Source organism: Epargyreus clarus, unplaced genomic scaffold, assembly GCF_041222505.1.
Source record: "Epargyreus clarus isolate Ecla_fem2 unplaced genomic scaffold, WU_Ecla_fem_2.2 ptg000003l, whole genome shotgun sequence".
NCBI classification, from domain to species: domain Eukaryota; kingdom Metazoa; phylum Arthropoda; class Insecta; order Lepidoptera; family Hesperiidae; genus Epargyreus; species Epargyreus clarus.
This window is the reverse complement of record NW_027332211.1, coordinates 9,600,505-9,744,683: the sequence shown is the minus strand read 5'-3', so window position 1 is coordinate 9,744,683 and position 144,179 is coordinate 9,600,505. Positions and strand designations below refer to the sequence as shown.

At 35.7% G+C, this 144,179-nt stretch overlaps 1 protein-coding gene and 1 long non-coding RNA gene across 2 annotated transcripts; one reads left to right on the top strand and one right to left on the bottom strand.

Moving 5' to 3' along the window:
- Positions 1-33,473: 33,473 nt before the first annotated feature.
- LOC140753455 (lachesin) lies at positions 33,474-143,907 on the bottom strand. Its single transcript, XM_073088066.1, has 9 exons — positions 143,457-143,907; positions 55,375-55,478; positions 41,680-41,887; positions 40,069-40,227; positions 39,870-39,998; positions 39,285-39,578; positions 38,964-39,059; positions 35,829-35,939; positions 33,474-35,121 (listed from the first exon to the last, which is right to left on the bottom strand). The coding sequence occupies exons 1-9, from the start codon at positions 143,617-143,619 to the stop codon at positions 35,054-35,056; spliced, it is 1,332 nt and encodes a 443-aa protein (XP_072944167.1). The 5' UTR covers positions 143,620-143,907; the 3' UTR covers positions 33,474-35,053.
- On the top strand, positions 97,043-98,765 carry LOC140748930 (uncharacterized). Its single transcript, XR_012103005.1, has 3 exons — positions 97,043-97,176; positions 97,567-98,038; positions 98,316-98,765. It is a non-coding gene; the product is annotated as an uncharacterized LOC140748930 (long non-coding RNA).
- Positions 143,908-144,179: the final 272 nt, after the last annotated feature.

The window sequence follows — 144,179 nt, the reverse complement described above, 5'->3', positions numbered from 1 at the left end:
TTTATGTGCAAATATCCCATATTGAACTCGGCTAAAATTTTACCCTACTTCATCATAATTTAAAACAGTCACTCAAAAGGGAGGACAATCTTTTTCCTACTCTGACAGGTCGGTAAACGTACCGTCCATTGAGCTGAAAATTATATGCGAAATCACGACGGAAGTCACGATTTACCATAGAGGTGGAGGACGGAATAATTAATATTGCAGGCTTCGTAACTCGGGCAATTTTCATATTTATTGCAACGACGTATTTTTCTCGAAAAGTACTCTTAGTATGATTTTTTATGTTTTTACCATAGATTAGTAAAGATACTTCGCCGCCTTGAAATTGAATGAAGCCACGAACGGCTTTTTAGTAAGTTCTTTTTTTGAATTCTTGACAAATAAAAATATTTTTAGAGAAAATTTACGAATAAATAACTAATACTGCGTAATTTACATGATAAATAAATAATAATTTCAAATATTTTAGGGACATTTTAGCACGGTGACGTGGCAAAACTTTTTTACGCAACTATTTCAATTCTCTAAACTGGTTACATTTTCTTGTTAGGAGTGAGTAATCTTTACTAATCTATGGTTTTTACAAAAATGACTGTGTTTGTATTTGTTTACGTATTTCCCATACAAAAACAGCAACTACGTAAATATATACAAAAACAGTCATTTTTGTAAAAACGAAAAAACTCATACTAAGGGTACTGATTATCCTAATTTTGCGAAACGATATAGTAGTAGGGGATTAATTTGAATCGGGGCCATGTGCTATCCGAAGCCGTTTTAAAAACATGGCGCGTCCATAATGATTGCTTGATGAGAGGCGTCAGTGCTGCACCCTCGCGGGCTTGTCTGCGATTCTGGCCAATACATTAAACGAAACTTGATATTTTCGAGTTAGATTCCATTGTCAAAAAACCTCGTTCCCCACATCCTTCGAAACGAAAGCAAATAAAGCTGTTGAACTCTATATGCACTGCATATATTTAGAAATTTGAAACAATCAAATTATCATAGTCTTGTCTTTTGTCATTATCATAGTCGTACGAGTATGTTAAGAGACATGTTTTACCAGTGTCATTAGTAAAAAATACTCAATACCTACAACATACATGTTTTAATTTTCCTAAATAGTAAAAGGAAGGGTATTAAATTTAATATGAACGGCACTTTTTCGGAAAATATCCCAAGTTCAATGTAATTTATTTTGACAAAATACTTACCATAATAGTATCACGAACGAAACTGTCGGTAAATCTTTTGAATTATTGAATTTTCAATACTTAAACTTTATTCACATCCACGCTGTGACTTGTAAACTTATATCATGTGAAATTCGTGAAGCTAGTTTGTAGAAGTTGCACAAAAGCGGTTGCAGGTAGTGTCTCTTTATAGTTTAATAAACTGATTTTCGTAACGAAACATAATAGGAATATTTTTAAGGCATTCTAGAAGCGGCGGTAATATAATGGATGCATTGAATCTTTTCCGAGTATGACTAATGCACAGATAAAAGTACGAGAAAATTTATGTAACTGCTTTAAAAGCTCTGCCAAGGACTTAGTTTAAATGAATTACCTACATTTAATGCTTTTCTGAAAAATTAGTTTGATAATATAACATTTTTGAAACGTATTGGGAAAAAGGATAATGGAAATGAAATCTGTAACTCATTTAACTTTAATTAGATTTACATAACCCAGTTACTAACTTTATTTATCTTTAGAATATTCTCGCACTCGCTTATTATAATATGTACCTAAATAAATGTTGCTACTTTGATTTTTTTGTAAATGAAGTCCAAAGATAAAGTGAAGCTTGTTTGCCTGCGCACCGTGCGCTGATCGAATGGTTGATAACTTGCTTAACGGTTTCATTTACATTAAACTATCTACGCCCTTCCTTTCCCTTTTATAAAATAAAATAATTATACCATAAGACGTAGTGGTTTTATTTTCATATAAATAGCTAAATAAAATGCCTACATGCCTCGCAGTTGTTTAATGTTTTTTTTTTAACTTTAAAGGTTTTTTCATACTCATATCATATTTTATTTTCATGTTATATACGTTTATTATAAGAAAAGTTAAATACATAGTAAAATAAGTTTTTGTTAATTTATCAATCGTCTCTTAAAATTCCACCGCTGGGCAAAATCACTCGTTCATTGATGATTCTGTTGTAGTCCAATAACTACGAGAGAATCATCGAGCTAAGCTCGTTAACTTGGCTGTTCATGATGATGGTCGCAATAATCACATAGTAGTGATGTATAAGGTGAGCGAGTAGTACAATTTTAGCCACGATTACATATCGCAACGTACGAAATAATACATAAATATATACAGCTAATTGTGTTTATGTTGTAAAACACAAAACAAGATTAATTAATTCAAGTTACAATACGAAGCGCTCGATTATATCGCACTGAAATAACAATGTAAATTTCAGTGAGATAGAATCGGCGGAGTAAAATTAGAGAAACTCGTGAACACTTGGCAGTTGTGTCATCGGCGGTAAGAGCGAGTTGGTCGCCGCGAGTTGAGAATGTCCTAACGCTCCTAACAAGTGAACTGCCTGCCCGCCGCGAATAATAACGAGGCGCGAGACAGCCGCCACTGCGACACGACACTCACAACTTTGCACGTCTTTGAACGATACAAGTGTGCAATTCTGTAATACATCAAATTAGAATGTTTGCTGCTGTATTATTTATTATAGTAAAAATAATTTATATTTTTAATAAATAAATAAAAATAAATATATAAGAGAAAATTAATAGAACGTAGAAATGATGTGAGAGTTAAGATTTTACAACAAATAATGCCCTCAACATATACCAACAGTAAGAACACGCCTTATGATAAATGTTTTGCGAGTTAGGATCTTACAACAAATAATGACCAACCGTAAGAACACACCTAAGTACTTAAAAGTTATTTACACTTACAATAATTTACATTATTATTTCAGTGTGTGAGAATCAGCTGAGCAAAATTACAGAAACTCGTGAACACTTGTCAGTTGTGTCATCGGCGGTAAGAGCGAGTTGGTCGCCGCGAGTTGAGAATGTCCTAACGCTCCTAACAAGTGAACTGCCTGCCCGCCGCGAATAATAAGGAGGCGCGAGACAGCCGCCACTGCGACACGACACTCACAACCTTGCACGTCTTTCAATGATACAAGTGTGCAATTGTTTAATACATCAAATTAGAATAGTTGCTACTGTATTATTTACTATATGCTCTTTGTTGCTTATTTATATTTTTAAGAAATAAATAGAACGTAGAAATTATGTGAGAGGTACAATCTTACAACAAATAATGACCTCAGCATATACCAATAGTAAGAACACACCTAATTACTTAAATTATTTAGAATCATAGAGTTAGAATATTTTCGCTAAGCTTACAAACTAAAATTTATATTGTTATTTCTGTGCGATAGAATCAGCCGGAGAAAATTAGAGAAACTCGTGAACACTTGGCAGTTGTGTCATCGGCGGTAAGAGCGAGTTGGTCGTCGCGAGTTGAGAATGTCCTAACGCTCCTAACAAGTGAACTGCCTGCCCGCCGCGAATAATAACGAGGCGCGAGACAGCCGCCACTGCGACACGACACTCACAACTTTGCACGTCTTTCAGTGATACAAGTGTGCAATTCTGTAATGCATCAAATTAGAATAGTTGCTACTGTATTATTTACTATATGCTCTTTGTCACCTATTTGTATCTTTAAACAGATAAATAACTGAGATATGTTTTGAGAGTGACGATCTTACGATAAATGGTGAGCTTACAATATAACTACAATAAGAACACACCTAATTACGTAAATTATTTTGCACCTAAAACTTACTTTATTATTTTTGTGTAGGAGAATCAGCTGAGGAAAATTAGAGAAACTCGTGAACACTTGGCAGTTGTGTCATTGGCGGTAAGAGCGAGTTGGTCGCCGCGAGTTGAGAATGTCCTAACGCTCCTAACAAGTGAACTGCCTGCCCGCCGCGAATAATAACGAGGCGCGAGACGCAGCCGCCACTGCGACACGACACTCACAACTTTGCACGTCTTTCAGTGATACAAGTGTGCAATTATGTAATGCATCAAAATAGAGTTGCTACTTGCTACTCTATTATTTTCTACATGCTCTTTGTCATATTTATATTATTAAGAAATAAATAGAACGTAGAAATGATATGAGAGTCAGGATCTTGCAACAAATAGAGACCTCAGTATCAAGAAGCACGGAGTGCGTTACCAAATTCCAGTAATACACACCGTACTGTATATATACTACACGCAAGTTTCAGTGTGTATATACCTAGCTACCTGCAATAGTTCACCTAATTACTGAAGTTGTTTACGCCCATAAAACAATTTTGAACTTTGGTAGGCTATAATTAGTAAAGATTGAGTATCAATAATGACCGTTATCAGTTTTACATACATTTAAAATAAATATGTATATTCTGTACAATAACTTATTTTACCTACAAATAACATTAATACACGAGTTAATTGTTACCAATTCGCAATTGCACTTATAACCATGAAGTATGCTAGAAATGTTGCATCTGTTAACCTTGGGTTTAATGGTTAAGACTAAAATTTAGTACTTAGCCAAGGCATTGTCACCAGAGAGTTAGTACAAGTTTAGAACATCCTAACAAGTGAGCTGGCCGCCGTGAATAATGATGCAGGGAGAGCGACAACGCCTTACGAACTGTAATGACACTCAGAACTTCCCCGATGTCTTTAAGCGATACAAGGGTGCATCTGTAAATGCACTGAATTTAGGATAGTTGCTACTTGTTAGAATATTTTATGTCTATTCATAATCGATTAGTATTTGAGGTGTTAAATTTAAGTTTTTAGCTATTGTATGTACTATGACAGAAGTGCTACTTTCACCTTTACTTCCTTTTGTAGGAGATGTAACACCCTCGCATTCTGATAGGAGCCTAGTGTCTAGCAGTGACTTTTTTTATAATAGAGAAGTAGAATTCGAGAATGTAGTCCACCTGATGGTAAGTGGCTAATGCTGCCCATGGACACTTGTCTACAACCCCAGGTCGGCCACGAATGTATTCCTACCTCTGAGGACTAAGTTGGAACACTTCGTATTGGTATGTCTCCCATAAACCCGCACCCTTTAAAGCAGAACACACCAATGCTTATTACTGCTGTTATTAGGCTAGATATAAGTGTGGCGGTGGCGATCTTACCGCACCTTACTAAGCAGAACACAACAACACTTAATGCTGCCGTTATTAGGGCAGAAATAAGTGTGGCGGTGGTGACACCAGAGTCTGACCACAAAGAACTCTACCACCTTACAAATAATGGCGATGATGTCCGAAGATAATTATCAGAAATGAATGATAAGTGACAACGGTGACAGTGTATTACATTATTACTTTAGAGACTGTCAAATTACACAACATACATATTTTAATTATACCCAATTAGAATGATGATGATATCAATTAAAATGATGATGTTAATAAAATACATTATTTACGACCTCAAAGGAGCAGTTGTTACTTTGATAGAAGTTGTCGTTTAAATCTCTTTTGAAGCATTTATGTAGCATGAACAGAAAATATTATAAAATGAACATTCGCACAAAAAGTTTGCCGTCTGAGTCTCTTGTTTATGATATCGTAGATGCATCGCATAGATAGGTACGTCGCGAAGGGGTTCCAGTGACACAACATACTTATTTTAGTTTGCCTTGCAAAAATTTATACATACAACAGTACAAGTTGAGGGAAGTTTTTCAAAAGTTTTCTTCTTTACTTATTTGAGGACGGTCGGAGCAGCGTCGAACTCCGTAACTCGTGTTATTGAATTTAATGTACCCCTCCCCGTACCTAGTTCTATTCCGTGTCGATAAAATCATTTGGACTTTTTAGACTGTTTTCTACTTCCAAGTACTTTAGGTCTTAAAACGAGAGTTAGTATTTACTTTTTATTTGAAAGATACAGGTAATTGCATATGCATTCTACCTAAGTGGTGGTAGCTGGCTGGTGACATACAAACATATAGGTATATAGATTTATTAGTAAATTTAAAGTAAAGTTAATTAAAAATACTCGTCAGTATGTCAGCCAGTCAACTTGTTCGATCTATAAATGGTTTGTGAGGTTGTGTTTGGGCTTTAACCAAAATTTTCATAGACCAAATAGGTATGATTGATATTTCAGTTCTCAGCAAAAATAACATTTGATTACTAATGTGTCAAGTTCAGGAAAGTGGTTGCAATGTACCTAATCATTTCCCACGGGCTGTAATAGCGTAGCTTTAAATCTGATTTATTTATTCCAAATGAATCTGTTTGATGTATTTTCACCTGTGAGTCAACACATTTACTTAGCGTATAAAAATCACGAAAACTAAAGTCGATGTGTAAATTTTCTTTGGCTTCCCGCAAAAGGTTTTCCTGGGCCAACATTTACATTTGCCGTCGCAACGCCTTCTTTCGACAGTGTTTGCGCGAAACGCACTTTAATCACAGAGAACAGGTGGGAAGAGACGCTGAGCAATTTTCATATTGGAATTTCTGATCAAATCACGCTTACTCCCGAAATAAGCAAAGAAGTGGGAAAAATCTTGATTGGTACACAAAATATTCCCTTAAAGCCGCGAGCGCCGAGCTTTGTGAATGTATTATTATTTAAATAAAATGCTCTACGGACTTTACGAACGTTTTCAAAATATAAATGTGAATATCACGAAACTTACGTCTCTGTGGCATATCTTGACGCCCGAATTTCAATCTCGCTGGAGAGATTTTTATTATATTTTTCATCGCGTGTCAGTACACACTATGTGAGGTATCTGTAACGAAAGCTTTTAGTAACCTCCAAAGGGCAAAAGTGACTGTGAATACCTTCACGTATTCAATTTTCTCGACAATATTTCACACTACTGGCGTTCGACGAGCGTCGTGCGGTTCTCACAAGAATGTCTAAAAAATATTTTCGTACGGAAATGGAATTAAAGACCTTCGATTCGAAAATGCGTTCTGGCGACGACAGACCGAGATCCGGGTTGAAATCATTAAAATGTCTGTCGGCGGTGTTTGTTTCGTATCAATATCCGGATTAGGGCGAATCAAATTTGGTTTGTAGGATGAGGATTTATGCAGCGCTCTCAATTTCCTGCGACGACAGCGGAACATCCGGCATGCAACATCCCCTCCCCGCTCCCCGGGTCTACGGAGGCTCTCCGCCGCAGCCGCCGGCCCAGCGGAAAATGGGAGCGCGGCTATTTGCATAGTGACACTGGTAGCGAACAGAGCGGCAAATTGTTGTCGCATCGATTATTCCATCAATACATCGTAGCTAACTTCCACTAATTACTACCTGAAATATCCTGTTTCCATTACAGGTTAGTTAACATGATGATAAGTGGTGCAGGTTTTCAGGATAACCATCTACACTAGGATTAAAGTAAAAAGCAGTGGTAGCCTTGTGGTTAAGAATCTCGGCCTCTCGATCGAGGGGTCCGAGGTTCAAATCCCAGGCACGAACCTCTGATTTTTCAAAGGTATGTGCGTATTAGAAATTAATTATCACTTGCTAAACTGTGAAGGAAAACATCGTGAGGAAACCTGCATACTGAGAGATTTAATTTAATGGGTTGTTTGATGATGATGATAAGATTAAAGTAAAAAAGGGATTACTAAGTAAATCACAACTTAATGAAACGTAAATCTTAAGGTGCGTATAACTTGTTTAATATGCCCCCAAAGTTCTATTAGTGTTACTTCCTCCGAATACAAATAGATACAATCAGTATCAATCGACCAGCATTTATATACATTAGCCTCGACATCGAGAAGTGCCGACAAGATAATATTTCGTAGAGCTACCCAATACATAATTTGGTTCGTTACAGCCGTGTAATCTAGCTGATATATTGCGAGCGTTCTTAATACGGGGTAACTATGAGAGACAGCTTTGCAAGATGAACACGGTGTAAGTGTTAGTAATTGAAAACATGATCAGAATACTACTTAAGTCACGTATCTTTATATCGTGTGTGAGGTAGTTCTTGAAATACAATTAACGTGTGTTTATAAACGCAAGGTGCGTTTGTAAACAATTAATTGGTGAAAAGTTATTAATTAATCAATCAGTCCAATGTCTTATTTGCCAAAAAAAAAAATTTAATTAATCTAAAAGACAGAAATTATCAAATGTCCACCTTTGAAAGATAAATAACGAGTTTTGTCTACATTGATCACCATCATCAGTTAGGTACATGATCCGATATTGGGGCCTATTCAGAATACTTTTGATTTTTAGTTAAAAGTTATCAATTAAACGATAACCTTGTGGCCTTTATTCAAATTACTCATTATTTGTTTAAAGCTGTAAAGTAGAAATATCGTATGCTCCTTTCTTGCATTTTATTCACATTTTTGCCTTTTGAAAAATCTTGGAGTTGTTTCCGTAAGCTAAGCATGGATCAACAGTTCCTCAGTGAGAACACACGTGTTCTGTGTGCTTCGTTACGGCGCACTCGAGACGAGGGAAATACGCAGGGGTGGCACCGGACCGAGATTTTTATTCCCACTTCTAAAATAAGAGAACTTATAATTTTGGGATGTTGCCAACGAGAATTCTAAGATAAAAGTTGCTTTATGTCCTTTGGTATTTTAAATCTTAGATACCGTTTTATCTAATTTACGAGCCGAAAATTATTACATCGATTTTTTTCTTGATTCAAATAAAAATGATACGTTTATAAATAACTAGGGTAGTGCAATGCCGGACAACCCTGTAGTGTCATAGGTGGGTTCGGGCACGGAGTCGATTTCGGTTCGTTTAAGTTTGACATCCATAACGCGACTGTTTGTGTAGCCCCTCGCTGTACGGAGCACGATGACAGAATTTGCAATGAAAATTTCCGACTCCACATGCATTCTGTTGCGAACTGGCATAATTATGGTGTTACACGGGTTTATTAGCACCACTAAGTCATGCCCGTAACTTCTTATTAAATATGTTTTGTTTGATTGAATTATATTTTGCGGAATATGTAAAGGAAGATTAATAAAATGTATAAATCATAATGCATCTCTGTTCAATTGATACAATTAAATACTAAGATAGATAAGATAGATACTAGTGATTATAAATATGAGTTGATTGACAATTACATAAACAATTCTTTGGAGTTAACGAAACAAGATAATGTTATCTATATGGAATTGACATTATTTTGACGATTTGCAAACATATTACCTATTGAGTACTATCTATACGTATGTATTGAAGGTTTTAATTGATTATTACGAATTATGAATGTATAAGTTAGCTTATTAAAACTAATTGTGTTGCTAAATATTAAACAAGAGATGAATACGAGAGTAGAATGAAACTACTTCTTGTGTACTATGAAGGTTATATAAAATTTGACCGTCCGTTTTGATTTGTGGGGTGATAAACAGACATATTTTAAAATAAATAGCAATATGAAAAAATCCTAACAGAAACTCTTCAGACGCAACGACCTCCGATTTTTTATATCATACTGTTTCATCGTTGATCCTCCTCGATTCAACCTACAAGCTTTGTCAAAATGTTTGAGAGCAAACAGCGTTATAGCAAAATTGTTTGACAATACCGTAACCGAACGTTGAATTTTTGAAGCGAGAAAAACCTGTTTGTTGTCATAAATGTATCCTCCTAAAGATACTTAATATTTAAAACCGTAAAATTTGTTACCTGGCGGAGTGGTTTGAGGTGCGGTCCTAAACATACAGACGAATTTAATGAGATACGACTACAGTTATCGAAACGAGCGCTATAGTCAAAAGCCTTGATTTTATTCTAAGTACTATATTATTATTGTTTTGTGACTATCGTTAATCATAATTTTAGTCACCATAATCAAGATCTTGATTGGTGTATTGAGTTTTGAGTTATTACTACTGACATCATGGCGTATATTACATATTACTATTTTGTAATATTTGCAATATATTTGCATATTGCATATATATTGCAAATATTACGGCAAAAAAGAAATGTTTTTTCCTCCATTGCATTTTTTATGTGTTTAGTAGTACTAATAAGTAGTAGTTGGTAAGGATATTTTCAGCCTTTATGAACCATTTCGTAGATTCTAATAATTTGTACTTAATATCTTTCTTATCTGGCAGTTGTAAATCAAGACTGGAAAACTAAATATACCATTAGTTTTTACAAAAACCAGATTTATGAGGTTAAGTAGGTAGGTATATTTAACTAACATAACTTACTTATTAACCTAAGCTTAAAACCTAATAAACTTGACGTGTCAAACAATTATATTTTAAAATTTTAGATTAATTAGGTTTTCAGAGTTCTACCCGAAAAAATCTTAGTCAATAAAAACCTCGTAATAGGTGCTGTTACTTGAACAGATATGACTGGGAAATTAACTTTCACTTCCGAAAGATGATTGCCAATTTGTAATGAAAGAGGGGTAGAGCAAATAATTAAGGAGTGGGGGGCGGTTGGCCGCAGAAGGAGTACTAAAGGAGCAGCTGTTGCGACTGCTGTGAGCGCAAGTGGCGGCCTGAGAGGTAATTATATAGAGTTGTACCTTTAACAGGGTAATACCACTGTTAAAAGTTATATATTGAAAAAAATATGATATGCATTTATTATTTTAAATTGTAATTCACTTTATTTTTATTGATTTTATTATTTTTTATGTCTTATTGGTAAATACATCAACAGGGTTAATGAGTATTCTTTTATTCTCTTACATAATACGCGTAACATATATCATTATACACGCAGATCGTTCATAGGATTCAATTCGCAATCAGATTGTTCATAGGATTAGGGTCTCTCCAACTAAGTTATTTTCACAATTAATTACCACAGCTATCGCTAAAATCAAGTGATACATAATCTACATAATTACTGCCCGAAATACAATGATACAAAATGACATCGTGAAAAATACTTTTACATTTTTTTCTATCATCATAAACATTATAGTAAGGTACATACACGAGATATATTTAATGATTACAGTTTGGGCTTAGAAACAAAGCCTTAAACCTAAACAACTACTTAAATTTAGTTTGAAAAGTAACGCGAAATACATTAATTAGAGATGTTGGTAAAACAGCTCTATATGAATCCGGAGATGGCGGTTTTCATTAAAATCTTTCGTTTCCCTGCTATATGAACGTACTCTCTGAATACCAATGCACGTAGGATTGCACAAGTTTATATTAATTTACTTCTAAACTTCAGAACTGCTATTACTGATTTATTAATATTCAATATAGATATATATACTTTCGGTTTCTAATACAATAATATGAGATATTATGCTGGAATCTAAATTCGGAATTTATGTAAGTAGTTATTATAAGCATTAAAACAGCTAAGTACGACTATTAATTATCTCAAGATTTAAGCTAGTTTGGGACAATTTGAAGGTTAGAGGCACCACCGTCACATCTATTTCTGTTTTATAATAGTAGTGTCAAATTGCTACTTCTTTACTATAAAAAAGAAAGAAAAAGCGTTAGTGAATGATTAAGCAAACATAAAATTACCAAATGTGTAACATATCGTTTTCCTTGTATGGCACCTTTTACATTCCATTCAAATTCATAATTTTCATAGGAATATTACTAAATGAGTAAAATGGATATTTTTACGATGATAAATTAATTAAACATATGAATTCAATATAATACGTTAATATAACAATTAGCTAATTTTGCTAATATTTATAGTGCACCGTTTCTTACATTCCTCATTACATTACAGATCTCTCAGGCAAAAAGTATATTTACAATATACTTTACAAATATGTACTTAAGATCTAAATGTCATCGGTAACTTAAAGAATATTAGTGGGAACTGCAATTGGAAGTTTTAATTAGTAGCAACAGCGCCGAGGTTGTTCGTTTTCAGCGGGAGTCGCGAGGATAAGTCGCGCGGAGCGACGCGCACCTAATTAATGGCGACCGACTCCAGACCGTATTGAAAAGTCGCGGGAAGTATTGCAATGGAGTAAAGGTCTAGTACGGTTACGTATATATGTTACGAGCTAGTGATGGCTAGGTTTAAATGAGTTCAATATAGTAAACGTAATATAGTAAACGATTGTAAAAAAATTACTACAAAAACGAAACGCTTGTCAAAACAGATATTTATTTTCTCGACAAATTATATTCTAACCCTTTTTATTTACGTTGGAAATGCCCTGCATATTTTTCTCTCAGCCACGGGTGCAGCGAAGTGGATATACTGGACTCCTACAAACTAAAACCCCACGATGTTCCTCTGGACGCCTTTTGTAGGGAATACGGATTCGACGACGACGACGGTGATTATATTCTAATCGTATAATATTGGGATATTCTAAAAAATCAATTTTGGAAACCAAAAAGAAATGTTGGTTCTAAAAGCACCGAATGCATACCTAATTAAGTATTACAGTATCAACGTGATATGAACTTTACATTTTCCACATTTATCTACAATTAACATGACATTCTACGAGTTTTATAAAAGCTCTTGAAATGCAAACTTTGTATTACATCATTAAAAATATGAATGTCATTGAGTCATTGGAAACATGTTTTAATTAGCAGCAACAGATGCAGAGACTTATCGTTTTCCAGCATAGTTAGTGATTCAAACTGATTGCCCTTGCTTAAACTACTTCATTAAAGTTATTTTCTATGTATCGAAAAAATTATGTTGTGAAATGGAAAATTTTCGAATATCAACGGTACTACATAAGCACATTCTCTTTACTCTTTATTGACCACGTTAAAAACAATGTGGTGCAAAAGGCGGACTTAATGCTAAATAGCATTTTCTCCCAGTCAACCTTAGGGATGTGCAGAAAAATTAATGGCGGTACACCTATACTAAAAATAATAATAATAATTGTGTTAACAACGTGCATATTCACGTGCTCTTTTGTTTTTTCATTCATTAATTATACTCATAATGCCTAATTATATAACTGCTTGTGTTCACATCGGTTCAACTTTATTATGCAACTTTTATTCATTTATAATTATTATTCACTTTATACCTATCACATTATGGCTATGTAAATAGGTACATTTTTTAACATTATAGAAAATTGACAGTGTTTTTTTAATATTTTCCTGCTGTTTATCATTTAAAAAAAAACCTATTAATTGTTAATAATAAAATCAAATTACAGGATTTAATGACCCAATCGAATTATCCAGAGACTACGAGTATCACTATACCGAATCGAATTACCGCCACTCGTCAACAACAAATATATATCGATACTTACTGGTAATTACTAAATCAATTGGCAATTTTAATTAGGAGCATCATGGTGCAAGTTGTTGATTTGTCGGTGGATTTCGGAGACGACGCGCGCCCAATTAACGGCTGCCAACTTCGCTCCGTATTGAAAAGCCGCGGAAAGTATGTTATGCTTGGAACATGTTGGGGAAGGGTTGTCTCTCTTAAACATGTAAATGGCAATTGACAAATGATGAATTCTTGTTAATGTCTGGAAGTGATGTAACACAAAATATGAATGAAGTAATAGCGGATAATGAATTTTAAAAAAGAATTACATCATTAAAATTGTATAACATAAATGTAACATTTTTTATTAATGTTAAATATAATATTAAATATTTTCCCTATTTTCTTTTAATATTTTTGGCTCACGCTATTTCCTTAACACTTCGTTTGCAAATAAATATAATTTTTAACTCAAAGTATTCAAAGAGGGCATTAATATAAACATAACCAGATATTTAGGATATGTTTATATTATTCAGACAGAACTCTAGATGATGGATTTACATATAAAGTTCCTGTCGTTAATTATAAATAATGTAAAAGCAACAATAAACGAATGGGCTAATACTTTATTTCGCATTCCTGTGTCAGTTAGGGAACAATTTACCAAAAAGGAATAAATTCATTTAGAGAAATTACATCCGATCGTACAACCCTAGGTTTGCACATGACATTCATTTTTAATTCGATCCAGTCAAAGTTTGGCACAAAGCGCGTGCGCTTGCGACGTGCGGGGAATAGTCGCGTTCGTTTATTATTTAGTGCCAACCTTAATCAGCCCTGTATTTGTAAAGCTTTCACGTTCTACAGAATCATATTCTGCATATCCAAATTTCACACGACACGGGCGGTTCATACGAGAGTTATTTCAGACAAGTTTTTAAGCTATCCGCTTTAGCGATCTAATTGAAAAGAAGCATTGTTTAAGAATTTCATTAAATGTTAACAAAACTATGTTTGCTAATGATTTCGAAGCCATATAACATACATTAAGATACAATATGCTGAAGCTGTCAAGTGCGTCAAGGGAATCGGATTTGACGCCATTCTTTCAGCGACGTCGCGCCGTGAAGAATTTGAAAATACACGTCGAATTTCTTTGGCAGTATTTCCCCGGAGTGTAGGTTTCCAATCGGCGCCGGCGGGTCAGTTGGGAGTCAATGAAAAGCGGTAAAGTGGTGCCGTGGCGCTGATTAAAGCCTGGAGCAATCGCCCCGGAAAGTATTTATAGGTACACCTGTTCGTTAGCGGCGCGAGTCCCGGCCAACTCCTTGATTAGGCGCCGACGGCCGTTGCTTCTACAACAAATAAAAGTATTTTTCTCTTTACGGCCAACTGAAGAAACCTTTTAGGATGGACTAGCTAGTTCGATAAGTTTCGAGATGCTTGCTTTAATCAACGGTATATATTTGAGCAAGGGAAAATAAATTTAATTTGCTTTTATACAATAGTATTCGTTAAGTATCATATAAAATATTTAGATAGTTGTCTGATATGCAGTGTGTTCCGGGTTCGATTCCATTTCTGGATTTGGGTGTTTATGTAATCGTGTTTGTGTGTTACGATGGCACTCTCGACACAAAAAATCCTAGTGTAGCGCTTTGGGTGTAGAAAGAGCGCTAAAAATTCCTATGATATTTCTCACATCGCCCCATCTATGCATTATAAGCGGTGAGAGCATTTGAATATTTTACTGTCACTGACTACACTAAATGTTAACTTGCCACATACCTACTGTTTACATTTTCATTGATGGCACTAACTACGAACCAATTAACTAACTGTCTAGACGTAGAACTTGACTGTAGTTAGTTCGTAGAGTCCGTAGTAAATAGTTTCACGTGTCTCCTAAGAAACTATTGTGCTGATGAGTCCTAAAATAGGTGTTAACAAATACGTGAAGTGCCTTTTAAGTCAATTTATAGTTAAATTTATACTCATAATATAGACTTGTCGTACCTGTCAGTTAGGCTCAGTGAAAGGGGTACAATATCGATATTCAATATAAGGTTTACGAAAACGAAACTTCATGCGTTGCGTCGCCTGCCAAGTGGATTTATAGGTGCTTTATTTTTAGAATTTCTTATCGAATTTAGGTAGATGATTTTGCATGTGAATGGGTTGGTATTCGATGCACGCGTGGTGCGTGCGCGCCGCCCAGCGCCCGCCGCCCTCCGGCCTCCGCCGCCCTCCGCCGCCCTCCGCCATCGCCACGCCGGTCACGGAACCCCTTAATAACATCACGTTTGATGCGCCTCTATTATTATATTTTCATCTTCAGCAGGTCCCATGACTGGGAGTTGCGCCGCGTAGGTAATATACGAGGTTACGTAGTTCTTTGATTTTTTCGTCACGTTTAAACTTTGATTTCGGTTCTCGGCGGATAACATGAATATTAAACGCGATCGTAAGTATTTTTATAACTTTGAAAGAAATTAGAAGTTAGTTTATTGAATTATGAGTTTTTGAATGTTGGTTTTTGCTATGAAAATTTGCAAGAATAATAAATATCGAAAATTTATTATCCGAATTTAATATTACGTCAAATGTAAATCTAACATCACATGTAAATTACATATTAACTTAATTTGTGTGATACTATTACTTAATAAACAGTGAGTTCAAATTATAGGTGCCTTTGTTCCTCGCCATTATGATCGAGGTTTATATGTTGCTATATTTGTTTTTGTAGTGACCATCTTTATAATTTGCTATTTGTGAATTGCAGTTAACTTAACAGTATTAACTAAGGAGATGTTACTTAAATAATACTCGCAAATAGATGACAATGATCAAACAATTTTCCTTAAACATGTATGCATATTAACACTGATTTCACAACGTAATATCATTCGAATAACATTTTCGGGAATTTCGTATTTATACGTTGTGCCAAAACTTCTAGAAAATTGAAATTCAGACCATTCACAACACATTTAAGACGATAATAATCTGACGTAATACCTCATGACTAGATGAAAGAAACTTCACATCAAATACACCATGCGTTTATGTTTATTCCAGTTTGAACAGAGCTCAGCGCTTGCTCAGGCAGCTCACGTCGCAAAGAAGACGCTTACCTGAAACTTTTCCTACCCTTAGCACATTAACCAACCGCCGACCTCACTCCACAAACCCGGTATCAAGTCAACTTGGCTTTATTTGCTATATTAACAATATGATAGTGAATGTAACGTTAAAAGATTCTTAGGAATTGTTGTGATTTATTTTTGACTGATTTTGCCCGCGGCTCTACCCAGCGTGTATAATAAATGGCACGTAAATTTGTGATTTGAATTCATTATTGCATATTTAACAGATTGGAATGGGTATTACGTAATTTTGCCTTGAAATACTTTTATATTAAATTAATGAAAACGGTTAATTACAATTTATATAGCCTCTCTATTAACTTTACCACAAGGCAAGTTTTCTCTTTGAAATTAAATTGCGCTTAAATATAAAAGAAAAGAAAACATGAAAATTAATTTGTAAAATTAATACCCACACCAGAGGTCTAAATCGACGGAAAAGTTCACGTTTTCCAAAGGATTTCCAAAGGTTCAGCATTACGTTTATTGTAGCGGCAGGAAATGTTGTATTTGCATTCAAGAATGGAAAAAATGAAAAGGAGCTCTGGAACGCACGTGGAGACGAAAAGTAATTTTTCATAAGCATTGAGGTTGGTTTTCAATAAAACGTCACCGGAGTGCCGGCTAGGGGTTGCGAACGACTGTGAGATGTTTATACAAATATTTTTCATTGTTATGCAAGTATAAACAAGTTATGGTCAATTTTTTTTAATGTATTTTTTTACACTTTAGTTAAGGTACCAGTAAAAATTATGAACCTATTAGGTACAGGTTCTACATTAAAACATGGTTTCGTTTAAAATATTAAACCTATTGCGAAGTTAACAAGATGACTTAGATTCGTAATTAGTTCAGTTTGTGCAATTGCAAAATTTCGTATTTTTGATTATATATTATTTTTATAATGGTTTCGATAAGAATCTATAGATAATAGATTTAATTAAAAAAAAATATTATAAGGCGCGTCTTTTTATGTATTTCTCTTCTACGTCACTGCCCCGCCAATAGTTCGCATCAAACATTTTATTATTAATTCACCCTTTGCCGTTAAGCCCATAATTGAAATTGTACCTAATTTATAAACTAAGTAACACGTAACAACAAGTAACAAACATACATATATCTACGCGATACGCGCGTACGCGATTACGCACTTTTATTCCATATATCTGCTATGAAAAACACTAATGAGATATTTACGTCTAAAACTATAGTACTTTGCAAAATATATTTTTAGAATTCTTTGCTAGGCATAATATTTTCTGCGACAATTTTAAAAAATAATTGTAAGTTACGATGTGGAATATCTATGAGGTAAGTGCACCCTCAGAGCGAAGCGCGAAGGAGTAGGCAGCGAGTTCGTTACGTCCGCTCCGGTGGCTTTGCGAGTGACACCGTCGAGCCTCTCCACGACCAAATCTCGCCACAAAATGTATTAAATAAAAAATCAACTTTCTCAACGAGTTCAAGGGGACAAAATATCATTATAACGCTGACAGTAGTTCCCACCATCAAAAGGGTCATTACGCGAGGGTTTTTGCAATATTGAGCGTGTTCTCATATCTCGGTTTTGTAGTTCAATTTTAGCTCAAAGAATTCTATATAAATATTGTTTAATGTTGAATATTATAATGATATGTCTATGAAGATTGAAATTGTACTATTCATTTTATTTCAAAAACACTGTTATAGTATTTTAACAATGAATAAAGTTACTAAAGTGTGCAAAATGTCTTAAAATAAGCCGTAAAAGTTAATTAAGTCTGTATTTAATTCGACTGACAATTGGTCAACGTCTTGTTGAACTAGGTACATTTATATTCTTAAGTATTCACTGGATTAATTGTGTGGACTTAAGTATCTTTAATATATTTTAAGAAAAAAATATGTAGGCAAACTGCCTATTTCAAATTCTTGACAACACTATTAGTACTTGTAAATTGTTCTGATTCCAATATGTACAGGCATTTCGACGAGATTCAATTAAATGGTATCCCTAGAAACTACAGCGATTACAGCTAACTACGTACAGCACTTATGCAACCGAGGGAGCGAGCCGTTTCTCGTTAATCGCTTATCGGTAGTCGCCGGCAATCCCCGATACCATCGACATTGATATTTAGCCTTCCGTCACATCACGTCAGCTAATTCTCATTTCCAACAAAAACCCCCGGAAATTGGATATAAGGATCTGCGCGCTCGCATCCGGCTACGTGACGTTTGTCGAACACGTCACTACACTATGTGGTAATTTCCGCTCTGTTCTCGCGGAAAATTACTTTAGCCGCATTAAATTTCCGACTGTGCGAAAATAAATTTACAAAAATTGGAAATTTTCACGTTTCACAGAAGGTCTTAAGCAATCGAAATTCTGTTGGATAACGATTCTGATGTTGCTTAAGATGTATAAATAACTGAGTCGTTATTTTTCCATACCTGAACTGTAAGACGACTTGTCGCCAAAAAGTTAATGCAATTAATCTTAATAATTTCACGATATAAAAACTAAATAGCTAATTCAATTAAAATTCGTACACACGTAAGACAAATATAAATAAAGTAGGTAATCAGTTTATAAATAAGTGTTGAACTATATTTTCCCCTTTAATTGAATTTTGTTTGCAAACTGTAACTATAAACTCTACCATTGTGTCCAGATTCGGCCAACGTGTATAACATACATGTACCAGCGGCTTACTACCGGACGCCGGATACAAAACCGCACCTAAAGGGATGTATTGCATAAAAACGACAAAACGAGTAAAGAGTAATATATATATTTCAAAGGAAATACAAAAATTATATACAAAATTTTGAAACCTAATATGCATAATATCTAACAAAAATAATCTACAATAAACAATTCGTATTTCGTCTTATGTAAATATTGTACGTAAATTCGAGCATATATTGTTATTAAAGTGTTATTCAAGTCTATAAATGTAATTTCATAAAACATGTTTGATTTTAAGAACTATACACAAATTTATTCATTACAACTGTAAACTTGTCCAACGTTTATCGTTCAATATATCTCTATCGAACAAGTGGTTTACAGCTGCCTATATGTCGAACTACATGTCATGTCAGAAGTCAAAACATGACAACCGGAAATAGCACCTCTATCAATAGAAGTTTTCGGTAAAACATATTTGTTTTGCTGTTATTACAAATCGTTATGAGTGAAAATTGGTTTTTCCTTTTATTATTAATAGATGTACTAACTTAAATCATATGTTTTTTTTTAAAGGATAGAAATTGGATGTGATGTGATGTGTGATTAGTTCACAGCGTTTCCTGTTTAGTGAACGATTATAAATCATAAATCTATATATATATATAAATCAATTGCTGTTCGTTAGTTTCGCTAAAACTCGAGAACGGTTGGAACGATTTGGCTAATTTTAGTTAAGAATAATTTGTGGGAGTAAAGGGAAGGTTTAAAAGGTGCGTAAATATGAAATATATTTCATAAATAAATTCTGAGGCAGTACAACGTTTGCCGGGTTAGGTAGTAAGAAAATAAATAGGTCATAACCAGATGACAAGGATTTTTAAGGTGTTGCTCATCCACTGCTGGGCAGGGGTCTCTAAAGTGACCCGGACCGTGAGGACTATAAAGATTTAACACGCCTTAAAAACTCTCAAAAGAGACGTGTTGATTTCCGCACAGTGTTTTCTTACAGCACTTAATTGATTATAATTAATTTATAATAACAACATAACTTTGAAAAATTAGAAGAGTGTTCCTGGGATTCGAACAACAGACTACTGATTGAGAGGCAACAATTAGACGATCAAAACCATTTAACCAATGAGACGATTCAAATGATTAGGCTCACAGTCCTTAGGTACAATACAGGTCTGTGATTAGGCTACTACCTACTCCTTTTACGACTATACCTAGGCTAGGCTATACTTACATAATAATTATAATATTATTTATATAAAACATATTTAAATGACAACGCAATTATTGAAATATTGACCCTGAACTCAGTAGAAATATATATCAATTATGATATACATTTCACAATCCAATAGATATCCAGGATTGAATGGATAGTTATCCGAAGGGTGAAAGGAGGGTCGGAGCGAGCACGTCCTCATTATTCAAATGCATCGAAGCAAATTATGGTAATCTGTAAACCTGTTCTGTTTCACCAATATTAATTAATACGAGTCCGCGATTTGCCTTACTTTAATCATGTTTTATAAAATTACGGAAGGTAACAAAAAATAAAGGAGATAAGTATAATTTTTCGGCATTTTGTATAAAATAATTGATGTGACTGTGATTGAGTTATAAGCTTATAATCATGTGTTTAAAAACGATTGGAAAAAAGGTTTGATTGCTTGAAAAAGTTTGAAAAAATTGGAAATGTCTACTAATATTGTGTAGTATAATTATTACTAAATGCAAGGTATACTAATACATATATACTATACTTAAATAATTTCGACAGTATAGTGTTACTTATATGATTGTATTTTTTATACAATAAGAACGGAAACCGATGCGCGGATGCATTCGGTAAGCCTATTTCAAATAATTAACTTGTGACGCTTCAATTTAACATTACACATAACAATTTTCATTTCACGTCAATTCGCCAATACATTTGCTACATAATTTATTTTAGTACTCGTATACTTGGTATATCGTTTCACAAACTGTATTTTATGTAACGTCTAATACCTACTCAATTTATATGAACATTACAAATAAATGATATCTCACGAAATCTTATTATATTTATATGTTTGCGGCATAAACATCAAAGTATAAATAATTGTAAGATTTCGAGGACATGAATAAAATATCTCGTCTCGAAGTACATCTAACTAAAATGATTCCATATAAGTTCGTTGGAATTTATTATAACAATTTGAACGCGAGGGTTGGAGCGTGTAGATCGATGGCGTCGCAGCAGGAACGGGTTATTGTGATATTGTGGCGGCTCATATTGCCGCCAGATTTATAGCCGGACACCGGTACGCGTTCCACTTACACTTATGTATGATTAAGTGGACGAGCTATAGGTAGTGCGTTATGGATAGCGTTTGAACTTGATTATTAGTTCCGTACAATAACTCGTGTATTACTACAGACATTGAATGTGTTCTAAACAATGTGTATGGGTATTCATAATATCTTCCGTGAAACGACCGCGCAGACATGGATCGTTCTTGTCAAAATATTGTATAGAAAAAAATGATTTTGTCTGGTACGACACGTTCAATATCCCTAGGTGTAAATAGGTCCGAAGTGTACAAACGAAGCGCATCATAATTACTACAATAAACGAGAAATTGATCTATTCCATAAAATAAAAATGTTCATTAAAAATTACCATATTTTGTTATAATGTATTATACTACTTGATTTAGAATACAATTCTCCTTTTAACATGTTTGTGTCTAACTAATTTAATACTACCCTCTTGTGAAGAATGTCACGGTACAACACAAATCGTACACCTATATAATGACATGCTCATTGCTCATAGTTGAAGAAGGCAGTAATCTCTTAAACCAGTTACTATAATAATTACTTATAGTACATAAAATATACTAAAAAAATCGTTATCCAAATTAGAAAGCGTATTTCACACTTGAAAACTTTTACAAGATTTAATATAGCACGTATAAAAACAACGTATAAATATTTGCCTGGAAAGCCGTTTGTTCCGAGTACCAAATTCCGTACAAACTTATTATTGTATAGTACTCGTTTCAGTCGGAGCCAATGCATAGTTTTGGGAACGAAACAAAATATCTAACTACGTATTTATTACGCAAAACAGTACAGTACTCAGTTGGCAGCACCAACTATTGTATAATTCAAACTAAAACGCTATCCCAATTCTATGTAAACAAGTTTGCGGTTTGCAAAGCATATTCTCATAAACATAAAATTTGTAATACGCTAACTTTATCAATAACATCTCAAACTTCTGCCTTAAAGAGAAATTATTGTATAAAAAGGGAATTAATTAAAAAAACTTTCCCGTTTTTATACATGTTTTTCTACGTTACGTTGCTTTTGATTTTAATAAAACGTATTTTATTGAATGATACTGCAAGATACTGAGTCAAAATTGGTGTGTTATTTACAAGCAGTTCCTGGCTTGATCCTTGACTTAGCTAGAATCAAATATCTGAGTAAATAATAATTAATATAGTAATGACTTTGCTATTCCTTGATAAATTTAGAATTCCTTGAAGTATTTGCGCTGGTACTTGATATTTCTTGTATTTATTTACGATCTTTTATTAATAATAATAATCATTTATTTCAAACAATATAAACAAAGTTAAAAAAGTATAATTGAATACAGAGGTCCATATCATATATACTTCTCACAAAGATATACTAGGTATGGCAAGCTTATGTCGAAACTATTACCTTTAAATTGCTCGTATATAGTAATTATCGCATATAGAGTTATTAAGTCCTATTTTATAGTTCCTTTCGTTCATATTCTTATTTGTGTATCGTCTTATGAACTTAAAGTCCAAGTCGTAGTAATCTATGAACAAAATATAAACTAATGCAAAGCAATATCGATTTCAGAATAAAAGTTTAATTGCAAAAGTTGTTTGTAGTGCGCAGACGGAGAGGCGACCTGAATCTGACTTGTCTTCTAACTCTAACAACCTTCTGTACTAAATTCGTAGATGCTAAATCGCCTCATAATAGCATTTTCAATAAGTACACTTATTGTATAGGGCTTACCAGTACTACCTAGCAGTAAGCAACTGTAATTTAAGGTGTGTATGTCGACAACCCATTACTGGCCCACTGCTGGGTACAGACCTCCTTTCAGAGCGACAAGTTTTACGCTACCGGACAGGTAAAGTGCAGATTGGTAGACTTCGCACACTTTTCAGAACTATTTTTATGACATCTCAGGCGTGCAGGTTTCCTTTCAATGTATTTATTTACTATTTAAATAAGTGAATTGATTAATAATATGCACATAAGTTTGAAAACTCAGAATTGCGGATGTGAGATTCGGACTTTGAGACTTCCCGTTTGAGAGATCAAGGTTTTAACAGCTTTGATAAGGTCGAAATATTAGAACAAAGCGATAAATTCAGTCTTCAGGAGCAAAAAGTTGTCTGTAATAGAGTGCAGGTACGAATTTCATCCTCTTTAGATTAGTAATTGTTATTATTAGGTACTGTTTAGCTATGTTTTCGCTTATTCTATATCTCTGAACACCGACACAAGAAATACTTATACCTATTTAAATAATGTGATATTTACTTAAATAAATAGGTACAAATGTTTTATGCAAGCAAAAGTGGTGAAGGTGGTAGAACCCTTTGTGGTTCGACTCCGGCGGCAGCACCGCCACACCTATTTCTACCTAATAACAGCAGTGTTAGGCGCTGCTGTGTTCCGGTTTGAAGGGTGTGGTAAGGGAGACAGACATTTCAGACGTTCCAGCTTAGTCCTCAGGGGTAGCGGCGCATCTGTGGCCGACCTCACGTAGGAATATCTAATCCTATCAGGGGTTGATTACAGATGTCCATGGGCGGCAGTAGCCACTTACCATCAGATGGACTGCATGCTCGTCTGCTACTCATATATTATAAAAAAAAAGTTTAAGAGCTTGCATAAAAATAAAACATACTACTATGCGTTTAAGACGTAAACGTATAGTAGGTACTAAATTCTTAGGAATGTAATGGCAATGAGTCTCTTATATTTCTAGACATAAAAGTGTTAAATGTGTCAAAAGACGTAATGTGATAAAAGCGTAGCAATTTTGTACGTTGTAGACTTATTGTGGGTTACTGGGAAGATTATCTCGTTATGGGGCGCGCTCCAACTGGTCATCTCTGCGGTAGATAAATGAATATTTCGTCTTTTGTATTGAGATTATTGGAGTAGGTAGAACATTAAGTCATTCGTAGCTAGCTTTTTAATCGTCGCTTGGATTAAAATATTTTGAATTCATCATCCATTCAAAGATTTCTTTAATATTCAAAAAAATATAAGCATTATGCTTTTATTATTCTACAAGGTTTTTAAAGAAGTGGCAAATATAACTAGTTTCAATTAATGCATGTGGTCTAATTTACTATAATAATTAGATCGCTTTTTGGGACCTAATATTCGCCATGTCGAAAGTGGTTAAGTTGATTACTCAAACCTAAATGAAAATCCAAAATGATCATTTAATTATTTGGCTGTTAATGAATCGTCATAGATGCAGTATACACTCAGATGTAGGCAACTCTAAATAGCGTTATTACATAAAGTCTGTTATTGTAGACTTCGGAGGACCTCACTATGTCTTCCTTAGAAGACGTGACGACTAGGATATCTTGCATACATTTCCATTGACTTGGTCAACATGATTCCATTGAATCCACGTAGATTTATGCGCAATAACTAACGTTTCTAGCTAGAAATATCTAGATAGCCATCTAGATTGTAGATAGCGTCTTGATTGCTTTATATTGCATTCAGATATTATGCTTCTATGACAACTTAGCTTTTTAAAAGGTGCAAGTATTTCCTTGCCTCAGTCCTTTCCCTTTTCAGATAAGTTTAAATACAAGTCATTTATACAGTCTTCTCACTGAAACTACTTTAATGTTTAAAATCTAAAAGGTGTCTTTAGATAAAGGTGCTCGTTGATATTCTCTTTCCATTATGAGCTTAATTTGTCTGCGATCCATATCAAACGGGATATTCTTTTCAAATTTCGAAAACAGAAATTGGTATTCTACTTTTTTACTTAATATCATTTTATTATTTGAGTTATCGACGTATCTGATACTTAATAGATGTGCAGATTCATTTGATGTTATTCTAAATTGTATAACATATAATTATTTGTTAGTTGACGACCCTCGTGGCTGAGCTGTTACCATACCGGTCTGATGCGCGAAGGGTTCCGGGTTCGATCCCCAGCTAGACATCTGAGTGACGAATGTGGATGTCTGTTCTGGTCTGGACGCACAAATACATTCGTCTTTGTGCGTCCATTTGTGGAAATACTAGTCTGGGGATGTGAGTGTGGATAGGGTCTTTAAAGCACTTTCCATCTTATTCTTTGTCATGGATGGTACATCGATTCCCATGAACACTATAGTTGCATCTCAGTCATTAGTCTAACTGGTAATTGCATAAAGGGCAAACTGAGTATGTATCGGAGTCTGCATATATATTACACATAGTAAGCAATGGTTACAGAAAAACTTTTTAATATTACGTCGTCACGCTATCAAGTATCCAGCAAGACGGTGCTTCTCAAACATAATTGATCCGGGGCTTCGCAGAAACAGATCAGAATGAATAAATAAAGGGTGCTTGTTCCACAGTAATTGTGTTAGCGGTCACATTACGGTAATGTTTATTTGGAGGATGGAGCTTATCTAGTGTTCTCAAACGGCTCTAAAATTGTTGGTTGCAAGGTAGTTAACCCTTGTGGGAGGAGAGTAAGTGAGGGGCGCGGGCCGCGGTCGCCGTGAGCCCCGCAATAGATAAAACAGTGATAGAACATGCACCGCACCACCGCTATGAATAATTCATTAGTTTCAGTTGCCACTTTTGTTGGTATCGGTGGCTTTTCAGCGCTTCACACCGTTAAAAATGCGCGTTAGGGCCCCGTTATTATCACACGCCACTGCATCGGCATCTCGTTAACTTAAATCTTTAAGTTCAATACCGACGCGTTTATTGGCTATTCGCTTCACGTTAAACGGTAATAGACAAGTGTCGTACTTTTTTAAATTGCATAATAAATAATAAACGTCAAGTTGCGTTAAGCTACGTTTTTACTCAACATTTATCAATCATTTCTGATATGCGGCTAATAAAAAGGTATTTACGTTGAAGACTTTTACAAGACCGAACATTTACGTTACAAAAAAGCTTCTTTTTCTGAATATGGTTACAACTTTCTACTCACGGTTCAATTGTAAACCATACTATTACTAGTTGTGCCCCGCGGTTTCACTCGCGTTAAAGAGAAATCTAACAATAAACATATCCTAAAATATAAGTAGCCTAAGTTACTCCTTATTACATCAGCTACCTGCCAATAAAAGTCCCGTCAATCGGTCCAGCCATTTCAGAGATTAGCCAGAACAAACAGACAGACAGACAAATTTTAAAAAATGTTATTTGGTTGTATATACCGTATATTCATATGCATGTAGTAAAAAGCGGTTCTTTCAATATTAAAAACAGACACTCCTATTTTATTTATATGTACCTATAGATGTATCAATGTCGCGTTGCTGTTATGGTTTAAGGAGTGTAGTATGACGTAGATATTCTTGTTTAGTGTTATTTAACTTAGGCCCAGGGGCAGTTGTGTGAGAAATTTCACATTTAAACAGCCCCATTTAGAATTGAGACAGCTACCAGTGGAGGGCAATGACCTCTTAACATTAGAGAGATTGCATTTTTTTTTTTATAATATAAGAGTAGCAGACGAGCATGCAGTCCACCTGATGGTAAGTGGCTACTGCCGCCCATAGACATCTGTAATCAACCCCAGATAGGATTAGATATTCCTACCTGAGGTCGGCCACAGATGCGCCGCTACCCCTGAGGACTAAGCTGGAACGCCTTTGAAAAGTCTGTCTCCCTTACCACACCCTTCAAACCGGAACACAGCAGCGCCTGACACTGCTGTTATTAGGTAGAAATAGGTGTGGCGGTGGTGCCGCCGGAGTCGAACCAAAAGGTTGCATCTTTGCAACCGTTTGCTACTCACTTACGGCCTAAGTAGACATGCTACTTTTAGCACCGGAGGCTCGTTTTGGCGATTGCATCGATGCTGCATTGCGTTTGTCGGGTTGCTGCTTCGTGTAGCTGCGACTGGTGCTCAAATGTATGCCAAATGTAGCGGTTAATTGCTGCATCTAGATTCCGGAAAACTGCTAAATAGTCGGATCTGCTGGAACTCCTAATAAATGTGACATTCCCAATTTGCTATCCTGTTGCGAAGAAAGTTTTCTAATTGCATAATGTATGTGTGTTGTAGCCAAGTATGTATGACAAAACTATGGCTGAAATCCAGGTCGACCTGCGTTAAGATAGGTCGACGACACTCCAGTGGAACAACGGTATATGGGTCGGAGGCATTATTTGTGTTAACTTTTACTTAAATTAAATATGATTACGTACGTTGCGTAAATAAACTCAAATTAAATATTGTAGTGATAGCCTAGTGGTTAAGAAACTCGGCCCCTCGATTGAGGGGTCTGAGGTTCAAATCCCAGGCATGCACCTCTATTACATTTATGTGCGTATTAGAAATTAATTATCACTTGCTTAAACGGTGAGGTAAAACATTGTGAGGAAACCTGCGTACCTGAGAGATTTATAAAAAAAAAGAGGAGACCCGTGCCCAGCAGTGGGACAATAATGGGTTGATGATTATGATAAAATATTGTTACGCTGTGTAAATGCAATAATTAAAGATTTTTATTTTCCTGAGGGTCCTTTGCAACAAGATGCTAAGGTCTTAGTAGAGGTTTTAAGAAGGCACATGGGCGCCGCCCGCCCTACGGATTCGGTCATAATTTACGATCATCCCCCAAAATCCCGGGATTATTTTTATTCGATAACAATAAAGGTGCCGCAGAGGGTTACCTTTATTATCACTCAGTGAGGGACGAGTTTTTTACAACTTTACACGTGTATGATGGACGGGACAGGTTACTTTGTACGATATTTTATTGACATAACTTAACTGTTTACTAAATTATAAAAGGTATGTGTGAATTTAAGTAACTTTGAAATGTTACCTACAAAATTCAAAATCAAATTATGAATCGAAATATAGCGACGGATAATCGTTATATTCGTTGCTATATTTCGATTCACAATTTACCAATCATTAATATTGATTATTTATAATAAGAATGTTTTTATTAAGAAGAAACTTATAACTATACAAATAAATTATACTGAATTATCTACGTATAATTTAAAACAGCTTTTAAGCTGATAACTTTTGTATTACCAACCATTTTTTTTTTAATTTCTCACCGGTCTCTTTTACTAATCTTAGATGTATGTTTGAAGGTGGTAGAACCCTTTGTGGTTCGAATTCGGGGGCACCACCGCCACACCAATTTCTACCTAATAACAGCGGTGTCCATGGGCGGCAGTAGCCACTTACCATCAGGTGGACTGCATGCTCGTCTGCTATTCCTATATTATATAAAAAAATGTAGCTACGACTTAGATCTGTAATCGATTTCAAAGAAATTCTCACGCATATGTAAAGTACGTTAAAAGTACACAGGATATTTATAATTCTTGTATAGGGTACGCGGTCACTGTTGCTACGGGAGATTGGAAAAGATAATATTCATAAGCCACAGCATATTCAAGGCTATGTAGTCCTAAAATCAATTTTTATGCAAGTACAGTTATTAAGTTATTATGTATAGCATAGATAAGTATAGATATCTTGTAATTTGTAATCGAAGGAAGCCATTAAACGACTTAAACAGCCGACTATTTTGTCAGCCGTTTAATGGCTATCATGGTGTAATTTACGCGGAATAATGCCGACATGCGTAGTTAAGACATGAAATCGAAGAGAAAGTGCGAAGAAATATCGTTTCATTCCTAAATGATCTAAAAACTACTTACATTTTTTTAATATTTTTCAAACACGAAAATAATTGACAGTGACAATTATCAAAAGGTTACATTTTCTTGTTAGGAGCGAGTAATCTTTACTAATCTATCATGTACATATAACAAATATGTTCAAAATGTGCGTACTACTTTATGTAATTAAGTCCTTACTCTTCCACGGGTCTTCCACTCTTCCACTTCCTTGGGCATGGGTTTCTTCTTAGACTTAGCCGAGGCTGGAAGTTTGAAGTCCATTCGCACTAAGTCCACCGTGTGGACTAAGCGCGGATTGGTAGACTTCAAACATCTTTGAAAATATTTTTAAGAATTTTTGAGGAATTTCAGACGTCTCGTTTTCCGATCGTGCACGTTGTAGCAAGCGATAATAATTCTAATACACTCCACCTTACGTATCAGTTTCTAATTTAGTTTGTAAGTATGAAAACAAAGCGATATTATTGTTGGTGCGATCGCCTCGTTCCACACGGGCCTCCATAATTTCCAGAAGGCAAATTAATCCGAGCACGGGCGGCCGATCGGCGCCGGTCAGCGCGTCCTCGCATACTAATGCTATTGTTTATCGGAGGGGCTAATCTGTGCCTACCAGCCGCTACTGCCCACTCTCACAATTATAACGGATCACTTTCGGTTAATCCGCCTTCTCGATGAAGGCAACGTGCCTCCGTTACCCGGTTTCACAACAGTCAATTTGCATTATAACTTTACATATCCATTGTGAGTTGATGCTTCCTTTTCATTAAAGCAAGTATTCAGAAAGAGATCTTTAAGTCTGAAAGCGTTGCAGACTTATATTTTTATAAGATTGAAGCAACAAACGAGCGTGCAGTCTAGTTAGTCTCTGATACAAATTAGTGTTAGCAATATATTCAAATAATTTTATTACGTACAGTATTATTTTGTATTATTTTCATGATGTGTTATTTTTATAATAATAAGTGACCATTTATATAGTCACTGGCTGTATGGGTTATACGATTGTGTGCATTAGCATAAAAAAAAGAAAAAGAACGCGCTTGGCGCGAGACTTGTATTTTACGCGGGAATAATAAAAATTGTAAATTGGATTAAGAAAATAGTTTTGTTATTAGTAGTAACCATTTCTCATGGACATGTGTAACAGTCTCCATATAGACTGGGCTCCTACTTGAAGTCTACATAATATTTGTTGATCGTTACTATACCTGGCGGAGGACTGGTGATGTTTACGTCATATATAGGTGTATCAGCTGACTATTTTTTTAATACAAACATGCTTTATTTCAGATAAGTATTCTTCCAAATAAACTCAATTTCTAATATCTACAGAAGTATTGCAATAAATTCTTAATATCATTCCTTATTACTAAATGCTCTTATATGGATATATTTTATATTTCATGCAATAAAACAATCTGTTTTCTTTATATGTCGTCGGCAAAGGAACCACTAAAACTTTTGGGTGAAATAAAAAAGATCGATTTATAATAACGTTATATGTGCCGTACGCTGATAGATGATGGAAACCACAAACAAGGTTGTAAAATAACTTTTTTTATGTCAGAAAAACTTAAGTCAAGTCGGCCTCTCAAGATAACATATTTAGTGCTCGTTATAGATGCTATAACATTTTGTTTACACACTACAGGAACGTTATTTATAACAGGAACGAATACAATAACAGGATTGTAATAACTTTACTGTTTATTGGAATATTATAGATAGTGTAATTAAAAAAATCACGACCAAGAAGTTGTTACTATAGTCTTAAATGAAGGTGGTAGAACCGTTTGTGGCTCGACTCCGGCGGCACCACCGCCACACCTATTTCTGCCTAATAACAGCAGTGTTAGGCGCTGCTGTGTTCCGTTTTGAAGGGTGTGGTAAGGATATACTTTTCCGAGTCGTTCCAGCTTAGTCCTCAGGTGTAGCGGCGCATCTGTGGCCGACCTCAGGTAGGAATATATAATCCTATCTGGGGTTGATTACAGATGTCCATGGGCGGCAGTAGCCCTTTACCATCAGGTGGACTGCATGCTCGTCTGCTACTCCTATATTATAAAAAAAATATTTTGATGACTAACATTATCACGGAATTGAGACAATATAATATGTTATGGGTACTTACGACACGCAGATTGCATTTCCTCATTGCCGATATATCGGCCCAGTTGCATGGATCGTGATCACGGCGACACTTCAGTGGTGAGATCAGTTGACAAGCACTAGTGGTAGATTGGTCTATCTACCCTGCGTCCACTTGGTTTTAATTTTAGGTTCATGATCACGACGCACAACACTAACTGTATCTTTACGCACGAATTTCTGATTTACATAAGCTAAACATTGAACCACGTTTGCCATTGCCACAAATTTTTGTCTCTAAAAGCATTTATGAAATTTCAATAGCAAGGTGTAGGTGTTAGCTGACTTAGATTTATGAGACAACCACCTTATGAGTGGCAACTGTGATCGGGTTCAGGTAAAATTTCTGTTCTATATGGAGGTAGTTAAAGATTATCATTATCGTTTCGTATTTATCGTTTGTTATTTAAATCTTATCAATAACAGGTCTTATAAAAACAATCATTCAAAGATTTATCATTTTAAAATATGAATTAGTACACTTGCAATTATATTATCGGCTTATTGACGTAACCCAAATTAAAAAATAAAACAAGTCCCCGAGCTACGTCACTTACAGGAAATTCGGAGCACGATTAAATGTTCCGGTTTTGAAAGTTACGAACCCTAGGGCAACGCAGTGTTTACCGACGGTGTAATTTGAGGGCTCTCTACGTGCAATAAGCGTTAATTTTATTTGAATGTCCCAGGATATCCGATTGCAGTGAAAACACGGCACACCCACTGCGCCGCTAAGTAATGAGCTTAATATTACAAGCCTTACATTACTTTTTCTTTAATTATCCCTGTTAATATTTAAGGGTATTGCTGTGTATTTTGGTTAATGATGTAAAGGTTTTGTTTATTAAGTAATATTGGTATTATTGGTTTATTAAGTAAAATTGGTTTTCGTGATATGGTAACAACAAACCTTTTTGAAATTGGTCACATATGCGTCCCCTAGAAGTCTAACTTAGGACTAATGAGTAGAATGATGGTACTGATGCTGTCGAGCCCGTAACAGTTCTACTGCTTTAAATAACGTAAAATGCAAAAGTTGCTTTGAAAATCAGGTTAAAAACAACCTTTACGTAACATTCGAATATGTGTAACAATCGGAACATAACTAGTAGGTATTCCATGCTTGTTTTGCACGATTATTCAGTATTACCAATCCTATTATCAAAACGGCAATAAATTATTCGCACGAAATCTATTTTTAAAGTTTAATTTGGAAGATTTTTATAAAGTTGGACCGCGACTGAACTTATAGACCAATAAATCAAAAGCTAATTTGGTTCAAGATTTGGGAGGCAAGCGGTGCGTAGCGTAATGTGTTCTTTACATCAAAAACACATTTAAAAGAAGTTAGATTGGCTTACCGGAGTTGGCGTGCGGCCATACGTAGTTGGAGCCTTTTCGGCGCTCCAAAGCCACTCCTAATCTTCGGGATCCGCCGCAGATTGTTTGCAAGCATTTTGGTCCATCAACAATTTATGCGGAACTTTCTCTACATAAATTATTAAAGCTCCAAATGAAGCCTGTTTTCTTCATCGAGGATTTATAAAAAGATTGTATCTAATACTATGATTGAGGATTATTGATGTACGAGTACTTACGAAATAAGTTATTGCTTGGTTTACAGTATATACCGAAATCGAATAAATATTTTAATGGAGTTTATAGGATGAGGGTACCATATTTGTTTTTGGATAGGAACAAATTTTTTTTTTGGTTTAACTGTGCGTGATTAGTATTTGTTGCGTATTTTTAAGTAAATGACAAAGTACGAGTATGTTCTACATATAACAGTGGCCCGCAAACAAACATACTTAATGAAAACAAAGGTTTGATTCTATACTCGCAATATTCATAGTGCAAATTACAGAGGTAAAAGCTGTTGAATGATTTTCTCCAGAAATTGTTATTTAACGTGCGATATGCTTCAAGGTTAATTCAAAGAATCCTTAATGATCATGAGACCTCTTGTTTTACTATTTGTAATACTCTCTTTAAAATTGCGTTGCAAATCCTGTAATCATAATGTATAGAGATTAGAGTATTTTGTTATGTAACTACGGGAAAACTCTCGTTTCCTTGCACTTATCACTTTCTTTTTTACCTTATTATTTATGTATAAAGAATCTAAAGGGTTATTTACTTGTAGTCTAAGGTCCGATTTCCAAGGGTTCTATAATCATCTATTTCCAATTATTAATAGACAAATATTTGTTACATTTTTTTTCCACGTCTAGGTAGACCACGTATAGTTGTTAAAAAGTGGATAAAAAGAAATACATTTATTTAAAACAAGCTTTATTTTCATAACCTACTCATCCATATATAGTGTCATTACGAGAATACGTATGATGCCCATAATAATATAAGTTAGTCGCTAACATTGCTCGATTTAAATACTCTGTTATTAAAACACACTCCATCGCTTGGCTTAATGAATATATTTACAATATTATCTAGATGCAGCATTTACCTTATAAATAGCAATTTGGCAACATGATAACGATAACATTCACATACTCATAAATACTAAGGTATGTAGGTAACTATACTACCTACACAGTAATTGACAGAAGAAATTTCACTACTATACACAAAATGATAGAAATGAAAATGCTTGTTGTGTATGAGAAACAAATAAGCTGTAGTATTCAGATCAATTTCTGATAAGGTATAGAATGTTCTATAAACTTAGATATTTATGCCAGGTTGATAAAGTTGCTTTCTATTGCCAAGATTTTGTTTGAAGGCAAAAGTTTTCTTTAAAATTGGTACAAAAAGAAAAAAAATATTTAGCGGTTATATTTGCTGGAAAACTGATAAAATCTGGAGGGATTTTCAACTACCTATATACAATTCATTGATAAAAACGCCTAAATTTTCTACACGCCAATTCCTTTTTGCATCGATTCGTAAATATTTTACTACATTAAAAATTAAAACGTGAAAAATAGTTACCAAAATTTAGATTAAAATACAAAAAAACGTGAAAAAATAGTGAACAATAGGACAATATGATTGAAAAAATGTATAATGCCAACATAAAAACACACAATTCATTCAGTCTTAATCTATTTTATAAAATAATCATTATAATGACTGTGCACTTATATTACGTTAGTATATGTATGTGCAGTAACTTTAAATAATATCACGGCTTAGCAGATTTACTACTAACTACCAAATCCATATTCAAAACCGGGCCTTAAAGGTGTTATTATATTATCCAACATCAATATATCTTTATTAATATTCGTTTTCATCTAAATCTGCTCTACCGCGATTGTACACTTATTCCAAGGAACTGTTATACATTATATTCATTACAATAAATATAGTTTACATAATTAACAACGACATTTACATATACATAAATATTGTTATCTGTATGAAAACTCAATATAATTTATACTTTAGTATATAATATTATTTTAAACCATATGCCTAATTTTATAATATGATATATTATTATTCTACGTTACCTGTTTTCCAGAATATAAATTTTGATATAAAACCATAACCGTTAATTAGGACACGAATAAGTATGTATTAAGCTAGCGGTTAAATTCTTTTTATTTTTAATATTTTCCTGAAGAGCTAGCTACTAGTGCAGTCTTTTTCTAAATGAGGTGGCTCGAATAATACAGACAGCCAGGCGAATGCCAATTTATAACACTTCTTAAGAAATTACATAACTAAATTATTAAAATAAGTGCTTACAATATGTAATACGTCTTAGAAGCAATCTATTAATATTCTAAAATTATATAATCTACATGAGCTTTATTTCGGTCAGAGTTATAAACATAAGTGATATAGCTTACATAGGGGACTACATTTGCAAGAAGTGTTGTCAAAGTATATTTCTTAAGAATAAATAATTAAACATAATAAAACTAAAATCCACGGAGGGCTTCTACTCCAGTCGGCGTCACCTGAAAAAGAATTGAATATAAGACACGCTGTTTACATCGTTATCCAACGAAATATATTGAGCGCCGACTTCAGAAATATGTACTAAACCAACATTTATTTGAATTATTTTTTACTTTGTAGTGACATAGAAGTCGGTTGTATTTTTTGTTAATTTTTTTTTATATATAACAGCGGAATAAAATATGTTACGTCATTTTAAAAATATTTAACTTTGTGAAAATTTTCTTGGACGAGATGATGAGAACGAGATACAAGATATGTATAACCACAGTAGAGAGCTTGTTTGTGATATTTTCATGCCTTTAAATTATAATTGCTTAGCTACAATCTCTACACGCCCTATTACTGGGCACGAACCTCTCGCAAAGGAATAGCTGAGAAAAAAGATAACACAAATTTTTAATCTGTCTACGATGGAAGCATAAAAATATTAATAATGCTTACGGGTAGCCACAGAGTACGCTAAATACTTTTTAAGTTTACATTTACCTATTGTTTCAGCTATCAGAATATTTTCTCAAGCTCTTCATATATACCCAATTCGAGTGTCAACAGCTGATTTTTTTTCAAATCACTTTGTTAACAAAATAAGCTTTATTTCAATGTGAATATTTTTTGTCTCGTTCAAATAACGTAATGTGTAAACAAACCTGCTTTTACAGTTACGAAGTCTTTGACATAAGTTAATGAAAGTCAACCTATTTACCTTTAACTTGCGATGCACCTCCCACCCAGTTGAGATGTGTCTTCCCGCCACCCTCGTCTGTCTTCTGCTTCCCCTTATCGATCTCGTTCAGGTTCGATTGATACTTGGTACCTGGATTTCCAGACATTTTAGTTAAATTAAGTAAGTTGAGAAAACACGCTAGAGAAAGTTTACGGAACTTATGTGGACATTTCCGAGTCGTATACATTGCAATTGGTAACAGGTTTTATGAAAATTGAATGCCAGAAAAGTTTGTCGCTTCATGACCTCTTAAGATATATAAAACAATATCGACGGTAATGCTTTTAGTAAGTAATATTTTTCGACAGCCAAAAATAAGTAATACGTTTAGTTTCATAAAAGAAATAGGAGTTAGTCTGAAACAGCGGCGCTTCATATTTGGACAATCATTTCGAAAAAAATATTAAATGGGAGTTTCCACAAAGAAACACTTTGACAATAATTAGCGGTCTAGTTTTCACGTTGATTATATACCTGATAAAAAAAAGTATAAGTAAGCTATTAACAACGCACTATATATTTTTATGTTCATTGGTTTAAAGCACATTCAACCTAGTCAAAAGGAAGTTTGTGTGGAGAAACAATCCCAACGTAGAGGCTCTTTCAGATAAATGCGTTAATTGTTATTATAATACCTACTGCTTAACATGCGACTTCCGATCATCCTGTAACCAGGTCTAGACAGCGATCGATCAGATTAACAGAACTACGAAACTACGAACATCCCGATAATACAAATGGCGTGTCAAAATAATTTAGTGCACCTAAGTTCGACTCAGCGCAGCGCTATCACTGATTGGGAATGTCTCTTACCAAAATGCGGATTCGTAAACATCATACTAATACATTATAGAGAATTCATGCTAGTATTTTATGTATCTTTATCATATATCCTTTACTGTTAAAGCAAGTGAAAATTAATTAGTGATACCTATTCGCATTTTTTCCATGAAAAAGTTACTACACGTATTTGTTATTTACGCTCTAGTATAAGGAAAGTAATATACGTAAACGAAACAGATAATATGGATGAAAGTAAAAGTTGTAAGTAGATATACGCGAACTCATTAGGCAAAGAAAAGGATTCAATATGGGTAGGGACGGACGGCGCGGTCGGGCGGCAGTTATTGAAAAGTTGCGCAATATGGCCGGCCAGCCGTAAATTCGTAATGGACGCAAAAAATAAAACAGTAGCAATGGTCAATGTCCTCTGCGTCGCGCCATCCCGTACAAAAACCTCCAGCCACAAAACTTAATGCATGTTCGTTCAGACTATCAAAATTTTACGCTGGCTCAGAAAACGTTAAGTTATAAATACGGATCTGGAAACTTTACTCGTAACTGAAAGTTAGTTTTTAATGATAAAAGTAAAGTTCGGTATTTGACATTTTTCAATACCCCCGTACGACATTAATAATAAGAAGTAACTCATAAAAGTACATGAACAAAATCTATTTTAAACAATTTAACAGATAATATGTGAAAGATATTAATTATATTCTACTATTTGATTTTTTTCAGTTACTTATAAAAGTTTTTTTAAAGATTATGAAATGAGTTAAAGACTAGTTTTATTCCATAAACCATTCAATCACAACATGAATATGAATCAATTAATCAATCAGAGTTAGTCAGTCAATCAGCACTTTACAAATTAAATACCTCTCTATAATATTTCTAACATTAAGGTCGCACTCATTACTCAATTTTAATAATGAAACAACGTTCAAAGGATATAGCCATAGTTTGTAAGTGAGCGGGTGGCTGACACTTGGCAGTAATAGCTTGTAGCGCAAGATGTTGTTGTCCGAAGCTCCGAAGCCGAGCGACATGTCCGGAAAATGCCCAACTTCCAATAACGGCGTAATGACGCGCGCCAAACAACTTATGAGCCCACGATATTACAACAACCGGACGTACCGAATAAATCTATTGATATTATCTACATAATTGCCTCCTCTTTATTAACGTTTCATCTGTATTAATTCTTTATCTGTTTACATTGAAAGTCTATATTAAAATTGAATACGTCTTATACAAATGTTTACCATACGGCAATTATAGCTCTTTAAAACGGTCATATCACTTTTATAGAAGCGAACATAGCACCACTTCATAAAACATTTGTTTATAAACGATTTGCTAGTGCTTTACGAGCAACATAACATTTGAAGCCAGTTAACAACCTGCCGACTGGCGGCAAGCAGAGCGTCGTAATAGTTTATGATCTATAAACAAATATAACGACCACTAATAACTGAAACAGCAGCAAACAATGAAAATAAACCGAACGATCTCGAGGGATACAACTCATAAAGGTATTATTATCTCTTAATAAACGAAATCGCTGATATAAAAATCTTGTTTCAATACAATTTATCGGCAACTATGGATGGGTTATTAATGAACTCATTTGGCCGCACAATTTGTTGATACTTTCATTAGTGTCGGGAAAATATGTTTATTTGCAATGCATTATAATGAGTGAACGTTTACCTATGAGGATTATTTAAAACAATTATTTATCATACTGAGCCTTAATTTTATCCACTTAAATTGTTTGCATAATATTTCACAATGTATATCTGTTTCAAATTTTGGCCCGCGGTATTGCTTATTATTCCAAATTGAGTTTATAACACGTACTTTAAACATATATATTTTTAGGGTTCCGTACCCAAAGGGTAAAAACGGAACCCTATTACTAAGTCTTCGCTGTCTGTCCGGCCGTCCGTCTGTCCGTCTGTCACAGGGCTATATCTCCGGAACCGTAATAGATAGACACATGCAATTTTACAGAGGATGCCTAACGATAGCCGCTATAACAACAAATACTAAAAATAGAATAAAGTTGAATATTAAAGGGGGTCTCCATACAACAAACCGGATTTTTTGGGCATTTTTCGATCTAACTGTTAAACCGTACTAGGAAGACGGTTGAAATTTTTACAATCCGTTTACTTAGTAAATCATTTTTGTGTCATATAACTAAGTATTGTTGAAAATAACAAAATGAATAAAAATACGTAAAAAAGAATGAACATTTGGTGGTACGGAAGCCCCCATGTGCGAGTTCGACTGGTACTTTGTGAATTATTTATCTGTCATCCTTACCTTTATCTGCTACGGGAGTATCTCGACGTGGTGGTCGCGAAGGCGGCGGAACGGTGATCATTCGCGGGTCTGGAGTAGTTGTAGGTGGTGATGAGGCTGCGATATAAACAACATACATTAATTAAAAAACTGTTATTTTTTTTATTCGAATTGCCAGCCATTGCAAAAAGTTCAACAATAAATATTTTTAATATACTCCCAGATTGGATGCCACCCAATACAGTTGTCGTTTCATCTACAGCTGTTGTTTAAGGCATGACTAGGCGATTTTATGTCACGTAATTTTTATGTAAGTAGCTATGACATTCATAAGATACTTACTGTATAATCGTATGGTTCCATCAGATTCCCCTCTCGGATTCTTCGCCACGCACTTATACGTTCCATAGTCTTCGGTGATAATATGCCTGATAAGGAGTCGCATGTGTGTTTTGTAAGCTGGTATACCCACAGTGTTCTCCATGTGATATTTAGAACTTTCATGAATCATATGACCATCATCTCTAGTCCAATAGTTCAAGGAGGTGGGGTGGGCTTCGGTGAAACATTCCAAGGTCACGTTGTAGTAAAGCGGAGCACCCACTAGTTGATGGGGTATCCACAACATTGGTGGAACTGTAAAGAAATTAAGTTTGGTTTACGGATTCTATGAAAGTACCAATACGAAGGTAACTTATTTCACGGATTATATGAAATTCACCAATACAAAATTAACAATACGATATCAATAACTTTAAGATTTTTTCAAGCTTAATTGAGGGACAATAAATATTGCTAGAACATATTCATGGATATTATAATATTTGGGGGTTTAAATGCTACAGCATACTGAATATTGATAACTATGGCTATGAGTAGGGAACAGTTATTAATTTATGTTTCTATTTTAAATCAAATAGAACTTACAATCAACGCTAACTTTCACTCTTTTGGAAACTGTTGGCGGCACGCTATTACTAGCGATACATAAATAGGCGCCCATATCCAGCCGTGAAATGCGAGCCATTTCCAAAACTTCGCCCTCCCATTCTGAAACTGAAACCTCACATTAGATTAAATGTAATTGGATTGCTTGATATTAGGCTTTTTATAAAACAAATCCTACCCGAATGTCCTTTGCTGATGGAGATTTTTGAGTTGTCATCTCGTTTCCACTTGATGGTGGGCTTAGGAGAGCCATTAGCGCGACACGTCAGAGTGACGTTAGCGCCCTCCCGGACGATAACGTCGCTCGAGCTCAACGAGTCGTCGATTGACGGCGGCACTGTAAATATTAAATGTGAAAATACTTCTATTTCAAACATAAAATCTAAGTTTAATAAATTAAGTGGTTGGTTAAGCGATACTTAGGATATTGAAGGGTGTAAGGGTAGCAGAACTCGTCATATTTTGAAACGTCACCAACCAACACATCTAATTCTACTATTCAGTAACAACAACTGAAATGCCGTGTACTATTGAGGATTATATGATGACGATTATATGATGGACCGTTTTAATCTTCAAACGAAGCACCGTATCTTTGGTCAATTTATACTGTAGAACTATTTATATCCGGTTATATTATGTTCACGAGTAGAGGCACCTAATATCAGATGGAGCTATCTTTAATTTGATTTTATAACTTACATAAGAATCGATAAAAACTGCATTTAAAAATAACACTTAAATTATTATTTTTCAATTATTATTTATTTTATTATTATTTAAATTAAATACCTACAAATATATAATTAAAACCACTGAACTGAATTATAATTGAAACCACTGAAGTTTTATAACATAATATTTTATTCATATTACATTATAATAGTATTATAATAAATTGAGTACTTAGGACATGAAATTTTTAGAATTTGAATTCTTAGAGTATTAATGTGATTGTTTTAATTCCAGATCTAATTATTATTGTTCCTATCGTATTTTATACAGGGTGAATCTCCATAAAGTGCACATATTGAAACAGGTAAAACTAAACCGCATTTTGTCGACAAAAAAAATATAAAAAATAATAAAAAAATTTTTTTTGGGTTTTACGACCTTTTGAAGTTTTTTTTTTGGAATTGTGCACCTAAAGTAAATAAATCGCTATAACTTTTGAACTAAAAGAGTTATCATGTTCAAACAAAAATTACAATGAATGCCAATTATAGGCCGTACTGATCCATGAAAAAAAAAACAAAAAAGTTTATCTTCCCAGAAAAAAATGTTCAGATTAGTGTGAAAAAAAACCATTTTTTTAGGTTAAATTTCAGTAATCGTGAATTTCCTCAAAATAATCTAGGCTTTTTATTTTATTTTTATTATTTAATGTAATTCTACGTCGTATTAGCTTTCAAACACTAAAAAAGCATGCCTCTAACTTAAGTATAAAGTTTGCTAGGAACGTTTCAAAAAAGATACTCATGACGCGACGCACGTGCGCCCTAATAAAACTGGTATAGTCCGACCCATATTGTCGACAAGATGCGGTTTAATTTTACCTGTTTCAATATGTGCACTTTATGGAGATTCACCCTGTATATATTTTTCTTAATTGTCAATCATTTTAATTAATGTTTAGTCATGTTTTAGTATGTAGTTGCTTCCAGCATGTAGTTTACACCTGTAATTGAGGTGACACTTAGATTTAAGTTCAATGTGATATGTCTAGACAATGTATAATTGTTCACTTTGTTGGTGTAACCCAATAATAAATAAATCGTTTAATTCTTACCAACAACATGCAGATATCCGAATTGAGTTTTCGCCGTGACTGTATTGATTTGGCACATGTAGCGTCCCCGGTCTTCCTCGCGTACATCTGAGATATGCAGGTACCAGGTTCGATGCTTGTCGTGAGTAACGCTGACTCTCGGGTTGCGAGTGATCACGTGGTTATGTACAGTGAGGATAGCCGATTGTTCGAAATGCATCCACGCCACCTGAGTCAAGAAAAAAAATGTATAAAGCGATAAGATGTTGGAGCCTCTTCCTATCACGCAGTTTTATATCTGCGTCGGTTCTTGTCCGTGTGCTTGCCTCATGCAAATTATGTTAACCACAGACACGCAGGACGAAGACAAACGGCAGCGGGTAAATTCACGCATGCGAGTACATGCCCGCATGGCAAGAAATCCTTACATTCTAATAGTATAAAATACAAAGAAAATCACGACTGTTTCCCTATACTTGTGGAAACTAGTAGGTATATAAAATAGTTAAGAATATTATGCTTTGTAAAACTTTTATTTTATCCAAACATAATATAAGTGTAAGTTATATCTATAACACCTGTATTATTTAAGTTGTTAGATTAAGCCATGATACATCCACAGTATCTCCGTATATATAGGTATAGTTTCGTATAAATGTAGGTATTTAAGAAGAACTTATAATATAGAGACCTATTGAATTACAAAGATGATATTACCAGCTGGTGTGAAGAAATAGAATGTGTAGCTCGAATGATTTCCAATCGTTCTTAAAATTTGACGAGTGACGTAACGGAAATTAAAGGACGACGTCTCCTTTGAAATACAATATTTTTTCGTTCGAAATAAAGGTAGCTATATAATAAAAAGTATTTTTCAAGTTATTTATCATTTTGTCATAAAATGATTACCTACCTGTTTTGTGTATTGTTCATTAATATACCGGAAATTTATTTAGAAATGTTTTTTGAATTTCGTGACCTGGATAATTTATGATAGTGTAAAAGTGTAATTTTATAAGCTCTTCCAAGCAAGAGTGTATATAGTATAGGATAGGATAGTAAGATAGGAACATGAATAAATTATTTTTAAAAAAATAGTTTGATTTTGTTGAAAGTTTCATTAAAATCGATGTTATTTTGAAAAACTTCATTCAACAATTCAAATCATCAATCTTTTTTTTAATTTATTGTTTTTTGCAGCAGTATTAAACTTAAACATAAATAAATAATCTGCCAAACTACGCAGTTTGTAGGCGGAAAAAATTGCTCTCATTTTCATATTACATAATAGTACTTACTATTTATATATTTACTACTTACACGAATTATTCTAAGGAACCTTAAATATCTACTTACAATAATCAATGATATCGTATTAAAAACCGGTACAAGCTTATGAATAAAATACCTACTATTATAGTATTACTCATTATATGTTGTCCCCATTAGTTTTGGCAGACAAAGCTGAGCTTACATATAGTAATGCTGAGTTATGGTTTCTAAATAAAATTGTACAAATCTACGTCCTTGTAAGGTATAAAAGACAAAGATCAAAAGGTGACTCGTTTCATACTTTTATTCTGATCGATATGCGTACACTGACCAGATGTAGCAAGTGTAGTGAAATTGAAATTGTACGGGTGGACATTAGACAGTGTAATTGCTGCGAGCTGCCAGCGCGTCCGCTGACTTCCGCGGCATTAACTGTTACAACGTTCCATTCCGATTGTTATGCTTAAAACAATCCTATCCTTTTAATTCCAGCTGTATAGCATATTGTCAAAACCAAAAAGCGGCACCGGGTCCTACAAATATTCGTTGAGATTTTTGATAGTGATTTTTGAATAAGATTTTTTGCGTCGTAGAGTAAAATAATTATCATTACGATACCGAGATTATCAGTTACCCTTACTTATGGTGCTTATACCTACAAATGGTATGTGTCAAATATGTTCCATGGCAATATAAAATAATGTCCTTCTACGTAATGTGTTTGAATGTTTTTATATCTTCGTTGGAATATGATTTCGTATCATACGACACCTTCATTGCCTGTAGATAATTATAAAGGAAATCTAATACGAACTTACAATTTCTATCAACGAACACTAAAACTTTGAACTCATAAAACTCTGTTCTTGATAAATACTCTTACTTCCTACAGACTTTTGGACAGACAAAAATTGTCGAAAAACAAACAATCCAATATAAAAGAAATTTAAAATACGTACCTACCGATCCGAAAATACGAGAACTACGAGCAAAGGTATAAGTAAGTGGTTTTATTGCGGTAAAAATTTAGTGAACTTAAGTAATAAAATACTGGCGGTGAATTTGAAAAGTTACTCGTACACGGCTCATCTCTTAATCCAGCTTTAAGTTGGAGTCATGGATAGTTCTTTTTATCAAGATTGCGGAGGCAATATAGAGGGAAGTTTGTTAGCTGAAACTCGTGCCGGGTCACATCTTACCTATCTTAAGTGATACGGCTCTCAGCCGCTGTCTAATTTATAATGGACTTGAGGAAACTTCGCCCATTTTATTATGCAATGGGATGGTAACCCCTCTAATGACGACGACCTGACTTGTCGTAACCTGGGGTACCCACGGTGTATAAGTACGGCGTATCGCATGTAAAATATTAATTTTGAGGCTTGATATTAGTGAATTAGTGATCAAATGCTCATTGTTGTTATTATGAAAATACGGTGATTATTAAGGTGGGTTCCGAGCGCGAAAAATATCATGAAAAATAGTGAGTAAACTTCTTATATAAATTATTATTATGAAACTACAATTTTTAGCTTAAAAAGTAAGATAGCCATTGTAACTAATATCAAACTGAACCGACGCAATATAGCTAAAATATCATGCGAATGCACTAACGTTGTTTTTCTTGCTTGTTTTCGGCACATTAATATAACTTCAGCCGAACTTGTCGAACATCGCCGAACCGAATCCACCGCCGAAGTCAAAACGTCGATCATACTTTGTTAACAAGTAGGCAAGTGATTAAATTAAGTGCATTACATAAAAATTAGGAGTTCAAATTACTTATTCTAAGTTATTAAGGAAAGTGTCGAAGGAGGGTTTTTAAGTGAGGAAAGCGGTGACACGGCGGCGAATGTAAATCTGATCTGCGTAATTGTGGCCGACGTCTAATCTAATCACAGCGGTGTGTCCGTCTGCGCTGCGCTGATTGAATTACGAGCCTCAGACCGCCACCTGGATGCATAGCCTTATCGCTACGACAATATTTTGATTGTAAATTAACTATTTTGATTAACGTATGCATAAATAACAAGATATCGAAGACAAATCGAAGCTAAAAGGGCATAAGAAACGAATCAAGGATCATCTCATTCTGCCATTTAATATTGAACAAAGGCATATCTCAGAAAGTTTCATTTTATTGTTTGAGCAATTAAGATAAAATGAAGGAGGAATCAAAATTTTACAAGCGGTTAAGAGATAAGCTTTGAGTGTTGAACTTTGGGAGTTTAACATCGCCTGGTCGGTCGGGTCGGTCCGAAATATTTCGTAAGGTCCCAAGTTAATTCGGAATTCAAATGATAAAATGCGTAACTTAATGAGAGAAACTGTTACGCATAAAGTATTTCTGAAAAAGAATATGGAAGAAGACTTACTTTATGTATTATATTTTCTTAAGAATTCATAACAGAGTTGATAAATCTTCAAAATTACATAACATTTATATTTTGAGACGTTCTTAAAATAATTATTTTTTAATAACTTTCATAATACTTATTAATGTTATATGTAATTTGCCTGAGATGATATTAAAGTTTTATTTTGATGCCCACGCCTATCATAGTAGCATAATCACAATACTGTTATCATCATCCAGCTCCAGCAATTAGGTACATAAATATGCACTTCATTTGGGTAGGTGCAAAAAATAATTTGGACGGCAAATAACATAAAATTAAAAGCAGCCCTAAATGCGCAAAGTGGGTAATGAAGCTGGCAGATGCAAATATGATATTTGAAATGGCGGCATCGGCTAACTAATTTCATTCGTCTGTTGATCTTTTTTTGTTGACGAGAGGAAACCATCAAAGGTACCCAGTGCCGTGGGAGTGACACGGGGTTATGTGGAATTCTTACCGCACTAAAACCACCTGGTGCCTGTCCTCGACGCTACGATGAGGACTCCGGGATCTCTAAAGGAACGCAACCGGAGTACTCTAAGCGTGTTGCCCCGTCAGGCTCTACTCTGGTGAGCATAAAGCTCGCCACATCATCCGGTGTGTGCGACGATATGAACATAATATAATATAATTTGAACAGCAAATGACGTAAAATTAAAAGCAAGTGGGCCAGCCCTAAATGCGCAAAGTGGGTAATGAAGCTGGCAGATGCAAATATGATATTTGAAATGGCGGCACGGGCTAACTAATTTCATTCGTCTGCGGATCCTAAACGAGTTAGGGCACAACCGCTACTTCGCCGGCAGTTCGCTAGTTTTATGGCAGATTTACTGAATTCACAATGGGTATTAATTATTAATATTTATTTATCCTAACCCCAAACATGTAACTATACAACTTCATTTCTAGTTACACATTAACACTCCTACACATATGGGACTTTATGTTATTAATATACAGTTTGACATTTTGAAGTAACTAAGTTATATAATGCGTCGGGATGCAGCAGCCAGGATACAGAAAGACCGAATTACTTATGTATAATATTTAATTTAAACCGAATGTTACAAGGTTTAACTAAATCTAAACTAAATTATAACTACCTAACCTAAAATGGTGACTTGCTGGGGCAATGTTAGCACCCAGAGTGAGTTCCCACGTTCGGGACTGTACGGTGGAAACGGAGCGGTGGTGCGGCGTCAGCGTTCCCACGGCACGGCGGCGGTGCAGGATTCGATGTCTTTCTAGTAATTTTGTTTAAGGCGAATTTCTAATTATGGTGATTAAGGCCGATATATAACAACTACAACAATATTATGTGTTTTGACTAATATTGGCAATGGTTGTACTGATTTAAATTGGAATCTTATGAAATATTGATGTCTCTTTAGGACCTATAATTTTAACATGGGTAAATATGAATAGTTTCTTGCAGGATTATAATACACCATGCAAAATATTTTACAAACATTTTAAAACAATATATAAAATATTTTGAAAATTGTAACCGCCCTAAGACATAAAAAAGGAAACATATTTTTTCAATTCCGTCTTTTTTATCACTATTCTGTAATTCTGTGATAAGCATAAGATAATATTTTATGTAATAAATTCAGAACTTCATTTTGATAAATTCCCGTAGGAGACAGCTTCCCAATGCGGCAGTTCATCGAATCAATCAATTATTATAACACCGAAATGTCTGTCCTTATATGATTCAACGTTTGAAAGGCGCCTTCTGTACTACTCTACTATCTAAGGTTAAAATATAATTTAATGCAGGGTACGAAATTATATAACTACATCACTTTGGATACCGGCCAACATGAAGTAGGGACTACTTACCCTAAAACACGTGTTTCAAAGTTTTAGTGTTAAAGTTGGGGGCCTATTAACTCGTTATCTTTTAACCACCTTTAATTTGGGCTTCTTTCTTTTTATCTTAATTGTTGAGACATTAAAGGCAAAGTTGAAGTTCGGAGGCTCGGCGGGAGACGCTTCGTCCCTCAGGACATGCCTGGAAGGCGTCGTTTGATTTATAATGGACTCGTTGCAAACTTTAGCCATTCTACCGCGCACCGCACCGAACCTCCTTAACGACGGACCCCATCGCCGCAGGAGATGATCGTAGACGTGTTTAATAATATTACGACAGATTTAATTATGGAACGTTTAAGAAGCTTCATCTTATGCTATTATCGTTACTCCGCCCGCCCTAACTTGTTCGACGGACTTTTTTAAAAGTTTGATGTGGGATACTCAAGGACGGGAGAAGAATATACGAGTATTTTAGGAAAATATAACTGCAATTTTTTACGGTGGTTGTTTACATACAACGCAAACGCGCAGCTGTTTTCAAAATGCTATTTTAACTTTACGTTGCTAGATGATAATAAACCTTGAATATTTTTATGTATCCAACATTCTTATTTAGCTGGCGAGACGGTTAAAGTGTCATAACTCATTTATGTCGCCAATTTTGAATATATTACTTAACGGTAACTAAATGCTATATCAACAGTTTTAAAACAAATTAAACATGTGTAATATTAAACCCATAAGTCGAAAAGGGACGATTCGCTAAAAATTGATATGGCCAGCGTATTAAGTGTAGAAATGTATGTCGACAGATGTAATTTAGGGTCTTATGAAGGGTATATAATATCGTATCGTAAATATGTAATCGTAAATCTCGATAAAAATATTTTATTTAGATATATGAAAAATCGACCTTTCACGTTATTTAACTTTCTGAATAATTGATATGTAGCTGTTTTTGGGGCGCACTAAAACGTTAGGTTACGTTACGTTTTTACGTAGATATCTGATTTTTTTACAGATGTTTCATTAAATACTTTTAAAGAAAATAGCTAAAAAGTAGCACTAATAGATTAACGTTACACTACATATATACAGGGAATGAAATAAATATTTAACAGATAAACTAGCAATGCATTATGTATGTAGCACGATGGCTTAATAACTACTTCCACTAAGAGGTAAACACCCCTTCTAGCGCGGATTTGCGCCGGAGGTCCGCAACTTTTCGAATCTTCGGCCAATAAGCTACTTTGGGGTTTTGCGAGATATGGTCTACACAAAGTTCAAATATAAACGAATACTACTTTTATTTTAATGTGACTTCACATATATTTTTATCTTTTTAGATAACATTTACAGTTACTTTCAAAACATATTTTTATCGCAAAGTAACCCAAATTACTTTAAACATCAAATTGTTACTGTAATACATATATGACCTCTTATTTTGTAGTATTAGCAAAGGAAAAAAATATAAAGTTAATAGCTACAATTTTATATGACTGAACTAATATAAAATAGTATAATTATTTCAGAAGCAAATCATAATATAATTCATTGAACAGCAAACATTTGTTACTTAACAGTGCCGTTAGTAGATGAAAATTTACAAAATGGAACTATTCGCAAGAGTGATTCCAGTAATAATGCATTGATGTAAACAAAAATACAAGAGCATGCCGCGCAGCAGCTTAACTCTCTCCACTAAAAGCTCACTTAGAGATCTCTTCGATTGCGGATTTGTCCCGATGGTCCTTTAACTTTTCCAATCTTCACACAACGTAAGCTATATTAGAATCGACATTTTACTTAGCCTGCAATAGCAAATACGTCAATATAAAGCATTCATAACATTCATATTGAGATTGGTAATATTTCGTAGGCGATAAGAACTCTCTGTGCTTTGATCATTGAAGTTAAAATCAAAACTTTTATCTGCCTTATGCCATTGGTGTAAAGGTATTATTATTTTTTTTTTTTATAATATAAGAGTAGCAGACGAGCATGCAGTCCACCTGATGGTAAGTGGCTACTGCCGCCCATGGACATCTGTAATAAACCCCAGATAGGATTAGATATTCCTACCTGAGGTCGGCCACAGATGCGCCGCTACCCCTGAGGACTAAGGTGGAACGCCTCGGAAAAGTCTTTCTCCCTTACCACACCCTTCAAACTGGAACACAGCAGCGCCTAACACTGCTGTTATTAGGTAGAAATAGGTGTGGCGGTATTATGTTATTCTAGCTTGAAAGGTGTGGTAGGGCATCTATGACCTTCAGATAGAGGTCAAGATTTTCCCACTCAGAGTTAGTTGCAGATAAAAAACGACTATTATTACGACTATCGGGCAGAATTCACGGACATTAATAATTTGATGATTTTTTATTAGAAACGAGGGAGAATATAACATGGTGTTTGTAACTGATACAGGATATGAATGTGATGCTGTCGGTCACAGGGCTTTATATACCAAAGAGTATTTTTTATGGTTTTTTTAATATTCCAATTTTCCGTAGCTTCACTCTTCGTCTCTTAAATTCGATATAGATGAACTCGCTTGAATACGTACAATCTACATAATATTAGAATAAACAACATCGAGTGCGGTCTTCAATGAAAGATGCAATCATTGTAGAACATTTTTATAAGAACAATCTTAAGCAGTGAACCATTTCTTTAGTCCAAATATTAATCTTTTAAATCGCTTCAATCAATTCTATGAATAAGTAAGTGCAATAATATGGTGCAACACGTACAAGTAGGTCTTTGGTACACCAAAGAGAACTTTGGCCTATTGGTAAAAAATTATAACTAGGAACAGGATACGTACATCTGCTTTATTTTATGTTTAGAGTATGATATTAATAAACCCCATCATTCAATCCTTACTTAAAATTATAAATCCGAAAGTAACTCTATCCGTCTGTCTGTTTGTATGTCTCTTCTTCACGCCTAAACCACTGAACGGATTTTAATGAAATTTTGTACAAAGATAGGACATAGGATAGTTTTTATCCCGGAAATCCCACGGGAACTAGGGATGACGATCTAAGGTCGATTGATCGGAGAATCGGTCTTTTGGACCAAAAAGTCGATTATTTTAATCGATATTAGTAAGGATTGTATCGTAAACTATGCATTTGAACAAGTGATGATCTTTAGCAAAGTTGTTGTTCATGAGCCCACGAAGGTTTCAGAGTTGGTACGACCAATATTCGACAGATGGCGCCACTGTCATCCCAATGAAGGTACGAATTTTCAGTTTTATGTATGTTAGTATGTCATATTATTTTGTTTTAAACGAGGGCGAAGCCGCGGGCAAAAACTAGTACAATATAAGTAACAAAAATAGTACCTATACAAAAAGGCGCTAATGTTGCACGACAAGGATTAACTTCTCCACCAAAAGATTAATATGGAGTACTTTCAACTTTTCTATCTTCGACCAGTAAGCTGCTTTAGGTTGACGATTTACTTATACATATGCCATGAAGGCTTTGCGGCTTAGATTTTTGCTCAAAAATATTTCCTTCATACATATTTTCCAGTTGTGAGAGAATAATCTGTCATTGGTACAGACCTTCTTGAACCTTTTAAAACTAGAAAATTGAGTAAAGTTTATGAAATAAAAAAAAAATATTTTCAGTAATGAAGTATAACGAAAGTGTTGATAATTTTCTGTCACGATGAGTGGTTAGACAGGTTATTGTCATTAGCACAATACACAAAACACAGTTATTGTGCCACCGACCACTTAATGTAACATCGACTATGAAACGCTAATAAAAATAAATTAGTCCATCCAAAAATTTAACAACCAATCAATCCAAGAATTGACTTACCTTTGGTGTTGCATAGTTGTCAATATTTATATGACGATGCTCCATATCATATAAAAACTACATCACACGCACGAACTCGCATAAATTCAGCGAAAATCAGCCATTTGAATCGCTATCAACGTACCAACAATTGCTCTTGTATCTCCTCATCTTATATATTAAAGCATGAGAAATATGCCAGAATGTGAACAGCCGGCGCTCGGAAGCGAGTGTAGCATTGCTGCGACCCGTTGTGGCATGTTATTGCAAACCCACATACGTGCTGCCGACTATCTGACATTTCATGCCGATGAACGTGCGATGAACCGACTACGTGCATACTTCCTGATATACGCTTCTAATGAAAAATATTTGTTATGAGCGGTATAGGCATTATGAAATTGAAATTATTATACTTGTGGTCAGTACAGTGTAAGTGTGTGTACGTGGCGTTTAAACTTAGTCATCAGGGGTAGGAAATGATCAGTGGCCGTTATCAGGACTACTTTTATAATATTAGAGTAGCAGACAACCACGTAGTCATCTGATGATAAGTGCCTACTGCTGCCCATGGACATCTGTAATCAACCGCAGATAAGATCAGAGTTCCACCCGAGTTCGATCACAGCGGCTACTGAGAACTAAGCTGGAATGCCTCAAAAAAAACCTTACCGCAAAAATCAAGTTATTTTGCGGTAAAGACCTTTGTATACACATAAATCGAAATATACGCGAATGTAATCAGAGCGTATATTCTATAACAATTTCAATTATAACTACAATTGTTTCTTAGACGGGTCGGATTTCGTTACGAACCTGCTCAGTTGTTTCATAATTGAATACGAATATGTTATGTTGAATAGGCGTCTAGGACGTATGCTATTTACATCGTTAGAGAGGACCACGACCGAATAACAATTAGAGCAACAAGGGAATTATTATAAAACCAATAATTAAACCGTATAAAAATATAGCGTATCTCACTATAGTCATTTGAAGGAATCCAACGACATCTAAGATATATGTATTCAAATCTGTCAAGCTATTTGGGCTGTAGGGCGTGGCAAAGAATGAGACATAAATACATACATACATTAATACATACACTCGAAAAACAATACCCTTTGCAGCCGAGCAAAACTACCCAAGTACTTGTATAACGTCTTTTTTTTATAATAGTACCCAAATTACGTGATCCACAGTTATAAAATTACATCGTGATCAATTATTATTGTTAAGCTTGGAGTGTGACGTCTGCTTAATGAACTCAATTGCTCGAGTAACGGCTTAACTGTGTATTGACCTTACCAACTAAACTAATCCACAATCTATTAAATTTATGCGTTGATGTCAATGCTCAATATAATCACTAGATGCAATTGAAGCAACGGGTAAGAGATACATTCTCAAATTGTAATGTATTTAGAGTATTTTAACCGACTTAAAAAAGATTCGATTGATTTTTTTAGTCAAATATTAATAACTTTAGACATGATGTGAAATTAATTTAATATCAAAAACCGATTTATAAAACTTGCTACCACTTAGAGGCGCCCATGTTATATTTGAATATATATTATCATTGCTTTATAAGGGATCTTCTATGTACATGCTGAAATTGAATAGAAAGCGTATGATCACAAACATCAAAATTAGATACGTGCACTAAACAAATTTAATCAAACACAGGTAAAAGGGAGACGGGTCGTGTTTTGTCGTTCCAACGGAATATTTTGCGTGAGTCAATAAATCTAAAAAAGACGGACGAGGAGGCAAATCTTTTTAACCGATGCGGAAAACTAATGGCACAGGCGAGGCTTTCGGGAAAATCCGCTTCTTGTTGTCAATACAGGGAAACCGTGATGGCTCCCTCCGTTAAGCCTTTATTTCAAAAGTAAGAGAACACTATCTTGGCTTTTATTGCGCCCGCATCGGAGATAGCTACAGACATCCCGTGAGTAAATGCAATAAAATTGAGAGTAGAACTCGGTCAAACGGCAAATCGATAAAATTTCTATAGAGGTACGAGTATATGAATCTAATTTTTATCGTAGTTTCTACTGTTTTCTTTAAATACGTTGTTAAATAAAAGTTATGACACGTTATATTACATGAATAAATAAGATGGTTTCAAATGATGTATATTACCAACATTATCTTTTCTTGTACATCGAATTAGTATGGAACCGTTGATTTTAAGGGGTCGTCGTTATCAAGTGAAGTGCCTAATATGTATAAATGTCTACCTTAATCCATTTCTTATATAAGAAGTTGTTATGGTGATAGGATAGTCACGAGTTCTACCACCTTCAATTCTCAGAATATAAGTAACATTTCGCGGCAAATAGATGTAATAATAATAATAATACTCTTCATCAAACATCTAGAGTACTAACGCATAAGAATAATAATCTGGTAACCAAAAAGAAAAGTTTGTAAAATTAACTTTTGCAAACTTTGACAGACGCAGAACCTTGAATTGGCCAAAGAACGCAAATATAAATGTAAATCTGCTTTTTAATTTGGATGCAGAAGTTTAATCTCTCCCTGTCACTAACAACTGCAATATAAGCATTTACATATCGTACTCATGGTTCATATGATACATAATGATATTACTCGATTGAATATAATTCTTACATCATCACCATGTCTTACAGAGGGGTCCAGGTTTGGTTTTGTAGCAAACAGACATATTGAATGACATGATCTTGTTTGTGTTTTTGTTTAGGCTAGATAGAATGTGGATACATGCGTGTGTGTGCCCATGTGTGGCGGGAAAATAGAAATACTTTTGTTTTAAAGTAATAACTATGAAAACTCATTTTTCACAACAAAGATTTGATTTGATTAAAAAACCAAAATATCTGAAACAATCGAAAATACTATCTCACTAAGCATGACTTTTCAATTCATAGTACGGATGTTACGAACATTAGCTACAAAATCGTGTGTAGCCCTTACCCCTGGGAGCAGTCAGGGCACCTTGCGGTTTGACGCCGCCGCCCGTCTCAAAACTTCCCTTGTAGTGGTCAAACCAGTGAATTAGTTTATTTGAAACTAATTAATTGCTCTTTTCAACTTCTTTCGTTTATTACAGATTCCCATAAACTATTAAATTAATTCTTTAGTTAAATTACGTTTTATAAGCATGCCTGCTATATACATGTTACACAATCCAGTTAACATAACTGACCACTCAATTTTGTCAATCAAATAATCACTCAGCCTATAGTATGCTTTTGACATAGCGTTTGTTTAACGAAAATTTTAATTTTTTTTATTGTTTTTTATCATGAATTTAAATCATCCTCGTAGCCACTGGCATGCGGCGTGACATTGAATGGGGTAAAGAGATTAAAGTTCTCCCTTTTACTCCTACTTTAATAGTGACATTGGGCATTTTAATAAAATTACAATAATCCAAGTATTAAAACTTTACTTCTGTGAAAAGCCGTCGTGCTAATATGTGTCAATAAATTGAATCTTTTTTTTATAATATAAGAGTAGCAGACGAGCATGCAGTCCACCTGATGGTAAGTGGCTACTGCTGCCCATGGACATCTGTAATCAACCCCAGATAGGATTAGATATTCCTACCTGAGGTCGGCCACAGATGCGCCGCTACCCCTGAGGACTAAGCTGGAACGCCTCAGAAAAGTCTGTCTCCCTTACCACACCCTTCAAACCGTAACACAGCAGCGCCTAACACTGCTGTTATTAGGTAGAAATAGGTGTGGCGGTGGTGCCGCCGGAGTCGAACCACAAAGGGTTCTACCACCTTCACAAAACGTTCTACCACCTTCAAATCTATCTTATTTTGTTATCATTAGCTATGAATCATCTTACAACAACGTTTCAAACAGTACGAGTTTTTAAACTACTTGTCTGTAATATAAGGTGAAAACACGGCATAAGACTTATAAATCATGTTTTCCTCCATTTATATGGACACTTTATTACGACGGCGCGTTCTAAATCAAATGATAAAATGCTCTTATTTTATGTTTCCTTTGGCTGCTCTATGCGTACTGTCGTTCCGAGTCGCATTGTCGCGTCTACACGTAAGTGCTTTGCCTCCGGAGTATATTTGTGTATTTTCGTCAAAGGTTAAGTGCGGTAGCTCAAAACAGATCCTTTGTTCTTTTTATGAATAAATATGATGTCTGTGATACGCCTATGGTTAGTAATGCCTATTTTCTTAATGTACGTTGTATGTAAATACCTACATTTAGTTTGATTCCTTGAATACATTGTTATTGTCAAAAACTTATTTTAACTCATTTTAAAAGAACAACACGAAGACTTTTTCGCATGTATCTAATATGTGTATATTTATATTTATTGCTTACACATCTACCAGTATCTTACCTGTTTATGGAAATATTAATTGAAGTAATTACCTTATAGGAACCGAGGTTTTTTACTGAGCAGGCAAGGCGTACGCTACGCCCCGCTGGTACCGTAACGTTTTGTATGACATCGGTGAACTCAGGCTCCTCCACAACTGAAACAATGAAAATAAAATATTTTTTATCGGTCGGCCACAGATACTGCTTTACAGATTAACACTGCTGTTAAGAGGCAATAAATAGATCGTGCGGTGGTGCCGCCGGAGTCGAACCACAAAGGGTTCTATCACTTTCATTTCGATTTAGCACCTGTTTTCATTTTCGATGAAAATAGGTACTAATGAAAATGTTCCACTCAAATTTTATATAATCAAAAATAAAATGTTGATTGATTGTTTCAATTTCTCTCCAAGCGGGCCTTATCAAAAAGCCGGTGGGACTCTGCAGTTATGAGGATATTTTTGTCAAGAGATACGATTTGTAATTCTCAAATTATCAAAGCAGAACGCTTTTAAACAAATTGAGTGGACGATAAGGAATAATGTCGTCGTTTATCAAGTTCCGAGATAGATGGCTGCTGCTCTACTCTGCCCATTTTAAATGCGTTTGTCTCCGACTTGCCAAATTGGCTCTCTTTGTTTTCTTCGCGAGTTCTCACTTTTATTTAAATACTATGAGTAGTTGGCATTTGAAAATAACAAGTCATTATTATTGAAACAAAAAACCGACTGATTTAAATAACTAACCGAAAGATAAAGTAATGTCACCTATGTCATTTTCACAAGTTAGACGAATCTGTTAAGCCGTTTATGCTGTAGAGCGTCCCAAAGTATGAATAATTACATATATATAGTCCGCGTAAAACTACTAGTCTGCTCTGAATATAGAAATGAACCGCGTCGCCATAGTGAATTGTATGACTACACCTGCTCGCAACAACTTCAGAGCGGACTAGCAGTTTGGCGCAGACTATACATAAATACGCTCGAAAAACATTTCATTCCTCAATCAGGTTTAAAATCTTAGTAAAATGTAAGTAGTATTGGGAAGTGCAAAAGTTGAATATGAAGTAGTTGTCCAGGGATTGACTAGGTAAACATTTTGTCATTCAGCGAACAGAATCAAAGGGGAGACGGCTGTTGGGTACAAGCAAGGCAAGCCGCCTTGCTGTTTGGAGAATAAACTATTCGACGGCGTTGGTTTCTATGTACTTATTGTCTGCAAGTGCTATAAATATGTATTTGTATATTTAAATAAGAAATGTGAATAAATATTGAATATGAAAGTTAATTAGTTTATCGTGAATATCTACGTTAATATGACTTTGACGTAGGTATGCTTGGTGTGTATGGATGACGTCACATGTACAAATATATGTTATACTAGTGGTGCCCGCGGCTTCGCCCGCATTTTAAAGGTATATGATATGTAACATACATAAAACGGAAAATTTGTACCTGCATTGGTTATATATATATATATATACATATATATATATATATATATATATATATATATATATATATATATATATATATTTCTTATGTGCGTGTGTATGTCACTGAGCTCCTCCTAAACGACCGGACTGATTTTGATGAAATTTGTTGTGTGTGTTCAAGGGGACTTGAGAATGGTTTAGATTCACAATTTAGTCCGTGGGAAAAGGTTTTTTAATTAATTTTTAATTCGTAAGTAGTTATAGAATCGGAAACTATGCATTTGATCAAGTGATGATCTTTAGCAAAGTAGTTGTCCAAGAGCCCACGAGGGACAGATGGCACCACTGTCATTCCAATGCAGGTACAAATTTTCCGTTTTATGTATGTTACATATCATATACCTTTAAAATGCGGGCGAAGCCGCGGGCACCACTAGTATAACATATATTTGTACATGTGACGTCATCCATACACACTAAGCATACCTACGTCAAAGTCATATTAACGTAGATATTCATGATAAACTAATTAACTTTCTATATATATAAAGATAACTAAGGTATTTCATAACTAAAACCCAATGTTGTACTGAAAATTTCCACTTACAATAGATTTCCGGGCCAAGCTGTTTATGTAGTACATCCTTGATGAATAAAAAGTAGAAAAACGTGTTGTAAAGTGCACAAGTTCAGCATGAAGTAGTTGTCCAGGGGTTGACTAAGTAAACATTTGTCATTCAGCGAGCGGCGGGTCGGAGGGGGTGACACGGTGGCCCGGTGCAAGGCGAGGCATGCAGAATCCGTACTGTTTGGAGAATAAATTTGCTCTGTGGTGATAGTTTGCCGTTCGCACTTGTTTACGTATCACAGCCGTGTTGAAGCTGATGTCACTACTTTTATTTTATCCCACACTTGTGCGAGTAGTAGGTAATTCTGTTTGCTTTTTTGAAACAAAAAGAGAGGTTTTACGTACTATACTATTATAGACGCTAAGACCTTTGCTTTTTTAATTTATGCGCGTAATACAAATTATCACTTCTTATAAGGGTTAAAGAAACCACCTTGAGGAAACTTATACGCGTGAGTTCTTTAAAAAAATGTGTGGACTGAAAGATGTGTGATGCCTACCAATTCGCACTTGGACGCGGTGAATCAAGGGCGGTGGTCTAATCCTTCCTTTTCTGAGAGAAGACCTGTGTCTAACAATGGGACAGTATTGAGCTGATGATGGCACAAACAATAAATTATGCTGATTAACTCCGCCATAGTCTTTATTGCAGACTTTTGACTCGACTATATCGGATTTATATAAGCAATTCGTAGACATTTTCGTAGACTTTGTCGTAGACATTGCCAGAGACCAAACCGTAGATATGGGCGTAGATATTGTCTTAGAAATTGCAAAAGACAGTACCGTATTACTGTATATCTTCTGTCGTAATTTATATTTATACATATTGTATGTAGATTTAACATATTGGACACATTGTCTTATACATTACAATCGACATTAAAGTAGACTTTTCTGTTTACGTTAGAAGTAATCTCAAATTCTGAAGCAATTTTTATTATTATTTCTCAGATATATTCAAACGGCAAGTATATGTTTACGGACAAGATATTCCATAGCACATGCGTCTACTTTTATAGATGTCATATTTATACATATGGAGAGGGTATAGACACGACGAATCTGAAATCTGATTGAAGTACTTCCGTGCGGCATTATTTAGATTCATCTTCGCGTGAGCGCAGCGCCATGAGAACCCGAGTGAAGATGAAAGCGTGTGTCGTGCCCACCTGATCGTATTAGCTCCAAGCACGATGCTCCATTTTCTGCCCCGCTGCCCCGACTCAACTGATGTAAATCGCGCATTACCATCCATAACGCACCCTATTAGCCGTGTGCTTTGAGTATTGCTTTGGACGCAGACTCCGGTGAATGTTAGAAGGGATACCGGCACTTAATTTATTGAAGTATGTCCCTATTTATCATTAAATATAAGAAATGCTTTCTACATACGGAGGCTCACACAAGGATTTTTGCTGAGCCAAAAACCAATACAAAATACACCCCAATCCAGAACAGAAATCTTATTGTTTTCATTATTTAAATATCTGTGTAGCCTGAGATAGAATCCGCAACCCATTACATGCCAGAGCGGTATAGTGGTCGATCCGCCACAGAAGTCATCAATTTAAGCAGGTATAAGTGACATATCGTCAATACGCTTTTAAAATTAATTTTATTCAGACCATTTAAGCTGTGGTAGTAAGCATGGAAGTAAATTAAAACTGTAGAAAATAGTAATAGAAAGAACGACAAAAATACGACTCGACGTTGCTTTTGTTGTATTAGAACACATGTAAACACACTAACATGAGTATTACCACGCATATACCTCAACATTCAAACAATAATACGATGAGCGAACAGAACATGCATTTAAGTTAATGAGCTCGCCGAGACGTGAAGTTCTATTTGTTTCAATAATACTGTACATTAAAATTAAGCAGGGTAACGTTGGCAATAATCTCACACACCACGAGGCAGTGCGGCGTGTGCAGGGGTATTTAGGGGTTAATTAAGAAACCGCAGACAGAGAGGGAAGGGTAATCCCTTTGTCACCGGTGGCAAGATGCTATACTAGATACGAATACATTTATAATTGTAAATTAAATCTGTCATTCGTATTTTTTGGATTGAAGTAACATACGAGTACCTGATAAGTAGACACTGCCACTTAAGGATACGAGTATCTTTAATCTATTTCATATAACAGGGGTTCTACTTAAAGCCGATGGTAGATGCGTAGTCACTTCGTACGATTAAGGTGGTCGATTCATATGTAAATCAGCTGGCACCCACACCTCACCGAAACGTAAAAACTGCTTCACTCTAATTGTATATTCTAAAGCATATTTCTATGCTGTTTCTATCTTAATACCTTTCAAATGCTACCTTTCAATTATACTCTCTTACGGATTTAGATTCATTAATGTTATTTTCAATAGTATCTCAAAAATCGTATAAAGCGAGGCGGAATTCGTAGGGATATTTTGAGGGTTAATTTAGAAACCGCAGACAGGGATGGGGAAGGAATTCCTTTGTCACCAGTAGGTAAATGTTAGCTCTGCTCTGCATGTGTATGTTTAAATTCCGTGTATTATTTAGTATTAGTCCATCGATTGCAATTTTTTTTCTTGTGTTTTAAAAAAACTATATGTGTATTAGGTAACTTATATAGACATAATTATAATTCTCGCACTAGAGCATCGTAGTCAAAACTTTCTAGATTAAATCTAATTTTGAGTTATAATATCAACTATATATGTATTTATAGTATGACTGTCACGATTTTAAAACATAAACTCTCACGTTTTTAAGGCTTTACCACCACACTGCACGCAAATTGACAAAGATACTAAATACAATGTATATTGTACTTGTTTTGCTTATATTGTCTTGAAGTACACCGTTTATGGAATTAAGGGTTAATTTAGAAACCGCATGAAGGAAGGGAAGACCCTTTGTCACTGACGGTCAGTTTTTCTGCAACATTGTTGTGAATGAAATTGTCCGTCTTTTGTAAGTAATCTTACTTACCCTCTTTTCTTACTAACATATTTCGTTGCCTAAATGTACTTTAATATAGTACCAAAGCAGATCTCTTTAAAGTTTTTATTTTATGCAATGCTTACTGCAAATGTAACTTTAGAAAAAAAAAAATAAACATATCCTTAACTTTTAACACATTTAAAATATTGCTCTAGTACTAATACACGCATTTATTGATAAATTATGTAATATAGTAATATTCCACGTAGATTAACAAATTGTAATAATTAACAATGTCTAGGTCAGCGACAATAATACAATTGGCAAACGTAATAATTACGTCCGGGATTGGCCGGGCTAAATATTCCAAAACTAATAACGAACGGGTTGGCATCGGCTCGCCGGCGATGGCCCTAACTCGGGAATAATCTCATATTAAAGCTGGCCCTTATGCAAATCGGAGGCGGTCACTCGGAAGTCATCAGGAGCGGTACCCGCCGCAAATTGACAGCCGCGCCGCCAAATTGATTGTGGCTACGGTACCTCGTTACACGTACAATGACGTATCGCTGACAAATAGCCTTTTGAACATTCCTTTGTTTAATTTTTGCGTTTGTTTTGATTGCTTGAATAATTGTTGAATGAAATTGTTATTTAAAACAGCAAGAAAACGAGCTTGACGAGCTTTTGATACTTGATTTTATTTTAATTTTATCTTTCAGAAATGTATATTATGTTCAGGAAATTGAAAGGTTTACCTATAATATATTTTCAATTATGATACAAAATATTTAATTATAAACTCTTAAATTAAATTTAATGAAACTAAGAACTCCTCTAGCATGATTGAATGTGGGTTTAAATATTCGTCATTACATTGGATTTGCATACTTAACTTGAATTTTTTCTTGAGCTTGGTAGAGTATGATTCAGGCATGCGTATTTTATGGAAAAAGACCCGTGCTCAACAGTGAGATATAAAAAGACAGAAGCAGCAGCATATTTTCTCAACAATATGGTTATCTTAGGGATCATAAGGTCCCTAAGAAGTGAACTCAGTACATTATTAGTTAAAAACTTAGTATGTTACGGTGATGAATAAAATTAACAGGGATTGTATAAGGGGAATGTGAAACATTTTACCCTGTCCTGTCGATGCGACCGCTAAAGGCTAATGAAGGTCCGACGAAAATGTTACGATACGAAAAGTAGTTGTGAAAAGTATATTAAGTACCTATAGTACTATAAGGAAATATTGCTTATAGATCAATGTATGTTTAGAAACATAGTTAAATCTTTTTGAATGTTGATGTAAAATTGTAAAATTTCACGTTAACAATCGAAAATTATTTCGAATCAATCTTTTCCCCTTTTTCACTGTATTATAAACTCCTTTGCAAAAAAAACGGGCACCTTACACACACACTTTACCTTAGCTTTTCTATGGGTAAATATTATTATATTTTTAGTATGTCATTAGCTTGGATGACTAGAAATTTCTTATTATCAATGAGAATCTAGTTTTTTAACACTTTTATCCTGGTATCGGTGTTTTAGTCAATGTAAACAGAGAGCCGTGTTAAAATGGACATTTTTATGGGTATAATGAAATTAAGACTACGAGTATTTTTATGGTATTTTAATAAAAGAGACATTAAAAAATAAAAATTAATAACGAGTATGACCTCCTCTTGCAGCGATTACGGCATGTAATCGTCTTGGCATGCTTCCCACCAGGCTTTTGATGGTGTCCTGTGGAATGTGTTCCCACTCAGTCGAGATTACACGTTTAAGCTCTCTGATGTTTTGTGGAGGTGGTTGGACAGATCGTACTCGCCTTTTTAGGAGGTCCCAAACATGCTCAATGGGGTTAAGGTCGGGGCTCCGCGCTGGCCAATCCAAACGACGAATACCGACCTCTTGCATATAAGCATCTACGTCGCCAGAACGGTGGGCCCGAGCATTATCGTCCATGTAAATGGCATCTTCACCAATTACAGTCAGTGCGGGTTGTGCATTTTGAGAAAGGATTTCTGTTATGTACCTATGCGCATTTAGTGAGCCATTTTCTATGAATACTATCTCGGTACGATAGTTGGAAGTTACGCCCGCCCAAAACATAACGGACCCTCCACCATAAGGGGTGATTTCTTCAAAACACACATCGGCATAGCGTTCCCCTGGTCTTCGTAACACTCGCCGACGTCGGTCCTCACCATGCAGACAAATTCGAGCCTCATCGGAGAAGAGTACGCTACTCCAGTTACCTGGTGTCCAAGATAGGCAATTTCTAGCGAACCTCAACCGCGCAATCCGGTGCTCACGGAGTAACTTGGGGGCCCGCGCTGGTCGTCGACTACGTATATCAGCAGCTAAAAGTCTTCTCCTCACAGTCCATAGGCTAACTTGTGCTCCTCGTACCTCTTCAAGGTTTCTTTTGAGGTCTATGTAACTGCATTTGCGGTTCCTCAGCGCCTGAGTCACTAAAAAGCGATCGTCTCGCGGCTGTGTGCAACGTTTTCTCCCAGAACCTTGCCTTCTCTGAACGGAACCTGTCTCTTGGTATCGAGTCCAGGTTCTTTGTACGGTTGAACGACTCACGTTTAACCGCTGTGAGACGTAACATTGGCTACACCCCTCTTCCAGCAGCGCTATAATTTTACTAGCTCTCATTGCTTTTTCTGCCATTACGATAGACACAAAGATATCTGTTTTAAGTCACAATAAGGCAGAATTATGCGATAAACATAAATTGTTGTACTAAAAATAACGAAAAGTTACTTTTAGTTGCTTGATAACCTTTTAACCGCAAACCCGCGAAAAGTGTCACAAAATGAAAAAGGGATTAATAATTTAAAAAACAAAAGTTTTGAATTTGGAATGAACTTTTTTTCATACCCAGACTCTTTATTAAGTGCCAGTAACATAGTTTGGCTATTAAAACCTCTGAAGAACTAAATTATTACCAATAATGTTAAAAAATCAAACCCGCCCGTTTTTTTTGCAAAGGAGTGTATATTAAACCTATAAGTTTTTATTCAACAACAATCATTTATCTATAACAAGTAACTCCTTCACTTTATGAGCAAAACTTTACTCATTACACCCTGTAATAAAAATTTTATACCATGTGCATATTATGGCCTGAAAGTTTTCATCAAAGTGTCCGCGCAGCCCTCATTCCAACGTCATCTTATCTTTTACTGAATCCACCCTCCGCTCGGATATTCCACAAACAATAAGAAACCAAGACTAAGTATTATTCTATTGTTGAACATTATTAATCAAGATCATTATTCAATTTGACGCTGAAAATGGCTTGATTTTAAAAATGGTCCCTCGTTCATTAAGAGATTTTAATCATCGTGTTTTATTGTCTGCGTTAAGCATCAATTAGTGGAATGGGAAATTGTTTGTATACGATGTTTTATGTGTTTTCCTCGCTTCTTTACAGCGCATTGTGCATTTTGTTTTTGTTCTACTTACTTTATGAAATAATTTATTAAATACATTTTCTTATGGTTGTAAGGCTTTGAATAATCTATGAAGACAATAAAAGCACTATCGTACGTTTGTCTGTGTATAAACTACTTTTACTACAAAGTGTTTCTGATCTAAAAGTGTAACGTTTAAGCATAGATTAGTAAAGATTACTCACTCCTAACAAGAAAATGTACCCAGTTTTGAGAATTGAAATAGTTGCTTAAAAAAGTTTTGCCACGTCTCCGTGCTAAAATGTCCCTAAAATATTTGAAATAATTATTTATTTATTACGTAAATTACGCAGTATTAGTTATGTATTTGTAAAATTCTCTAAAAATGTTTTTATTTGTCAAGAATTCAAAAAAGAACTTACTAAAATAAGCCGTTTGTGGCTTCATTCAATTTCAAGGCGGCGAAGTATCTTTACTAATCTATGCGTTTAAGTATCATACGCTTAAATGTTGTGTTCTAATAATAAATTCTAGAATTTATAGTTCTAATAAGTCCTACCCATTACATGAACTAGACTAAAACGTTTTCACTATCAAAATTATAAACAAAAAAGTGCAATTCATAAAATGCAACAAATGTGTATTATTAAGTACTTATTCGCGCTTCGTACGTGTCTGTACAGTTGCGACAAATTATTATAAGTTTATTCGTCCCTTGTCGCAGATGTTGCTTGTAATATTCTCATATACGATCAAATTCTTTTAAGAGATCCGCAGATAAAGAACATGGTGGCGGGTGTTTGGACGGTTTCGGACTTTACTTATTTGTATGCCCTACCCTTCGCGGGGACGTGACTATTCGAGATACATAAACCCTGAGTGAATACAGAAAATAGAAATAAAGTAACATATCTTTCAGTGGACGGATTGTGGAAAAATAACCATTTGGTTTATTGTATCACGCGTTACGGTGCCTTGTTAAATAATACTAGTTTGGGAAGTGTTATCGTATAAAAATAAGTGTTTAGACAATGATGAATTCAAACTGCTATGGATTGAAGTTAGAAACTTTGCCTTTCATCTGGGATAACGAAGTCCAAAATCCAGGCCTCAGATATTCAAAGTTATGTGCGTTTTAAAAATAATAAGTACTTAATTGCTTAAACGATTATGGAAAACATTTTGAGGAAAAGCCTGTGAGATTAAAAAAAACTCAGGAATGTGTAAGGTCCACCAATGCGCTCCTGAGCAATGCAGTGGATTTATGGCCTTAACCACTCTGAATCTGACAGTAGACAGCAGTGGGACAGTATACACAAATTATCATATTATATTGAAGTCAATTTCTTCCTCAAAGGAATATTCATTTGATAAAACATTCTCGTTAGTCGTCGTTTCCGCGAAGCTCTTTGTAACATGACTTGTAGATTTTATTTCATTTTAATTTATAGCACAACTCAGGTCACAAGCAAATTATAAAGGAACATTTAATAGGATAGACCACATGGACAATATTTTAACGGGGTTTTTTCTATATTTTAATAAATTATTTGCCCACTTACGTAGATAGATATTAGATACGTATTATCGTCGTAAACGTCAATATGTTGTATTTGTGTACACAATAATTATCATTTTTCTTATATAAACTTTAGAATAAAAATAATATTTGTTAATTTTTTAAATAGATAGAATATTCTTTATATAGATATACTTCAATAGATCATAACAATAGTAAATTTAATTTAATTCTTCTCTTTTCATTACATTTTCTTCCTCACGGTCGAAATAAAAAATTGACACATTGATTAGCCTAATCATAGATTGGTAAAGATTACTCACTCCTAACAAGAAAATGTACCCAGTTTAGTGAAATAGTTGCGTAAAAAAGTTTTGCCACGTCTCCGTGCTAAAATGTCCCTAAAATATTTGAAATAATGCTTTATTTATTACGTAAATTACGCAGTATTAGTTATTTATTCGTAAATTTTCTCTTAAAATGTTTTTATTTGTCAAGAATTCAAAAAAAGAACTTACTAAAATAAGCTGTTTGTGGCTTCATTCAATTTCAAGGTGGCGAAGTATCTATACTAATCCTGAGCTTGAAGTTAATTTGTAAATAGCTAATTATTTAGAAACAGATTGAATGTGTGTCGGGGTATTTTCCGTGAGCGACGGTGACGGGAAACAGATAACGAGCAGGCTGTCAACATGTGTTTCCGCCCTTCCGCCTAACTGACCGCGACATGACCCCTCACAACGTCATATCACCGATGTATGAGTACCAAAGTATGGGCCAACGCTATGAATTGTATTATTTTTATAACACCTATCGAGAAGTAACACGAGTGGTTAATGCTGTGTGGTTAACGTTTGTAACACTGAAAAAGCCATTGCATCGTTCGTTTTTAAGAAAAAAAATTCGCAATTTTTTCTTAAGAGATTTTTTAATCATTAATTTGTACGAGAACGTTTATAAAAAAATTTAACCTAACCTCTTTATATATCTTTTAGTAGTACCAACTTTAAATGTCGTTTGCCACAAAAATGGTTTAAACTCTATTGAAGAATCGCATGGCTCAAGGCATTAACAGACTTGCCAAGTTTAAATTGCTGATGAAGACGTAAACATCGTGAAACAGCAAAATACCTGTATTGAAGTGAATGAACGTTTGCATAATACGCTTTCTTAAGTCTGATCACTAATTGAACAAGTGTTTTGAGGCTCACGGGCGCGTAAGTCGAGAGATCTAATTAAAGCACCTACCGCGGTGCGCCGCCGAACCCCAGTCGGAGCCTATTATCACGCCTCCACCTCCTATTAGCATTGTCTCCTCGAGGGCGATACTTATCTTTATTTAAATTCACTTCTTGGTAATTGGGTTGACGAGTCGACAACGTGATTTGCATTGATGAGAATTGGCCAGTATATCCGGATCTCGTAACTTTCTCGCTCCCCTAATTTGTTTTATTGCTTTTATATAACCGGCATGATTTTAAAAGCGACACCGTTTTTATGCGGTAGAATAATACGGGAACATAGCGGCGTTTTGTACGACAATAGACGCAAAGCTATGTGTAGGTGTCATAAAAATCACGGCGCGTGCAATAACGTCGCTCATCGCACACGTTGTTCTCATTGCCGTTGCCAGCATATGGAAATGCGCAATTCATGGGACGTAAACATTCAGGTTAATAACAAGCACCGCGAGCTTTTCAGGCGTTATTAGCACGCTCAGGGCGCATGAAACGCAGACGTCGTAGCGTTTTTGATAGCGGCTGCGTATGAGTGCAGTCAAAGAGGATGCGCTTGGTTATTTCTCATTAAGGCACACGCGATAAAATCACACAGAGTCGTTGCCTCATTAAAATCTTCTGGTGCGCGCATCTGTAAGCCTTTTGTGAAGGCAGCAGTGCGGCACTCTCGACGCCTTTCACGTGTCATTTCGGGCACAATGCCGCGTGTCGAGGGACGAGGCGCCTTGCAATTTTTGCTGTGACATGCCACCGTGCGCTTTTTATAAGTTTATAGAAAAATATTTTTAGGACGAAATAATGTTTTAATGCTCACTGGAAAGAGTTTATCTATTTAAAGTTTTGTTATAAGTACGATTTAACTTTGAAGACGGCTCGATGTGTGGGCACTATTCAGTCACAGCTGGCCATCAATTTCTACTAAGAATGAGTAGTTCTGAGAATTCGGGCGAGCTAAAAGCAAGTTGGTTGGCTTCACACATGTCTTAGAAATCGTTTTGAAAACTTTCGGGCCTGTGTCTAAGTGTTAGAAAGATTCGTAAGCTGACTTAGGATTTTCGTACATATTTCGTACACACAAACATATTTATGTTTATATGTATAGGAACAGAATTAAACCAATCCGTAACATAACTAGTTGGACCATCCAATATGATGTTAGTTCGTAGTACTTGATCCATATAAAGCTTCAAGCCTGACTGCGGAGTCAATAAATTATTGTATAGCATAGAATTAGATAAGTATCTTATATTATTACCTTAATAAATTATTACACATCTTTTTCTGAGGCCAAGTGATACTGTTACTTTAAATGAAAAGTTAATCTCTTAAATCCTTTGCAAAGATAAAGAGTCGTTCAGATCTTATTTCATAATTAAAGGGTTGTAGAATAAATAACCGAGAAAAGACTCTAAAATAGTTCATATTGAATATTCAAAAGGTGGTCGTACAGTTCCGCTTATCTACTTGCTATGAATGAAACAGTATTGCTGTATAAGCGAAAAAGTAATGCAATTTTCTATTTTTTTTCCTCGATATTAATTATTTCTTAGATATATATTATTTCTTAGAAAGTAGTGAGTTTGTACAAATTGTAATGAAAATATTTGCGTCACGTAATAGTTATGGGTGCCGAAGACAAATGTAAGTACCGCATAATAATTATCTGAATCAGCAGTCGACAACACGCGGTCCCCTACCTACTTCCTGCGGCCCGCAATCTTCCTAGAACGTCTCCCTGCGGCTCGCAGTCTTCCTAGAACGTCTCCCTGCGACCCGCAGTCTTCCTAGAACGTCTCCCTGCGGCCTGCAGTCTTCCTAGAACGTCTCCCTGTGGCCCGCAGTATTTCTAGAATATCTTCTTACGGTCTGCGTACCTTCCTAGAACCTGATTTCTCGCCCGCGTTTCTTCAAATTATAGCAAATGTCGTGACATACATTTTTCCCTGGCTAATTCCAAATGTGCCCGCTCATCTAAATACATTCTTGGCAATCCCACATCCCTTTATAAGCGCCTTTGCGGTATAAAAATACTGTATCACGAGGGCCATTAAAATACACCGCGATATTTTAATATAGGCAGAAAAAATACATCTGCAGTTGCATACCTTTGCTATAATACAAGAGTGCAGGTTAATTTATATTCAAAGTTAGTTAATTACTTAAAGAGCTAAGATACGGCAAATTTAAGCGCAAAGGCAATTCAATGTTTAACGTGGTTCGCTTTGCATATTCAGAAGCAGTCCCACTGCTACTGCTCACCTGCTGTTTGGATGTCGTAATGGGCTATATTGTGTCTTCCCTTAATTTTAAGGAAATACTATATTTTCATATACTTTTGAATATCCACAAAAATGCAAAATCTTTAAAGTTTTGAAACAATAAATAAATTAAGGGTGGCGGAATTAAGGGTGTTAAGAGGGTAAGACAAATTTTACTTAAACACATAACATAAAAATTTGGAGGTGTAGCGACACTTAATACCACATGAATACGGGATATGCTTTCTATATAATAAATCTAAACAAGTTACATGCACGTTTTGTTCTTATTAAATGCGTCATGCATGCATTTTTAACATACGTGGTGTTGTGCAAAATATTACGTTTCCAAATGAGTTGACAAGAAAAGAGCAAAGATCTACTAAAGTTGAAAGCACATTGTAGCGCAATAAGGCAGTTCGATGTTTAACGTCGCTCACTTTGCATATTCACAAGGCGGTCGCACAGGTTACCGCTCACCTGACGACTTGGTTGCGAATGCCGACTATTACTTCGCTGTGAACTGTAGAGACCCTGACAATTATGTTGCTCACTTTTAAATAGGTAAAATTAATAATTTTGGTCTACTTATGTCGAATAATGAATACTGAGGTTGCTTTAATCTTTGCACATAAATAAAAATAAATTGTCTCTTTATACTTTTAATATAACTTTCTTTCGATTTTTTTTTATTAATACAATAATTCGATATGAAATTAATTAAATTCGTCATGAAATAAGCATTGAAGTAATTTCATATAGTACATGTTAAAGTACAATATATCACAATTTACACTTTCCATTTCCAAATGAGTTGACGAGTAAAAGAGCAAAGATCTACTAAAGTTTAGCACATTTAAGCGCAATAAGGCAGTTCGATGTTTAACGTCGCTCATTTTGCATATTCACAAGGCGGTCGCACGGGCTACCGCTCACCTGACGACTTGGTTGCGAATGCCGACTATTACTTCGCTGAGAACTGGAGAGACCGTAACGATTACGTTGCTCACTTTTGAATAGGTAAAATTAATAATTTTGGAATACTTATGCCGAATAATGAATACTGAGGTTGCTTTAATCTTTGCACAAAAATAAAAATAAATTGCCTCTTTATACTTTTAATATAACTTTATTTCTATTTTTTTTTTATTAATACAATAATTCGATATGAAATTAATTAAATTCGTCATGAAATAAGCATTGAAGTAATTTCATATAGTACATGTTAAAGTACAATATATCACAATTTACACTTTCCATTTCCAAATGAGTTGACGAGTAAAAGAGCAAAGATCTACTAAAGTTTAGCACATTTAAGCGCAATAAGGCAGTTCGATGTTTAACGTCGCTCACTTTGCATATTCACAAGGCGGTCGCACGGGTTACCGCTCACCTGACGACTTGGTTGCGAATGCCGACTATTACTTCGCTGTGAACTGTAGAGACCCTGACAATTATGTTGCTCACTTTTAAATAGGTAAAATTAATAATTTTGGTCTACTTATGCCGAATAATGAATACTGAGATTGCTTTAATCTTTGCACAAAAATAAAAATAAATTGTCTGTCTGTCTAAATGAGTTTCCAATCAGCGCCCCTAGCGGATTATATAATAACTTGGAAATAGTATGGGCCAATACGTAAACAAATACCAAAACAGTCATATTTATCAAACCGTAAAAACTCATGGTAAGGGTACTGGAGAGATCGTAACGATTACGTTGCTCACTTTTGAATAGGTAAAAATAATAATTTTGGAATACTTATGCTAAGGTTGCTACAGACATATAATTCCTATTATTCCTTAAGGTATATATGTATTATTTTTAATAAAACCCTCAAATACTCTAGTGGATTAAAACTTGGCCTCTCAATCGGGGGTCCGACGTTACGAACTCTTTCATGCACCTCAATTTTTCACAGTTATGTGCATATTAGACATTAATTAGCAATAGCTATAAAGGCAAAAGAAAACATCGCGAGGAAACATTAACGCCTGAAAGTTCTTTAAAAAATCTGAAAGTGTATTTATGTAGAGTTTTATAATCGGTAATGTCCATTATAGATGAATGATGATGCATATGAAGGACGATGCATATGAAAGAAAAAAGAGTCAAAGTGTATTCGAGTTCATCCGTGTTATATAAACACAATCTTTATGATTTGAAACAATTACAATTGAGCTGGATATAATTCAACCCAAACCATTTGGGCTTTGAATTTTGAAATACATTGTTATTATTTGTCCTCTCGATATATACCTAACTATCTATTGACGAACAAACTAATTTGTAACAATACTAACTAAATTATATTTATTTGAACGGTTTTGATTCCACTCTGATATTTATTTAAATCATATTGTGGCTTGTAGTGATGTGACAATTTCGATAGATACATAAGTAAATTAACTCACTCCGAATTATTTTTGTAGTAAAAATCCTCTCTCAATCGAAGTGCATGTAATACGACCATAATCATCAAATAAACTTTATTTCCTAAAAGAAAATATCAGTGAATCTTGATCTATTGTTTTGGTTTTTATTGCAAAAGTACACTCCCCAGATACCATGTTCGCTTATAATATGATACTTTAGATACCCTAAAAACAACAGTAAAAAATTCAAGACTGCCCAGATAAGTATATATCTAAACATTTTTCCTATTAGAAATAATAACTAAGAATTGACCAATGTTACGCGATTTGTGTACGTGTTTTTATATTTTACCTAGCCGCCATGTATGTCCAAACATTTCGCCAGCAATTATACTCATTTTATTTCAATATTTTTTAAACTAGCATAATGCTAGATTTTATTTGACAATTAGGTGAAGTTATCCGTCTATAACCATGATAATCCACCCCGTACCCAGCCTATCCCTTGCAGGTTGTATGTATACCTCTGTAGAAATGCAGTATCTCATTCGATATCGATAGTGTATGAATGCAGGTCACGAGCGTAGCAGCCGCAACGGGACGCGCCTCGTCGCTAATAAATGTACCTGCATATACCTGTAGGAGTTTAATTTAAAAATCATTTTATTGTACGAGGACTAACGTTTATTCTAAGTATCGCTTATTTTTTGTCATTCATAAAAAGTCTCATGAGATTACTAGGAAGTTCTAATCTATATTACCCCTGTAGCACTACCATGAGTTGGCATAGAAACGCCACTATAGAAATTGTAAATAGAAAACTATTGTCATTTTGCTAATGAATAACATAACTACTATCGTTACGGTATTTCTTGACAACGTCTGTCAAATTAATGACTCATGGGACTGAATTTGTATGGCAATAGATCATAATGACATTCGCTAGCGATTTGATTTCGATAGGTTTTTTACGTTACGAGTGGCTCATACTACGGAATTTAGTTCTACGAGTAACCACCAGAGGCGCTGTACAATTTTTCATACATTTATTTTACGCAGTCGCTAGCGAGTAATACTTTTGTAAACTCATGGTAGTGCTACTGATAGCAACGCATTTATGATAAGTTAATATAACTCTTGTGCTTTGTGGATTTTTTTGCTTAGTAAATTGTCATATATTGCAATTACCATTTATCATTAGGCTTAGCGCGTGCATTAATTGGCTGGATGATTACCTAAATAAAAAAGAAAAATCTGTTTTCTTTTCATAACGACACTAGTAACAAGCGAAATGTTATTATTCTATACGCTGTAAAAGAATCAGAGCAACATGGTATAATAACGTTAAACCACAAACACGTTACATATAGATAATTATTTTATGGTTTGTAATATTAACAATTTGGAAATACTTGGAACAAATATTTCAAAATAATTAGTGTCAAAATCTGCTTTGTTTTATCAGTAATTAACCCGTAGCGGCAAATGTTGAATCATTTATTGATATTACATACTTTTCCGAGGAATTCCAGCTTATTCCTCAAGGGGAGCGCACCTGTGGCCGACCTCAGGTAGGAATCTAATATTATCCGGGGTTGATTACGGATGTCGATGGGCAGTACCCACTAACCATCAGGTGGACTGCATAGTCATCTGCTACTCCCATATTATAAAAAGAGAAAAAAGTCAGTAACTCCTAAACATAGGACAATATTTCTATACTAAGGTCATAACAAATGTTTGCTGCTCTGGACGACATTATAAAAATATATATTAAAGGTGAGAACACATCTCCAACGAGATCATAGCAGTGCTAATTTTGCATTAAGTGTGGTAGTGGTTGACTCACGAGTTCTAAGAACGTCGACACCTATAATTTACAATTTGGTGTGGTGAACCAAATCGTTTAGAGTCTATTTTCTAGAAGCATTTACGGAGATAGTGCAACGTATTCGTGAGCTCGTTAAATAATCAAACAACGATTCGGCTTCGGATTGTGCATTCGCCGCTGCACGCGGAAGCATGACGCAGCCGTCTCCCAGGATATACCTCTCTAAGCTAACGCCTGTGCATTCTTCCAAACTAGTCAGCACATACACGTGTAAGCAACAATAGCCTTAACTTTTCCAACAAATAAAGTCATAATCATCATCATCAACCCATTTCTGGGCAAGGGTCTCTTTTCAGAATGAGAAGGAGTAGGCCATAATCCACCGCGCTGGCCAAGTGCGTATTGGTACTTCACATACCTTTGAAAACTTTTTTTTAAGTTTTCTCAGGTATGCAGGTTTCCTTACGGTGTATATCTTCACCGTTCAAGCAAGTGATAACTAAATTGTAATACGCTCATAACTTTGCAAAATCAGAGGTAGTATTTGAACCTCGAACCTCTTTATCAAGAGGCCGAGTTTCTTAACCACTAGGTTATCAATAAAGTATGTAGAACTAAGACTTTTATGTACACAACTATGCTTTCTATTTTTTAATAAGCATTAGACAAAAAAGGAAAAGCAAGTTGCCGGCAACCTAGACGGGACGTACTCTTTCTACTCAAGTAAATCTGTTGTGTTAGATACCTTTGATAGGCCATCGTACCGTTAGTATGTAGATCTATGCTTAGTGGGTGCAGTTACGTATTCTGTCGTCGGCAGCGGATCGTTATCTGTTTCCACTAAAGGAAACTGGCTTTTCTACGAAAGAACCACCCCAACCGTAGCTACCCCCTCACCCGCCACGACTTCTCCTTTTTGCGTTATTTCATTTTTCTTTGCCAACGTGCACCTGCTAGTTAGCTGCCGCGGGGTCTCATTGCTCGTGCAATGTTAACTGGACGTTTCCTAACATCATAAATAAGATATAAAATTGTATCTTGAATTTACCTCGCCGAAGACGAAATAAAATGTTTTGTAAGAATTAATCGAATAAACGGAGCCTCTATCTGTATCGTAAAGATACAATCTTGTCCTACAGATTTATCCCACAAGACATACAAAGCATAAGGCCATCTATGAAGTTTAATGTTTGATGTCAGCACAAAGGATGGCGTTCGGAGGAGCGCTAGAACACAGTTTCCTGATACATTTGTATTCCTTACAGACAAGTAATCAATATCCGTTCGAACGCTGAGAGCGCGGACAGGGGTGTCTCCTGTGTGGAGCAATTTTTCTCGTAGTACGTGCGCCAGCGCATTATCTAAGTAGATGTATCTCCATCTACTTTCTTACAACTTCTTGAGTAACTCATTATTAACTTATTTTAAATGTAGATCGTGCGCTTGACATCCAATAAGTCTAAGTGCAGTCTTTGTTTTAGTAATCCCGAATAATTTGTCTAATAAGTCATTTATTTACTAACGGTTCACTATTATACTTGCACGAGTCTTTAAATTATCTCTAACTACTACGATACATATCTCTTATTTTGAACACAGGCACACAAAGTAATGTAAGGACGGATGAGCTCTAGCCATCCATCAAATCTCGATACGACTCATTCAAAGCGACGTGCAAAAAATTACTGATGGGACAATATATTATCACACTCGAGTATCGTGAAAAAAATAAAGCTGGTGCGGCGTCACGCGTATGAAATAAAATAACAACGACAACATGGTGCGGATGGGGGTTGATACATATTTGAATACATTACCGAACACGCAGATAATGCCAACAACATGCCATAGGTATTCATAACGCCCGCTCATACCGCGCCTGAATACAGATACAGGCTACGAGCCTACGTAGGCTTTATCGCAACTAACCGAGACTGAAAAATTAGGATTAGCTTGCGACGTACTGGGATTTATCAGATATGAGATTAAAATATTTTTTTGGTATATTGTAGAAATTGTTCGTTGTTCTCATCTGCGTTCTTGTTGTTATCGTCTTGGATTTCGATCGATCTCTGATCCAAAGTAACTTGACACTCTCAAGCTTTACTTATTTTAAGGCTTATTACAAAAAATAAAAAATCTCAACTAATGAGAACTAAAACTTTGTAGGTTAAAAAGTTATGTAACTTTTAAAATGAAAATTTGTAACACTTTTACAGGGAGTAGAGTGGCGCAATGACAAATTTATGGAGCATGAAGGCGGAATGTTTACGTATGTGGCGAGCCGGGCCGAAGGCGTTCGCTCTGATTTCCTGTAAACACGTCCATTGTATCCCAGACGTGTTGGCAGGGCTCATTCGTTTAATATAGGAAAATGTTACGCATAAAATATTTGTTGTATTTCCAAAAGAATGAACGACGTTGAAGGGCATTGCCGTACGTGTACGAGATAATTACCAAATAATTCGGGAGATTTCTTTTTCGTTATACGATACATGATTTTTAATTTAAGATAATGTTATCATTGAATAATTACTACTGCATATTTGGACTCAATTCTCCTCTCATAATGAGACGGATCGAGGCCACGCTTTACTACGCCTCTTACAGGCTGATAGACTTCACATACTTATGAGAAAATTATAAAAAAGTTTAGGTGTATAACTTTCTTCACATTATAAGCACTACTTCAGAACTAAGGCTATTAACATGGTGTATTCAAATTCATACCTGTACTTGCATTCGCGATTCCTACGTGTAATTTTGCATTTGCATTTGGTCTATGTCGCATACAAAACTACGCAGGGACCACCCCGTAACGATGATTTTTGCGTTTGGATCCACCACGTATGAATAGTATTTATTTTTATCGCAAACTTTACTACCACTTTGCACCCTTGTAACGGATAGTTTCGGGAATTCTGTGTATGCATTTATTTGTATGTGCTGTCAATTTATTTATTTGAATGAAACAAATATGAGTAATTGAGTATGAAATGATATTTGTTCTATACAAACATTTGAATATTTTTTGACATTCATTAGGGATGGAATGTCAAAGAAGAAAATACATATTTCAATTTCAGCTGTTTTAGTCTTCGATAAATCAGTCAATAATTTTATAAGAGGCGTCCGCTGCATTACTTGAAGAAGGTACGTACAACTATAGTATATAAATGATAAGCAATTATATAAACTAAAATATAATCTATTTAACCGGGAATGTATTATAAAACTCAAAACTTAACTTACACTAATCAAAATTTAATTGTATCATACCTGTCGTATAGAAAATCTATAAAAGTACTCGCCACTAGAAAGACAAAAGTTTATACAAGAAAGTAATCGTATAAGGGAATTGTAAATGAAAACAACTGCACTACAAATCCATCGATGAGGGCGACATTAGGTTACTGAGATTAGACCGTAGCTGTCACCTTGCGAGAGGGCCCTCGTCAAACAAGGGCCTCTTGAGACGAGCCGCTCCTTACACTGCGACGTTTGTGAGCAAACACAGCCTTGACAAAATATGCAGAACACCGCCCTCAAATTAAGTTTAATGGGTGAACACACACACAGAAAACATGCGCAAAACCAGCGGTGTTCGAAGGGTTCCGTTGCAATACCAAATAATTAGGTAATAACAGCGCCAACCGGAAATTATAAGTTTATAACAGTAAACAGTAAATTCGCTTTCTTGCGGTTTTTAGACTTTTCCCTTACCTGTGATACAAAACATTCTTTGTTGCCAAATTTCATGATATCTGGTCAACGGGGCATACCTCACAGATATTAATTCCCTTGAAATCGCAAAATATACGAAGTTTTGCAACATAAATGATCTTTGATCGCGTTAATTTACAAGTTTTATTTTTTCAACCGAAACAGAGCGTAGATTCCAGTATTTGATATTTTCAACTTAATATCTCTACGCGTTAACTAAAAAACTGTCTCAACAGACAGACAGACACACAACAAAGCGATCCTATAAAAGTTGATTTTACCCTTTTGAGGTACGGAATCCTAAAAAAAGTTGCCCGTGTTGTAACAGCACGTATAATATTTACATGTCGCGTCACATAATGAGCTCAGATGTCAACGAGCTTAAGTATTTTAATATTACATTCCTTGTGAACGTCTAATACTTATGTAAATGAAGCAGGAATCCAGGAAAGACGAGATACGGTATTTATAAAATGTTAATGTAACTTGTAAATAATAGCCGTTACCATTTATTTCATTAGGCCTTATTTCTTTATTTATATATCTATGTATCTATTTATTACGACCATAGATTAGTAAAGATACTTCGCCGCCTTGAAATTGAATGAAGCCACAAACGGCTTATTAGTAAGTTCTTTTTTTGAATTCTTGACAAATAAAAACATTTTTAGACAACATTTACGAATAAATAACGAATACTGCGTAATTTACTTAATAAATAAATAATTATTTCAAATATTTTAGGGACATTTTAGCACGGAGACGTGGCAAAACTTTTTTACGCAACTATTTCAATTCTCAAAACTGGGTACATTTTCTTGTTAGGAGTGAGTAATCTTTACTAATCTATGATTACGACATTGACTTTGCGTCAATAGTTGATATTGCGACGATACGACGTATGGGTCACTGTCTGTTTAAGGAATAGTGAGTTATGATACTGACCAGGCGAAAATCTTATAGATACCTACATAATATTTGCTAAGTTTATATGTTTAGGGTTTGGGAATTCCTCTTTGTCTTAGACACTCATAAATATGGAATCCTGGTAAGAATTGGTGTTATAATTTAAAGGTGTTAAAACAACAAATTAATTATAGATAGACAGAATTTCTACAAAATCAAGCGTATTTCAAAGGATCATTTATAAAAACCCTAATTACGTAACACCTAATCTGAATGTCTGAAAAAGTAATAAATCTACTTTAAAGAAGCAAGACATCAAATATCCACACATTTAATTGATGAAAAACTTAACAGCATTTTCATAAATAGGTACCTTTTGGCGACTAACTTAATGGCATATTAATAAAAGGTACCTTGACCGCAAATCTAAGTGTGAACGTGTTAATAGTGAACATTTCGCCGGTTGAAAGCGAGGCGAATAATTAGAAATGTTCAGGCGCAGCGTCCACGAGTGATTGATGTAGTGGAAGTCACCCCCACCCTCCATCGCCCGCTGCGACAACTTGGAGACATTAAGAATATTTAAATTGTAAATTGCACCCCTGTACTGAATACCTATTTGCTGAAAGTTTGCCCTTTTGCAATCGCCGTGTCGTCTGTTTACCAACTTATAGCAAGGATTTTTTTTAAAGCTGACATTACTGAAAAATGTATGATGTACGGTAATTTACTTTAAATAGTAAAGTAAGGTTACTTGGGTTTATAATAGATCCCGGGCTTGAAATTAAACAATAAGTTTTCTTTTTTTCCAAATAAGATGAAATGAAAATGATGTAGGTACATGTAAGTAAATTTGTGGTGGTACTTAGTATACAATGTCAATCGTACGGTAGGCCCCCTTATACGATAGTATCCTAATCGTAAGCTTTTATAAAAAAAAAATAGAAACAATATACGATGTATTACATGCATACAAATGCTATAAAGATAACTGTTAGAGTACCATTATTTTATTACAACGAACGTCTACGTCAATAGTAAAATAGGCCCGACAAACAAAGAGAATTTTTAGTAAGACAACAAGCCGATAACAATAAGACTCATAGATGTCGACTGTAACATGAATATAACAAACTAAAGAACTGGCCTGATTGAATCATCCGGCTGTTCTTTGTCATAAATCCGACAACGGCCGGCCGGCCAACAATGCGTCCTGAAATCGTTCCATTTCTCATTTTGTTACTCCCCTTTAATCTCGCATCCGTAGAAAAGTGGATCAGCGTTGCAAAAGGGCACTGCAGCGTAGACCCGCTTCTGATTAATGTATTGTATGAGTAGGTATAACCCCCGTTATAGATATTAGTGCACTTAGCTGGAAAGGTAAAACGTATTTTATTCTCATGCTTTTACTTTAATAAAAACTTTCAACGACTGATTTTCTGTAGTCACTGTTTTGTTGTTTTAGTGGTGTCTAGCAAACTTGTAGTGATTGTCAAACCAATTACACATACTTTGATACACGAGCTGAACGCAGATCTAATTGTTCATTATAAATTATTATTGTTATATTTTGATGTTAATTAATCAAAACAGTTATAAAAACAGTATTCCCGACTGGGCGGACTGAAAAGGGCAAATTAAACATGAAAAGGGAAATAATATAGTGTATATTACACTCACAATTTCGTCAAGCCCTGTGGGTCGTAGGAATACCAAAAAATTATCCGTGGTCGGGTGAGAGTAAGTTAAATGTAATAATAATAAAATTCATAGAGTAGTCAAAAAGTTTATTTTATGCCATTGATCATCTTGTTTCATTTTGCCAAAAATATTGTTTCTCGCTAAAAAGATTGGACATTAAATTCTATTGGAAACAAAAACCTACTAGATGAACAAGTTTCTCTATCCGCATACAAAATAAGAGACGGGCATGTCACGCGCCGCGACGCGACCCGATACATACATAATCGAGTTTTGTTTCCATTGTCATTTTGTGCACTCACAAATAATAATTGTTATGATAAGCACTTACGGAAAACTAGCAAAATTGATTGAAATCCTTCACAAGCCATCACTAGAGTATTAGGTCTTTCACGTTATCGTTGTTATCTAATAACTTTAAACGAGATTTTTTTGTATGTATATACGGGTTTCTCGGGGCCGATAAATCGATCTAGCTAGGTCTAATTTTTAGAAAACGTTGTATTTAAAAAAAGTATGAGGCAAGATCCATGTATTCAAATAAATTGTGTAAATGATATGAGGTCTAAATTGAACTTCAAGCAATATTTTTATAGAAATCTATATGGAAACCAAAGTTTTGAAAGTGAAATTTTAATTTTATTGTCTTGCTTTTATTTAAATGCCTGTTTTTCGATGTTTCTAGTTTTTTTTAAATCTTTGTTATACAATCTTTTACAGACTGAAAGTCGTGTTAAATATATATATATGATAAGTTAATATGCATTAACTTAGATTGTTGTGGGTTATTATAAAATTTATTATGTAATATTTTTTCATTTAGTCCGACTAAATTATTTCAATGCAGATACGCCTTATTTTATTGCCTATCCAAACATACTAACACTTATACTAACGGTAATCAATTACAGTAACAGTGATTTAAAAACCAAACATGGTTTCGCTTATTAAATATTTTAGCGGACCATTTCAAATGAAAACTAAAACAAGATGAAAAACTATTCAACTTGAGATTTCTGAACTTCTTAATTGTTTCACTGCACTCAGATCGTGAAACTTGTTTACACTGAAAGCGATATAAAAATGTGGTCTGATACATCAGCGCGGACACTTCCATTTACTGCTTTGCTTGTAATTTTTTCAAAGTGTTATTTTAAAATGAATTAGCGCAAGTTAAGACAGTTTTAGCAACTTCATAAATAGATGATTGAAACAGACCAAGCCGCGTAACATGATCTGAACCAAATCTATGACCAGTACCTACCCTTACCATGAGTTTTTACGTTTTGACAAATATGACTGTTTTGGTATTTGTTTACGTATTGGCCCATACGATTTCCTAGTTCTGACACAATCCGCTAGGGGCGCTGATTGGAAATTGTATGAGCAAATACGTAAACAAGTAGAAAAACAGTCATATTTGTCGAAACGTAAAAACTCATGGTAAGGGTACAGAAGAGTCGTCAACGTGTCGTTGGCTTTGAAAGAGGGCTCTTTTTAACACCTTTTCGTTCGTTGCACGTACGGGGTAAAAAAAGGAAAACGCAAACCAAATCACGGGGGACTGACACGCCGTCAGTCCAGTGAAAGAAGAACCTCATGTTTCAACGAGTAGTATAATAAAGGAGAGGTTATATCGACACTATGTCTTACAGTTCGTCGGAGCACTCACCATTGTAAAATGTATAGGAAATACAAAGGGTTCTTATGCCCCTCCGTAGGTTTCGGGGTTCGGTTGATAATCCTCGGGTCGTTCAAGATTAGTACTACGCTCCTCCATGAAGTCAAATGGATTAAATTATACAGTAACAACCCTCACCATATCTCATTTACATAAAAAAATGCTACCCAAATAATTACTTTCTGTATAACCTTCAAATAATTGGAAAAAATACGTACCTTTTACCTTTGAATAATTTCCAAACAAAATTACGCATTGACACCAGAAGATACGGGCAGACAGACAAGATGAAATCCATCAGTAAAAGTTCCGTTTTTTTAGTATTATCTACGAAACCCTACAAAGCAAGAAGCATTTCTTAAACAAACTGTGGGTAGCCAACCCTCTAACCGCTGTCGGCCGGCGTGAGACCGGGCGCCTTTATTTTTACCTTTATTGGAACTGCTTTTTCACTCAGATTCCGGAAATTCTTCACTGAGACTGTTTTCCGGTTAATGGCCTTACATAATATGACCTGGTTTAATTGAAATAAACTTAAGTATCGTCATCATACACGACTCTGTAAGCATCCTTTGATATTATCATATAGGATAGACACTACAGTATCTATCTGACTTAATTTTCTTTACTAACTGTCATAATGTTTAAAAACAATTTGAAAAATTATTCCTGACTTCATTGAGCTTTAGTATCTCCATTAAGGGATTATCTGTTTCTTCACCATTTATATACACGTAAATAAAGCAATGGATTGTATTATAAAACAACGCTTCTTCAGCAATAAAAAGCTTTAACCGGTAAACTTAAGAAGCATTCCTTAACCAAACTGAGTGTAGCCAACGCTTCGCCGCTGTCAGGCGCCGTGAAAATAGGAGATTATTTTCTCTTTATTTGAACTATTTGACTGACGTGGCGGAAATTCCTGCACCGGAATGCTTTTTAGAGAGGCTCCAAATTGGTGGGTACACAATCCATGAACTTTATTGAAACACTCTGTGATGAGCTAAAAATCACTTTGAAAAATATACCCCAAATAAGAGTTGGTTCTTATTTGAGATCGGCCATGGATGCGCCAAGGACTAAGTTGATATGCCTCAAAAAAGCATGTCTCCCTTACCACACACTTCACACAGCAGCGCTTAACACTACTGTAATTTGGCAGAAATAGGTGTAGTGGTGGTGCCGCTGGAGTAAAACCACAGAGAATTCTAACATCTCAAAATATTAAATAAATATTATTCTATTGCATACCTTTTGAAGCTTTATTATTTCGGTATATATTAGGGCTGTCACACTAAACATTTTAAATTCACAATATAAAAACATATTATGAATAGTTCAAGAAAATATGGTAAAATTTAACGTTCGCGGAATTTTAAGCAAATTCTAATGGCATTGCATTTCCCTATAGAGCTACACCACATCACGTACTTAATTTTACTATCTTCTATTATACGATGTACATTATTCATTCGTACGTGATTTAAGCTAAGCTAAATAAAAGTGGACGTAGGAAATATGCAAAGGCACATAATTGTATAATTCTTGATTCCGGAGAGCAGAAAATCCGAGTGAGCCGAGATTACAACCGTTAACCAACTGATCCCGGTACGGAAGAAAACAGAATGTCTCGTGAGTAGGATAATGTTAAATTTATTGCAGCGCTAAAATGTTTACGGATATCGCGCGAGAACGGAACGCCCCGAGGACGGCGAGCTCTACTCACCCTTGTAAACACGTTTTATTGGCTTTATAATATGTTTTACGCGTGACGTTTTACAAACGATCCCGGAGGAGCGTCGAATTATTTTTACGGCACGTACTCGCACGCCACGCGGAAACATTGGGAAATTTGGTACACGAGGGATTTCGTAATTACACCGTATGTACAAACACTTTTCATTTTTATTGTTTGATGTCAAATCTGACTATTTGTATATTTCGCTGATTTTTTCATACACTTACACAATTATTACAATATTTATATAGAAATAATACAAATTCGAAAGTATACTTTTGCTCATTTGTTAATCTATTATTATATTTATTTTTCAACATGTTATTGTCATCAAAAAACTGTATGGACTGTTATAATCTTCTGCATATCGTACGTAATTATACTCGTAACTCGCTTTAAACAATGTTATATTTAATAATTATATTGTACTGACAAAGCACATCAGCTATACCGCAAGCAGGAAAACCGAACAACATCGATGCGACATGAAAGTAATTACAGAACAAAAGCCTTTTATAACAGATTTCGCTAATTTGCGAAATCAGTGGGTAAAACATGTGTTGTATGGGGCGAAGAATGCGAACCGGCGGAACAATCTCTCGCTAATACAAGTCAACCACTTGATGAAGGTCCGCGCACCCTTCGCCGTCCTACCCTGTCAGCACGCGGGCACACACTGTGATAAATACTTCCTTCAAACAATATGCAGTAATGCTGACATATTATCAAAATTTAGTAAAGATTATACACACAAATTGCAAAGAAACAATGAAGCAATCTAGATAAATAATAAAATAATTAACTTAAAATTTTGTAATATAGCAAAAAAGTAGTAGTTATTTACAAATAGTATGAACTTCAGTCCATAAATATTAATAAAACAAAATTGTAAACTTAAATTTTGTAATATAGAAAGAAAAGTTATTTAAAAATAGTACCCATAAACTTTTATTTATGAAAATAATAAATTAAGGTATTTCTTAATTAAATACTACTTCTATAATTTGTCGTGCATGCAAGACTCGTACAAAGAAGTTTTATTTCAAATTACGGCAATGCACAAAAAAGGTTTCAAGCAAACATTTTTTGAATAAATAAAACGTCTACAAGTATCTATCTATATGTCTAACCACCAAAGCAAGGAGCGTGTCACCGCAACGTCGCGTATATTAAAGGTGGGAGCTGTTTATATAAATGCAAAACAGATCGGCAGCTTGTCAGATCGGCTCAGTGCAGAGCCTGCCGATCGAATATGGATTGAGAATCCCCGTTCCGCTCCCGACGACTCGCCCTTTCGCTTTTGGTGTTCGGACACCCGAATAATAAGATTACAAGTATTTTATTTATATAAATAGATAAGTATGTTTGGTTGTTCTTCGTTGAAGTCATGAAGGGCCATAGATCAACATCAACTTTCGTCTTGAAAAAAGTGAAGTTTTATTAAACTTTTATTTTGGTTGTATTCATTCTTTAAATGCACCCACGGTTGTCTATGTTATTTTATAAAAGATCTAACTCTTAGAAAATATGTACTTTAAACTTTTAATTGGTTCTTTTCAGTTTGAGGGGCTGCTGAATATTTCAGATAAACAAGACATACGAAAATATTAAATGCGAATAGGAGATAAATGTGGTGTAAAACAAGATAAAAAATCTTCAGGAGAGCATCGCGTATTTTAAGGACGAGAGTTGTTGATATGAATGTACTCGTAAATATTTCGATAGGTTGTCAGATCAGCTCAGTCTATGCATCGACGAAAAATGCATACGCTATTTCGATACGATACGAACGATACAAACAATGATAGCCTATGTGAAACTCAGCCTCAAACGGAGAGTCCGAGGTTCATATCCCAGGCAGGCATGTCTGATATTAAAAAGTTATGTGTATACATGAAATTAATTAGATATGACTTGTTTAAACTGTGGCATAAAACATTGTCAGGAAAACTACATGCCTGAGAGATTTTTTTAACAACTTCTCGAGTGTGTTTGAAGTCTACCAATCTGCACTTGACTAGCGCGGTGGACTATGGCCCAAACTTTTTACTCTGATATACTCCGCAGACCCAGCAGTGGTACAATAATAGATTAGTTATATTTAAAAACTCTAAAATTTTTTTTCGTTTAAAACTTAACTAAAATAAAATATAACTTATTATTATGATAACCAAGTGATCTGCAATAATACAATTTTACACAATTTCTCCGCTTTAGTTTAATTTTAAAACGACTATCGCTAAAAACAAAGGATGCCTAAAATCGCGTGACATATCGCACTGGTAACGTACAACATGTGAGACATAAAAGGAAATTTAAGTACTGGCGTAGTACATTCATACTAAATAGTCACAAATATAAGATTTTATCTCTGATAGTTTACAAGTGTTTCGTAGTTTAATTTTACACTTTAAATTATTTATACAATAATTAAATTGAAATCGTGATCGTGAAGTGTACAACGTTTCCTATACTAATTCTCCCAAACAAAGATTCACAGTACACAAATATCTATAATTTGAACATAAAGTGTAATTGATTTTTAGTTGACGAAAAAGATCGAACCCAGATGTATGAAAGCACTGAAAGATGTAGGTTACTGTTACTGTACAGTTGATAAAATAAAATAAAACGAAGTAAGTGCCTAAATCTCTTACATATAGTGTAGTAGAAGAGAACATCTCAGGCAAAAGATCCTTAAATATTTTTTGCTTGAATAGAGACACGTAGGTACGTAAAAGCAGTAAAGTGGCTTAAGTATAGAATCACTGAGAAATCCGGCGAGACTTGTCGATATTCTTATCTCTAGATGTTCGTATTCGTGTTCAATGGTGAAATATTTCCCTTCAATCCCTCGGCCGTGGCTCGTCCCTGGTTGTGGCTGAATCTAATCGGAGGGATATTAAAACTTTCGTCCGCACTTCTCCGGCCCTTTGTGCTAACTGGAGCGCCCCCACGCGGCACCCGCTCTGATCTGTTTGCGTCTTTTTAAAGATGCACGAAGTTAATTTGACTTTAAATGAGCAAAATTAAATGAAGGAAAAATTTATTTTACATGTGTGTAACTAATGTCTTGATTAAATTTTCTCTTGTATACATTTACTCGTAGTTATATTTATATAACATTTAAAGAACTCCCTTGCAGATGTATTTTATCGAGTTTCTTTTAATTTTGGCGCAATGAAGCAGAGTGTGTTCCTTATTCAGCCTGCAGCGCATAAATAATTAAGAAGGCGTTCGACGCAACCCGCCTCGACTTGGCCCAAGTGACTACTAATTAGAACTACAATCTTTCTTATCCACTCTCGAGCTCAAATTAGTCAGTGCCATACTGTGTGAATCTTTAAGTGTTTCAAACATAGACACAAAAGTTTATTTAGCTAATTAAAGCTGTACTAACTAAATCAGTTTTGATAAATCTGATTAGTTTTATTTTCGTTCAACTTTAATGGAGTCTGTAGTTTTTAGTTTATTTAGTAAATAACGGATTTGTTTTCATTAACCACAATAATCTGATTAACACTGAATACTTAGGAAAATACTAAATACGGAAGTTTATAGATACGCTGATTATATTTCAAATTATTAACGATATATAAGTATAATTTGGTTGCCGAAATAGGCACCTTGGTTGTTGCACTTTACAGACTAGTTTTCGGGAGAAATTTGCCTCTTAATTTGTATTCGACTCTCGGCTGGTCGAAACGAGAGAGCGTGCGCTTCTCTTTGTAGCTTCCAAAATCGATTTGTATACCAGTAAGAAAATTAAAAAGTTCCGAAATGTTTCCACCGTAACTTGACTTAAAAACACTTTCTTAAAAAGTTATCCGTGAATTTATAAGTGCTGTTAGGCCGCTCTTATAGTATGCTGAATTCAGGATACTTTTCAAAACAACGAAAGAGAAGGCAGTAATAGAATCCCAGGGTCTGGGTAGGTTACACCCTTAGTACAATTATGGTTAGTGAAGATATTAACATTTGGAGGGTGAGCAAAGAATTTCTGAATTAAATGAAAAGTGACGTTAAGACAGATGTTAAGAGCCGGAACAATAATTAAGAGGCGGTCGGTTTGAAACCGCGTCGTCGCCGGCGAGATTTAATTAGAGAGAGAACAATCCCACGGAGTCGGCACGCCACCTCGCCCGGCCATTCGCTACCAATGACTATCACTGAACTTAGGTGTTTGTGGCGTTAGTAGTTTAATTTTTCGAACAAATGTTTGAAGATAATAAATGTCGTCTTTTTTTAAGTGTATTACATTTAAAGTTTATTTCGATCAACTAAGAGTTTAAATATATAATTATGGGCAGTCTATATTATTCCGCATCAAAGTTGCTAATTTAAATTAAGACAATTAATGAAAAAATGGACCGTACAAAAATTTGCGTAGAAATAGCATATTAGCGCCATTTAAAAGTTGTATACAGACTACAGACATAACCTTCAATTTTGTTTATCTGTATAGATAATACAAGCATGGCAAATATTTGATAATTCGGCGGTCATGTGTATTATTTAAATTTTATCAGGAAGGAAACAAAGAAATAAAAAAAATATAAATTATACGTTTATAAATTTTTGGGTAGAAACCTATGGTTTTGGTGAAATAAGTGTATCGTCTCTTTTAGTTACGAAAATAAAGGCTGAACAATGCTATTTAATACAATAGCAAGTGTATAACTTGGCAACCCTAGGGACAGGCGTTGTCACCTCGAGAATTTATGTAGAGCAATAGCTGTGCTGGTGATTTCTCATTACACTTTTATACCTACACTCCAAATACACGGAGGCTTTAAATAATAAAATAGAAGTATAATTTGTAACCTGAAACCAAATAAAACCATAAATTTGTAAAATATCTATCGTTTCTAAATAAAATTATCTAAAAATAATTTAAAAATATGCAAAAATGTATGCATATTTTTTTTGTTAATATCTGATTATGAAGTGAACGAATAAAATTATGATCACCGTCACGAACCTATTTTACAAGCTTTTATTGTGAAGCGGATTAAGTAATATAAAATTAGGACCAATTAAGTAGTGAGACTCGTGTATAGCAAGGGGCATAAAAAGGATTCCAGACACGTATAAGATATATATTTTTTTTATAATATAGAAGTAGCAGACGAGCATGCAGTCCACCTGATGGTAAGTGGCTACTGCCGCCCATGGACATTTGTAATCAACCGCAGATAGGATTAGATATTCCTACCTGAGGTCGGCCACAGATGCGCCGCTACCCCTGAGGACTAAACTGGAACGCCTCGAAAAAGTCTGTCTCCCTTACCACACCCTTCAAACCGGAACACAGCAGCGCCTAACACTGCTGTTATTAGGCAGAAATAGGTGTGGCGGTGTGGTGTGGTGTAAAATTTTTGTTTAGTTTCATAATCTAAACGATCTACAATACTTTATAAATAATTTATCTAAAATTCCAAAATTCAGTTTTTTTCACAATATTAAAACATTAGAAATCTTTAACAAAACGTTCATTCGTTTACAAAATTTCTTCATGCAATAAGTAATATTACAACGAACATTTTACTTGTGAACTCCCAGTCTACATTCTACAAAGACCACGGCCAAATGTGTGAAATGAATTTGAGCCAAGAGAATTTAATTAGTGGCGTTGGACATTTACGGGGACTGTATTAATTCAGGAAGTAAACTCTATTTTATTATGGCATCAGAATTCTACCATTTTTAGAATGGTTTATTTTATTATCAAATTGCGCTGTTAAAACCATTCTTAATGTAGAGTCGAGTTATTCAGACATTTTTAGTTTTGAAAAAGAGTAGCCTACATATACCTATGCATTTTCTTATTCTAAAAATACTCCTTAAATCATAGCAATTTCGACAGGATTCGATTAGGAGTCATAAAGTTATAAAAAACAAACCATTCTACAAACATTAGTATTTCATTCTAGATAGGATTACTCAAGAAAAATATTATAACAAAACATATTTCTTTAGCAAACAAAACCACTGTCAAAGTAAAATAGAATCAAAATATTGAGATTTACTAACTCCGTGCGGGGTAAAAGTTATGGGTATCTATTGGGTTGTCTTATTAAAATGTGATATGTTTCACAAAAAGAGTCCGAGGATACGACACGTCTGGGGCCGCTAGCAAATCCAATTTCCCTATCTCCCATATTTGTATTCGAAGCCCGATCCGTCTAATATTCCTCCGACTCCGCTATCCGCTATCCGCCCTCCTCCTGACACTGAATCTAATCGGAATAGATATTAAAACTTCTACAACCGACTCCATGTTTTTCCCCATTATACCTACGAGTAAGAATTCAGCATATGATTCATGTATGAATTATTTTGTTGTGATTACATTTTTTTAGATCTTAATTTAAATATCCTTACATATATTTATTATGTGAATAGGATATGCGGAATCTTTGAAATTCTTTTAAATAAAAACACATTCTTGATACGCGTAAAGTCATCTGTTTTACTATTACAAGATCAAAGAAATTTAAGGGCTCTGGTCTTAGTTGTGTATACTTAGGTGTATCTTTCTCGATATTCCTGCTTTGAATCTAAGTTTGAAGGTGGTAGAACCATTTGTGGTTCGACTCCGGGGGCACCACCGCCACACCTATTTCTACCTAATAACAGCAGTGTTAGGCGCTGCTGTGTTCCGGTTTGAAGGGCCACACTCTTAAGGGAGACATACTTTTCCGAGGCGTTCCAGCTTAGTCCTCAGGGGTAGCGGCGCATCTGTGGCCGACCTCAGGTAGGAATATCTAATCCTATCTGGGGTTCATTACAGATGTCCATGGGCGGCAGTAGCCACTTACCATCAGGTGGACTGCATGCTCGTCTGCTACTCCTATATTATAAAAAAAAAAGTTCTTATTATCTTATTATCCATTTATTTTTGCTAAACACCATGCTTATATTGCCTATTAAAAAAATAATATACCAAAAAATTAAGATGATCAAGTAGATTCAAAATGTATCTTAAAAGATTGAACGTTAAGTATAAGTGAAGGAACCTTATGTTTCGATGATAATAAATCTAAGTACGTCGCACCCTGATCCCTAATGGGTCAACTCTATACACACATAAAAGTGTTGACAACACAGAAACTTGCTAAGTGCCTCCGTCGGCGTGTATCCCATTTTATCTAATTTATTTAACTGTTAGCAGAGTCACATCGAAAACAAACATCCCCTTTTCTCGGCTGTGAGGATTATATGAGTGGGTGTCTAGTTTTTGCTATATTTGCTCTTTACGTTTTGTACCACCCTTTTTCATTTAATTAATTTTAGTACCGACGTAGAAACAAAGGACATTAATGTTTTAATAAAAACACTAGTTTTTTACATTTGCTTTTTATTTTTGATGTTTGTTAATTGCAGGGAAATTACATTAATAATAAAATATACCTATTTGTATTGTGGTGCATTTTTCATATGTACTCGTATTTATTGGGTTGGTACAGTTCAAACTGTTTATTATATCACTAAATAACCACTCTTACTTACTCTTACTTAAGTAGGTTGTTTTTCTTTACGGAAATCAATAAATCAGTTAACCTCAAAAACATCATAATTAATATATGGGCCTTATTCTATTGTTGTTGACCTGAAACAACCCCTTTAAACAGTTACATATTAACTGAATGTACTTTTATAAAATCATGAACTGTCAAATCAATCATGTTTTGTTTTAATTTAATTTGTTCACGTCAATTACGTTATTTATGATGGTAGTATATTTCCCCCTACCCCAAAAGCCAACACAATATTATAAGATACCTGCCATTTATGTAAACATAAAAACTCGTTAGTAATCCCGTTCCTATAGCTAAAATCAATCTGTATTTCTCCGAAGACGGAATCACCACTTATCCGTTCGCCACAAAATTCCCGCCACGCGTTTCTTTATCCGGACTTGCTTTCAGTCTGACCCTCGTTTTTGTAATCCGCCCTCCTTTTCGAAACAACTTCACAAAAATTACGGGACTTGTAAACCCGGATTAGCCAGGACTTAGAAAACATAGTAATATATTACATTGAACGGTAAATTTGTCACAGACAGAATAATGCCCTGATTCCTTTATTTTAACGGATCGAAAGTTCTTAGTTCTGTTATATTATAGTTAGTTCTGAGAAACTTTTGTAAGATACTTACCTACTTACATGTTCTAAGATATAATCTCTAAATACTTTAAAGACTTGATAATATTTTTATATGAGCGAAGTTTTAAAACGTATATAGGTAACGTTTTTTTACTGTTTTTTGTGTTAATAATGTAGATATTCTTTAAAGAAATATATTTAATGATCGACCAAGACAGTGATAACATAGAAAACTAACATGTAAATATCTCTAAAATAATCTGCTTATTAACTGGAAGGTATTCATTAGACAATTAAGTGGAATAATGGGGTGCTGAAGGTAGCAGTGGGCAGTGTAGTGGCGCGTGCAATTTGTTTCAATTGAAAGGTTAAGAGACGGAACGCGGGTCAGCGGAGCGGTGAGCGGCCATTGCAGCGCGTTGTTCGCAACACCGCGTGCTACAGTCACTCGCCCCGCAATGGATTCATTGCACGCATGTTCACGCATTGCACGCACCAAAGATTTTTTATTTAATTTTGAATACCTACATTTAGCTGAAAAAATGTAATTCTGTTACTTAAACAATGTCATTTTGGTAAGAAATTTAGTGAGGGCCTTTTTCCTATCACGCGGGTCTCTGCTTACGAGTTTAAATCCATATTGGTAAGATATTTTTGGCGCATGTATCATATCGTTTTACAGATACTTTTCCATGTAAACCACGCTCATGCTTGACGTGAAAAGACTGCATCCGATTAATTTGTGTGTGATTGAGTAAGTGTGTGTGTACACAAATGTGCGTTACAAGAAGTAGGCTCTAACCCTATGTAGGGGAAGGTAGTACGAGATGATCCCCTTAAGGGGGAATCGCTGTAAAATGCATATTTTTCGAGGTAAACCAAAAATAAAGGCGATTACTGCTAGTATATTTATCTAATTCACTCTCCACATATCAAAACCAAAAATTAATTGATGTTTCATTAAAATATTCCTTTATTTTTTAAACCTTACAAAGTAATCATCTTGTACACCCCTATGGGTAAGATGATCCCTATGATCTTACCCCCATTTCAAGTAGACAAACATTTTTTTGAAGAAAGAAATTACTAAAAAAGTACACATGAGTGAGAGATAAACTTTATTTAGAATACATCTCTTACATTCTCATTTTCATTCTTTTATTTGACTTCCCTTTACCTACTCCTTTGCTTTTCTGTGTTTTTTAGGTGAGGTCTTTTTCTTATGCTGATTTTTTTAATTTTCTTTTTCTGTTTTTTTTTTTGTTATTTTCTTCTTCTAAATATTTTTTATACGGTGTGCTTGTTAAAACAGTCGTATGAGTGGTCTTCTTTTTCAGCGTCCTTTTTTTGCCCACAAATCGTGGCAAAGGTTTTAATGTAGCAGGTGTAATGGCAAAATTTACTTTATTATTATTAGTAAGCGATGTATCACTATGGTTGACTGTACGGCTCATAGATGGGATTGGCGACAGTGAAAAAAAGGGAATTAAAATTGCATACCTACATAATAAAATCTATATGTACGAGATGACCCCCGGGGATCAACTCGTACATATAGAAAGGAATCATCTTGACCCAAGTCCTACTTTTTCATTTAATGGTTGCTAACATAACCTACAAACACGCGACTATTTTCACGTAGCCCAAATATTATAATTAAGCAAATTAGAAAGCCACAAACGCAACAGTAATTACCTTTAACATTGTTTAAATAAAAGTAACATAAGTTTAAAGTCATTTTCACCTTAGATCAGTTGTACACAAAAATTATTTTTTCTTGTCAAAATCGACGTATCGCTCACGCTGCTATTACGAATTGACTGAGACGGGGGGGTGTCCGGAGCTATGCATAAGCAGTGAAAGCGACTAAATAATGTTAGTGGTTTCGGCACAATCGTAAAGGATCATCTTACCCCAAGGGATCAACTCGTACTACTTTCCCCTATGTACTTAGTTATTATATTTATTTTATTGTCAATTCCAACAGGTAAAAGTTTATAAAACAGTTTTGCTTAACAGTACCTTACAGGCTTTTAGATGAAATAAAACGAAACAAAAGGCAGCAGTGGGCAGTGCAGTGACGCGTGCAGTTTGTTTCTATTGGAAGGATAAGAGGCGGAACGCTGTGCAGCAAAGCGAACAACGTTTGATGCAGTCAGTTGCTTCGCTATGGACCTGGATACCGCTTGTTCTTCAGCATTCACTAAATATATAATAAAGCAGCAAACTTAATTAAAATAAAAGCTTCATTATACTAATATTAGAGATACTTAACAAAAATGTAAAGAACTTATTTAAATTTAATCTCGAGCGATAAGCAAAATTATTTCAAAGTAACAATATTTTGCAAACAAACTTTCACTTACAAATGAGTAGGTACAAATTCAGAATCCTATCAAGGAACTAAAGTTTTTTAGAGACAAACTGCAAACGGAAGTTATTGCGCGATGTTTCAACGCAGAAGTTTGTCGCCGGGAGCTCGCTCAATGTTCATCTGCCCTCTTCGATTAAAGTTCTAGGAATAAATAAATGTATTTTGGATATCGCATCGCAGGATCGGACGAAAATACAAGGGGAAGTACGGGTACATTTCAAACAAGATAATCCATTTTAAGTAATTAATTTCTACGAATACTTATTAATGTGATATAAGCAGGGTGAGATACCAACACCAAAGAATGTTATAGAAACTTAAAGTTAACTAGTTTATACTTTTAAACTTTAAACATTAGCTAAATATATTTTCTATGTCCTATATCATCAGTCCATTCCGACAAGCTATATTAAGCAAAGTTTTTGTGATATCCATAGTGACAGAGTCTAGAAAATTTCTCATACGCCGATACTAACATCCTCATTATCTATACACGCTCCATAATATTTTACCCGTATGAAATTTCAAATTATTCTAGTATTTATAATTAAAACCTAGCAATTTTACCTAAAGATTTTGCTGCTAAATCTGTGTATCGGATCTTGCTTTATTGCTTCTTGTATTGATGTCGCCCGGGTTGCTCGTCTATTCTGCGACAAACTTGGAACTTTTTAATTAGTTTCACAAACAATAATAGACGACCGTCTTGTTACTTCGAATTATCGCTTCCGCAGAACCTTTCAATAGAATCTTATAACAACGCTCCAAGTTTCCTGTTCCATCCGATACTCAGTTGCGGCGACGGTTCATGCAACGTCGATAGTTCAAATCTTGTTCTACCGAAATAAACGGAATTTGGTATTATATTCGGCATTCCAATAGTTTATATAACAAAAACTTATGTTATTTCATTCATTAACACAAGAATAGTTTATAGATTCTCACCAGATTGCATTCAAAATTAAGCTTACGTGAACATAATGTGTTTTCTTTAATGAACTTTTACATTTAACTAGCTGACCCGGTAAAAGTTGTGTCGCGATATAAATAAAAAAATGTTAAGGGTGAACAACCCTTATCACTTGGGGGTTTGAAAAATAAATAGTAGCCGATTCTCAGACCTACTGAATATGCATATAAAATTTGGTGAAAATCGGTAAAGCCGTTTCGGAGGAAACTACCTAACATTGTGACACGAGAATTTTACACATAAGATAACAAAATATCCGTAACAAAGGTTCAAATGTATAAAAGCAGAAATTCATGTAGCATATTCATTTACGGGCGGGTAAAAATTATTTGACAATCACCAGTGTTATGACCGGGAATGAATGCCCATCGGAAAGTCATCAGTTATGTAGGCCGTATCGTCGCGCCATGTGGCCGGCGCAGCCACTTCTGTGCGTAATTTTTCCGCAGGCTATTTTCCGCAATTTTCCAAACAAGAACGCTCCCTTTATTTAACAGTACGAAATGCTAACGTTAGAACGATCGCACATTGTACTTTTCGTTTTTGAGAATCACAAACACTGGGATATATTGTATAGGTACACATTATTATGTCGATTCGAAGCGAGTGTTTATAAATGGATACAAATAAAACGTAGACCGCAAAAACTATTAGCAATAAAAAATGGCAAAAGCTCTCTGCAGCACACTAAAATTAATGCAAATTGAACGAAATACATTGATAGCACTTTGAAAATATTTTGTACGTCATGCCGAAGCGTGTGTGCTGCCGAAACTGAAATTGAATCAAAACATTTCTGTCCACATGCTTGATATAATACCCATGTCCATTTGGAGTGCCCTTCCGTTGTATACAAATACATGCCAACAGTTAATAGGTACTATCACAGTTATGTAGTTACACATTGTCCACCTGTCACCGATCGTCGTATGTAGGTAATTTTAAACAAGTACTTTTTCCAGTGATTGAAATTCAATCAAAGACATCGAATTGAAAAATTGGAAAATATATGATTATTATTTTACATTTTTATTGATGACATTAAAGATTGACATCGCAAAGGAAAATAAAATTGGTTTACAAATATTACAGAAATGGTTCTTAAATACATATTTTGTTGTAGTCTATTTAATACAATCAAGTGCATAGTAAGAAAACTAAGATAAGGATAAAGATGCTTTTTTCCTTAAAGAAATAACGTTTCCTTAAAGAAATATTTCTTACACTAAATTACAAATTGAATCAATATTCCCATATCACTACTAATCATCCATCAATGCTACTTTATACTAGTGTTATACCATCATAACCAGATTACGAATTCCCTCGTAGGCATGCATTGTGCAAAGAGCCAGTCGCCAGAACCGACAATGGACAATACAAATCAAACACAAAACTGAGTTAAGCCCTTTCAATTACTACGCAGCTGCGGCGGCCCGTGATCGTCAAACCTCTCCATATCAAAGGTAATTAGTCGCGCGAACCACATCAGACGGACGTTATTGTTTGCGTCATTTTAATCCACTTTCATGTTCTACGTTGTGATTGAAAATTTGATAACGCGAATTCCTGTTTGCGCGCCATGTTTTAGATACGTTGGTAGTATTCGAGCATGAATTGCAAATCTAAATAATTTACGGGATAATTGTTCAGTCATTTATTGTTACGATATCGGTACTTTCAACTGTAAATGATGATTTCGTTCTCTTTGGATTTATTTATAAGATATTTAAAGTATAATGTAAGAAATATGGGTTAGATTTATCCATTTATTCCAACCTTTAAGCACATTGGATTATCATTATTTTACCACTTTTTTACTATGTCAAAATCACTCAACATAATTAGACGCGGCATTTACTAGGTACTCTTGTTACTAGTACTAAATATACTGATTCAAGAAACATTAGGATAGGATTACAAGCATTTAATAAAATTTAGACAAAGGTAGCTACGCTATTACTTCCAAATATCTACAGTATTTTAATCCAACAGATAATAAAGCATTTTAATATTTTAATAACTTGTTGGTAAGATATAAGCCATTTAGTAAAACTGGTGAACTTATAATAGAAGTGGAAGTGCTCCGAACAAAAACGCCTATAAAAAGTTATGCTCCGCTTACTTTCATCCGGGCACCTATAGTTTAGGGAGCCGGTGCAACATATTGCCAAACAAAATTAATAAAATAGGAAAATGAAAAAGATATTACAGCATAGAAGATTAAAAATGAAAACATAAACATAAAGACAGACAATAACGTTTTATATCCTACTTAATTAGGGTGTGTTTATTTTTAAATACTAATGTTTAAGGTATAATAAATAATGTTTACTTACCTTTTGTAATCGATATTTAAATATCTCCTTAATCACTTCAACTGTGTTGAATTAAATAGAACAGAGGTTAGCATAAAGCTATACGTCCCACGACATTCTCAAGACATTAGCAATGATCTGGTGACTGTAATTTTATCCATAGCTTTTTAGAAATTAAATATCGTTTGTTATTCGTCTAGTACAAAGGCAGAAAGGTTAATTAATTCTCTGATTTCCTTAATTCTAGAAAACGTTATCAAAACTAAACTTCACAAATTACGATTAAAAGTTTACACACATTGTCTGTTCCGGACTGTGTCGCGGATACGTGTAATCTGCGATATTGTTATATAATTAATGTTAATAAATTAATCTCCAGTTGAGTAGACAAATTAGACGCAGGCTGCTCGACTAACGACGGACTATTTGGATTAAATGGGGGGTTGATGTTTATGATTTACGGGGCCTGTGTAATTGTGGCGCCGGCCTGTCGCGGCTTCGCCTACGCGATTGTACACCTCGCCGTGTCCACGATCTTTTTTGTCGCGATTTTAATGCATATGAAGTAGAAAACGAGCATATAGTCTTTCGGGTTGCAAATGATGACTACATGTTATGGACTTTGAATACCTGTAATGAACCAAATCTGTTTAGAGTGCAATCTTAGGTCAGTCACAAAGGTACGAGTAATATTGCTATACCTAAACACGGAGTATTTCAGCTTAGACCTCAAAGATTTTTTCCTAACTACCATTAAACTAAAACATAATAGTGGTTAATACTACTATTATAAAGAGAAATAGGTGTGTAGAATGATCTATTTTTCATAATTTATTATTTTTTATAAATTAACTATATTTGTAAAGTAACATATTGAGTATAAATCACTTAAGGTTGGTAGTTTCGTACCTGGGCGAAGTAACACAAAGTCCATAATCAAATTTCTTGAAAGACTTGGAATATTTTGAGTTCATCGCACATTCTTCGTGTACCTCGTCTTGTATGCAATCCTCCTTACAAGAGCGCTTCGCTTAATGAACAATTAATTTTCGCTTAGCTCTTCATTATAGAAAGGTTGTTCATAATGTTTTCCTCCCTTGCTGTGCACGTATGGAGAAAATAGATGACGATGGCGATATTATAACAATGATCAAGTTCACGGCAACGCGACGCAATGTTGACTATTCATTATCACATCTCGCCATAGGGCAAACAATCCCGTGTTATGTTATTAGATTCCCTGCACAGAAGCGAATCGTCTACCGCTGTATGTATATTGCTTAACTACACGGAATAGTAATGAGATTGAAGAATAAATTTAAGATAAAGCATTTTGAAGAAAGTTATGTGAAGTCTACCAATACGCAGTTGGCCAGCGCGGTGGACTATGGCCTAATCCTTCTTATTATGAAGGAGACCCGTGCCCAGCAGTGGGACAGTAATGGGTTGTTGATGATGATGATTGATGATTTTGAAGAAAACTTTGCTATCGTTCTGGAAAAACAAAACTATGAATCGTTGCTTCGAATTGCACACACAAGGGTAAAGAAAGTTATTTTCGAAACGTAAATATTTTTTTCTTGTACTAAGTTGTTATCATTATAAATCTAAGTTAAACAAGAAACCTCTTTCTCAACTATCGCTGAAAACAAAGTAAACAAAAAGATATATGTTCAGCCTAAATTCAATACTATTAGGGATGAAACAAACAGATTTATTCATACTATTATACGTACGATCGTCTTTGCAATAATGGATAACGAAGAAACTACGAAGATAGCTTGTTTGTCCTCGTAGACTAATTAAAAAGTTTGTTCAGAACTTCCGGGCGTAAGTGGCGCCTAAGTAGAGCCGGCTTTAATTTGATGAGAAACCAAACCAATATTATTCATTTGTGTTATAAATAACTTTTCACTCTTACAAAAACTTGTTTCTTCGAACAGGAAAACTATGTTCATATCGGCAATAATACCGGCATGTAGCAGACGTGCAACCCGAACATCATATGAATATTTATGGGTGGGTTGGCACGATCCTATAGATAATGGAATATGCAGACGGAAGCGGATCCGATTAGTCTATCCCACAATTAGCGGACACTGCGCAAAAAGATTTAAAAACTGCACGTAATACAGTGGAAGATACGAGTTTTCGTGTTTTAAATGCTTTTATACTTTATAGAAGTATAAACAAGCATGTAGTCCAGATGAAACGTGGCCACTGCTGCCAATGGGCGAGATATAATGAGATTAGAGTATTACTGACTGATTAGAGGTTAGAATGCCTCGGATAATATTTTCACCCTTTAAACAAGGAAGCAAAAGCTCCTACTATTAAACTGTTATTATTAGCTGAAAATAAATGTGGCGTTGTTACAGCCTTTAATGTCACAATTGTTCTTAAATTTTAAAATAATGTATGTTTCTTGAATGTTGTGTAACTATAAATTTAAACTGAAAAACGCAAAAACTACTGACTAAAATGAATCAATTTAATATTAATGAATAAACGAATCTTCGCTTAGCAATATTTAATTTCTGATAACCTCAACTACAAAAAGGTCTAATCGCCTATAAATATAATTAATAGACAACCCTTTAAATGGAGCGTGGGAAGGGCAAGTAAACAAAGTAAATAAATATGGGTTTGAATAAAGATTTGTGAGTGGGTCCGCGCCTGGAGATACGCGATAGCATAACGCTGTCATAAGCACGTACATTCGTATTGCAAGTGCAACCTTCTTGGCTTGTTCCTTTCCTTAATAGGTTGGAAAAGTAAAGCTTGTAATGTAAAGCGAAAAAACAATTTATACATAAATCAAATAAACCTCTAGGTTTTCCTCATTATCTACTTTTTATGTTATAAAATTTGTTATTGCGTCACTTTTTAAGGGTAATTTTCCGTATAGACAATTGTATGAAGTCTGAATGAGGTCACCACGAGCGCAACTTTACACGGGGGAGTTTTGGTCGAAATAATATTAATAAATCAATCAAACCAAAATATAACATTATCGATGTCGTATGTCTTTTGGAACATGAATAACATATGAACACTTTGATTTTGTTATGGAAAAGTAGGGCAAACATGCTTTTTGCCTAGGTATATGTAATCACTTAAATTATGCACCTAACGGTTAAAAAATGTTTAAAGCAAAAGTTTCTTTACATTTCCGAGTTAGACCTACTACAAACATCGTAGGGCCAAGGGCCACAATAACGAGTGAACTTTTTTAAAGTTGTCTCTATTTATTATAATAGCCAATTAACATAATAAATTGAAGTGCCGGTACAGTGCGCACGTAATTAAATAAATGATAATAGTTGTTTGCACTGCTGACGAACACGAGTGTACTAACCGCCTAAACGGTCGACCGACAACGAGGCAAGCATCGATAACTATCGAATTCGTTTTGCAAAACACAATCTTAAGTGAGTAATGTTTGACATTTTTAATCGATGGTTGTAATTTATTTCAATAATTTGTTGTAATTTTTTTGGAAAATATTATGTGCAAAGCAGTGTAAGGTCTATAATTTAAGACATTCTAGACTATTTGAGCCATTACAATAACAAAACAATTGAAACACGAAGTACAGTGACGTTAAACATCTTAAAATTCTCCACATTTCCTCAATAAACACAACTAATATTACTTAATTCCGAACCAGGAAACTAAATAAATCAAATTTTATTCCCCGAACCAGAAGTATTCAAAAGAATTTGAAGAAATCCTGAGCGTTTTTTGTTTCTCCTTCAATTTTCTTGTAACGTTACGATACTTGAACGTAACGATATCGACTTCAATAGTACCCGTGCTCGCGCCGCTGGGCGGGCGGCGGTCGCCGACGGCTGGTGACGCGCCGAAAGTGGCACTTTGCTGTTAGACAAACGACCTCCTCGCCATACACTCGCTCGAATTTTACGTCCCAACACCCCGTTTTATTGTTTATTATCGACGTATGCGTATTCTCTTCAATGTTGTCGGTGCCGTGATAATTAAACTTCGTAAATATTGGTTGAGTACTCGTCAATAATGTTCGATTGTTGTGTGCCAAGTAATTAAATGTCCCATCGTAAAAAAAATACAATACAGCTTTAATCTGACAATGAAAAGTTGTTTGAAAAACGAAAGTTTTTCAAGAGAATCTTCAAGATTTTCTATTCGAAATAATATTAAATTAGAAGACCAAGATTTATCATTTTTATTTATATGGTAAGATAATATATGAAATATAAATATTAGCATTTTTCATTCATAATTTGAATATATCCGTAGTCTTTCATGTCGTAATCCTTCGATATTATAAACTATCGATCAAAACCAATTCTTTTTTGAACCAAAATCATACTTCAAACTTTTTCTTTACTAACTCCTTAATTATTTGTAATCCTTATCATTTATCATCTTTGCACTTATCGTTCGTGCTTGTTTCGTTAATGCAAACAGATGTTTTATCTGTTTGCTCAGAAGTCACCGGTCGGTGGCGGAGCGCGGTGGCTGCGACCGTCCCGGCGGTGCTAAGCCCGCTAGTACGCCCTAATAAATTGCGATTTAACTTGTCTCTCGGATAACGCCAACTTTTCCGCGTTTGTTCCGCACCCGACACTTTTTTCCGCCTCTTCATTTCCTATCTCTTACTTTTGTATTTTCTGCTCCTTCCTCGCCGAGATAAACAGGCGAGAAACGCTGAAAGGGGCTTTACAAATTCAAATTGAACTTATCACACAACTTTTTACATTTGTTTCTGGTCTCGAGTTCGAGGGAAAAGAGCGAAGAGGCATTTAATAGTACAATCTCGGGCAAGATTGATGATTTTGTATCACACCTCGCTTCGGGCGGCTCGTAACGAGTTGGATGGCTCTCGACGTGGGTCGTGCTGCGTCTTATCTGGAATGGGATGCCGCTTTATCTCAAATTACATATTTTACTTGAAACGTTCTTGAATCGCGGTCTTTTTCGAAGTATTAGTAAAAGATTTTAAGAGATTTACTGCTTCAACAGAACATTATCAGAAACTTGTACGTATCCCTTGAACTAATAACGTAGTTTCCAGAGTCGTAGGCATTAGTAATTTTAGAATTTGAAACCTCAATACGAACAAAACTATAATTCCTCATAAAAACGTAATTTTACAAAATTGATATTCCGTACCATTACTATTCAACATTCGAGCTCACAAAGTGTAGTCGCCTCAAGCAAACACGATCCATTTAGCGCGATAAATAATAACATTGTATAGGTAAACACAATCTAGTTAATGAAGCCGCGGGTAAGGAAGTTTCGCCGCGTGCAGTAAATAGCGCTCGCTTAATTTGAGGGCCATGTGTGGGCATAACCGCAGCATATTTATCCCATTATGCATGGCACGGCGGCCAGCCGCGGTGATGCGAGTCACGTCCGCTGAAACGAATCGCATGTGACATTATTTGTGAAGATCGTGCTCTATCTTCGTCGGCGACATGCCCGGGACGTGGAGGGATTACTCACAAAGAAGTACGATTTCAGCGGCACGATAAAGAAGCGAGAAGTAACGGTAAATTCTCCCAGGGATTAACGCACGGTTAGAAGCTTCCTTTTATGTGCGGGTTATGTTGATTTCATTTATTCCCGTTTCCGGATAATAAAACTCCTCGCACCAGTAAAACTGATTGCGATTTTTTTGTTTAAAATTAAACGGTAAGTAATCTTAATATTAAAGTATTGTTGACCTTATGATTTCTTAAATATCATACAAAGAATTATAAAATTGTATTAGGAATATTTGCTTGCTCTGAAGAGTTCAGAATATGTTACGATTCGCAAAAAAATAGATATTTTTAGTTGGTATAAAACGAAGACCAAAGTTAAAAGTTAACCATAAAAAGTGTTACCTAAAAGGAATCGATTGAAATGTTAACAAATTATTTTTAACGTAAGGTAATGTCGACATTTCTATCACAATGTTACTTTATAGGTACTTACTCTTTGACTTACATAAGTATGTTGAAAATTTATTAATTAGTCTTAAGTCTGCTTTTCTGTAGTAGAGTAATTAAAAGTTAAGTATGTTAGTGACGTAATTAAAAGTTTTAAAACAAACTATTTCAACATACTACATTTACATTATATATCTGTGTCTTTTTTTACAATATAGGAGTAGCAGACGAACATGCAGTCCACCTGATGGTAAGTGGCTACTGCCGCCCATGGACATGTGTAATCAACCTCAGATAGGATTAGATGTCTCTACCTGAGGTCGGCCACAGATGCGCCGCTACCCCTGAGGACTAAGCTGGATTGCCTCGGAAACATATGTCACCCTAACCACACCCTTCAAAACGGAACACAGCAGCGTCTAACACTGCTGTTATTAGGCAGAAATAGGTGTGGCGGTGGTGGCGCCGAAGTCGAACCACAAAGCGTTCTACCACCTTCAAATCTATTCAATAAACAGGAAAAGCTTAGAGTGAGACAGGAACAAAACACGATATTTCCTTTATTCAAAATTGCGTATGCATACATTAAACATATGATCACATAATTTGAATATCAAAACAAATTACTCGATCACAAATCACATCATACTTGAATGCAATTCAAATTATAACAATCGCTATGATGGAACGGTATTCCTGTTATGTTAATAAATTAACCAATGCACCACTTTGCATATGCGTATTACTGTTAGTGGCTCGCAATCATTACGTAACATAAGATAGATATTATACGATAATAAAACTCATTATTAATTAACATTAAGTATTAAACTGTTTTATGGCCCGAATGATACATTTCAACTGATACCAAGTGGTGACTGCGGCCAACGTCAACCTGGTTATGGTTGGATCTATATTATGGTTCATTCACACCTACATGTGTAGAGCGTGATAAAGGTCGAAAAAAATTGTAATATCCTATACAACTTGTACAAACATAATTATATTTTCCGGTACCGTACCGTAACCGTTTTGTATACCGATATTATAAGTGCCGCCGTTGGCCTATACAAATAAATATATTTCATTTCGTAACTTTCCGCACACGGGCCGTGTCAGTTCAAATATTGCATGGAAAAATATGATTTTGTCTGATACGCCCCGTGTCGGAAACGTTCAAAGTCTGTCTGAATCCTAAAATTATGTAACTACTACCAGACTAGCGCCAGGGATGCACTTCCAATATACATCCTCATTGGAAAATGGAGTTAGTGACTAAGTATATATATATTATGGTATTTTTCATGCAATTACTCGTATATACTTTTTGTTTGTATATAAACTTTTATAGTTCCTACCATATCAGAAGAACATACCTAAATAAACAAAAATTTACGCGTCGCATTCTCTGATGAATGTTATATTTTCACCTTCCAACATATATCTTTCCGGTATAGAAGTAGCAACATTCGAAATGTAAACTTTGTTATTATAATTTTCGACAGAATATATTAAGAGAGCATGGTGGCAGTGGTTAAACTTTGTAAGTCAAAAGGTAACCGCAAACACCGGACGTCGTTGTCACCTTCATTTCTGTTCAAATTTATCGTTGCCGCTTATACTCTCTGAAGGGTGAATCATAAAGATGATTTCTCGAATAAAAGTTGTTTTAGGATTCAGTACTGAAAAACCTTGCTTAATATGTGGGTCGTCTGTCTGTCTGCTCTTACGAGCTTTACCTAAGTGTTTAAAACGTCATAATAGATTTTGTTTTTTTTTACAGAATACTTTCCTATTACTGAAAAATAAATAACATAATTATATAAAAAATCTACTTACAGACAAACATTCATGGTAAAAATGAAAAAATAAAATATCCTCTTTCGTTTAAATAAAATCCGCGCGAAATAAATATCACATTAGGGGTACACATAACTGTAGCTGGCATTACCTACTGCATGTTTAATTAAAAATTGGGATAGGTAAAGAAAGAAAAGCGATAAAGGAGCATTAGTAGCGGTATGTGAGTCAGCACAATATTAGCCCAGGGTTGGCTGCTTGGTATGCGGCGCGCGTCCCGCCGGCCGGCCGGTGGAGCTCGCGACTCCACCTAACCCAACATCACCTATATAATATATAACGTTGCACAAATGTGGTGTAGTTCACACTTCGAATTTATCCTGGGATTAATAGCAGACGTAAATTATTAATTTTGTTTCAATCAAGTCCATTATAGCATAACACAAACAGGGAAAATAAACTTCACAAACAGCAATTTATCACATTTTTACATGTTTTTCTTAACTGTCACAAAACATGTATTGATAACGATAATCCTTGTCGGACTTTTCAATCCAGGTTGTGTAGAGAATTTGCAATCAGATAGAATAACACATATAGGTATCGATAATTTTAAGTGCCACTTAGAGCTATACAAACGAAACAAATACATTAACATAATGAAATTTCCATCGAAATAAACATTTCAATCGAAACACTTCCCTTGACAAATGGAAATATAGTTAGAAAATATCAATAAAAGCGTAGCAGCGTTCCCTGTCTGAGGCCGCAATTATTGCAAAATAACCATTCATTTTTCCGACGGCTCGCAGTGCGCTCAACCATCCGTGATTTTGTTTTTGTGCGTTTGTTCAGTGTCTGGATGCTTTACTGTGGTTATTTTGTTTCGAAAACCATTTGTCGTGAAATAAAACAGTTTTCTGATATTTGATCAACTGTTTGTACAGAAATATTCACGCGTGTATTATGAATTCGACGAAACGGATTCATTATAATGAACATTAAACAATGTTACGATGCGATGTTATTAATGAAGGAGTGTAAAGGTTTTCGTACATGCGAGTAACCCAGCATGATTGAAAGATTCAATAGAGCGAATTCCCAACTCCCAAATTAAATCATACATCGCCGCACCTGAACGGGACCTGGCACGGCGCAATTGCCTCGATGTTACTAGGTTCTTACTTTGACTATTTTTATAAGACTTCTACTTACACTTTAAGTAAAAATCCTATATATAAAACTCGAACAAAAGGGATCAGAGAGTAATATATTAGATGAAGTATTGAGTTAGTTGCTTGCTTGCTTGTTTTAACAAGCAAGACATTTTTTTGTAATCTATACATTGCTACTCTACTTTAGACAAAAAATATATTCTTGGGCTTAATGCAGTCTTCACTGACTAATTAAAATAGTCGTAAATTATGTCCTTGACCAAAAGTAACAACATATAATTAGCTCCAATTAATATGTAGTTAATAGACAACTCTTGAACATAGTATAAACGTTAAGTACACAGTAAAAAAACTCGCTAACGCAAAAATATATAAAACAAACCGAAATGCCAAGATAAGGTTGTAAAAGGGTGAAATATAAAAGCTGCAAGTTACAACAACTCACGCCGTCTGTTAAGGATTTAGTGAAGGCATTCATAGGAAGGGACTGGTATCTCTATCTGGTCCATCGAATGTGCGAAAAAGCTGCGGCTTTAGTGGGACAAATTCTTTTCGATTCAGTCACGTAGCGGTAAGATGGGCCTCTTAGCAGATTTTCTAAGCGTATGTTTAGGATTGGCCCGGCTATTTATTGAAAGGGATTGAATGAAGCGTACATTTTAACCAACGTGTTAAGCTATTACGGTAAAGTTGTTTCCTAGAAATACTTATAAGTGTTAAAATAAAGTAACATCGGCTAAACATTAATAAAAATGGAAAGTACGCATATCTATTGATAGGCATGTGAAAGAAATTTTAGTATGCATTTGGAGTTACGGCACAATAGTAGCGTCACTATAAAACCATTTTCGTAAAAAAAATGTCTATGAAAATGATTTTTCGCGCTCTCAAAATCGCAGCCAATTGGAATAACAAAATTCTATGATTAGACTTCTAGATATCTAAAAATTTATAACTAAATAAAAAGATGTAAGACAAATCAACCGTTAGACGATAAGTAACTACTGGTAGTTGTAGGATTTTCAACTGAAAGTATGTATATATTTTTGTGGCAACAAATATTTTACATACGAATGAAACCATATGGTAGAGGTTCCACGTAGTTAAAAATGTGCACCAAACTAAATGACTAGTTGAGCGCCATTTGACGTTTAGTGCGACATACAGTACCCTTACCATGAGTTTTTACGTTTTGACAAATATGACTGTTTTTGTTTACGTATTAGCCCATACAATTTCCAAGTTCTGATATAATCCACAAGGGGCGCTGATTTGAAATAGTATGGGCAAATACGTAAACAAATACCAAAACATATTTGTCGAAACGTAAAAACTCCTGGTAAGGGTACAGATGACACGACCACACTACGCGGCTACGAACCGTAGCTCGTAGCTGCACGGTAAAGCTGCCGGTCCACTGGCTACTATTGTCTGAGGAATAGTTACGAAGACTATCATTTTGTTGCTTAAGCTACTGAGCACCTGCTTGAGCCATTATTGGGTACCCCATTTATTGTTTGAGCGACCGATGAGCCTGATAAAATTATCTGTGAACGATCGATCATCTTCTCGTCTGCATAGATGCATAAGCTACTTATTTAGTAGAGGGTCAATATTTGAGAGGTGCATTACAAATACAAATTACTTTAGCAATAGTAGCTAATGAGTGCCTAGTACCAGAAAATATATATATTTTACATTTCTTAAGTAATACTTCTTTAGATTCGAATACGATAAGTACAAATACTATTGAAATGGACTTTATTGACACAAAAGGAGTCCTAGTAACTTATTCCTTTTTTTTGGGCTGCTTTTTTTTCAGAAAATATAAATTCTTCTAATTAAATAGGTAAAGTAGGTAATGTAGAGAATCCGTGGAAAAACCATATGCAATACATTTTATTCAGAACAAAGAAAAAAACATGTATAGTATTTTAACATTGTACAAATAACTTCATATTGTAAAGTATCCATAGAGAGCAATATGTGCCCAGACTAAATGACTAGTTGTGCGTCATTTAGGATGTAATTGCGACATGCAGCTGACGCTGGCACGGCTGTTGGTCAATGTTTGGTTGTACACATACTGTATATTGTAATATTTTGCAAATTCTAACAAACTTTACAACTTTATTTCTGTACACATTTATAAATATTGTCTTTTTATTCTAACTAATAAGCATAAAATGACAATATTTTAAGAGTATTGTAAGAGAGTTCATCGTAAGGGACGAGACATAGGATTTTAATTGTTAATTTTGTAAAGAGATTTAAGATTTGAGATAAATAGATAAGTATAACTAACTACAATAATTATTCAACACACACACTAAATCAACTTAGAAGAATTAGCTTCTGGTGAAATATTATTGTATTAAAATTATATAAAACGGACTATACAAGAAGTTAAGGAGTAATATTAATATAGGTAGTACATAAACAAAGAAAATACTCAACTGAAACTAAAGAATTCATTATACAGCGAGGAAATTTAACATTGAATATATCGTTTCTCATTTCTCAATTATTTTGTAAAAACGCTCTAGAATTTGTCAAATTCTTATTTAACCGGTGACCTAATCGATATGTAGCTAAGCTAAAAACTTGGCATGCCGCCGAACGTCCTCTAAACGCAGTTACCTCAATTTCGTCACGCTGTACTGTAACATTTTCAAGGTATGTTAAATTCTTAGTATAGAAACGTAGATTTAATTAAATCTACAATATGACTCCTGTCATTATATAAAATACTAGCTGACCTGGCAAACTTTGTACCGCCTCAAAGTCTATTTATCAAATATATTTTATATAAAATATAGCCTACGTGTAACACACATGGATAATGTAGCTTTCGAATGGTGATGGATTTTTTTAAATCGGTCCAGTAGTTTTTGAGCCTATTCATTACAACTAAACAAACAAAGTTTTCCTCTTTATAATATTAGTATAGATTTATATTAGCACGATTCAGACGCACCAGATTCTATCACTATTACCAAAATTGAAAGGACAATCATACTAACTCTTGATGATATTTTTTTATAATTCCTGCAACATTGTTATGTAAAGTAATAACTTGAAAGAGCTATACAAATTAAAATCGTTAAAACAAGCGTTCTTACATTACATACATATATTTTGTGTTAAATTTGTTTACCTGTTATAGAAAAATAAATGAGCTTTTGCCAAAATACGTGAGAATGTAATAAAATCTCCGTCATCACTGGAACATATTCGTCCCCTTCGTATGCGTGGAAAGTTTCAGCCCTATAATCGCTGTGATTATTCTATGAAATTCCGGTTTACATGTTAAAATCACAAGTTGAGTGACTATTACATTGTATGGTGACTTGCGTTTTATCGAGTGTTAGCGAGATTAATGGCGGTTCGTCGCTCGCGGCAATTACACGCGCAATGTGGCGGCATCATGGTTTTGTTGTGCTCTCTGCTGAACCTATGTTTAACGCAATGACGCGTGAAATGGAGCGGTGCGATTCACTTTATGACGTACGTTAAACACCGCAAGTATTATACATTGAAGGAATGCACTTATTGTTGAAAGATATTAAGGTATAGATATAAGTAAGTAAAAATGCTGACATCGTAAGCTCAAAGATATTATTTAATAAATTGAGACACACGTAGGTTTATAGGTCACATGTCACTAAACTTACTAATAAGATTTATATTCTCTCGCTAATTGATAATGTTTTATTCCTTAAATACAAAATATAATGCTTCACAAAATCTAGGCTGAATAAAGAAAGTAAAAACGTAAATTTAAACTAATATAACGCGGTAGCATACGAAATTTTGAATTTATTTTTCCTTACAAACACATTCATTAGTGATGCAAATTTATATCATTTTCATCTAGTAGCCATGTCCTCATACATATGAAATACTCATTCATAAAATATTCAAAATGGTTTCATGCTTCTTAATTATCTATGTTTGGACTGCGACAGAAGTTTCACGTGTTCCTACAAAATCGTTTTGAATCTACATTGCTTAAATTATGAAATGTTGCGTTTACAAAATGTTTCCAATTATATAATAATTAGTATGATACCAGTAAAGCTAATTAAAATGAAACTTAATACGGTATTTATTAAATGCAGTTGCCACACATTAGTAAGGTTTTTTAAAACTCTGCCACAATTGCAAACAAAACTGTTCGGCGAGCAGGAAATTCGAGGATTCCGTTTTTATATAACTGTTTTCAGTTCCCATTTTGTTGCTTAGCCTCTGAATGGTCGAGCTTTAGCACGCAACGAATGTTTGTTGAACTTGCACCCGACGCCTCGGGCAGCTTTCTTACACAATGGCAGAATTAAGTGTTCGCTGTGACGGTACTATTAGCTCTACTAATAAAGCAAACAAGAAACATTTTTGTCACTTTCTTAACCAACCAGTAATATCTTTTATCTCTAAATATCTCTAAATATAATATCTCTAAATATCTTTTGGACTTATTCCTTAGAGAATTGATTCATCTTCATTGAACTTGTTACGAACAATAATTTCAATGTTTTTCAATTATAATATTTCCAATAATGTACGATTTATATCATTACCAGTAAGCACGATTCATTGAATATAGTTTGTAAAAGGAATTTTAAATACCAGTAATATGAAAAGCTTTGTAATTTCACAATAAAAGTATGTTTCAGTAATGCAGCTCTTAAATTATTAAGCATCTAATTTTATGCGATATCACCCTCAACATTACGCGCAGTGCAAATTGTACCTGATTTTCAATAATTTACAGCGTACATACGTATACAATATAGGCTTACAGGTAAGGCGTTCACCATTCCTCTCGCGAGGAGCATTCGAGACAAATTCAATTTGCGCGAACGCCGGCGACGAGCCAGTTTGCGCGGCTAACTAGCTGCGACGTGCACGCCGGCCCTTTCATATTGTATTTCGGCGATTGAGCACCATCGTCTACCGGTCTTCTCACTATTATACTCACCTACAGCAGCATTAAATCCGATAACATTACACGGTTTCACTTATATTGCCGACTAACAGTTTTGTTCATTCATTCATTTCATTCTTCATTGACAACTTGGCTACTTTAAACCACTGTTTGCTAAGTTATATTGGGTATACTCTATTAAAGTTCTTCCATACTTTAAAAATAAACTCAAAAAAGCGCAGAATTATTTAACGAAAAATAAACAGTAGAATGCATTATATTTCCTTGTATGTGGATAAAAAAATATTGGTCAAATACATATTCCGAACTTTAAAACAAATACCTACACCATCTAAAATATTGATTAAAAATTAGCTTTATCCACATAGATAAGTAAAGATTACTCACTCCTAACAAGAAAATGTACCTAGTTTTGAAAATTGAAATAGTTCCGTAAAAAGGTTTTGCTACGTCTCCCTGCTAAAATGTCCCTAAAATATTTGAAATAATTATTTATTTATTATGTAAATTACGCAGTATTAGTTATTTATTCGTAAATTTTCTCTAAAAATGTTTTTATTTGTCAAGAATTCAAAGAAAGAACTTACTAATAAGCCGTTCGTGGCTTCATTCAATTTCAAGGCGGCGAAGTATCTTTACTAATCTATGTTTATCCACTAAAACTGTCTTTATAGTAGTAAAAAACTTATAATAACTTAATGTGGGAGGAACAAAGTTAAGAAGCACAGCGGGCGATCTCCCGCGCGGCGTAATATACGCTAACGGGTCAAGACAAGACAAATGTGTTTTCTCTCCGCCGCTATTACACGCAGAGTGCGCTTACAGCTTCCCTTTCGTTGATCGTAAAAGAAATCAATAGCATATTACATTTAGTCCTTCAAAATTGGATATTTATAGCGGCCACCAATCAAAAAAACTACAAAGCCACAGACAATGCCTCCGTAAGCTTAATTAATAAGTTGGACATTATTAATCTATCTTCGTTACGAAAGGAACATAAGAAATTACAAATTACGCTATAAAAAAAGCAACACAAGAAATTTTACAACTAAACATCTCATTAAAGCAAACGTTTTAATATGAAATACAAATTGCAAAAAACGAGTATAAAGTTGTCACAAGAAAATTTTAACATAAAATAACGGTAGAGCATACAAGAATTCAACTCTCAAAAAATTGTGTTTATAATTGCGTTGTCCATAAAAAACGGTGTCCTTCGCTCCAATCCAACTATAAAGTAACGCCAACGATGTAAAAATATTATTTTTCTACTAGATTGTTCTTGTAATAGAATCTACTACTTCTATTTACCGAAAGTAATCAAATTAGTTCTCCTGTTTCAAATCTACAAAAGAAAGTATTCCCATAACGATAAATATGAATAGGTTCATGGAGTGTTAGTAAGATAGGCGACATCGTAGCAAGATGTTTCGCAATATTATAACTTTGCGACTTATTGCAAGGTTATTTTGTGAATAAGAAAATGTCGTGAAGAACTTAACTTTGTGATAACAGCTCGTTACAAAGACGGTTGCTGTAATAACTGGGGGACAAAGCGTCCCAGTCACGACGGTGCAGATTATGCGCGATGCATCCTTTACGTATTTACACGTTAAGGAATATTTCGACGACGACGATATTTATACTACTAAATGGCTATCCGATAAAAGTTTAATCCAATAGAAGTAGCAAACGTGGGCAGCTCAGCTGATGGCCAGGTGCCACTTATACTCATATAATCAATACCAGACAGAAGTGGATTCTTACTTGAGGTTGGCCAAGTTGACTATGGTTTTGTAAAAGCGACTCTACCTTACCATCCACTGCAAACAAGAAGACAGCCGAAACGAACACTGGTAATAAAGTAGAATCGGGTACAACCGCTAAGCTTCTGGAATTAAATCACGATAAGTTCTACCACCTTCACTAATACTTAGGAAACGCATACAGCTTACGCGAATATCACGACGGTACAGCTTACGCTCAATGCGTCCTTTTGTTAACATATTTATACGTTTATAGTTATGCATGAGTATGAGGCATAAGCCACTTTACATAACTGTCAATTTGTTTTTGATTAAAATCACCGTTAATGAAAATAACACGACTCACGCACATTTAACGTGATTAACGTTAATTTAATAAATTGGATGCTGTGAATTTGTTACAAAGAGTACTGGGAATCTCCACAAATTGTAAATTTCAATTCATGTCAACATTTATTTCACTGCATTTTATACATTTTTGAATATTAGTGAAATTAATACATTTACTAAGTAGGAATATTTTATGAAAACATATTTGAAATAGCATAACTAAGAATAAAAAGTTAATGATATTTACTAATATTCTAAAGTAAATAACTCATGAATAATTGACGAAATACTAGAACATTTTTACTACTCCATAAATTATATAACAATAAGTTCAATTTACACGTGTGATCACCGAACTGCCGTCTTGCCGATCGTTCGTTTCCGTAAGGTATCGCGTCACCCATGATATCTAATGGAAACGAACGGTTATGACAAAATAAGTACGATTCCGGCGCCACAGAGTCTTCTCACTTGTCCCCTCTAAATCTTGTAGCAACACGGTGTCATAATGCAAGCAAGGCACAAACATGTCTACGTGCGCCAAGCTTGTTAAGTGGTTTGGAAGAAAAACATCACAAAAACTTTTCTTATTGTCGCAGCCCATTTAAGACATATGTATTACTATAGCCGTACACTCGGAAAGAAAGAAAATAACGCACCAGACAGAGCTTTCAGCGAACTCGCGTAAAAATAATCCAAATCGTCAAAATATTTTTGAGCTTTATTAATATTGAACAATGTTTATATTAGCGTACTGTCCCGAGAATAATAAGCAAATTGTTAAGGAACGGCAAAAAGCGTCCAATGGCGCCCTTCACGAAGTTAACAAAACATCCCTCGTCTCGGCCCGCAGGTTTTGTAGCCGAGACTTCGTAATAATAACCTTTGTAATTCTTCAAGTAAAACTCCACAAGTTTTTTAAGTGTACCTCAAAGCGAGTTCACCGTCACTCTTCATACATTATGAAACGATCCGTTTTCTTACCATTCCCCTTTTACATTTCGACACTTAATTATTTTCTTAGAAATGTAATTTTTGCGGGCGTTTTGTTTTATTACGAAATGCCTTAAATAACGAACTCGCAATACTTATCACGTTAATCTATTTCGATAGGTACATGCTATTTTCTATACAGAGAAATAAATTATTGCGTTGTTGTGTTCTTATTACAAGTACTTACATAAATGTCGATGAAAGTGAAAGTTGCTAAACAAGCCTATGGAAAATAATTATATTTCATGCACTATCATTAATATTGAGTGCATAAGAGCATATGCTGATCAATACACAGTCAATTATTCTAGAATCTATTGCTCCTTATAAAATAAATTTTAAACAAGTAAAATAAATTTTCAGATGTTTACCGTAAATAATGAACTCTGCATACATCATTTGCATGCATTTATAATATCTGCAAATAAATTGTTCAAAGATGTCTAAATTCATGTATTCAAGCTACAAAGTTTTCTCTACATGTAGAGTTGCTGGAAAACTTGACGACAGCGAAGTATTTCGGCAGATGTAATTTTGAAAGCGTTTCGAGGAAACGACGATGACGTCGACACAACGTAGCCGGAGACGTGTATCCCTTCTGACGACTCAGCCGCGACTAGGCTCTCCGCCCGGCGCGCCCCGGCCACGCAACCCCTGTGCCCGACCCTAACTCCGGTACGCAGCGAATATTTTTTGTGGGGACATCATAATAATAGCTCTGTATTACTTCAGGAGAAATTCCAAGAAGTTTATAACTCGAGATGAGTTTCGTGTTCCTTGTCATAAATAATAAAGCGGTCGTCGACTACAACGTTGTGCAGATTTTAAGTGAAGTAAAAATTCAAGAAATAATTTTTCATTTTCGGGTCCCGACTCAAAAGAAAATTGTTGGAAGTTTCTTAAATTAATGAAGATTTCGTGGAAGTTGTGCAGTAACTGGGTTGGTTGGATACGACTAGATATTTTCGTGTTCATGTTAAAAATCATAAATAATTAACTAATTTCTGAGTTTTATCGCGTCATTCGGTAAATGTTATGTCCAATCTTACTATAATGTTATACTGCACCTAATAACATTGTGTACTAAATTGTGTTATTTTATGAAATAAAGATTTTATTATTATTATTCAACTCATGTAACGTTAAATTGTATCAATTTAGAGCATGTTTGTATTGAATCTCTTTTTAAGTAATTTCATTCGAAAGTAATGTTTTTTCCGATGCTTATTTCGTACGTAAAATACAAACACATCCGCGCATGAACAGTTGGAAACATGTTCCGCGTGATCGAGCCGTTTGTTATTTTGTCGCATAATGTAGAAGGGTGACTCGTCGTTATTTGCCGCGGTGCTGTCGTGGCACCACATTCTTTTCATACAAGCTACATGATAAATTGCATTGAATAAAATAAAAATCTAAATATATATATCTAGCTATGTTGTTTTCAATTCGACGAGTCTTCGAAAAAGCCGAGAGTATCAATCTAACATCATAAATTTCGCTTAACGTTCAAACTACTAGCTAACACGACGTCAAAGTGGAGGCACTATTCTCTTCTGTGCTGTCTACAGATTCTACTTAAGTTAATGGATAAGTTACGGAGGCACGGAGTTTACTTTGTGTTTTCAGGTAGACGGACTTGATCGTGAAGTTTTCTTCGTTAATTTGAACAAGTCAGGAGATTCGCAAGCCTGTCAGTAGAGTTTAAGGAACAACGCTTTTATAATGTTAATTTATGATCTCATTGTAATTATTACGTAAAACGAAAGTGATAGCAACGGATATCTTTTCCAAAAGTATTAGCGATACTTACAATACTTACATATAAGATAGAAGTTACTAGGTACGAGGTCTTTAGATTTAAATAATAAAATGCAAAACACGTGACACATGTTACGACAGCGCTTCATTTACGACACCATTCATGGGACGGTGTAACAAATTACAACAGAATTACAAGTTATTTTCAAAAAAGCAACTCCCCAAAAGTTCCTCCGCCTAAAGAATTATGAAGATTAGCATAACAAAGTAAGCTGAAGCTGTGTTCGGGGAATGCGTCACCTTCGTCGTACCAATGGTATATTTACGTAATTTAAAAATAAACTTTTTCTATGGAAATGTAAATAAATGTGTTAGATCGAAAACTTCGTAGTTCAATTGCGATGGCAATACCAATGGACCAATATTTACTTGCTACTTTACTTCTTAGAATTTAATATCAGATGGGCTACACGGTCTTTATTATTTTTATATGTTTTACTATGTACATTTATTATAAAATAAATAATTCTCCAAGTACGAGTCGAACTCGCACATGGAGGCTTCCGTACTACCAAATGTTCATTATTTTAATTCATTTTATGATTTTCAACAATACTTAGTCATATGAAACAACAATAGATGGCGTTGGGGTGATGATGAATGATACGTAAATTTTCAACAATACTTAGTTATATAACACACAAATAGATGGCGTTGGGGTGACATTGGGACGACGATTATACGTAATCAAAGTATAATAAAATTAAAATAAGTATATTAAAATATGTTCTATGGTTCTCATTTGTATTTATTATAATACCAGTTATAGTAGTAAACGTATTATAAAAATTTCAACTGTCTTCCTAGTACAGTTTAACAGTTAGATCAAAAAATGCCGAAAAAATCCGGTTTGTTGTATGGAGACCCCCCTTTAATATTCAACTTTATATTATTTTTTGTATTTGTTGTTATAGCTGCCACCGTTATGCCTGCTCTGTCAAAATTTCATGTGTCTATCTATTACGGTTTAAGCGGTAGAGCCCTGTGACAGACGGACAGACGGACAGACAGCGAAGTCTTAGTAATAGGGTTCCGTTTTTACCCTTTGGGTACGGAACCCTATAAAAACTATAAGACTATTCATTACTTAACAATTCATTCATTATTATTTTATCAATATCTATGTCACGTTATAAATGTTTATATGTATAAAAATATACTTAATGTTATTTTACTATGCACATTAAGTTTGTTTTATGGTGTTACTTGGTCTGCTAATATAAATATCATTTAGAAATAAACAATGCCTCTGTACAAAATTTATACAATTTGGTTATTTCAAATATAAGTCACAGGCCAGTAACAGTTTGTCGTATATAAAATAAGTAGTTTGAAGATGGTAGAACTCTTTATGGTTGGAGTCCGGCGGCACCAACCCCACACCTATTTCTATCCAATAACAACAGTAGTAAGAGACACAATGTTCTGGTTTGAAGGGTGTGGTAAGGGTGACATATATTTATAGGGAGACATACATTTCAGAGGCGTTCCAGCTTAGTCCTCAGGAGTCTGTGATCTGTGACCGACAGTTAGGAATTTAATCCTATCTGGGGTTGATTATAGTCACCACTTACCATCAGTGCACCATCATGCATGCTCGTCTGCTACACCTATATTATATAAAAAAGTAAAAAAACATTACGGAATTAAAAAATGAACCACAATTGTTAACGAGTACAGGTAGCCCTAGCACACATTGCGTCGAGCGAGTAGTCACGGAGCGCCGCGGGCCGGTCACTCGCTTCCGCTACCAATTACGCTAATGGAATTTATTTCATTTCAAACTCATGCTTCTTCAACTGGAGTCCCCGCTGTGCACTTTGAGTGCTCTTATATTGAGACTCGACCGCCTACTTCAAGTTACAATTATGCAATAGTTCAACAACTATAACTGTTATTAACTTATTTATAGGAAGGAAGTTTTGACGTCCTAATTCATGTCAAAATAATTGCATGTACTATTAATATGTAAAATATACACTTTCGGTAATCTAACTTCTTCTTCTTCAACCATTATTCACCCAATGCTGGGTATAGGACTTCTCATGGTGTTTCCATGTTGCTGGTAATCTAACTATACAAATCAAAATATTACTATAATAAACTAAAATATGTTTTGCTCCTTTTTGTATTTTTTGGCAAATACTAATTTTATAAACACAAGAGTATAAAAAACATATTTAGCCAGATAACGTGTGATATCCCAACTTCGTAGGTTACAAGAATTTTAACTACTAGTGATGTTTAATCAATTTTGAGGTCTATGTTTACAAAGAAACAGAAAATCATTTTAGACTAAGTTCTATCGGTTTGGTAGTAAACAAAGACATACAATACATAAAATTTAAAAAGTTCTGTAGTTAAAAGTCTGTTCCACTATTGTGACTGTAAAGCTACAAGAAGTTTGTATTTCTGAGATCTAGTTAAAAAACAGCTAAAAACCCGTAAGTGCTCTTGTCTCGAAACTTGCTCACCTCTAAGGAAGTTCGCTTCAGCAACTAATATTAGTCAATTAGGTATTCAGAGCGCGCGCCGCGTTTGCCGACTGTGGCCTGTCCGCTTCACCTTATAATCTGTCCTATGTGCCCCGTATCTAACGATATCGAATTTGTATCAATTGTGTTATCCTGCGCAATAACTATTTGTCAGACCTGTTACTTGATATACTTTAAATCAATTGTATTTGTAATTAAATATCAAATGTATCAAGATCAGTTGGAAATGAATATTGTAATACGCCTGCCAAGTCTAGGATCTATACCTTACAAAACCATACAAATCATGTTTAATACTACTGTTATAAGATACAAATATGTATATTGGTGACGCTGTAGTAAACTACTCATGAAAACGACTACTTTTGAACTTCTTTTTTTGGTATAAATTTTCTTTGCAGAAAATGAAGAACAAAACAATAAGTAATGTAGTCACGTATGTAAGAACGCGTGATGTGTTCTAACATCTCCTATATAGGTATGATATCACACATTTTAATGTTATTATGAAGCCAATATCATTGACGAAACTGCTCTTTCTAAGACAGACATTGGAGGCTGGAGCGGCCGCAGACGGCCGACGCAGCGCGGGGTGTGCGGCGCGCGTCCTGAATACCTAATTGACTAATATTAGTTGCGAGGGAACTTCCTTAGAGGTGAACACAAAACTTTAGACAAAGAACACGTACGATTCTCACAAGGCCACTTTTTAAGTGTGGATGAATGGATTATACTCCTGAAACGAAGGACAAAATTGTAATCGTGAAGTTTTTGTATTTGATTAGAATTACCTTGGCAGAATTTCTTTTATTTTTTATACGGTACCAATTTCGATTTTGAGCAAGGACGCACATTGTCATAAGCCTAATAGTCTACTAAGTCTACTAGTAGTGTTGCGGACGGCGAATAAAATAGTCTTAAGTTGTGATTGTAAATTGTTTGTTAAATGCATAAATTGTTATTTAGTTAAGGTTTATGTTATATTACGTTTTGTTATGTACTAGAAATAAGTTTTATGTAAATAAATAAAGGAAAAATATAAAAACCCCTAGGATAGAAAGAGAGGGACATGTATGAGCGAGATAGCGTGTTAGAGAGAGAGGGCTATAGGAAGTGAGCGAGACGGGAATAAAAGCGACTGCTGCGTTAGCCCCCCGTCGGTTGTAACACTCACTTTGCCACTTAAGGTGGCTAAAAATAGGGTCCGGCACGCTCCGGAAAATAGAAGAATATTGTAAATGGTCAAGAAAAGAAAATACAGGAAGAAAAATTCAATTGGAGTTTTTATTGCAAACCCGTACTCAACATTGGTCCTTCGATCGGCGGATACAGAAAAAAGAAGCAACCAGCGCGTCTACAATGAACACACGAAGCAAGAAGACCCACTCCGAGTCCGGCATCGGCGAATCGGAGCACCCTCCGCCAGGTGGGCGGGGGCTGTTCCACCGTATATATGAAGAATCGCCGAGATCGCCATCGACCGCAGTCCTCACCGGGACGCCCGCCGGAACATCCGTCGGGAGGATCCCACCAGGAAGGGTCCTCGAGCGCTCACCTGTACGCAGCACCGCACACCCCGAGCACCCCACGTCGCAAGAGATACCGTCGCGCTCCAAGTCGCCTATATGCCGGCCCACGTCTCCGGCATATAGCGCGGCGCCCAGTATACGTTCGCATCGTTCGTCGGTCAGCGTCGCGGCACGAGTTAGGCTAGTCGAATACGAAGCGGAAAAGGAGCTAGCTGAATTAGAAGAAAGAAGAATACAACTTAAGAAGACGTTAGTAAAGAAGCGGCTAGAAGCGGAAATCTCTGCGATCGAAGCGGAAGAGGGGGGGGAAACTATCTGCGACCAAGAAAGAATACACGACTGGGTGAACAAGAGCCACGAACACGCCGGAACGCAAGTACACAGGGAACAGGAGGTCCTACCTCCCCCGTTAGAAGTACGGGGGGAGGAACGGCCTCGGCAGAGGGGAAGGGGCATCGAACAATTAGCAAACGCCTTAGAGAAGATGATGCACGTACGACCCCCGCCGCGGCAAACGTCGGAGCTCCCAGCATTCTCCGGGTCCGTCATGGAGTGGCTACCCTTCAAAGCAGCAGTAGAAGATTCGACGCGTCTCTACAAATTCAGCGCCACAGAAAATTTATTGCGGCTTCGAAACAGTCTCCGTGGGGAAGCGAGAGAGACAGTGCTCTCTCAACTGTACACGGCGACTCACCCGGACAGCATAATGAAGACGCTAGAAATGAAATACGGTCGACCTGAATATATCTTCGATAAAGCAATGGAAGAACTGAAGAGACTCCCCAAGGTCGGCAACTCCAGCAGCGAATTGAATGAATTGGCCATCAAGTTACAGAACGTCGTCTACACTATGAAGAGTGTGGACCACCGTGGTTATCTACGAAATCCATTACTGATAAGGGATGTAATGGAGAAGCTAAGCCCTCACCTGGTGAGCAAATGGGCGGAATACGCGGCGATCAACGAAGGGAAGATTGCATACAGCGACGAAATTACAATACTCTCGGAGTTCCTGATGGGTGAAGCAGACAGGGTACTACGCTACACGCACACGGCGAGGAACAGCGCTCCGGGGCTTCTCAGAGGGGAGAGGCCAGTAAGGAGGACAGCACCTCGGGAGAAGGTCTATTCTACGAGTGAATCGACGCGTGAAGAGCGAGCACCTAGCTGTCTACGATGCCAGTCTACAAGCCATCACACTCCGAAGTGCCCTCAGCTGAAGGAACTCACCATCAACGACAGGTGGAATTGGGCGAAGGAACAGCGGTTATGCTTCAAATGCATGACACGAAGACACAGTAGAACCACATGCAGAGCGAAGCCGTGCGGAGTCGACGGGTGTAGCATGCAGCATCACGCCATCCTACACAAGACTGCAGAGCCCGCCAGGAGGGTGGAGACTTCTGAGTGCACAGATCAGGGTGCACCCGCAGCGGTCATGAGCGTCACATCAAAGGTGGCACCAAGAGCGGTGCTATTGAAGACATGTGAAGTAAAACTCAGCGGTCCACGGGGGGAGATAAGGACGCACGCCCTCCTGGACGAAGGGTCTACAGTAACCCTTATAGATGAAGAATTGGCAAGTCACCTCACCAGCGGCGGACCGAACCAACCTCTAAACATAAGAGGTATCAATGAACAAAGAAGAATCGACAGCAAGGCGGTCAAGATTCAAATCAAAGGTCTACACGAACATGAAGCATACTCCGTGACAGCCCGCACGGTGAAGGGACTTCAATTGCATCATCAGCGCGTACCTCAGAACCTGGAGCGGTATGCACACCTGCGAGTCGTAAGGGAGAAAATCAGCACGGGGGAAGCTCGACCTCGCATACTAATAGGCACCGACAATTGGCACTTAATAGTGTCCCGACAGCTGCGCGCCGGCAAGAAGAACGAACCTGCCGCATCAAGAACAAAGCTGGGATGGGTTCTACATGGGTCGGTACCTAGGAGGTTCGTCTATCAGGACCAGGCGGCTGTGCTTCACGTCTGCACGGGCGACATACAGTTACAGAAGCTCGTCGAGTCGCATTTCGACGTGGACTCGCTCGGCGTATCTACGAAAGAGAAGATTAACAAGTACGACAAGAGGGCCAGCGACATCTTCGAGGCGACCGCCAGACGGAAGGACGGACACTTCGAAGTGGGTCTACCTTGGAAAACTGACAACCCCACACTCCCCGACAGCTACGAGCAAGCATACAAGAGGTTACGCACATTGGAAAAGAAGATGGAAAATGAGCCCACATTCAAGAAGGAATACAGCGCTCAAGTGGCTAACCTGCTGAAGAAGGGTTACGCAGAAGCATGCGATGGCAACGAAGAAAGAAGTAACGTCAAGTGGTACTTACCTCACTTCGCGGTTGTCAACATTAACAAGCCAAACAAGATACGAATGGTATTCGACGCAGCGGCCAAGATTAACGGAGTCAGCTTGAACGACTACCTGCTGGAGGGGCCCGACCTGTTGGCGTCTCTGATTAAGATCCTGTTTGGTTTCCGCGAAAAGAAGATCGCGGTGACGGCGGACATAGAAGAAATGTTCCTCCGAGTGAAGATACGTAGCGAAGATCAACCAGCCCAGATGTTCCTGTGGCGGGACGAGTCCAGTGAAGCCCCGCGCAAGTACAAGATGACGTCAATGATATTTGGGGCCTCGAGTTCGCCGTACCTCGCTCACAGCGTGAGAAACAAGAATGCCGCCGATTACGAAGAGGGATACCCGGAAGCTGCGCGAGCCATAAGGGAACGCCATTACATGGATGACTATTTAGATAGCTTTCAGTCAGAAGAGGAAGCTATAAAGGTCATAAGGGACGTCATTCATGTACACGAACAAGCCAGCTTCAATCTGCGGGGATGGAACTCCAATAGCCCAGCTGTCCTCGCGAGTATTCCCGACACGAAGAAATCGAAGAATGTCAACGTGCAACTGACGACACACCAGTCGGAGAAGACCCTGGGACTAAGGTGGAACCCGAGCGAAGACACCATAGGCTTCAATACGGACATTAAGAGGGTCCCCACCGAAGTCAAGTGTCAACAGCGAGCACCGACCAAGCGTGAAGCACTGAGCGCCGTCATGTCAATCTACGATCCCCTGGGCCTCGTAAGCCAGTATACGATCACCGGGAAGATATTGCTACAGCAACTATGGGTCAAGAAGGTCGGCTGGGATGAAGAGCTACCTAGGGAGGAAGCCGAAGAGTTCCAGCAATGGGTCGCCGGACTACAAGACATCTCGAACTTGGCCTTACCACGTTGCTACAGCCGCGACATGACTCCGAGCTCAGAGCTACAGCTGCACATATTCAACGACGCGAGTGAACAGGCCTACGCAACCACGGCGTATTGGAGGATCACCCATAAGGATGGCACCGTGGAAGTTGTACAAGTCATGGGCAAGGCTAAGGTGGCGCCGTTGAAATTACTCACGATTCCCAGGTTGGAGCTACAGGCAGCACTCATCGGGGCGCGTATGGCGAGCACCATCCTGAAGGAACACGAATGGAAACCAGGGCGAGTCTACTACTGGACGGACTCCAAGACGGTACTTCATTGGATAAGGAACGATAAGAAGAAGTACACACCGTTCGTGGCGCATCGACTGGCGGAAATAGGCGAGCTGTCCCAGGTGGAAGATTGGCGATGGGTGCCCACGGCCGACAACGTAGCCGACGACGCCACGCGAATCGAGACGAAGAGGATCACTGGCGCAGACCGATGGTTCACCGGGCCGTCATTCCTGGGCTTACCAGAGGAGGAATGGCCTACCGAAGCTACAAGCAGTGACACTTCAGAAGAGGCGGCGTACACCATCACCACAGACGACATCACGGACCGCATGGGCTGCCTGCCGGACATAACGAGGTTCTCCGCCTACAGACGACTCATAAGGGCCACAGCGCTAGTTCAACTCTACGTACAGAAGCTAAGAACAAAGAACAGAAGCCTGCTGTTAGAAGTCTCCCACATACAAGACGCCGAGCTGCGGTGGATACGACAAGCACAACAGGACTCCTTCGGCGAAGATCTACGTAGACTGCGGGCTGGACAGCACTTACACCGGCATAGTAAACTAGCGAAGTTGGACCCCGTCATCGAAGAAGGAACACTGAAGGCCCGAGGCAGAATAGGAGCCTCTAAGACGTCGACGCACTCGAACCGACCTATAATATTGGATGGTGGTCACCCCTTCACACGCCTACTAGTGATGGACTACCATCGAAACGCCGGACACGCTAACAACGAGAGGGTCGTAAACGAGCTGCGACAAAAATACGTTATATTTCGACTACGACCGACAGTAAGAAAAATGGCTAAGGAATGTCAATTTTGCAAAATAAGGAAAGCAACGCCGCAAACACCGCCACGAGGGGACTTACCAGAAGAGAGGACAAGTCCAGGGCATCGACCGTTCAACTACTGCGGCGTGGATTACTTCGGCCCCCTAACAGTCACTATTGGGCGCCGACATGAGAAGAGATGGTGCGCACTGTTTACCTGCTTAACTACACGAGCAGTGCATTTGGAGTTGGTGTCATCGCTGTCGACCGACTCGGCAATTATGGCACTCCGAAGGATGGCCGCCAGAAGAGGATGGCCACAGGTGATCTTCTCAGACAACGCAACGAACTTCAGAGGTGCTGACGTCGAGCTAAGAAACGCGTACCGGGCATGGGGTCCGGAGCTACATAACTTCTGTCTACAGTATGGAACCAGCTGGCGTTTCATCCCACCGGGGGCTCCGCACATGGGCGGGGCATGGGAGCGGCTCGTGCGGTCAGTCAAGACCGCGCTGAGCACCACACTGAACGAGAAGTCACCCAAAGAAGAAGTCCTTCAAACCCTACTGGTGGAGGCCGAGTACTGTGTCAACGCTCGGCCACTCACGCACGTCTCCGTGGATCCCGCCGACTCAGAAGCACTAACCCCCAACCACTTCCTGATTGGGTCGTCGACCGGGCTACCGCTGACGGGACCCTGCGAGGAAGCCGACCGCAGCGTGTGGAGAAAAGCACAGGCGCTGGCAGACCAGTTCTGGGGGCGGTGGGTCAAGGAGTACCTGCCGACGCTGATACCTCGAGGACAAGAGACAAGGGCATCACGACAACTACGGGTCGGCGACCTGGTCATCGTGGTCGACAACACGCTACCCCGCAACACATGGCCACGCGGCATCGTCGAGCGAGTGCACGAGGGACCCGACGGCATCGTTCGCTCAGCAGACGTGAGGACCAGGGGAGGAGTCTTCAGGAGGCCCGTGGTGAAGCTCGCCGTCCTCCAGATAGGGAGGGCTACGACGGAGCTGCGCCGGGGGGAGGATGTTGCGGACGGCGAATAAAATAGTCTTAAGTTGTGATTGTAAATTGTTTGTTAAATGCATAAATTGTTATTTAGTTAAGGTTTATGTTATATTACGTTTTGTTATGTACTAGAAATAAGTTTTATGTAAATAAATAAAGGAAAAATATAAAAACCCCTAGGATAGAAAGAGAGGGACATGTATGAGCGAGATAGCGTGTTAGAGAGAGAGGGCTATAGGAAGTGAGCGAGACGGGAATAAAAGCGACTGCTGCGTTAGCCCCCCGTCGGTTGTAACACTCACTTTGCCACTTAAGGTGGCTAAAAATAGGGTCCGGCACGCTCCGGAAAATAGAAGAATATTGTAAATGGTCAAGAAAAGAAAATACAGGAAGAAAAATTCAATTGGAGTTTTTATTGCAAACCCGTACTCAACAAGTAGTCTACTAGGCTTATGACGACTTTTAGGCAACATTTTTTTTTAAAGACGTATTATCAAATAATAGGTTCCTGTGAATCCCTTCTAATTGCAGTTTAAAATGCTTCACGACATTCTAAAATTTACAAAGGTTTGAAATAGCGCATATCAACTGTCTAAGCCATTATCAAGATTGGCAAATCCCCCGGGACCAAAGAGGGTTTACAAAAGAATGGGGCACCTTTAAAACTTCAATTTTCGGCTCGCCTCCAGCATTCATCTGTTGCAAGCTTAAGTTTAGAGGTTCATTGAACTACGAACTATTTGTTTGTATTATTCACTTTGTCATTGCAAAAAAACGCGAACAAATTTATCTATGAACAAATCGGTTTAATATGAATAACTGTAAAAAATCCTAATCCGTGTTTGTTTTCATTATCATCATCATCAACCCATTACTGTCCCACTGATGGGAACGGGTCTCCTCTCAGAATGAGAAGGATTAGGCTATAGTCCACCGCGCTGGTAAAGTGCGAATGTGTGCGACTCCACATACCTTTGAAAACTTTTTTTAACTTTTTTTAATGCAGATTTCCATACGACGTTCCTTCACCGTTAACGCAAGTGATAATTAAATTCTAATACGCACAAAACTTTGAAAGTGAGAGGTGCGTGCCTACGATTTGAACCTCGGACCCGTAGTCTTTCTTTTAGTCGAACCAAACATACCTGTGCTTGGATACAGTTATTATATTTACATAGTTTTTCTTTAGTACAGGAAAGTAGAAGCTTCCTTTAAAGCACTCTTGGCCGTTACGACTTTTATCGCAGGAAATCTCTCTCCTCTCTGCATAATTCATCGCTATGAAGTTGAAACCAAAGTCGTAAAAGAAATCGCTCTATGATTTCATGTCTTCGGCGAAAAACTTTCTACTTGTCTTTCTTTTGAACCAACGGACGTGTTATGGTAAACCGTTGCAGTCTACGTTTTATGGACTTAGTACTTACATTATCGTACAAATGTCAATTGTTCTTTTATTAATGTTTGCGAGATATGAGCTTAAAACACTTTTACATTACATATGGACAGTATTTAAAACTCTTTATCCCGTAAAAGTCAAAAAGGTTACGAAAATTATAAAAGTTTGGTAATCATTTTGTATAAATTGATTATTAAACTGAAATCATTTATTTTATTTAATTAATTTGAAACAGTATTCTGTATAAGTACCTACAGCATATTTTGTTCATAAATAAAATAACAAATTTAATTTAGGTAAGTGCGCAAATTAAAATGAACATACGAATGCACTTAAATATAATTGAGATTCACTTGACTGAGCTTTAAACGACCACAAAAACATTTTATTGTCAGTACAATTATACAAAAGCCCTATGAAAACGTAAATGTTACCAAAGTTGAAACATTAAATCGCAAAACTAGCCTTCGACCGAGCATAATTGCTGAGTGGTTTCTTATGAACTTATTTTTGTTTTTGCATCCCCAGAATCCAACGTTTTGTCGGGAGCTTTTACAAGAAATGCTTTGAAGAAAATTCCAAAAATATTTCAGATTTACGGGAACAGACTTATATTATTTTTTTCTGTTGTGTTTATTCTCATTGTATGTTTTTGTTTCTTTATGTGAATACAGTAAACATGCTAAATCACTTTTATAATCTATTTTATTAATGTGTGAAAAAAAATGTTGTATTTAACCAAACTGAAAACAATATCGCGAGTACGAAATTATATGAGATTTAGCATTGTTCATTAATATATAATATTTGTTAACAGTTATAATAAATAAGGTAAAAATGTTTTAATTAAGAAGCTTTTTTAAGCTTTTATACATACTCAGATGAGAAATAGATCGCCAAAATAATTTAAATTTTAGCAGTTTGACTGAATGAATTTTATGAGATTCACGTGTTTCACATTTTATGTGAAACAGTCTGTAGAATATAATTAAGCTAAATAAAAATAAAATTTATTTAATATGTTGCGTAATACTCATCAGTGTTTTAAACATATATTAGTAAAAAAGATACTTCGCCGCCTTGAAATTGAATGAAGCCACAAACGGCTGATTTATCAGTTATTATTTTTTAATTCTTGACAAATAAAAAACATTTTTAGAGAAAATTTACGAATAAATAACTATTACTGCGTAATTTATATTATAAATAAATAAGTATTTAAATATGTTTAGGGACATTTTAGCACGATGAGACGTGGCAAAACTTTTGTACGCAACTATTTCAATTCTCAAAACTGGTTACATTTTCTTGTTAGGAGTGAGTAATCTTTACTAAGATATGGTTTTAAACGATACTAAAATTACATTGTTAAATCGTTTTTTCAATGTTTTTGTACGGTACATTAGACAACCACAATGACTAATGAATACAGTTTTTAACGAATATTGGCAAATATAAATATTAAGAAGTTTTTTTTCGGATCAATATTCTCGTTACTGACAGCGACGACAGACCTAACAAAGCAAATAAACAAATAACTAAACTAAACGAATTTTGGTAATTTATTTGAAGTTTAAGTCCCTTAAATTGAAAATACAAGTTGGACCTCCTTGTCATATCATAAAGTCGCCTGCAGAAATGATTAATTTAGAAATATAATTTCATTAGCTTTGTCTCGTATACAGACCGAGGATTGGCTTTACAATAATAATTATTTAGTACAATCCCCAAGATAAAGAGAAATTTCGCTGTCGTCTGACATTTTTGTTAAATTATAATTTGATTATCTCAGACTTAATTTATGGTAACAAAAAAGCAAGCGTCCATTTAAGCAAGCTGCTGCCAATATTAAATTCTTAAATCTTTGTAGAAAGGTATTGTCGGTAAAAAGAAATTATGTTCGTGAAATTTCCGCTTTTTTATTTAATAAATAATACGCATCCCCTCTTGAGCCGTAAGCCGGTTCCACTGATAGGCAGTAATGCTTCTGTTTCCTGTCTTGGTATACCAGTTCAACCACAGGATTATTACGCATAGCATCTTACCCCTTTTGTCTCTTACTCGTATTTAAAAGATGAAATAAAGAGACCTTGCAAAAATAACTTAAGAAATTGTTGATTTAATGACCTGACTATGTTTAAAAAGTAATAATATGTTTAGGGTTTTAAAAGTATGTATTATACCTAAAAAATAATTAATAAAAATACAAATGTATTACTTAAGTATCCCTGTAAAAAACACTATACAGTCATTAAAATCACATTCAAATCAGTCAAGTCATTATTGAGATTAGAAGAATATTCGGCACATGGGACGCGCTTATATTAAACCTACCCTATTTTGAACAACCCATTCCAATAATTCGTTGGTAAATTCTCGCATTTAGTATATAACTACCATAAAAGCACAACTTTATCTCATACTAAAACAATCACAAAAGGTTCAGCTGTTTTATGGTTTCCGATTATCGCGCAGATTTATATTCAACAAAGCAGATATCTTTCTGATTCAATCTAAGTAACGTATTATAATACAAATAAACGCAATCTCCCCATGAAACGAATGCCGCCTAATCCCATAATAAATCATCATTTGAACGAATAATCATCATAAAGCCAGCCGTGGTTGCGCGTGGAGAGCGACGACGATGGCCGATCGGTCCCATACATCATGCTGCGATTACATGTATCAAATAAACATTACGGCTCGCCTTCTCGTATTATATGGAGGGAACTTGTGCGGTTTTACCAATAACGGTATCGATATTTTTGGCAGAAATACAATTTGATGTGTCCGCGCTAGACGTGCTGCTAATCACGACGTATGAGATGTGTGTGTGAAAGAGAAATGATTGGCCAACTACAAGTCAAATCGAGGGTTCCGTAGTATTAAATATTCATTTCTTTTAAATTTAATACAATTAAGACGTAAGATGTAATAATAAATGTCTTCCTATTACGGTTTACTAGTTTGTACGAAAAATGGTTTTAAACTGAGTTTGTATAAGGACCCCTCTTTCTTTTCAAAGTTATGATGTTAAGTACAATCGAAACATCAATAAATAACGTACGATTGCCTATCTAACGATTCCAGCCCCTGAAAGTCCTTAGACTTCTTCAGAACGCACCAGAAAACAACGTCAAATGCATGGCTATTGTAATACAGAATTTTATAATAACGTTATAAGGATGGTATTTGCGATTCCCTAAACGCATGTCGCCTGGTTGTCCCTGCTGGGCACGGGTTACCCCTTAGACCGAGAAGGGATTAAGGTCATAGTGTACCACTATAAGCAAATGCGAATTGCTAGATTTCACACACGACGTATTTCACAAACGAGTATAATACGTTGGTTATACAGAATTGCATACAACGAACGATATTACCTACGACTTCACCGAACCAGGCAAGGACACATTTAGAATGCACATATATTTCATTTTAATATGACGGTAGAAGCTTGTAATGTCGGATTGAAATTAAATATACCTTCCGCAGACGTCTTCCAGGATATTGAGGTGGAATATGAGATAGAATATAAGTTTCAATATGGAAATCAAACCCATGTAAGAAGGTAAATGCACAGCATTGCGGGGCTTGCAAATAATATAATATTTCGTATCACATCGATGATTTTTTTTAAAGATTGTAGTTGAAAGTATGCTTGCAGTTCTCTACAGGAACAGGCTCTACCAGAATCACAGCCGATCACAAAAAACGGCTTTGTGATCGCTACTCCTGAAGACTAATTTAGTGTAGATATATTAAGTCAGCCAACATGTTTCATCTTTCCACCGAAATACAGAACAACTTTACGCTAGAAATATTCTTAGGTGTGCCGGATGTAACTTGATGATGATGATGATGATGATGATGAACTATATTGACCTAGCGTCAACATAAAAAAAAGTAAAATGTTACCTAATAACAAGAAGATTGAATGATTACTCGTGCTCTAATAAGTATAGGAGAACCCATCATGAACCTCTACATCTATTTCTACATTGTAAAAGCTACTTTGGTTTGAAAGTTTGGAAAAGGAAAGGCAAAAAAAAAATTCTAATTTGATAACTATTTGCCAACTATGGAGACCTCTCATTATAGGATTTTTTAAACCAACATGATTTCTTGACGATGTTTTCCTTCACCGTCAGTAAAAGTCTTATTAATTTAACGATATTTATATTAATTCTTCTGATTTATTTGAACTCGTTGACACTGGCGTGGAAAGCTGTATTATTTGTAATAATAATCAAGCATAATAATATTTCAAATTTGTAAATTTTTGTTATTGTCAATTCTTGGCAATAATTGTCACATGTCGAACATAGGCAAAAAATCATAGATATAATGCAAAAAATATTTGAAATTGACTATTACTAATAGGCGTAAGTCTCATCTCGACTACGAGTCAAGTACCTCTCAGTATAATCAATACCACTCGAAATTCAAATCAAGGGTCTAAAATGAGCAACGTGTATGAACAATAACATTTATCTACCGTATATTATAAACACCCTATTCGGTAGGGGCGTGAGGGGATTTTTCGCCTCTCCTACCCTTAGGGTAAAGGTACCTCAAAGGAATACATATTAATGACATCTTTAAATATTTTTGGAACTTTATATTTTTTTAATATCTCATGTAACTAAGTTTAATGTAAAATGTATAAATAATAATATGCAAAGAGATTAAATCTATAGGATTGTAGAGTGGACAATGTCAAAATTTTCATACAAAATCTTTCATCCCCCGTAACTATATCTTCGTTTTAGACGGATATAAATTTAAGTTGTCATACTGCCACCGGTAATAATCCGTGGATTTCATTTCATCTTCACTTTAAGTTTATTGCTACAATAAATATAATTGAAGGTATTTTATTGTAAGTTGCCTATAACTATTACCAGCAGATTTTATGTAATAACCCTACAATTAGGCACTGCTACATTTATTGTGCCAGTGCACTCATTTACTTGAACTTATTTATGATTATTATTATTTTTTTATAATATAGGAGTAGCAGACGAGCATGGAGTCCACCTGATGGTAAGTGGCTACTGCCGCTCATGGACATCTGTAATCAACCCCAGATATGATTAGATATTCCTACCTGAGGTCGGCCACAGATGCGCCGCTAGCCGTGAGGACTAAGCTGGAACGCCTTCAAACCGGAACACAGCAGTGCCTAACATTGCTGTTATTAGGTAGAAATAGGTGTGGCGGTGGGGCCGCCGGTGTCGAATCACAAAGGGTTCTACCACCTTCAATTTGTATACTTTTAGATGTATTCACATTAAATTAATTGCAAAACCTATGGACATCTAAAAAAGTTTTATTACTGCACCCTAGCGCTCAACATCCCTATATCCCATTTGCATAGTTGTTAAAAAAATTAAATTAGTTATTTGAGATATTGAACAGATCAAAGTATGGTACGGTGGCTGTGGACGTGAATTCTAATGATTGGGAGGGTGACAGAGGTGCAGTCGCCGAAGGGCATGACTAAAGTGACCACACGTCCCGTTTGGAACAGGACAGTCCCTTTTTTCCGTTCTTCGTCTCTGTAACCGAGTAATCTTTGTCATGCAAAATGTCACGTATTCAAAACGCTGTCAAAACGGCGATGGTGATTGAGGTGAATATGAAAAAAAAACATGCCAAAAGCTTAACTTTTTAAGTCATCGCCAGTTTTTTTAAAAAAAATTTCTTCTTCTGTCAAATGTAAAAGTCAGTTTTACAGTTTAAGTCAATAGTACATTTTATGTTGCACATCTTTTCAAATTTGGTAAACAACATTTTCTGTTTTTTCTTTTATTTTTAATTAAGAATTTAGTCAAAAGTCATTATCGTACAGAAAATACAAATTAGCGTCTATATTTAAGCTGACCATAAATAAATGAATGTCCCATTTTGACACAATAAATACATGGTCACGTCAGGCATACCCTACGCGTCTACGAAATCCGCAGACGATATCAATGATTGCGATTAAAAACATGCATTGCTTTTCGTTGTGCTTAGATGTCCAATTGTAAATGTTTATTAAAAGTCAAATTATTGACTCACATTTATGATAGTTAGATTGTATTAAAATATAATTAAAGGTGGTAGAACCCCTTGCGGTTCGACTCCGGCGGCACCACCGCCACGCCTATTTCTACCTAATAACAGCAGTGTTAGGCGCTGCTGTGTTCCGGTTTGAAGAGTGTGGTAAGGGAGACAGACTTTTCGGAGGCGTTCCAGCTTAGTCTTCAGGGGTAGCGGGGCATCTGTGGCCGACCTCAGGTAGGAATATTTAATCCTTTCTGGCGTTGATTACAAATGTCCATGGGCGGCAGTAGCCACTTACCATCAGGTGGACTGCATGCTCGTCTGCTACTCCTATATATATTTAAAAAAAAAAGAATTAATTAAACAATGACGTAATGAAATGATGTACAAAATGTAGAAGGATGTACCTTTCGCCGAACACCAAATATTGTCATGGTGTGTGCGTGTACAAGGCAAATACCGATCCTATGCTAATGTTGAATGAATACTCGGGTTTATTAGTCTGCGTACGATTGTTGTATTTAAACTGAACCAATTATACATTTTCTGCAAACAAAATTATCTCGGAGTATTAAATGTAATATTAAATAAATAATAAACTCGTAGTTAATCGAGCTACTCACTAGAATATTGACATGACAAAGTCATGGGTATAAGCTTTTATCATATTATGTAATTATATTATTGACTATCATATTTAGAAATATTCACTCACAGATCCAATAACACTGTATCGATATCACCACTGGTTACTTAAATATCATCATTTTTTTTATAGAATTAGAAATAAAAATATGTGTAATTTGCACTTTACTTAAGTATTATGTATTCAAAATCGTTAATATGTGAAAAAATCTAAATAAATTAAAATTGTATATACAAAGTAAGCTTGTATAAGTTTTAGTGCTTTATGGCCACACATACACTTATAGGTACGTATAGTATGTACACATATTTATGTGTGCGATCTCTATCGGCACGGAGACGGTATACGGACGCTCCGTGAGACTCCGGTACAAATAAACTCCTTGAGCCCCGGGGGAATTCAGTCGCGAGTTTAATGCGCTCACCGACTTCCACGTAGCTACGAAACAATGTCATGTTTTGGATTTTGTTAAGCATGTTGCTAAAATTATATCAACAATGACAATATTCCCGTTTTCCTTGAATTTATTTTGTATAAATTTAATTTCTGTCAATAAATATTTCATTACAATTATTTGAATCTGCAATTTCCATAAATTTGTATTTTAACCATTGTCAGTGATTTTGCAAATTACAGATATGGTTATACTTCAAGCTATATGGTTAGGTTATCGATTTGCCTTTCAGAAATTTCCGGATACGATACCCGGCCATGCAGATGTCGAAGTAATATTAAGTAAGCCTAGATGTAGGTTTCTATCCAACGAGCTAGATCAGTACAGGATATTTCTATAAGTCATTTTAAAATATTTGAATTTAATTAAATATTTACTGAAACTCAAAAGTGCTTTTTATAAACTTTGTTGCATAATGCTATTATTAAACATTCGTAATAAAGATAAATATAAAATCAGTCTTCTAGCAAAATAAAGTTAATTGATTAAGGGAGTGGAAAAGATTTTAAAACATGGTATATTAAAGGACACCTTACATTCCCTAAATTTAATGCTAACAATGACTTCTAAATAATATCATCATCAACTCATTAATGTCCCACTGCTAGGCTCGGGTCTCCACTCAAAATGAGAAGGATTAGGCTATAGTCCATCGCGCTGGCCAAGTGCGAATTGGTAGACTTCACATACTTTTGATCACATTTTTTTAACGATTTCTCAGGTATGCAGGTTTCCTCACGATGTTTTCCTTCACCGTTAAGGCAAGTGATAATTAATTTCTAATACGCGCAGAACTTTGAAAAATCAGAGGTGCGTGCCTGGGATTTGAACCTCAGACCTCTCGATCCAGAGGCCGAGTGTCTTAACCACTAGACTATCACAGCTTCTGTGCTAAAAAATATAGTTTCAATTAAATAATATAATCAACACGTATCTACCGAAAACTTACAATAGCGTTGTATGTCTCCCGACACCCCACTCTGTAAACATATTGCGAACAAGAACGTGTTGTGTATCCGGAAACAGTGATCAAAGTACAACTAGTTACCTAGTTCCTTCAGAGAGAAGTTTTACGTTGTTTTTTTTATACGACTGAAGGAAACGAGCTTGCAGGCAATCTAGTAAGTAAGGAGGTAAGTAGTCACTACCGTGCATGGACATCTGTGAGCTATTCCATATAGAACAAGTAATCTGCCTGAATCTAATCACACATGTGTAGCTTCTTCTGAAAACTAAGTTGATTGCCTCTTAGTCAGCCGTCATCATCCTTCTGCAAAACCATAGACATGCTTCAAACTAGAAATTTCTTGTTTTTTTTTATAATATAAGAGTAGCAGACGAGCATGCAGTCCACCTGGTGGTAAGTGGCTACTGCCGCCCATGGACATCTGTAATCAACCCCAGATAGGATTAGATATTCCTACCTGAGGTCGGCCACAGATGCGCCGCTACCCCTGAGGACTAAGCTGGAACGCCTCGGAAAAGTCTGTCTCCCTTACCACACCCTTCAAACCGGAACACAGCAGCGCCTAACACTGCTGTTATTAGGTAGAAATAGGTGTGGCGGTGGTGCCGCCGGAGTCGAACCACAAAGGGTTCTACCACCTTCTTGTTTGTAAAAAGTATGTAATGGAAGTATTTTCAGAAAAACTAAGTTGCCAAGATTCGTAGTTAAGTTACCATACCACAGACCTCAGATCCTATCACAACACCTCAATGAAACCAAAGATTGCTGCTCATTCTAGTCGATAAGAAGTTCTACGAGAGAAGAACTTTATATTGAAGATAGAGTTCTTGGAAGTATAATTACATCACAAACTAAGAAACATTAAATTTTTAACTTTAAGAAATAGGGTATAGACAGGAATATAATCTATCATAATTAGGAATAAATAATTTGTAGTCACCATTTTTTTTTAAGGTTTACTATTATTGATTTCATTCATATCATTTCATTGTAGTTATAATTCTCTGTAAATTCAAAAGATTTTACTTCCATTCAAGTCCTTGTAGCACTGTCGCTCATATGATTTACAAATAAAATATTGATTCGGTTTCAACGTCGTCGTTTAAAAATTTATTTTTATAGGAACGGTAGCTGCGCGCCCCTAATGCTCGCAAATTAAAAGGCGCGGTGTTCCCGAGGGACTCCTATTTTGCGTCGGTAAAGATTTGCGGAGGGTCCCGTGGGCTATTCTGTACGGTTGACAACTCGCAATCGATCATTAATTACGTTTAGTATGTAATATTTACGCCACATGTCGCATTGCTTATGCCATGGCGAATCCCCTATTCTTTTTCATACATAAACACGTGTTTTATGAATGAAGACTAAATAAAAATAAAAATCGTTATTTTTTATTTTATTGTAGGAGCCACTGAGCGTGCAGTCCTCCTGATGGAAAGTGGAAACTGCCGCCCATGATCTTTTAAAATCAACCCCACGAGTTGAGTAGGTACTACATGAGGTGGGCCACAGATGCGACGCTACCCCTGAAGACTAAATTGGTATGCTTCATATACTTAAGACTCTCCCTCGCCTAGCAAACTATTGAAACCATAACACAGTAGCGCTAACACCATACTTCTAAGACAAAAACCGAAATGTGGTCGGAGTCGAACGACGAAGAGTTCTACCACCTACAAAAGCTTGCTTTAAGCGCTTATTGTCCTACGTAACATTATTTGCACATTCAAATCACGTATTCGATTCACGTCGAATCACGTGGAATGCTATTCAAACAGTGCTAATTAGTTAAAAGGTATGGCAATGTTTTGCACGAACGTAACTTGCCAGTCAGGAAAATGTAATAATTCTGTGCAATCATACAGACGGGGATGAGAAGCACGTGTGTAGATAAGCATCTGCTGAGTGGTCCCCTTGTGTTTTCCGATCGCGCGTACTGTCGCTATTAATTCCTGAACCCTGTCACAAAGCTAATACACAGGCTTGGACGTAATGTGATGTATTTGCAAGTGAAATGCTATAAGCATCGTCTACTCGCTACTACGGATATACATATTCATAAAGAATGGATATTATGTAACAATAACCGGGCGTCGGTTACGCATTGGTTCTGTTTTGTATTTTGTCTGCGATAACTTCATCAAGCATTCATGCTATTAATATGTGATTCTGTGATTTTGTGTATAATTTTATGTTATAGAAGTGGCGACCGAGTATATATAAATCCCAGAATCCGAGATGTAATGATTTAAACGATTTTTAGTGAAATAAATATGTACGCTATTTTCACCTGTTATGTAGATTTAATTATGATGTACGAACGATTTAAATTGAAGAAGAAAGATTGAACAATTATAAGTTAATTATTTGGTGGTATGGTGCGATGGTGTATCTTTTGTTGGTGAACCTTAATTAAATAATACGATTAAAGTCCTATTTTAGGTAGGTTACAGATACGTTTTTACCCCCGAGGACGATGTCTTGTATGTCTCTCACTTGTACCTTATTTACCAGTCTAATTATAACCGGTAATAATATTACCGGTCTAATAAGAATTATAATATGATTTATATTATTTAAAAACTAGTATACGTATGTCAGCGCTATTCGATTTACTGACTGTTCGTATGAGCCACGTGTATGTGTGTAGATGTAGCGCTCACCGCAACAATTTAGTACGTAGACCACAGAATTCACGTGATTAGTGGATGTCAATCTGTGCCCTTATTTGCATACTTATAGCTTATATATTAACTTCGTTCTATCAAGTTTGATATGATTCCAAAGAAAAATTCAATAGATGTAAGTCTCTCCACACCTTGACTTTTAAAGACAGTCGGCCCTAGAAATGTAAATTGAGGGGAATCGTTAATAAAAATTCCGGGCTGAAACAACAAATTAAACGAAGCCGAGCCACTCGAAAAGCCATAAGTACCTACTCATCTCAATTGCCATCGATAAGAAATCCAAGCCGTGGCAATGTATTCCGGGCACGTTTCGGCTCACGGTTTTTTCTCGCAATGCCGCTATGGCCTTTAAAACGAATTGACTCTTAAATTCTTCAGAATGAAATGTTGTCTGAGTTTTATTAAATCGAGTGTAACCATTCCTGACATTACGCAAATGGCGGGCCCTCCCCTACATCTGTCGCAGGGATGCACCCCCTTAATAAGTGTTAACGCTCGCCGGCTGCTATGAACACTCCGTCCCGGCTTAAGCTAAATCTCTACAAATTCTTGATACAAATTAATGCTGTGGGAGGACTCCACGAGCGTTCCTTGTAATTTCATTTTGTAATACCACGGCGCACCCACGAGCGTTAACGTTACAATACGCGAAATTTACTCAACATATTCCGGACCAGCTCAACAATTTCTACGTATATTGCTTGTTGTTCCTTTTATACTCAAAACTCTTAAATCATATAAACAGTAGTTTCCAAAAAGTGTTATAAAGAATTCCAAAACCTATACTTAGTATTAAATTATCAGCAAAGTAGTGACAATAAATGTTATATTATTAAGTTAACCCAAGTTTACAATGTTATTGTAACGAAATTGTGGTAAACACTGTGTATTACGCAAACCAACTTTAAGCATTAAGTCACATTAAAACTGATGTACAACAGCGATCGTAGGTATAGCAATATGTTTCCATTTTTCAGACCATTAACTCTGGACAATAACACGGCTACGGAGCGGGCGAGTAAAATAAATGCCGGGCGAAATAGTTCGAAACTGGTATCATCGTTGCAAATGTAAATGAACAATTAAAGCGTTCGCCGTGGCCAGGGACAATGATGATAATTATTTTAGTTTGCTGTCAGCGCGGTTGTCAGTCGACGCGGGAGTCCGCCCGTCCGCTGGAATGCTCCTCGGACCCCTATTTTCCCCATTAAACAGCGACACTTCTGCTGTTCGTAAATTATTATCAGCTAGCGCTTTCATTACTTGGTTCTGTAACAAAGGAACTCTACAAACGTAGGCTCACCCTGATTTAACTTCAACAAGTTCGATTCTGCAGCGCCTCCACCTATTGTTCACGGTGGTTCATATTAGAGTCGAGGTGAAATTTTGATTTATACGTTACACTGTTATCGGCGGTTTTAAACGGCGCAACTTCGATGAAAGGATTTCATTGAAGTTAGTTACGATCTAACATTGTCGTTTCTAACAATGAGTGCAGGGTAGAATGCATATGCATTTCCAATTCATAAAAGCTCGAACATACTGCCATTAAGTACGTTATGTAATTTCTTCTTGGTCATATTACATTATGTTATTGTAAATTTCTTTAGAGTACCCTTTTTCATTAGCAAAGGAGCATACAGGTCATCTGATGGCAAGTGGTTTCTGCCACCCATAGACATTCTAAATGGGACTGAAATCCCAACTCCATTTGGCAAAGGGAGATCTCCGCCGGGCTAGGTGATCTTGCCCGGGGAGTGGCCGTGCTCCAACAGTCTCAGTTCGGAGTTTGTATATATGCAAGATTCTTAGAAAACTTCGATAGCGTGATTCAGAATACTAGTGGCGCCATCTCTTGTCGAGTAGCGGGAGGTCGCCACATCTGTTAGGCTAAAATGAATAGAACGCCTCGTATCAGTATAATATTTATAGATTTTTTTTTTTATAATATAAGAGTAGCAGACGAGCATGCAGTCCACCTGATGGTAAGTGGCTACTGCCGCCCATGGACATCTGTAATCAACCTCAGATAGGATTAGATATTCCCATCTGAGGTCGGCCACAGATGCGCCGCTACCCCTGAGGACTAAGCTGGAACGCCTCGGAAAAGTATGTCTCCCTTACCACACCCTTCAAACCGGAACACAACAGCGCCTAACACTGCTGTTATTAGGTATAAATAGGTGTGGCGGTGGTGCCGCCGGAGTCGAACCACAAATGGTTCTACCACCTTCAAACTTCAATTACTACAACATACGATATATTTACTACATAACACATACGCACTTAAATATTTTGTAGACCTGAGTTTAAAAAAATAATATTGCTTGGATATTTTATTTAGTTTCACTAAGTGTGCCTTCACCGTTAATGTACAATACGCGCGAAGTTATGCACTTCGATTAAACAGAAGCCTGGGATTCGAATGAGATTATCAGAGCGAAAAACTTAATTTCAAACCACTTTTTGCATTTACATATGATGTATTTCTTACATAGATGTACCTAGTGTAGATAAGATTCAACCGGGGTTAACAAAAACTATACTATGGCGACATATTTTGGGATAGTAAAACGCTTTGTCGTTCGACTGCGGAACTTAACAGCAGCGGTAAGCGCTGCCGTGTTCTTATTATGACTTAGTTATGTAGTCCACATATCCGTTTAATACTTTTTATATACAATATACGAGTACCAGATTAGCATGCAGTCCACCTGATTATAAGTGACTACCGTGGAAATCTGAGGCTGGCCACAAATGCGTCGCTACCCCTGAGGACTAAGGTGGAACGCCTCGAAAATGCCCCACTAGCCGTACCCTTCAAATCCATACACACTACACATAGACACCCCATCGCTTAGCACTACTGTTATTAGGCAGAAAAGGTGTATCTAAGATGCCACCGGAATCAAACCACAGAATGAGAAGTAGATTTGAAAGTGGTAGACTTTCAAACCTACTTCTGTATTACATATATATTTTTACACACACGACACGTTAATTTCATGTCATCGAACGCACATTCGGGAACTCAAATGCCTACATATCAGTGGACGGGAGTTGCGGGGGACGGGTCCGCATTCGCCAGTAGTGGAATGCTTTCAGCGCGTAATTCAGTTAAACGTGTAATTTATGACTATCCAAATTACTGCCATCACTACTACTGCACATCTGATATGATACTCAACAATGAAATATTTTTATATTTGCTACTTTTGAAGGTACTGATGCGGTTAATGTTGTAAGGAAGATATACTTTTTCGAGGCATTCTTAGTCCTCAAGGGTACCGGCGCATCTGTGGTCGATGTCGAGTAGAGAACTTATCTTATCTGGGGTTAATTACAGATGTCCATGCGCGGCAGTAGTCACTTACCATGAGGTGGCCTGCATGTGTGTCTTGTAACCTAATTTAAATGAAAAACACTTTTGCATATATATCTACACATACTTACAGTGATATAAGTATGTACTTTGTCCACACATATACGAGTATACCATAACATTGCATGATAATACACGACACATGTGTACACACAAGGACGTAGTTTTAGCGTTGTTTAGTATTTTTAAATTACAATTTGCGCGAATAATCAATTAATTCTTGTGCAGTAAAGCCTAGTGTAGCAATGAATCAAAGTCAAGCCAAGTCAAGGAAGTCATACAATTTTGTGAAATAATTAATTCATTCATTCAAATAATAATAAGGTTCACCGGTCAATCGTAAATTGAACGGTGAAGCATACATTGTTAACGGCAAGCAAAAATTCATAGTTAAACATTTTGGTACTTACGTAGTTAGATGCCGTTGATAATCAGAATAATCACACCACCATAGTTTTGTTAAAAGAAAACGTAAATACGTTTTCTTAGAAATCATTTTATTTTAAACTTAAAACCGCATTGAATTAAAAATAAGACTACCTACTTATTTTTCTTATTTTTAGGTTTCATATTTTTCTGGCTAATTCACATTTTTTTAAAGAATACTATACTTAACTATACAAAACCAATCAAATATTGAATACCTATGTCTATTACACAACGTATATAAAAATCGAATATCGAAAAAATTAAACAAATAATCTTCTTCAAAATCTGATTAGCTATGATTAAGTGATTGATAATAAGTATTTCTAGTAATTGTCTAATTGTATCCCTAGAGAGTAATTTACCTTTACAACTTTCAAACATAAAATAGAGGCAATAAAAATGTGTACATAAAAGTTTTTTCGATTTATTCTTTTGATGACGAATACAATCTAAGTAGGTGTTGTTCTAATTCGTCACCGCCCACAAGTAACCTCGATAAAATAACGGAGAAATGCTACAAATCTCTTAATACTTATATATCTTGTACAATACAACCACATAAAAACGATCAAGGGAAATTTTTATAGTACAGGATTTCTAAAAAAAAATGTAACGTCATGAAAACCCAATTATCATTATATTACGCAGTTAATTCGAATCAAAATCATCCAAAAAAAGTAAGTGATAAAAGTATATATTAAGAACTTGTTCAAAAGTTAATATTTTAAAAATATATACTCAACCTCCTAAACTACATTTTTAAATGAAACTAAGATTATGTTAATATTTAAAAATAATCAAGAAATTAAATTCAAATAACACCTACAGTTAACTAATTTCATTTATCATAGCTACGTACGTCAACCATATCTGCCACCGCAATCAAAAAATTACGTAATCAATAATTACATATCATTTGTATTTCAACTACACGATAATACTATTATATTATGTATTTGTAACACATTTCTCAAAGCATTTTATTAGATGCCTTCATAGCTTTTATTTAAAATTTACTACAGTTAATAAAAATATGAATGTGTTACTTTATAATAAACGATAAAATTGTTATAATTAGGTATTAATTTGCTTAAGAATTCCTACGTTATCTATACTGTAACGTATACTTAGTTATCCATCAAAGTCCATTCGCAAGTACATTACATATATTCTTTATCCATTACAAATATAATTTTATCCAAAAATGTAATTTGAGGAAAGGAAAGATGGGCGTAGATATTACTCTTTATCATTACAAAGACCATTTCACATCAATAAAATTTTATTAATTTCTAATATCAGATAACTTAAAAAATCTGTGACCTAAGCCCTGATATGGGACTCTAATCGAAGTAGTAGTAGTAGGACGGTAAGTGAAAATTCATACACTACTTTAAACAGTGAATATGACGTATCGTAACTTATAACATAGATACTATTGTACATACGCATATGTTAATCAACTATAATAAATACAATAAAGTTTAATATTTAAAATATACTTGACAGAATAATTGTATAATTAGTAGAATTTCTTGTTTTACTTCAAAGGCACCACTATAAAACCTATTTCTGTCAAATAACGCCACTGTTGAACGCTGCTGCGTTCTGGTTTTAAAGGGAACTTAGTCCTCAGGGGTAGCAAAGCATCTGTGGCTCACCTTAAGTAGGATTAATATTCTACCGGAAGTTGATAACTAATATCCATGGAAGGCACTAGCCACTTCACAGGAGGTAAATTCTATGCTAATTTTCCGCTTCTATTGTTAAGTAATTCATGAAACTCAATTATTACGAGTACATAAGTAATAAAAATCTTATCCTTGTAATACCTACATGCAGCTTTATTACAGATTACTATGTATTCAGCAATAAATATTATTTTCGTTAAAACATAAACTATATAAGTAATTTGTTAATCAAATGGTTCGATTCACGAGTCTGTTTCAAAAAATAAAATAAAAACCACCTAACGAACGTACATATCTTACAAAAAATCATACGCATTATAATTTTGTAACGACGTTTGTACTACCATATTTCTTCCGTCGGGCCTTTTGAGTAACACAACGTTATAATGTAACTTTTATGGTTAAGTTACATTAAGTTTTATGGTAACAATTCATTTGAACCTAATGAAATTTTAAAATATTAGGCAAATGATAATAATTAATAGAAGGACCCAATTTTCAATAAGTTTGAATTCTTAAAATTAGTTTTATTTTTTGGGATAGCCTAAATAGGGATAGTTACTTCAAAGGCATGATATAGTTTTTGAAATTGCATCAACGTAGTTATTTTGAAGCTTTTTACACAATATAAACTTTTTTACCTAGGGCAACCAAGGACACTACATAATAACAATTTAATTAATAGTAGTGTATGTTATCACCATAGATTAGTAAATATTACTCACTCCTAACAAGAAAATGTAACCAGTTTTGACAATTGAAATTGTCACTATCATCTATTTTTGTTTGAAATTTATTTAAAAAATGCAGTTTTTAGATTCTCCGCACTTTTTCTTCGATTTCGTGTTTTTGCACCACTTAACTGCACATGACGCCATAGTTCCGCGTAAATTACACTATGACAGCCAATAAATGGCTGACACGTTGTCAGCCGTTTAAGCCATTTAATGGCTTCCTTCAAGCACAAGTCGGTGAAATATCTATACTTATCTATGGTTACCACCTAGAAAAAATATTTTAATTGAAATGGGAGTGGTAAACAATATTCGTATTTCTTTAAACAATTCTGTATAATTTAGGCCTTATTTAATCCTTTTAGGGCCTCTCTTATCATTAAACTTTAATGAAACAGTAGAAAAACGCTTTATGTATCAAATAAGGATAATTACGTACCTGAATTGGTAAGGGAATTATCGCCGAGCCCAGTAGAAGTGTCTACATCGGCGTGCGCTCCAGCGGCCGCGGCGATCAGCAGCGCGCATGCCCACGCGCAGCCCGCCACCGACAACACGCTGTGCGCGCCTCCCCAATCTCTACGCTCTCGACATTGACCCATTTCACATCACCAATTAAAACTTCAGTCAAAAAAATCACAAATATTTAAGGTTTCCCTGTTCCATTCTAAAGTTCAACTCAAACTTTTAAAAGTTACTCAAATTTATTTTAAGCTCCGTGCTGAATAGTTAACTGAAAAGTTACAAAAAGTTTTGCTGCAACTCGAACGAAGTGTTTTGCGGGATGACGAGTCACGTCGGCTCTACGTAGAGGCGATCGAGTGACGAGAATGTTGCGGCGTGGTCGCGGCAGCACTGGCCGCGGGTCCACATTGCGGCCACGACCGGCTCCTTCGGAGTCACATCGTCTCACACCCGGCTGCGAGGAGGGCCGCTGCGCGCGCACGCCCCTCGCCAACCAATCGTGCTGTGGGGGAGGGCCCGCGCGTAAGACGCACGGAAGTATATGCGAAGGCCTATGTACAGTGATGATAGCGGACAGGTGGTTTCGCGGTCGTAATTAGGCATTTGATAAGTTATTGCCAGGTACGTAAAATACGTTTAAACCCCCAAGTGATTAAGATAAGACCGCCCAAAGTCGCCTTTCTTTCCTACGTAAGTG

Excerpts from the sequence above, each read along its gene's own strand:
- LOC140753455 (XM_073088066.1), bottom strand. The coding sequence starts at position 143,619 with ATGGGTCAATGTCGAGAGCGTAGAGATTGGGGAGGCGCGCACAGCGTG. Across the intron at positions 41,888-55,374 it reads AAAACCTCGGTTCCTATAAG|GTGGCGTGGATGCATTTCGA; the intron begins GTAATTACTTCA and ends TTCTTGACTCAG. Across the intron at positions 35,122-35,828 it reads AGGTGCATCGCAAGTTAAAG|GTGACGCCGACTGGAGTAGA; the intron begins GTAAATAGGTTG and ends ATTCTTTTTCAG.